This window comes from Chlamydotis macqueenii, chromosome 6 (assembly GCF_036417535.1).
Source record: "Chlamydotis macqueenii isolate bChlMac1 chromosome 6, bChlMac1.mat, whole genome shotgun sequence".
NCBI classification, from domain to species: domain Eukaryota; kingdom Metazoa; phylum Chordata; class Aves; order Otidiformes; family Otididae; genus Chlamydotis; species Chlamydotis macqueenii.
Genome location: NC_141561.1, coordinates 19870722 through 19982195, shown reverse-complemented (window position 1 = coordinate 19982195; position 111474 = coordinate 19870722). Strand labels below are relative to the sequence as shown.

The following is a 111474-nucleotide window of genomic DNA, read 5'->3' as shown; positions in this document are numbered from 1 at the left end:
GGATTTTTCTATGTGCAAAACTATATTAAGAGAGCATTCAGGTTACATCCTTAAATCACTAAATGCCACTAATATGCTGTTATAAATGAATAAATTTTAAAAGAAAGGCCTTGTAAACAGATTTTACAATAGTGAAAAATATCGTAAGACTCCTGTGGTCTGTTTACACTTCTAATACCTTTCACCACAGGCAATAATGGGCATACCTGTTTGAAAATCATACGGTCTATTACATTTCTACAGCATCTTTCATCCCAAAATATTTGTATTCCACACTTCTGGCACCTTCAACAGAGGAGAGCAACCACCAGCACTATCCTGCTGTGTGGGTGGAGGCATGGAGATTTTCCCAAAGCCACCTAGGACAACTCCTGACTGTTATGAAAAATGCCATGGGATATTACTGCTTTTTCAGAACAGGCAGGACTTTGTTTTTAATGATTTAAGTTGTATGAAAAACCCATACTTAGTAAGCTGCCTGGAACTCCACATCTCTACTTAAGATAGAAGTTCTCCTTCAAATAGCAGTTGGAATTAACAGTTCTAACTACAAGCGTAACTTGAAGGTTATGCTAACAGTAATCAGAACTGAGTATTAATCTGCAAACATTTATACTGAATATACAATGGCACCAAGTACATTCACTGAGAGCAGCGGGTGGGGACTTGTCACACGGATTAGTGCCTGCAGCTAAGTGATTGTTTTACCTCAAACCACAGACAAAGGATGACATTATTGCAACTGTGCAATTAATAACCTGCCACTTTGTTAACTGTTACAATGGTATCTTCACAGATCTGCTTGAAAAAGCTAGGGAACTTTTCTTTAGATGTTCTGTCTTTCTGACTATTCAATGGGAGAGACATGAATAGTGTATTAATAGCCCACTTACTTGGTATTCTCTGTTGCAGCTCTCCATTTATTATGTGTGAAAGTTACATTTGCTTTATATGAGCAACATTTTGAGTTCAGAACAAAATTGGGAACTTTTTAAAAACACAGAAATAAAAAAGAGCACTTGACTCTGTCAACATCTTTTGAAACTCAAACACAGAACTGATTTTCTATTGTTCAAAAGACAAAGGAGTCCAGAATTTGTTTTTCAAAACCAGTTCCCTAGGACAAATGGTATCTCCAGTATCTCATAAAAACAACAATTTTAAGTCTAGTCATCATAAAACTGTCACTGCAGAACATGGCCTGCAGGCACTCAAGTTTAGAGCCCACAATGTTTCTAGTGATCAGTATTTCAGATGTGCTTAGTTAACAGCCGAGATTTGAATAACAGAAGTGGCAGTGTAAGAAGATAAGCGTAACCTCTCACCTCTTAAGTGAGATCGGCATTATTCAGTGAACTACTTTTTTAGGTAATTCCCCAGTCTCTATTGGATATTGCCACCAGTAATATTTTTTTTTTTTAAGGTTATTTCGCTGATGTCACTTTTCCCCCTGGCGTTGTTGAGTTTCTATTATTAGCCTGTGTGAGCTATTCCATAGATTGCAAGCTTCACGGCATTAGTACTTGCCAAAAGAATTACACTATACCATATATTGGTTTTCAAATGAGATTTTAAAGAGAATGGTACAACAGTTCTTTATGTGTTGATGGTCCAGCAAAATTTATTAGAAGAGATTACAATATCACACCGATTTATGTAATTATTCTAATATACAGTCAGCTATGATGGTCTTCCATTGAAATGGCACTATAGTGTTGAATCATCTCACACCTTTGCAACATCAGAGTTTGATTACCATGTAGAAGATGCAGTCACTTAATGTTTTTGGCTCAGAAGTAGCTGACTGGAAACATGAAGTTCTTTTGTACTTAAACAGAGGCTACACACTGAACGCAGAAAGTTACCCTGCCCTGACTGCAGGAACAGTCAACCTAGAAAGGAATTTGTCAGCCTTCATCCTAACCTAGGAAGCGGCCAAACAATTTGAGGAGCCTGAGAAAAGAAAGTGGACTGTCAAAAGAGAAAATGGGTCAGAGACTTACACAAGGTCTTCAGTAGGGTTGTTCTTGCAGTTCTTCTTATTGATCAATGCGTCGAACACAGTCTCTTTGAAAACGGGACCGTGGAAAATACATCTGACTCATCAGTGATGTATTTTTTTGGTTTAAGAAACCTACACAGATTAATGGGGCGTGCCTCATAGTGGCATGTGGTTATTCAGGGTGTGCACAACCTCCAGGGTCTGTCAAAACAGGCAGTTTCAGGGTTATTTATCTCTACTGAAGTGGCAGAAAAGAAAAGCAGAAGAAAATCTTTATTGAAGAAGCACAGTACAAATGGGAAGGGCATACTGGGAGAAGCAAAATGTTATTGAAGTACAATATCTGTATTATACTATATAGAGTATTTTACTAGACAATATCCATATTATGAATAATACTAAAATAGAATGGTCAATTGTAATGTTTTTTTTTCCAGATGTATAATCTTAGAACTAGTCCGAAAAGGGGCATTTATCCTAGAATGCATTGTTCTCCTTTTGGTCGGTGGGAAAATAAAAGGGTATAAATGCTTTGTCGTTGGCTCTTTTTCAACTTTTGTTAAGCACTGGCCAAAATATTACCTGCATAAAGAATTGTGTTTTCTGGTGCAGTGCCAGCTTCAGCGCAGGCACCCGGGACAGGTCCCCGGGGCGCGGGGCGGCCGCGCTCTGATCGCTCAGCTCTGCTCGCAGTTCGCCTGAGGGCGCGGGGTCCGGCCGCCCGGGCTCGCCCCACCTGCGGGGATTTCGCCCCGCGCCCTGGTGGCTGGAATGGGGAAGGGCTGAGCCCCAGGCGGCCGCCGGGACGCTTTGCTCGGGGAGAGGAAAATTCCAGCCGAGAGGAGCGGCCCTGCCCCCGCCGGCCGCTGACAGCCCGCGGCCGGGGCCGAGCGGAGTCCCCGCACCGGCCGGGCGTCGGGCCGCCGCTGGAGGGAGAGCCGGGTGCGTGGAGGCGGGCGGGCAGCGAGAGAGGGAGGGAAGGAGGAGCTGGGAAGGGAACAGGGAGCCTCTGTTTCTCCGCGGGTGCCGGAGTGGGGAAGGTTCCGCGTTTCAAATTTCTCGCCGCGAAGTTTTTGTTTTGCTTTTGTGGTTTTTTTTTTCTCCCCCTCCGCCCAAGGTGTGGTTCAGCGAGCGGCCGTCCCGGCGCAGGCAGCCCGGCCGAGCCGTTTGCGTGGCCGCCGCCGCCCCGCGAAGGAGCCCCACGGCCGCGCTGTAAACAGCGGGGAATCGCCGGGCTCGGGGGGCAGCGCAGGGCCGCCTCCCTCCGCCCACCCCGAGCAGGTGAGGCGGGGAGCCGCGGCTGTGCCCGCCCTGCTGGATCCCGGCGGCTGCGCCTGCCCAGCCCCGGGGACCCGACCGGCGCTCCCTCAGCCGCCAGCATGGACGGGCGCGCTCAGCAGGCGGCCGTCCCGCCGCCCTTGGGGTAAGCACAGCTCACCCCGCGGGGCGGGGGGGGGGGTGTGTCTGGGCGACCCCCGCCTCCGGAGTGGCGGCCGGGTAAGGCGAGGTGCGAGGGGGCAGCTCGGGGCAGGGAGGCCGGTGCGAGGTGCGACGTTTGGCAGGCAACCAGGAGCGAGAGGCGGCTCGCCAGCGCCGGGGGGCGAGCGTGTGTGCGCGCCCCTGCCCCTGGCATCGGCGGCAGAGGGAGCGAGGCGGAAGCCCCGCGCGGGACCGCAGCGCCCTGGCCGAGCGGGAGGCAGAAGGAGCAGCGCGACCGTTAAACGGCTGCCGGCGCGGCGGGAACAAGCGGGTAGAGCGCCATCCCCTGAGCCTCGACGGCGTCGCGGCTGGCTCCCCGGGCTGACGGCGGGCTCTGCGGCGAGACGAGCCCGTCGGGTGGCCGGCGCCCCCCTCGGCGGTGCCTGGCTGAGCAGTGGCGTGCGTGTGCGGGCGGCACCGCCAGCCCTCGCCGCGGGGACGGGCCGTAACCTGCCCGCCGGCGTCGCCGTCCGGCTGCAGCGCAGGGAGGAACCGCCAGTGCAGTGTCTGCCGCGGAGCACTTCGTTGCGGGGGTCGGCTCCTCTCTGGAACCTCTGAACCCCCAGGTTTGCCGGTTTGACCGTGTCTGAGGCGTGCCTATGGCAACTTTCACCTCTGAGTAAAAGCGGCGGTAGCCATGTGGGGAAGCTGGGCGCTTCCCGGTACTTTGGTAATTCCCCACGTTGGAAGAGAAAAAAAAAATAACCAGCATTTGTTGGGAGAAGCAAAAGAGTTTGTTTGTTTTGAAATGTTAGGCTCCACTGATGAATTGCTTGTAATCTGTCAGAAGACCTAACTTCAAAGACTTTGGTTTTAAATCTAAGTAAAACTACCCCAGCTGTACGTCAGGAGGAGGAGGAGGAAGGCTTCCCTTTGAGTCAGGTGTGTTTGAAGAAAGCTAATTCACTCAATAACTCCATCAGGAGGTTGAAGGGATCCAAAATACTGACAAGGCTGCTTGAGTTATCTGTCAGTAGAAGGGACAAAATACATGGTGAGTGTATTTTTTAACACCAAGACTTTCTTGAAGCTTCCATATGATATGCAAAAATTGATTTGTTGGCTTTCTGGCCAGGTGACTCCAAGATAAACAGGTGCAGCTGGTGCTCATTCACTGTAGTGTTTGCAGTAGTAATCAGATCAGTTTCAAGTCATGGCTGTAGTGAACATGGAAGGCTCATAGAGGAGGGGTACTTATTCACTTCAGGTCTTGTGGCAGTTCCACGTTTATGTATGGCCATTGAGAAATGAAGTTTGTATTGTTAATCAATGTAGAAGGTACAATTACAGTATAGATAATTACCACATGTTTAAGACTTTGGGTACGTAAGCACAGCTGAAAGGACTGAGTGTGTGATAATGGAGCATGATACCAGGTTAGGAAGTGACTGAAACAATATGTGTTGAAGGTCCTTAGCTTTACTTGTGGGCAGGAACATGAAAACAAGCGAAAAGGCACAATTAAAATTTTAGTTGTTCTGACAGCTTCTCTAGGCCTGTCGCCTGCCATAAAGCTGTTGGTTATACTGAATGTTGGCTGCTGCTTGACTTAGAGAAGTCAGGAAAAGTAGTGTGTTCCCTTAATGTGACTCCAAGCATCTGTCAGCATTCGCATTGCAGTTTTGAGAAATGTGTAGCTAACAGCAGTGCTCATTTGCGTTAGCCCTGCAGATGTATTTTTAGGCCTTTTATCATCTGTTCCCATATGACTTGGTACTTAAGAAATCAGTTTACCATTCCTTTCTTGTTACAACAAGGATTCTTTATTGGCAGACAGTTATTTCCTGAAGATGGTCTCATTTGCTCATCCAAATGCTGGATTTGAGGAAAAATCTGGATATACCAGCAAAAACAGCAACTCCTAGTTTACTGAAAATGATCCACAGATACATTTTTGAATAGTAAGCAGTACTGCATTTCTCTCTCAGAGATTATAGGAAAAATTGTGCAACTGGGAAGAATTTCAGTTGAAATAGCAATTTTCTTTAAATGAGTCACCAAATGATACAATACAGCATTATATCTCTTCTTAACCTGTGTAACCAGGTGGAGAATGTTGTTAATTTGCAGCTGAATACTGTTTACCAGTAAATGTGTTCTCACATCACTGTGTGAAGCTATGTGGTGTAATTGCTGATAACTCTTCACAGCTGAGAAAATCTGTTCATGTTAACTGCCAAGAAGGCTAGAGTTGTTAAAAGGTGTTTTGTGAGTTTTCAAGCACTGATGTTTATTTAGCCTTGGAACTTCTTTATAACTTAATCATTGGTGGCTCTTCAATATAGAATTTTGTAATCAGTTCTATGAGGACAAGCTTTGAAAGGATCCTGTACTTATATTCTGGAAGACAATTTTTTTTTTCCATGAGGGATTATGCTTTCCTGTTGAAAAATTGTTTATTAAAACCAGTTATAGATAAAAATGTTTGTTTGAATTGGGGGGAAAATATGCCAGTATTATTCTCATTGTACAATCAAGCTAAATCAGTAAAGTTTTTTAAAAATACAGCCTCTGCTGGATTTTTTTTTTTTTTTAAACATAGTGAATAGAAGGTGTGCCCGTTAACTGGCTAGGATTTTTTTGGAATATGGTGAATAGGAGGTGTGCCCAGTAGCGGGCTGGAATTTTTTGGAATATTGTGAATAAGAGGTGTGCCTAGTAACTGGCTGGACATTTTATAACATTTTATAGCTCATCTCTTGCCTTGAGTCTGAGCAGCACTCATGGCAATGTGCTCCTGCCAGGCCAGTTGACACAGACTGCTCCTGTTCATCACAGAGCTGAACTGGCTGTGTTTATGAGATGATAGGAAAATGTGTGTTTTAATACTTAAAAGAAAAAAAAAAGTGTCTGTGGTTGATATCCTGCCTCTTGAACAGTTTTCCTGCTGTTGCTGAGTAGAAATCCTGTACCCTGGAGTAAATAAATTTTTACATTAACGAGTAGATTTCACTAGCTGATACAGGCTTTTGCCGTGAAGAACTGTATTGTAAGTTAATATGCTGTTAAAATATTGGAGCAAATTTGGATTTTGGTAAATGAAAGATTGTTTTATTTTGAAATAGTAGAATGCGCATTGAGGTCTGCTTTTAATTCAGTTCTAGTAAGTTTCTGATAATTTTACATTATTTCATTTGTTCCCTTAAATCGTATTTAAAGCAGTATGCTTCTTACTTTCAAAATAACAGCTTCTGACCTGCTTAGCTAAGTAAACCCCCTTTTTTTAATCACTTCCTTTTTGTGTCTAAGGAAAATACTTAGGAGATACTCTCTCTGCTCTCCAGGGGCTGAAGGTAGAGATGGCTGTATGGGGGGCGGGGAGACAGAGCCAAACAGCTTTGGTTAGCTTACTGCCAGAAACACTCTTCACGTGTGTCTGCATGCTCCCATTCCCTGATTGCTTGGCCTAGTTAATATATTTGAAAAATTTAATAAGAAGAACAGGAGAAAAGTCTTTTTCCCATGGTTAGGGCTGTCTGAGGAAGTGAGAGATGTTTTCAGAAAGAACAAGAAATTTAGCGTTTCTCTTGTGTACGTAGCCATTGAGTTTTTATTAAGTCATTTCAATCAGGTTACGGATCTCTGGAGACATCAGCTGTTGAGAAGTGTCTGGCATCAAACTTAGAATACTGATTTGAACTCTCTTTCTCTCTTCCATATTGTCAGTTGAGTCAGTTCACAGCATAGCCACAGGTTTGTTCAAATATTAATGAAAGTCCTCCCTGTTGTGGAGTGTGGAATGGGATGGAAAGTGTTGCAATAGCTTCAAACCGAGCTTTCTGTTGCCAAGCCACAGCAGCAGATTTAGGGATGGGGGAGCAGTGTGTCTGAATTTGGTCAGTTTGGTGAAATTTAGGTCAGGGCTGAAACTACATTTTTAACTTGCAATGAACTAGCTGTTGCTGTTTCTCTCTGTGCTGCATTATTGTATGTGCATACTTATGAATAAATGCAAAACCTTTTGTGCTTGTGATACTGAATGATAGTGCTGACTAGGGTCAGAAGTTAGGCTGGCATGGCTCTACCAACCGGTCCAGTCTTAGATATGCTTTATCTCTTAGACTGAGGACTTCAAGATAAATAGCTCTTTTTTTTTTTTTCTTACCCCCATGCCCCGATGAAGATCAACTAATTGAGCAATAACAAAATGGAAAGAACTTAGAGAATTTTTGACAATAGAGTTTGTTGGATGTTTGAAACAGGGAGTTAGCTCCTTCGTGGGTGGATCCCCATCAGAAGCCACTTGAATGCTTCTCATTCTAGGGGGTAATTTGCCAACTGAGTTCTGAACATACATGTAATACTTCTGGACGTGTTTCTGTTATTCTTTTTAATGTATCAGCCTTAACCAAGGCAATGTCAGATAGTTGCATGACACAGTGATGCCATGGACTGAATGCTGTATTTAGAAGCTGGTTTGATTACTCAAACTTTGTCAAGTCTGAAGTCATAGCTGAGTGCCTGTTGAGTAGTCAGTGGTAATGTTCACTGTTGGAGTGTGTTGCTGTGGGAATGAGATCAAGGAAACATTAGGGGGTTGAGGAATGTGGATACTAGGGTGAAAAAAATGTGTGGGAGGGTAGTAAACAAATAGAGAAATTTCAAAGCTTTGTCCAAGTGTGGTGGTATCCTGTGAAAAGGAAAAGTGAGAGCTAGTCGGCAGTGAGGTATCAAAAGCATCTGAGGGCAGAAAGTGCTTGGGACAGGATGGTGGGTTTCAGTCTTAGAGTAGGTTCTTTTTTTCTATTGTTACTGGATTATTTTTTTTTGTGAACTTTAAAGGAGATTACAGTGTTTATGTAAACCTGAAGATCGCTGTTTATGTTGAGTAGGCACATATGTGTTGAGTCGAAGAAGAGAAGAGCTCATCATAGGGGACCAAAAGCTGAGATTTCAGAGAGGCTGAAGATCTGTGCAGGATTCCTGTCATCTGACAGATAAATCAACTTGCTAGGAGTATTTTAAAGTCACAAATGGTTTCTCCTGTAATGGGGCAACATCTAAATAGATCTCCCTTCATGAAGTCCAGTCTGAAAGTCCTTCTGACTGTAGCTTGGAAGAAAGTTTCTAAGTGTGCAAGTCTTTTCTAGCTTGACTGTTGTTTCTGGCTGCCACTGTTGTAGTTTTATGTGTGCCAGGGAGCAGCAGATGCCAAATTATCCAGCGAGCCATTGGAGTTGTAGCAATGTTAGCACCTGCTAAATAACTAAAACAATTTTTTTTCTTTTTTCTTGAAATGAACAAGTCAATATGATGAGTTGCTGTGTTGGTGTAGTAGGTACAAGTAGTGCAGAGTGTTCTCTTTTATGGCTGCCTGCAAGTTAAAGCAGATCAGATTGTTTGCTTTCTTTCCTCTTCACCTAGCTCTCACTGGCTTCCCCGGCAGCTGACCTGCTGCTCTGCCTTAGATTCATGTAACTGCCTGCTGTTTGAGAAAGAGTTACTCTTTACTGTGAGTATTTACTGCCCCTGTGTACTGCTCTAAAACTCAAGAGAGTTGACGTCAGGGCATTAGAGGATGACAAGAAGCTGAGATGTTGGCTCCTAGATTCCTGTAGAGTTCTGTGGCCATGCCCAGCATTAGCACAATGAAGAGGAAACTCTGACTGTGCAGCATGCGACAATGGAGAGTTCAAGGGGGAAACCACCCCCTGCTGTTTTGAGCTGTAACAACCAATTAAAAACTTGAGGTTTCACCTGAATTCTCTCCTAAGGTAAGGTCCCACAATTAACAATGCAGCTCTTTGTATGAAATTGAACTTACACATTTACTAACTTGATTTGCAGTAGATGTATTCTGACTTAAAATCTGCATGATGATGGACTAGTGGATAAATGTGCTTTTTTTTTTTTTTTTTCACAATTTAAGAAAAAAAATTTATGCATCAGAAGTGGAATACCATGGGAATCTTTACAGCATTGAGAGTTCCTGGATTTGTTGTTTATTGGCTCAAAAGAGGCGTGTACGTTTTTGTGTCCTTTGGTGGTTGTAAACAATCAGAGTGCTGTAGGTGGTTAAAGGATGGATCCCTAAGCTATCTATGAAATGTCTCCCTGGGGAGCTTGCATATATGTCGACTGTGCTGCAAGACTAGGGTTGTCAAGATTGCTATTTTCAGTTAAAGAAAATAGAGCGCATTAATATTTTTAGCTAGACATAAGCTTTCTTCTGTGAGAAAGCACTGGTTTTGTTGGAAGCTTTAGTCCTACAGATGTTTTGATTGAAGAAATAGCTTCCAAGCTGTACTTTCTGTGCATTCCTTTGAATTTTATTTCTGTTCTGGAAATATAGCTACTTGGTTTGGAAAATATAGATCAATCCTATTTAAAAACAGACAGACAAACCTCTTCTTCTTCCCAAATAGTGCAAATAATCACTCTATGCTAAACAAGAAACATCATGAGCTTGAATTTTTCTCACATACCAAGAATGGTACAGTTTTTGTTCTTTGCCCTACATATCGCCTACAAAGTGATACTGTCTTAATTAAAAAAAAACCCACACCACTCTATCTCAAAATAACAGCATTGGAAACATGGGTGTTTTTCTTAAAAATCAAATCCCTTTCCAATTTAATATTCCTGGATATTGATTTATTGTTTTTAAAATGTCATTATTTTCGTAGGCCTTGGTTCCGTGGTGGTAATTAATGTTAACTTTTGGTATTTTACCTGGCTTTCATGTCAGACCTTCAGATGCATTTGTTCCAAAGGCTAAGGCTCTGTACATGGGTTTTTAGCAGGTAACTTCTAAATGTTTTGGTATGGGAAAAGCATAGGCATCTCTTTCAGTTGTCCCTATAATACAAACATGTTATTGACAAAGTTGCCTGGAGGGACTGCTTTTTCTATTCTTTTCATAAAATGAATTAGTTTTTTGTTATATGTTGCATCCAATTTGACTTGGTTTGTTGGTCCCCTCCGCCCCACCCCAGTTTGACATGCTGGGAGCTTTGCTGATTGAAGTGGGCTAAATAACAATGTTCCCGGATATGGGCCCATCAGTAGGGTAGCTGTGGATACTTAGTGTTACTATTGTCTGGGTACTTGTAAATGTAGATATCAAGGTAATTAGAAGGGCAATAGGGAAGAATACAGTGTGTCAAGCTTGGTTTTCCTCATTTACCATTTTACCATGTGTTAAGTATCATTATGTTGCTCTTAACCTTTGTAAAACCTAGTGCAGTCCTGTACTGCCAAGCCAGACTGACAGAACAACTGGACATAATACTGCGGGTAGGATAATCTACTGAGGTATCTATTGTTTAACTGTCTATGTCACAGCGATGTTGAAAGCATTTTTCACTTGGGAGGAGCAATGTTTTGTGTTTGGATCTAGTCAAAAAAAAAACCAAAACAGAGGAGACAAAATGTCTGTTAGTAACAAAATTGAGAAAACGAATGTTTACAACTCATCATGCTGGGCTGTAACCCCTTCAGGCAAAAATGAAGTACATGTTTCTTCACGACTAGCTATGGACTTCATGGACTTAACCCTTTTGTTCTTTTCATTAAAAATGCATGTTGTGCAGAATTAAATGCAAAACTATTCTGGCTTTGTGAGCGTAGAAAGTATTTGGATGGATGTATGGTTTTTTAGTTCTTTAGTTTGTGAGACAGACAACAAGTTAGTTGATTGTGATTGTGTAGTGGGTGGAATTTTCAGAGGTGGAATTTGTGATTATTTTCAGGAGTTTGTGTAAAATCAGAAATTCAAGCCATGACAGAAATCTGGGCTTTGCCAAACTGTTTTTCTTTCTCTTCCTATCTCTTTTTTTTTTTTTTTTTTTTTTTTTTGGTAGTTCAGAAACTTTAATTCCTCGAAAATCAGGTGCTGCTATGTGTTTAAAGTTGTCCTTATATTCCCAAACTTTCATTTTTTGAGAGTTATTGTTTTCTCCATGTGCTCTATGAAGTCTCCAGACATAAACGTTTTTGTATCCTCTGCTGGTCTCTGATTCATGGTCTGTCACTTCCCTTTGCCTGTGATTTTGATCCTCTCCTTCCACCCACACTACAAAGCAGCCTCACAAATTCCATCCTTGGCACCCTCCTTGAGCTATTTTTACCTTATTCAGTTTTTAAAGTACTCACTATTTGGAGAAAGTCCTGTTTTGCTCAGTCTTAAACTTCAATGTGCTACTGCTTCTTTTCTAAATGCCTTTCTCATGGATCATGCTTGGGAACTTTGAAGAATTGTAACAATTCCTAAGGTACCTTAACCGTTGTGGTTTTTAACATATGGAAGCTACAGTGGTCTTTCCCCATCTGTTTTTATTGGTAGCAGATGCTCTTGAAGACAACACTTGAGGTTTGGGTTGGTTGGTTTGTTTTTTTAAGCCTTTATGCGGGGAGGAGATTCCTTCCTCCTGCTACCTTAAACTGTTTTGCAATGTGTGACCCTGCCCTTAAACTCTTTTCATAGACTACTCCCACTTTTAGCTTTTTGGATTCTGGTTTTGTGTGTTCTTTTAAATTTTGAGATTTACAAAGAACCTGGGCCTTCAGCTTGGTCCTTTCATCTGTTTTTTTTTTTTTTTTCTCCTGTGCCCCATTTTGCTTGTATCTGATTTCTCTTCCCCTGACTTCACCCTGAAAACTATAGAATTGTCTTTTACCAAATGTGACTTTGTGTTGAAATATTATGTATCACATTTTGCCTAGGTTAATGCATCTTAATCCCTTGTATTTAGGTGGGCGTGGAGACTATTTTTGCTACAGTGTTTAAGAGAAGAGTTTCCCAGGCCCCTTCGTATGGCGCTTTAACAAGGGGTCATTGGCTGTCTTTGCAGATGCTGGTCTCATCTGCTCGCTTATGTGGTTGAGTAATGCCTTAGACATTGCAGGACTTGGAGCTGAGATCTTAATACAGAAGCGATAGCTAGAGACATGAAATAAGATTTATTTTATTATTTTTCTCCTTTCAGCTAAGTCAGAGTTTACTCAGGACTTTGTTGAGCCGATAGCAGTAATTTTCTTAACGTGTCATGTGCTGTCCTTCCTCAGAATTAGATATATTTAATTTGATGTCTGCATGACAGGTTATCAGGATGTTTGTTGTAGCAATGAACTGATTAAACTGAGTCAGATGTGTCTTTATTCCTTCAGCTCTTTAATGCTTCCTTTGTTTCTTGTTGGTTGGGTTTGTTGGGGGATGAGGAGAGTGATCTGTGTTTCTTCCAAGGGGATATGTACAGGCATCAGAGGATTTTGAAATCTAGGTAACCTTTGGGTTTTGTTTTGATTGTTCTGCAGAGTAGGGCAAGTATCCTGCCCCCCACTCCCCGACCCCCCATAGGTATAATTGAGATCGTCTCAGCACACCAGGCAATGCCTGTTCACTTTTATAGAAAAACAAGGTGAAAATCTAGAAGGTACGGAAAACCAAAGCATTTTAAAAGCACTCCTTCAGAGCTGATTGTCAATAATGAGGGGGATAGGAGAGAATCTGAAGCAGCTTGTTTTGGAGAAGTAATAAGGATCTGACATCATTGTCTGAGCTGTTGGAATCTCAATCTTATTTCTAAGTGTCTTTCTTTGAGTGTTCTCATATTTCCAATGCCCAAACATCCTTACAAACTTTCCAGTCTTCCTCCCAAAATACTCTGCTGTAATGCCTCTTTACCCATAAATCTCAAATGAATGAAGGAGAAGGAGGGAAATGCAGTGAATGGTAAATGTTAAATTACACCTTAAAAATATACAATTACTTACTTTAGGAAAAAAAAATGGGATTTGTAAAGACAATTTTAGAAATACTCAAACAAATCATTTGGTTCTTACTTTTTCTTTCTGATGGTGTTCTTTAAGATACTGCTAACAGGCTTCTGGTTTTTTTAAAATTTTTTTTCTTCCTGCTTTTACTTACCCCAAAATTTTCCTGGAATCTATAGCTCCAATATGTAAAGCCTGCCAACTGACGGGTTTACAGGATTTTTTTTTTTTTTTTTTTTTTTCAAGACTGCTTGCCAGCAACTAATCCAGAATAAATTGTTATAGTAACGTTGAGAATGTTAGGAAATAATGACACATAATATAAATGCTGATGTTTCATCCTATACAATGTTAAGCAATATTTTATGCATGTTGAGTGCAGATGGAGACTTTAAAATTACTCATTATCCTGACTTGAGTGCTCTTGTGAAAAGATCTGTGGTGTCAGTCAAAGCTCTATCCCTCTGTGGAAGAGACCGATGTCCTGCATGCCGTCTCCACTGGAGAAGAACAACTGGATTTTCTTTCAGATTTCCTGAATGAGATCGGCCTATACTCCAGCAAGCTGATGCTCCCTCTTCCTGTTTGTGGTGCAGAGATCTGTAGTAGGAAATGAAGTGCCCAGTGAATTTTTTTTTTTTTTTTGTAAACGTTTGTCAGAGCCATTGGAAGAACTTTAGCAACTTAAGATAGAAATACTTTTGCAAATCCTACCCTCATTATTTGAGAAGTGTGCATTTCTTTTGCCAAAAACATACTCTCAGAAAGGAAAATGATTGAATATGTAAAGACTTCTTCTGTTACAGGTAAGCAATAGGTCCAAGATTAGAAGTACTCATTTTATGAGTTTTTAATTTAAAAACAAAATAACCAGTGAGATCTGGAAAACTCTATCTACAGTTACTGGCCTCTCCCACATTCTGTCAATCACATTTCACATTTTAGTCATACGCTGAAAGTAAATGTTTCCTTAAGTCAGTTTGTGGTATCATGTGAATAAATGCTCAACATGGTAGAAAGATCTCCAGTCTGTTTGTAGAAGAGCATGTGATACTTTATGAAAGATAGGAAAGGATAGCTAAACATGAAATAGCATTTGTTGAAGTTGTAAAAATTCAGTCGTTAAGCTCAATCCACTAAAAAACTTTTGCCTTCTGACAGTAAAGTGAGATCCGTCAGAAACATGTATCACATCCTCGAACTGACATAGCTGTACCAGTATTATGAGCTATTGTGTTTATCTGTGGCTTTGATTAACAAATATTTTTAGTTAAATATTTAAGTGGCAGTAAGAAGTGGTTTGGTGACTCTTTATGAGAGAAACTGATTCATTCAGAGATCTGGCACTGGATATGGAGATTCATTCTTCCCTGCCCTTTGGGGTTTTGTTTTGTTTTGTTTTTTTAATAGTAGTCAAATAATTAACAGAGATTGCATACCTATCTTCCTCTCTTACGGACAGTCTAGGTGGCAGGAAGTTTCAATGTCTTCTGAATGGAGCAGGTTTGCTGTTGCATTGGTGGGGTAAGTTTGTTGCAGCTTCTTTATGTCCTTTTCTTCAGTTAGAGGAAGTCAGTGATAAGCTGTTTGTAATCACAAGTCTGAGGTAATTCCTTTTTCTCTTTCTAAGGTTAGGCAAGGCTTTTGTTGCTTTAGGCCCTCTTCCCTTGCCTGTATTCATCTTGGAATATTCTTTTCGTTTGGGGATGTTTTTGAAGTGTCAGCTTTGAATTTCTGGATCCAAAGAGAGCCTTTCTGCTTTAAGCTAGCAGCGCTATGGTAGTGACTTTATATCCGTGTAATAAAAATTCTAAAAATTCTGGTCATTGTCACTTTGTGTATCAAAAGAACAGCTGGATGGCCATTAGCCAGGACTCAAATCTCTTCTCTGGTATAAACCCAGAGTTCTTTCTAAGGATTTTTTCCTTTGGCCAGCATTTGAAACCCAACCCTTACTTACCAGGGGAGAGAAAATATGGCACTCAGGAGAGGTCGATGGGGCTTGTTACTGGCACTTAGAGTTTTACTCAGTAGAGTGAACTTCTCAATTTCACAGAGTTTGCAGCTGGATTTCAGTGCTTTCTTGTTTGTATCTCTTTCTGCTTCTGTCATCTGTGTAGATAGCTGCCTGTGAACTTCTTTTTTTCAAATTGATTGACTACTCTGTTTTTCAGCATGTTAACTTTAGTTTTACAACAGCATTCTGTGAAGAACCGATCTACTGCACTTAAGTTTGGTGAAACTGGGACAAATTTTGGAGAGATTTTAGCAAATTAACTATCTGCAGCTTGATCCTGACATAGCTCCTATGGCTAAAGACAGGAGTAGAAGCTCAGGTCTAGGTGTTCTGACCTACACACCTTGTCACTGAAGCTTCTATTGGTGTAGCTGTGTTGGTGGTAATTTTGCCTATCCGTCTGCCTTCACCCCCACCACCTAGCCCACCTCGGGCCTTTTTCTCTTCAGCGTAGGCAAATTCAAGGTTCTCTAGTGCTCTAGAATCAGGGCCATAAGTTTCTAATTAAGAAGTTTGCCCTACATTGATATGAGTAGTTGCCTTTTTGTTTCCCCTAACATTCTGCTGGCATGATGCTTACCACTTGCTTGAAGATAAACTGGTTAAAAATGTGAATGTCTTGTAGATATAACTAGCAATACATGCCTCTTAAGTTTTCAGTGATTTAATGTATGCAACAAGCAACAATGTCTTGTAAAACTGTTTTGAAGAAGTACAGTGGTTAACAGCTAAGTACTCTTGGTCTTTCTATTTCTAAAGCGTGACAACATGTGAATGGCATGTTCATGAGTTACTGCATGGTTACAGAGTATGAGCATGTAAATCATTCAAAATGCTATTTGGCTGGTTACTTTTATGGGTAGGAATGTGGAAAATACTACATTTCTGACAAGATTCTGGCTGTTGTGATAAGACAAGATACAGAATTATTAAATATTTAAAACAATCTGAGAAATAGCTAATAAAAAAATTTATACATACATTTTTCTAGGCATTTTACAGAGATTCTCTATTATATTCAGGGAAAACTTTTAAATCCAGGGAGAATTTACACAGATGGTTTCAGATGTCAGGAATTTTTGTGTGTATTTTAAGGGCTTTATTAGATCTTACAGCTTAGATCATTTGAGCAGTATTTCTGTCCTTTCCCTTTTTCTCTGTATTTTCTTGGGTGTTTTTACATGACTTCCTGGGTGGAAGAAGTGTGTTACTTTCTTTGGTTAATATTTATAAAGTTAAGTCACACTGTTTCAAAGTATTTAGTATACATCCACATATTTTGTAGATCAGGTAGGTACCATATTGGAATTTTTAGGAGGAGAGAACCAGGAAGATAAAATGCTGCTAACTGGAGGGTGCTCTTTCTCATAATGAGAAGGGACTCAGTTATAGGAACTCTGATAAATAAAGCCCATAGAGAAACTGCCCAGCTGTACTTTAAGATGAAAACAGGATGTTGGTTGTATTGCTGGAGGACTACTGTATAAATCAAAGGATATGCTATTATTGCTGTGTAAGGAAGCTGTACTCCCTCTGAGTAGTCCTGTATATAAAAGAATGGTAATTGCCATGCTTATCAAGGACTGGCAGTTCTCCGTTTCCAGTTGTGACCTGGTGAATCCACCTCTAGTTCATGACTTAAAACAAAACGTTGCCAGTTATTTTAATACCCTATTCAACAGGACAAACATAATGTGGTTATTTTTATCTCTTCATGGTTCCTTAGACTATACAAATAGAAAACCCCTGTCCTATATTCAAGCCAAAGGTGTTTTACTGAGAGGGATATGGATTGTTTCCCGAGTGCCTGTTAAACTCTACCAGTTCATGTTGTGTCCACTTAGTAATGTCATCTGGAAATGGCCAGGTGGCTTTCTCCCCTTGCTGATGTCTGAGTCTCTGACCTTTCCTTCTCCTAACTTTTTTTTGGTTTGTTTTTTTTTAGATTTCTCTTATAGCTCCTTTGAGTTTTTGTTTGATAGGCTAAACAGTACACTGTAGGATAGCCTAGATTATTATTTAGAAAGATAAGTAAGTTTCTTTTAGGCAGAAGTAGCTGGATCTGAGATGAGAATAAGTATATGGATAAAGGTTAAATTGATGTTCCTGTAGTATTAGCTCTGTTTTTATAGAATTTTTGGGGGGATAAGTCCTCAAAACCAGAACTATTTTGGTAGAGTGATTTTAGCATAGCAGTTTACACTGGTTAGTAGAGTTGTCAGCCTCTTAGTATTTGTACTCAAGTGCAGAGTTAGCCTTCCTGCAGTAAGACTCCGAACCATCGATCAGATTAGAAACCAGTCCATGCCGCTCATGCCTATGTAGTGGAGGAGCAAAGAGTCTGATAAGAAACTGAGAAGTTGGCAATGGTGAGTCAGTAAGCAGAACTGTAAGGAAAAGCAGATATGCTTCACTCTTGAAAGAATCTTCACTCCTGAAGGCTTTACAGTATAAATGTAATATTGTTTTAATATTGATTTTGCTTTATACTGAATTCTAAAATAATTTTCCAAATTTAAAGTTTTCATGAAGTTTGATATTCAGAATGACTTTCCTGTTATTTAACATCACTTATCTACATTTTACTGAGGTTCTGTGAGAGAAGGATGTTGCAGGATCTGTTTAGGCTTATGTAACAAATCTTCATAATACCGAAGGAAAAATATGTCTAGTACAATGTTCTAAAAGACATTTCAGTCATCTTGTTCAGACACTAGCATGTTTGAAATAGCAGCTTCTTTAAAGGGCTAAATAGTGCTGTTGTTCTGGAACATTACTCAGTACTCTTACAAATTTTTGCAGTTGAGAGAGCTGGTTGTGTTAGGTTAAACAAGCTATGCTGCTGGTGTTTGAGCTGTTTTTTAAATCAGTTGCCACGTTATTTGTGTACATTAGAAAACTATTCAGTCAAAAGTACTGGAGGTGAGATGCTCTTGTACCTATTGGAGCACTTTCTGTTAGTTTTTAATATAAATGCTGATAAAATAACTTTAGATTTAAAACTGTAACTCTATGCCAATATCAATTAATGGATGTATTTCTGAAGGAGTAATGCCTCACTGATCTGCTTCTTTCTGTTTATTCACAGGGGTGGAATAGGAGGAAGAAGTCTCAAAATCTTGAATTTGTTTCATGCCTGTACTAAACGGTTGTAGGAATTAATCAGGATTGATGTCTTTTTCTTGAAACAATGAGTTCTGTAGTACAGATCGAGTTGTATTGGAGGTACTTGGGAGGATGTCGTATTGCATATGGAGATAACGTACTTTCTATGGAGGGAGAACCTTTTCTGGGGCCAGAAACTAATTTATTTGAAAACGTATTTGTTAGTTATCAGATGTATTGGTGTCTGTAGCAGTGGTTCATCAAATAGGGGTAGGTAATGGTTTAGGGTAGACTAGTGGTTTTTTTTGAAAATGCATATAACTTTTAAATAGTCATTCCTCATGGTTGTTAAAGATAAATTTTAAATTCTAACTGTTCATATGAACACATGGTGTTCTTCAGTAGGCCAGAACTGTGATTATCAGGAGATATGCTGTGGAATTACCCTAATGTGACCTTATAACTGGTGGATTTGAAAAGCATTAAGCATTATTTGAACTGGTCCAATACTCTGAAGGCTTCTTAATTATTCTGCCAGTGTTACTTTTCTTAAAACTTCTAAAGTGAGATGTATTTATTCTGGAGTTCTTGTCTCAGTTATGCACTCACACAGACAGTTCTCACTGTGCAGGTTGTATTGTGCCTTGAAATGATTTTGATTTTTTTTGTTTGTTTGTTTTTAAAATTTTCAAGCAAGTATTGTAACTTTCCATTCACAAAGCAAATAGCTGTTGCTTTTGATTAGTAACTTAAACCTTGGCAAGTATGTAAATTCCTCAGCAGGGCACTGGTTCTGAAGAGCTACTTATGTTCCAGTGAGAAATCTTTTGAACAGATTGTTTTAGAACATGTGACTTTTATTTGACTTTTTTTTTTTTTTACTTTTTTTTCCTGCTTCTGTACTACATTATCTGCACTGATTTACTCCTTTCCTCCAGGAAACACATTTGCATTAAAGATCCGGTCTTCTGTTTATTTAGTTCCTGCTGCTTATTGCTTCCACAGAGTCCTCTTTGACCTTACAATTAACAGAAAACTAGGTGGTGTCCAGGGAAATAAATCAAGAAGAAATTAAGAACAAGGAGATGATAAATTCTGATTAATTCTTTCACTAATCAAGCTTCTGTTTTGACATGCAAAGATCCTCAGTAATAGTAATAAAAATAAGTAAAAAGAGTAAAAAAAACCCAGACGGAGAATATTTTTCATAGTGTCTTTGCTGCTTCATGGAAGGCTTTAAACTACAACAGTCAGGGATACTACTGGTTCCTCTTGTTAATGGTTGACTTTGCCATCAGAAAAAGTTAGTGTATTTGCTGGAAGGTACTCAAACCTGGCCTAACCCAGTTTTTATTTACCTGATCTGTTTTGGCTAGTTGCCTTTTAAGTAGAATATTTGCATTATACCATAGCATTTAATAGTCCCGGTTGATATATTCCAACTTCTATTTTAAAATGGTCTGCTGGTGCAAGGATTCTTGTTGCAATTAGTGCAATACTGAAATAGTAGCAAGTATAAGAGATCACTCAACTTGCTTTTAAACTTAATTGCATACAGCAAATCCTGTGAAGTAACAGTGATAGTTCTGAGATCATCTTTGTTTCTTTATATTGTATTATATTATCATAATTTTCTTGGAAATAAAGACTGGAGAGAGAGGAAACTGGCATATCAAAGAATTGAAAGGGTTGATTGCAATGTTGTCTGCCTAATGTCACTTAAAATGTCTAGACTTGCTAATTTGATCTGATTTGGACATAACGGTGTCACTTCTGAAGGCAGAGGATGCCAAGAAAGGAAGGAGATTATTTGCATCCCTTGAGCTACTGTAAGAGGGAATTTCAGGTTGGAATTTGGCTATAAAATATTCAGATTTTTCAGAAAGAGCTACATGATAAAAGAGGATGACGTACCAAGGCTGGTAACTGGATCCTTTGGCAACAATGCTTGTGTGTATGTTTTCCAAAACATAGGGAAGGGTCTGCTCTGTCTTCACAAACAGTTAGCTTGTTTCTGTTTCTACTGTCATGAGTTTTACAATGTACTTACATGTTTAAAAAAGCTAAAAAACTTCAGGCTAGTATCATCAACAAGTTCTACTGTACATCTTAAGACTGGACTCCCCTGCTACTAAGGCAGACTAATGTTAAATTCTGGTTAGAAGACCAGACGTAACAATACCAAGCCTTAGTATTGGTGAATATGTGGAATTATGTTTCATTGTGCTAATGAAATTAAGCTGTCCATTCATCCATCGATATTTGCTTGTGGCGTATAAGCAAGAGTGTGTTTTGCAGGTGAAAGGATACTAGAAGGTGAATACTTTCACTTGAAGGTGAAATACTACTAGAATTGCTGTTTGCTCATTTGACTCGTTCTGTTGACGTACGTATACTTACACATACTTATATATGTATACTCACTGACAGTGTTTGAGTTCAAGCATTTTCCTTTGTTTTCTAGAGCTTAATCTTACAAGTTTTGCATATTTTCACATAAGTGTTCTATATGTTGTTAATGTTAGTTGTTGCCAACAGTAGAAACAATCTGACAAACATGAAATTAATTCTGATTACACACTTTTCTAAATGCAGCTTCTAAGGAAGGCTAGGTGTCTTGGATTCCAAATACACAAACCAGTGTGCTTAATATACATACTCTTCTTTGGGAATCTGTGGTGATACTGGCCACAGTGTGTAGCTTCACATAGGCTCAAGAAGAGCAGAAAGATTGTAGTTTCTAGTTTGCTTGTGTTCTTTTTCGCTTCCAGCCCCCTCACATAAGAAGCACAGAAGGCTGGGACTTCTGGCCAGTGTTACCCAATAGAATGTTGCAAGTTTGCCTGTGAGCCAGTGGGGATGATCTTCTTATTTTAAAATAAATACATTAATAAACAAAAAAAAACCCAAAATCAAAAAACCAGGAGTGGACAACCTGAAGAGTGGTTTCACCCCTCTAGTGAAGAAAGTGAGGACTTGGCAGTGTTAGGTTTACAGCTGGACTGGATGATCTTAAGGATTTTTTCCAACCTAAATGATTCTATGGTTGTATCTTTTCCTTAACCAGTCACTTAGCTGCATCACTTTGCATCAGTTGTGGTAAAGTTATGCAGCCATGTAATTGGGGCTAAAAAAGACCAGTAAAAAGACAGAAATTATAGGTCAGCCTAGCTGCAAAATTTATCTTGCAGTTTTCTTAGAGCTTATGTCATTGTTACAATTCTTTGCTTTTAGCAGCTACCTGGTGTCCTTATTAGCCACCTTTGGCCCCAAAAAGCTAATGGTATAGAATATTTTTAAAGGCTGCTGGATCGTACTTAAACTGATGGTCTAAAAAAGTGTTTCACATAGTCTGCAATGTTACTGTGACAGATATATCCTCCGCTCAACTCTGTTGTTTCACATCAGCAAATATGCAGAAAATAGAATTATGAGACTAAAAGTTATGGTGAGTTTGAGAAACCACATGACTGCACACACAGAAATAGTGCGCTGGTGTGGAGTATTTTATGAACCATTATTTAGTCATGTTAATTTTCTTTGCTTAGAAAACGGGTTCAGCCAGGCTGTCTGTTGGTGAGTAGTTAGAAGGTGTGGTGTAGTAATTCATACTGTGATTAGCAGTGGGATCCAGTGAGGTTGTGCAGCCAGTGGCTGGTCCTTAGATACAGAAGATGGTGCAAGGGCGGTGGACCTTGTGAAGAGAAAGAGGAAACTAAAGGCATCCAGAGTCACGCAGTCTGCTTCCTCTGCCTACATACTGTAATCTCTGATTTGACTAGTGAATTTTGGTATCTCCTGGCAGTAAGTCATAGCTTTTTTGGTTCTCTGTACCTGTCTGAAGTGACAAATAAAGCGGTAGCCTATTTTTCTGATCCCTATCTGTATGTCTGAGTCACTACTAGACCAACTTTGTCTAAAAAACTGAATTTGTGGCTCTCCCAGCACTTTCAACACAAAACCACTTATGTATTATGGTAGTTGCAGTTAAGTGATTACATCCGTTTTCTATGCACTTTTACTTCCCAGTTCTACTGAAATTGTTGAAGTAGTCTTTATGTATGCAGGCTACATTTTAAAACTGAGTCAAAATACAGGAGTGGAAATACCTTTTTAAGCCATTAGATAATCCTGATGGCTGTTATTAATCACTCTTTTAAGTAGATGATAAAATAAGTTTATTTTCCGTAGAAAAATGGAATAAGTTAGCCAAAGTTTTAGTCATAGAGACAGAGACAAAATTGTCATAGTGTGATGGGACTTCTGCAACGTAGTTTTTGGGACTCCTGGGAGTGATCTGATAACAATAGTCACCTGTCTAAACTGTTAAGTTTTTAATTTGGCAGAATTTCTACTTGTAAGATGCTCTTGTACTGTTCAGTGAAATAGGAACTTTGCATATGTTTTTAGCTTATGCTGTCAAGCATACCATACTAGTAACACAGATATTTTTGTCTTTTCTGGGTTTTTTTTTTTTTGGGTTTTTTTTTTTTTTTTTTTGATCGTGTGGTAATTGGTTACTCATTTAAAGGAAGACATTTGTGTTCTAAAAACAAATAACAAATGACACACACAGAGCTGTGTGGCCAAGTGACCTAGAGAACATGAGTTCCCATGATCTATGTGTATGCCCAAGTGATGGGGACCAGAACTTGTTCTCTCTCCAATAGTTCAGTTGTGCATGGCCTCAAGGGAACAAGTGGCCATGCTCCTTGTACTGTTAACTTTCCATGGGAATGTAAGAATGTGTCTCAGTGCTGGCTAGGAATAGTTGTGTGGGAAGGTTGTTTTGCTTTTTAAAATTTGTTTTCTTATATCTAAATTCCTGTGAGTTGTATAGAAATTTGGACTACGTATTGATTGCACTTTTGAAGAAGAGCATAAAATTGTGTGATATTGCAGTTAAGAATTGGACATAAATATTTTGTGTTGCAGTGACAAAAGCTATGCAGCCATTTAATTTCTGTTCTTTATGTTCTTGAACAAATACTTCTGTTCTAGGATATTTGAAAAATGAAGGGAACTTCTTAGTCATCTGCATAAATAAATAGATATGAAGTTCTCAGATACATGAGATGTGAAAACAAACTTTTAAAATTTTTGTTCTACAGTGGATGAGACAGGACAAGGACTGGCAGGATCCTTTCTTTGGCATGTGAATTTTTTTTTTTTTTTCCCCTCTTGGAGAGTCAGTGTGTGTAACCTCTCATCTAGAATGGAAAAGTTCTGTAATGCTGTATAATAGACCAAGTGCTATTTAAGTTACTAATGACCAACTATGGAATCTTAATGCATTGGCTGGTTTTGAAATTATGATTAGCAATATGATTAGCAAAATTAGCAATCTAATTGCATCTAGTGCCATCCTGAGGCATTATTCTAAACCTGTGCAAAATATGTACAAATTAACTATGAACACGTTTCTGCCTTAAGTAAGGAAATTAAAAAGCAGAAGGAAACAGCTCAAATAGAAGGCATGCTAGTTACTTCCTCCATATATCTCTTTACACACAGCTTTCTCAAAGGCCACACTTGTATGGCCTTGATGAGCAAAGTACCTACTTCCTGAATTTGTACAGTTCCATTTAGCTTTCTATTAATAATGGTATAGGTGGCAATAGAGTTGGGCAAAAAACCTATTTGAAGCACTATTAGATTGCATCTAGAGTGTCTGTTTTTAACTTAACTAGTTTATTTTATTTGGAATTAGTGGAGCCCACTTCCATTAGCTGCATCAGCACATGACCTTAGTATGTTATAAGTTATAGTTATATGTAATTGATGAACTGGGAAGTTATTGTATGAAGTGCTGTAAGTATAGTTAGCCAGTGTCTACAGGCAGACACTTCATTGGAAGCCCTTGCTCTCCAGACCCAAGCAGAGGAAATAATAATAGCTAAATCTTTTCAGTAATAAGTACTTTCCTTGGTTGGTGGGGATTTTTTGGGGGTCTTAAATACTTTCCATTAAATATAGGATTTTTAAGAGATGCTAACTCCAGGCACTGAGTTTTTTGTAGCAAAATCAATTTATTTTACCAGGTTAATTTGGTATTTGCAGGCACATGTTCTGAAACGGGTTACTAGAATGTAAAGTGCTTTAGTATAAGAGTCAGCAAAATAGGTAAATAATATGCTCAAATCAAATTTGTGTAGCTTCAGAAGTCAGTACTATTCATAATCATCTGCTTTATCCACTGTTAAAGTTACTGCTATATTGGTATATTTCTTTGCCAATATATTAATACCATACTATTTAATAGCAAAATAATCCCCATATACAAACAGTTTAAGAAGTACAAGCAACAATCTTTTAGCAGAAATAGTGGTTTATAGTTACTTAACAGTTGAAACAATTACCAATCCACTCTTGAATTTCTGTCTGAGGGAATAAAACTTTCTATTTTTTTGGAATTCTTACCCTCTAGGGTAAAAAAAAAATGGCAGCAGATGAATTAGTGTTCTAGTTTATAATACAACACAGGTGAACTAAACTACAACTTTTTGCCTATTTTCATTTATTACTAGAAATATTGACAAAGAAAATTACTGTTAATCATACTTTCAAATTGAAAACTTAAAATTATCTAGGACTTCAGGTAACTAAAATGGTCATGCATAGTCATATATTATCTGTTTGTTTAGAATCTACTGGAATATCAGGTTTATACCTTGAAGGAACCTTTTGTTTTATAGAGTGGAGAGTAACTGTTGCAATCCTGGATGACCTCCAAATCTGCTTTGAAAATCAGCTTTTTCACTAAAGGGAAGGGAATAGCTTTTCTTGCAAATGTTCTGGCTTTTAACTCAAATGCCAGGGATTTGAAATTTTGGGGAGAAAAAGCCAACAAAGCAGATTAAATAGACTCCTAAGTCTAGCTTTGAAATATTGCTGTACTGAATCTTCTGTTTTGGATGAAATGATGTATGATTCTTTTATGCATGAGAAGGAAAATGTTTTAAAAGGATGGGATAGTGTTGAATGCAGTGTTACGACTTTTTCACAGACTTTCATTCACTTTCTCAGAAGTTAATACTGTCATTCTTTTCAGAGGAAGAGAGAACTGTTCAGAGATTTTGCCATCACAGTATTGATAAAAAGTCATGGCACTATGAAAATTCTTTAGCTTTTATATGAAAATGCACATGCTTTATGAAGTTTTTTCTTAAATTATTTCAAAATGAACTGACAAACCCCAAATACTTATAAATTCTTAGAGTATCTTTACAATAGCATTATTATGCTATACTCTTAAATACCATTTAATTAATTTATAAAATACCCTGATAACTCTACAGTAGAGTACTGCTTCTAAGATGTGATCTATATTCTAGGGATATTTGTTGCTAGACAATACAATGCTTGAAGAAAAAAACAATGAACCAGTCTCCTGTATTATACAGATGCAATTAGATATGCTCTGATTTGCCTGGAAAAGAGTAAGCAGCCAAGTAGTTTCAAAATACAGCCTACCTGCAGTGCCACCCCGTGGCTTTTTTTTTTCCATTGCTTCTCTTTAACTGACTAGTTTCTATTCCCTTATCCCCAGTGGGAAGATCACTTGTGAAATTCTAAAATGCCTGTACTCCTGGATGCAGACCCGGTCTAACCAGGAGAGTACACAAGTTTCTTTGCCCAGCTTCTGTGATGCAGCAGTATTTGTCCCTGCTGAAATCTGCTTAGATGGAGAACCAGAAAGAGGATTTCTGAGCAATACCAGTTCATTTACCTATCGCATCAAATCGCGAAGCGATGGCTGGTTCGGCCATTGAAAAGGAAAGATCACATTATAGCTGGAAAGCAAAGAAATGGTCAATTTACAGCAGTAAGTTGAAGGAGCATGTTAATTGATCTCATCTGTTTCTGCAGTGCTACATATACATGTAGTTTATTTCCAAGTGGTCAGGTTTCTGGGAAGATGGTTTCATTCATAAGAAAGATGACAAACTCTTTAGCAGGGCCTGTTGTGATAGGACGAGGGGTAATGGTTTTAAAATAGAAGGAGGTAGATTTAGACTGGAGATAAGGAAATTTTTTTTTACAATTAAAAATTTTTTACAATTTTTTTTTTTTTTTTACATCATCATCGCTCAGTGCAGGAGGTCAGCAGCAATTTCCTGGCCTTACCACCGCTGTCCACCACCTGTCCTCAAAATACCACAAGCTGACCTGCTGCTCTCCAGTCCCATGTGTGGCTACATTTTTGAGAATGGAAAATGGAAGTGGAGAATGTTTGGCTATGTATTCGAATATGAAAAATTGGTACTCTTAATGTTGTAAGAGTTTTTATTGTTATAACTTGAACATGCTTTTAGTATTTTCTTGCTACAAGAGCAGTTACTTATTTTAATGAAATAAACTTCCCACACTTGCACTGCTCTGCTGTTGACCGGGCTGCGCTGCCTCTGTTTCCTCGCTTTCACAAAGCACCTGGTGCCTGCCCCAGAGCTACTCGCACTCTGCAGAGGCATGACAAGTGACTAAAGGGACAAATCGAGTCTGGGCTAGCAAAGCCTCGGCACATGTTGTTCTGACATCTCTGGGCTTTGGCGTATTCACTGAGGGCTTTGTATTTTTCTGGAGCAGAACAGTAAAATGTGAAAGCATGGTAAATATCAAGCTGTATATTTAATGTGTATAGGCTTTCTCTGATTAGCAGGTGCTTTCATTCACATTTTTGTCCTAAATATAGAAATTATACTTGGCCTTTTCTAGAAAGCAAATGTTTCTTTTTCTAAATTCACATATCTTGCTTGTAAACTCTAAGTAGAGGCATATGAATGTGGGATCTGAGTTCTTAGACAATCTTAAAGCCAGTAGTAAAAACATCTGAAACTACAGTCCGTACTTCTAGATTGTACTGTTTGTCATGTGGAGTTGGAAAGTCTTAACAGTGAGAATTAAAAATGCAGAGTTTACTTCTTGCAGTGTTGGCAGAAGGATTTCCATTCTTAGACAAGTGTAGTATTTTTTTTTAAATTGTGTTTAATGTAAATGTGGTGTATATCTAAGAAATATGATGAATAAAAGGCTTAAAAAGGAACAGTTGAAAGACTGTACTTCATTTTCACAAAACTGTTTCGTGTAGTTTAATACTTGCAGTTAAATACATCCTTTTGGAAGCCTGGATTTCCAGGTAGTAACAACCAAAGTTAGAAGAAGTAGATGTGAGGGAAAGTAAAGGATGTGGTTTTGGTTACTCATCTTTATATAGGAAGCTTGTTTGCTCTTTCTACCACACATCAGGCTTTTGCTGTGTTAGGGATGTGTAAGCTGAAGTCTGTGATTTAAGGTGATTACTGCAGAATCTCTACAGGCTGCTATAAATTGCTATTGAAGGAACAACTTTATTGTGCTCTAGATCTTATTTTTTGTTCAGTGGATGATTTTCAAATGACTCAAATGCAAGTCATGGATGATTCTGATTACTCCTTCGTAAAGCAGAGTATTGAAATGTATGTGTGCACGTGCATTCTTGTGTATCACAGGTCCTGGCTTGAGTCCTTCCTGTGTTAAAAATTTTGGCTAGCATAACATGTCACTTCATACCCTAGATCACAAAAAGGCTGCAGTTTTATTCTAAGAAAATACATTTAAAAACTTGTATGTCATGTGATTCAAGTTCTGATAAGACTTCAGAATTGTGAATTAAAGCCCGTTAGTGTCTGTGATGACACTTTATTTCATTGGGAATGAAAGCCTGTGCTCGCTGTTGTGAAAATTAAATTCATGACCAAGCTATGTGCTCTGTCCGTGTCTTTTTAATAGGCACTTTTGTTTATATTTTTCTTTTTAATAAAATTTTAAAAATTTTACATGAGCTTGTCTATAAGAACTTCTGTCTTTAGGAACCTTGATGAAAAGACACTTCTTGTTTTCCGCTCCTCTTACGGACTGTTTGTAAAAACCAAACCAAAACAGAAACCCAAACAAAAAGCCCAGTGTTGATACTTGTTGTTCCTTCAGTTCTGTGATATGCTGTGCCTGGCTTGGACTGTTTAATGTTTGGTAGAGAAAGATTTGCCAGAAATAGCCACCTGCCGTAACTGTTTGCCTTTCTGTTGAAGGCTTGCAAAGTTTACAAGGTAAAGTAAAATACCGAATTATAAAAACTCAGTGTATGCCTAAGTTTAAAAGTAGATTATATCAAGTAGCAGACCAAATGTTCTCTGGCTAGTGTATCACTCTACAGTAATGTGAATGGTTTTTTAGCAGCACATCAAGACAAGACACCTAGAAACATTTGTGAACTTACTGTGGCGTAAGAGGCCTCTTACTGCATGAGTAAATATCTTTTTTTTTTCTTTTTTTTTCTTTTTTTTTTTCCTGTGGTCCAGCAGAACTCCGCTTCATTAAACTGTGCTGTTGGCATTTCTTCTTTATTCCTGCTTTCATTCATTTTGTTCTTTGTAAGCTTTTTTTGTTTGATAGGATTTCAGTATTTGTACTCCACACAAATAGAAGTGTTTGAATGCTTATATCGCCTCTTTTTAATTTTTTTTTTTTCTGAGTAGGTAGAAAATCAAGCTGACAGTCCTGCTCTGTGAAGAGCTTATAAGAACTTGGGATGTTTTAACATACAAAATTTTGTTAAGCATGTTTTGTACTATTGTGCAGAGGAGACAGGCTGCACAAGGATATAGCACTGTCTGAGCTGTACACCCATGCAATATAGGGTGTTGTAGCAGTTTCTAGAATATCTGGTTTATCTTGGAATATCAAGGAGCCTATGAGCTACTGTTGAGGTAGTGCAAGGATGGTTTCTACATTCCAGTGGGCATTCCAGCAAGATATTAGAATGGTGGAAGATGAAACATGAGCTCTGTCAATTTTTGCCAATGTAAAATACATTTCCCCCCCCACATGATAAGTCATGGCAGAAGCATTTTTCTAGGATTATAATGTGGATTTTCTAAAAATAAAATTAAAAAGTAAATTCCCCAATACTATAACGTGTAATAGAGATTGAGTATGACTGGAGCACTTGAACTTCTTCTGAATATTACACTAGAATTATAGTTTGAAGCATCAAACTTGAGCCTTTTAAAAAAAAATTAAATAGCACAAGTAGCACTTTCACGGTGCTAACTTGTTACGTTTGATCTTGGAGATATTTTAAACTGTTTTGTTAGTGGTACCATATTGTCTCTGGTATATCTAGAATGAAGTCTGTATTTTGGAAAGCATATCTTCTTCTCTTTTTCAACTTTGCTGATTTCAACTTTTTTTCGAATACTAGAGAGAATCCCCAACCATGACTAGCTGCCCCTTCCAGGCGTTGCTGTGGTACACTCCCAGTTTAGTTGTCCGTGATACTGATTGCAAAGATACGTGCTTATCTGAATTAAGGAGCTTGTGTGTGTGCGTATTAAGTAAGAAGGAACAATGTATTTTTCTTCCTCATTCCTGTCTTATGGATAGCAAAGAACCTGAGGCATATTCCTTCCTGCACGCCATCTTTGCAACCATGGGCTTTTGCTCCCCAGATGGCTTCTTGCCACTTTGGAATGAAGGCCCGCCTGTAAATCAGTTTCAGCTCCTGCAAATCAGTGAATTATCTGATCTGGATTATTTGATGTCATCATTAAAAAGGGGAGGGCTTTTCATTACAAATTTTAGTATTGACCCCAGTGCCATTAACTGTGTAATTTTCCCGTTGTCTTATGTTTACTTGGCTTTGAAGGAAGTACCTGAAAATTGCATGACAGTTCATAACTGTAGTATACTGTTTCCTTTTGTGCTTTTTTTCTTTTTTTTTCTTTTTCTTTCTAATTTATCATCTGATAAGCACAGGAACTCCAAAGATTAAGATAACGCCACCAGATACGCATTTCTGAAGAACAGAGTGAGTGAGTGCTCGATGAAGCAAACACAAGATGTCCTTGCTTCACAAACTGTTTAGCATTGAAACATTGCAATTATTTTGAACTTTTTGTTTTGGGAGGAGAAGAGTGAGTGTTACTAAACTTGACCAGAGGTACAGGTTTTTAAAACCAGCATTATACTACATGTAAACGTTCAGAACAAGAAACTTGTTCAACTTCTTGTTAAAGTTACATCTGAATTCCTTAAAATTACATCTTGAAGTTACATCTAAATTCCTAAGTACCATAAAAAGATCTGTTGAAGTACAGACTATTCTGTCAAGGAATGAGTATAATTATGAAACTTGTATGTGAATCAGGATTTGAAGGTTTCAGAATTAAAGCATGGGATTTTCCAGAAGAAATTCATGTGGGAGCTTTATTTTGTCTGTCATTTTTTTAATTAACTTTCTAGGCCTCAGAGTGATTTAAGGAAGCACTGTAACTCTGGAGCTGTAATTCTCAGATCTCCAAAAACACTGTGGGTTTTTTTTCAGTTGTTTGTTTTTTGGTACATTTGATTGTTGAATCCCATAGTGACATTTAGTGTTCCAGAAAGTCTTTGTTGTGCATGGTTTCCGCTGGTTAAGAAAGATAATACTGTTTCTGTTCTCCTTAATGTTGTCTAAATAAATTGTGAAGAAATGGGAGGGCTCCAGAATCCTACAGAATAGTCATAATAATAATGTGTTTGTTAAATAATAATGTGTTTGTTAGAAAATCCAAATTCTCTTTCCCTCTAGTTCTTGGTCATAAATGAGTTTGGAGGCTTAAAATATATTTTTAGCATTACAACTTCTAAAATAGTTGGATATGGTCCCTTTTTACTATGTAACTTTGGTCACAAGTCAAGTTTTCCACATTATGTTCCTTTCATGATGACTTGGCAGTAACTATCCTCTTTTGAACTTCTAGCAGTTCAAAAAGTGGTGCGGCTGCATCTATTGGCCTTTGCCTGGTAACTCAGTGTGTTACTTGTACAGAAGTGCTGCATTTTCTCAGTGTAGATTTTTGGTGATGGCAGTTAGAAAGAAAAGGAAAAAACCTAACAAGAACATTCAATAATATTTTGGGACCTGTTTCTGCTAGGCCACCAGTTTCCTCGTGCCATAGCACCAGCACAGGTATCGGTTCTCTGGGAATGTGCCTGTACCACCCCGTGAAGGCATGGCTGGGGCGTGGGTACGGCTGTTCACTGCAGCTTTCATCTTGTGCATAAGCAACACAGTAATGAAGGAGCAATGTCATCAGCTAGGAACTGGTGTGTGGATGACTAAACCCCAGAGGGCTTTAGCTGTGAACACCACGTCCTACACTACTATTTTACTCGTGTTGTTTAACGTACAGCTAGCATTATACATGTTTGTGTTACAGCAACAACTTCATTTACGGAAATAACTTGAGTACAAGATTTGTGGTGATTCTTTTTTTTCCTTTTTCTGGATCCTAGATTTAGTGATATCTTGGTGTGCTGCTAAGTATATGTCGTATTTCAAGTTTTTGTGAAAGATTATAAACTGGGATTTAAAGAAAAAGGAGTTATTTAAGCATTAATCAATGATCTTATGGTAACACTGTAGCAATAGACCAAGAGTTGTTGATGCCAGCTTTTCTGTAGAGTGTTTGGTGTAATGTGTATTTGAAGAATTCTGTAAGTGTGAATTGGTATCTCTAAAATAAAAACAAGCTGGAACTTCCCAGAGGCGGCTGAATTAGGCCTGTTCATGGCTTTCCTGCCTACACACTCTGCTAAATAAAATAATACAGTTGTTTCACAAACAGAGGGAGGGTTATAAAGGTAGCTTTACTGTGACATTAAATCTGTCTTGAGAGCTTTCCCAGAAATATGAATACAGTAATTATATGATTAAACACTAAGGAAACTTTTTGGGTTGTGCACTTCCTCAGGCTATTAACCTAACCACTAATTAACCAACAGGAAATTCCAGACCTGAAAGTTTCATTATTGCTATACCAAACTGGGAAAATATAAGTGTGTTAATGAGGATTTTATTATAGCCATCTGTAACATGTTTTTAAATTGTGTCAAAATAGGAAAAAATTAATGTACCATCTGGTACCTAGCCATATCTAGACATGAAAATTATTAGGGAAAAAAAAATCCCCCAATTTACAAACCCAGTTGTCTCTTACTTCTTGTATTTTTTTTGGTGGCAACCACTAGTGCCATGGCAGTGTCATTTACTACTACTACCACCACTGTAGTAATGTGTAATTTACTCCATAAATGATGTATTTTGTTTAGTATACAATTTTTATATTGTAACTTCAATATTTGGGGAGGAAGAGGTGCTGACTTTCTGAAATTGTAATTTCTGGGCAATTAATGACCCCTCAATTTCAGTGGCATATTCTCTCAAACATGTAAGAATCACCAAAACTCAGAAGCTGAAGATTGTCTTGCAATTGACACTTTTTTTTTGGTTTTAAGTAAATAAAAACTTCTGGATAACATTTACTAGTATTCTCTCTGAATACTGAGCATGAATTGAAGTATTTTGCTCTCATCAGACCCTGAAGTTTTTGTTGCTCCTTTTCCCTTAACCCTTGTATTCCTCTATAGAGCTTAATCCATAGAAACGTTCCCTTAACCCTTGTATTCCTCTATAGAGCTTAATCCATAGAAACGTTCCCAAGTCCCTTGATTTGTGGTTCTCTTTGACCTTCAAAAGGAGGGAGTTTGTAATGCATTTGCCAAGAAATATTATGGATTCTTCATTGTCAGAAGTTTGTAGATTTAATGCAGCTAGAGTCTTAGATGAGGTGGTGGTCTCATGTAAAAAGTTACAAAAATTGCCCTGGGGAAGAGAACTGGCACAGAACAAAATACAAAACCAGCTGTGGGATAGTGAGGTAGATCCTTAGCAGCTGAGATGAAATATGACTCGGGTCATAAAATGTGCTAATGTTTGCATATTATCTTTTGTGCTGAGGAGAGAGAGGAGTGATCTATGATGTGAAAATGAGGATAAAAGGTTGTAATTGAGATAGAGAGATGGAAGGGTTGTACAGCAGTTTAAGGGAAGTCACACTGTGGATAGGCAGTCCAAAGTACGGGCTTGTCCTTCTGTCCCCAGAAGTTTTCCAAGTAGGCACTCTCTTGTTGTCCCAAATTTGCACAGTAACTAGCACGCCTTTGGTGAGGGCTCTTAAGTACTACTTGGTATTGAAGACAAACTATACATTTGATACCTGAATTTAGGAACAAAAATTTGTTTCTCTGCAGACGGTAATGCAACAAGCACAGTTAGAATAAAATGGAGAACTCTTTGATTTAGCAGTATATCTACAATGTGAATGTCTTAATGCTGTAAAAATATAAAAAGAACCTAAGTGCTGTGCTGACCAAATTAATGAGGAAAAGCCAGCTGACGCTGTCCCTCTGGTCTTTCAAAAGGCTGCTTCTAGTCTCTAACCTAAAGCCTTTTAGGAAAACCAACCAAACACGGCATAAGATGGTAGACCTTGCTTTACTAAATAATTTGCCCAGAGGTATGGGAAATGGTCTACTCTGGAGATGCAGGGAGAGTACCTTGGAGTTCCACAGGGATCCATGCTGGAACTCTTAGTTCAACATGTTCATAATCTAGAAAAGTGACTGAATAGTGAGGTAGCAGTTTGGTGACAGTAAAAGGTTGTTATTTGTAGTACTGAGAGGAGACATGACTCTAAAGTCTTGCAGAAGGATTTTACAAAAATAAATGGATAATAAAATTAGATTAAATTAACTTTAGGTAAATTTAATACAAATCAATTTGCCATGTGTATTAGTAAAGAAATAGGGAAGAGAAAAGAAAACATTATTATGCCACTGTATAAATCTATACTGACAATACAGTGCACAGTTCGGTCTCTGTCATCTCCAAAAGGATGTAGTAGAATTGGAGAAGGCTCAGAGGGGGTTGACAGGGACGGTCAAAGGTGTGATGTGGCTTTTGTATAAGGGATGTAATGACATGATCTCTGTGCTTTCATGTTCTTATGTTTACCATTTGTACATGCACCAATTTGTTGCGTTCTAACTGTTCCAAGTAAGTGAAAAGGGAACATGCAACAGGATTGTCTAATGATGCTGCATAAAATCCTTAAACCAAATGTTAAATAGTGGAAAAAAAAAAAAAATTACGTGTCACATAATATTGAGCGATCATACAATTTATAATCAGCTTTCCTTGTTGATGAGTGACTTGCCTAAGACAAAACAAATTCTTGGTCTGCTTCCAAGCCATTTGGAAGTCTCTTGTCTATGCTCTCTTCTCCAGTTCTTTTTGATGGAACAAAACTATTTGCCTTTCCCTGGAGACTTGACTATGTTGATGCATCACAGATGATATGTCATCTCAGTAGGTACAAAGCAACTGAAGAAATAGTGTCTTTCATAAAGCAGGAATTTAATCTGGAAGAATGCCTATTCTTAGACTAATAATTCATGTTTCCTGCTATTCTTGCTGCTTTCAGACTTTAGTTTCTCATGGATATTATTTAAAAAAAATAATCATTACTATTTCAGGGTTAGATGAAATATCAGATAGTTTTTTAAGTCTTTTGTTTATAACAACAGAAACAATAGGTTCAAAGAGCTCCCAGCTTCACAGATATGTCCCTATTGGGGAATAAAAAAAAACCCCAAGCAGGTAATAATTCTGACCAGCTTTTCCATATGCAGATAATTGATAAACATCCGTTGAGTTCTGACAGCCTGTTGGGCTTTTGGAGTTTTTAGTTTGTTTGTTTTTTTTTTTTTCCCCAATGCAGAAGTACTCAATGCTATGGGTAATCACAGACAAGTGAATCTGAACCAGCTAAAAATGAATACTGGGAAGCTTTTGTTTTACTGCCCTCTCTAGTATATGTAAGTCTTCATATCTTTTACGTCTTGGAAACAACTCTGTGGATTAAAGAGTGTGAAACATCTGTACTAAAAATGTGACCTGTACAGGGACCTCTTTACAAGGTGCTTTGTATTTAGCACTATAGTGTCATTGTGTTTAGCAAAATTACATTGTTTACTTCTTTTAAAGCATACGCGCAAGAAATAAAATAAATTCTATGTTTATATTCCATGCACACGTGTTCCCTTTTGCTGCTGATACTAGTAAGTTGATATTTACTTTTTAGGGAATGTTTGCTAATACAGCAATGCCAAGATGAGTGCTTTAAGTAGATGCTTTATAGAAAAACAAGAAGCGTTTTAGAATTCTAATACTAAAGAAATTCTAACAAAACATTTTAGCTCTATTCCCTTAGGATTTCTTTTTTTCCTAATACCCTGTTTAAATTCTCCTCCCACTCCGTCTTTTAAAATTCTCAACATTTTACCTTTCACAAGTGTTCTAGGAACTTAAAAAAAAAAAAAACTTAGTAGCTTATGGTGAGTGATATTAGTGGGGTAAAAAATAAAAGTAATCTCTGTGAGATGCAGGGGAAGTAGCCAGGCACATACTTGTAGAAATGGAAAACCTTTCCCTTCTTCCCTTTCAGGTTATCTGAAATGTTGGGCACTTGCTTATCGTGGTTGATAGTATTAAATTCTGTTGATGACTCCGTGAATGAAAACCACATGGTTTTCCAACAGTGGTAAATTTACTACTTAATACATGAAAGCCATAAGAAGGGAATTGCTAAGTAGGTCGGTGTGTAAAATTTAGTACCACAAGATACTAGAAGGATTAAATCCAAATCAGATATTTTATTATTGTCAATATTAATTGAATATTTCTAGCTACAGCCCTTAGACTCAGATAGTAATTAAGGCCTTTAAGTGGAATTCCCAAATGTTTTGTCCTGTGTAAGATGTTCTAGCCATAGGGAATGCATTGGTATTTTAGAGAACATTGATACCCCACCTGCACTGAAACTTTTACTGCTGGCGATCTAGTCCTGCAAGTCTGGCTGCATCTGCATTATTGCTGTCCCCAGCTTTTCAAGCAATTAAAATTGCTTCAGGGATTTCCATTCCTCGTGTTGTTAGCTTTTAAAGTTTGTTTGCAGAGTGCAGTTGACTTGGAACACAACCAAGTGACTGATGTGACTGTTTGTTTCCTTCAACCTTATACACCTTAAGTAAAACTGACTTAGATTTCTGTTTTGTCTGACATAATGGGGGGTGGATGCTGGTGATGGGACCTCTCAGGTAAGAGAGGTTAGATAAGGAATTGTCAGTAATGTTGTTCACTCAGCACACATGCACTCACACAGATGTTATCCTATCACTGAAGTGGGATGCGAGCCACTTTAAAACACTATATGGCCTTATACAGATGTAGAAGGAACATTTACCAATGATAGGATCTTGCAGGAGGTTGCTGTTGATGATAGTGCTTGCCCAAAAGAGTTTGACTGCATTCCTTCCCATTCCCTGGGCAGACTTAATTGTAAGTAGTCCTCACACGGCTGTATGCATTAGGTTTGACTTTGGGAAAAGGTAACTGCATTGAGAATTGCTTTTAAGTATCTTCTGTTTTTAATTGACAATGAGGTCTAACTTCTGTAAACTATCCTACTTCGAACACTGAAAAGTTGTATTTTGTTTTCCTGATAGCATAAATATTGTACTCTTGTTTGTGAAATTAATTCATCAGGATCTTAAGCTTCAATAGTTTTGTCGGTAGTACTGATCATCAAATTAACTGCATGTAAATGCGTATTTGCCTCTGTTCCCTTATTATTCCACTGATCACTAAAATTTGCTCACCTGAACTGTTTAGTCGGCTGTTTTACAGACAGAGAAATAGGGATGGCTAAAAAGCAGGGAGGGAAGGAAGAGTCTTAATTCTAAAACTTCCCATTAAAGTTGTCTTGCAAAAATAAAAGGCGCATGCAAAACAGGAATGGATTCTTTTTATGGTATAAAGCCACAGAAGACATAACAAAGCCACTTAATACTCTCTTTCAAATTGGCTGAAGTAGATATGTCAGGATTAATGGCTATACAAATCTCTAGATGTACTCTCTAGGCTGTTTGGTCAGGTGGTGGGATTATAAATAGGTAGGCTTACTGATGTCACTAGTAGCGGAAGGAAACAAGAGTGAGCTTGCCATGCACACACACACTCCATCCCTTCTACCTACATATGCTATTGAAAGAAATTCAGTTGATTTTAATGGAGAAGAAAAACTTGTGTCATCTTGGAGGTAAGCAAAAAAGTAGTTTAATCAGTTTTAGCTTTTGTTCTTCCCTCTCTTTGTTTAGCTGATCAGAATGGCTTCAAAGTAATACTTGTATTATCTTTCTGGGGATTGTCATACTAACAATAATTTTGTTTGCTATACACAAGTAAAACTTTGACCCACAGAACTGTTCTGGTTCGTGTAAATGGGAATTGTAGAAGTGTTTGATGTAAAGTGACACATATTTTGCAAGACTAAGAATGCGAATGTTGGTATTTGCACAACATTTCCTTGCTTGTTTAGTTGAACTTGTCCTAACACCTGCTGTGAGGAAAAATATTGACCAGTAGTTATGTATCTGCAGTGGAATTAAAGTCATTCCTCTTTGAGGGAAGGCAGAATTGAGGTGTAGGGGGGTACAAAAATTGCCAGAACTCAAACATAGGCCTGTAAAAAAGAAAGAACAATTAATGTCTGATGTCCTCTTTTCAGAGCAAGTATGTAATTCTTCCAGTCCAAGATAGAAAAGCTTTTTTTTATCCCTTTTCTGACTCAAAGATGAGAGTGTGTAAAAACCTGTAAATTTATGCACGTGGATCAACTGCTGAAATTTCAGTGAGGCATTTCTGGGTACCAAAGCTGTTCCATATTTTAAGTTGATGATTGTAGCCTAGAAGTTCAAATGAGGTTATTGAGATTATTTTAAATTATGAATGTTTTTATTTCATGTAGACTGTAAGACTTTTCTGACTTTGATTGTCTTTAATCTGATTTTGATCTAAAATTCTATTTGGAAGAAAAACACTTTATTGTTTGTAATAATTTGTGAAAGTCAGTGCCTTTAGTGTTTAATATAGTAAAGTCCTTGCTGTATACTCTGTGTATTCCTTGAATATTATACATAATTTTCATTTATTATAGAAAACATTAAAACAATTTTGTAATACGTAAATAGACTAAATACCTAAATAACTGCACAATGCCAAGATGTACTTAGAGCAACAAAGAAAGAGTTTAAGAAATCTTGTTCAGCTGAACTTCTTCTAAAAGTCAGTATGCTTCTGGCACTGAACCATGTGTTAAGATGTTAAAACTCACTGGGTGTAAATTTGTGATAGTGGAAGTTGAAAAAGAAGAGAGGGTGAATACAGGAGTGAAGCATAATAGTTACAGCAAATTATTCATCAGCATAATTGTATAGGAAAGTTTCTCTACATTCCTTAGAGCAGGCTGCTGCTGAAGATTATAATCGTTATGAAGGTTAATAAGAAGTATGCTTTTCCTTTTCCTAAACAATTTTTTTCCTACTTCATAGTTAATGCTGAAGTCCTGTACCCTTTTTCAGAAAGAATAGAGGCTTTCTAATGGAAGTAATGGGTCATCCACAATAGCTTTGGTGTTACCATCATCACGCAGGGAGCCAGGTTTCTTTGAAGAAATATTTTCTTGCTTCCGTGCCTTTTGCAAGAATCCAGTAAGAAAAGGATCTGTGGGGACTTCAAGTGTGCAGAAGAAAGCAAAGGGGGCTAATGACAGCTCTTGTATATAGATGGGAATGCATTTTGGGGAGGAAAGAATAGTATTCTTTTGGGGCCTGAATTGCCAACCAATGAGGGAGTTTAACTTAAAGTAGGGCAAAGGGGAGGGAGCTTCCACTGTCACAGCAGCAAAGGTGGCTATGAAAACTGCTGGTCAGGCTTATGCTGTGAAGAGAACTGGGCTAGGACTTTTGGCTGTGTTTCGTACCACCCGTCTCTCCTCCAAAGTCTGTAAGAGATCAGGCTTGGGCTCCAGCAGCAGCACTAACATTTGTGGAGGAGGTTAAATGTGACCGCGTTCCTGAAGGTTGAGAGGGTTTCGCACTGTGCTTTCTGAGGAGGATGCAGGAAGGTGACTGAGTGTTGAGGAAGAAGCTGTGAAAGACTAGCAGAAGAATCTGGTGGCAGGTAGGTACTCAAAGCATTTCTTCCTCATTTTGCAAGGAGTGTTAGCCCAAGATGCTTGGTGCTTCTGTTTGTGAAACTAAAGCTATGTTGCTTGTACTTTGGGGAGAAACCTCTGTATTACATCCTAGCTTTCAGGATATTAATTGTCAGGATGCTTCACTTCTGTCCATTCTTCATGTGTGTCTTTTTTTTTTTTTTTAAGCTTCTTGCTCAGGATAGGTAACTTTCCCTGCTTCCCATTCTCTTCCAATGCTTAATATAGTGTCTGTTCTCCAGTTTACTAAACCTTCTTATTTCTTGGGTTATGCAAATATACAAAACATTTTGAAGTTTTATCAAACTGCTAAGAGAAGTCTCCTGGTGGCTGAAGAGCTTTCTAAAGGGAGAAAGCTTGTTCTGTTCCAAGCACCTGCATAAAACCAGAAACTAGCCGCAGTGCTTTCCAAAGTCACATCGATCGCTATGCTTGGCTCAATTATTCTTCCTTTATCCCAACTTTCAGCTGGGAAATGAGACTGTTGCAGTTGAACCCAACCTTTTATAGCAACTAAAAGGAAGAGGGAGTAAAGTTTGTCTTCCGTGTTGTTACTGCAGAGCTTCCTAGCTGCTGTCTTGCATTATTTTATCTATTACCCACCCACACCTACACCCACATACCTATATTTGAGGCATGTGTGTATGTGGGGGAAAAAAAGAAGGGTCTGTATTGGCCCCTTTCCTGGGGGGAAATTTCTCTTCTTTTCCTTATCTTTCCCAACATCTAAATCCATCCAGTGTCTGCCTCTAGTGTTATTTCTAAAATATGATTTTGAGCAGGAGAGAAAAGCTCACATAAATTGACAATTCTTACCTCTATTGATGTTCAGAATAGCAGTTGAAAAAGCCATGAGCAGAGCTAGGTGTTTCATCTGCAGGCTTTGAAAAGACGGTGGTGTTATACCTGCTTTCATGGCCAGGAGATAATGGCCAGAAGGGCAGATTCAGGTTTTGCTCTATTTCAGAGCCCTTAATTGAGCTTCTGTTACTGGTCATGGGAGAAAAACAACTCTTTGAGCATCCTTTTATAGCAGTTCTTGAGAAAAGATTTGAGGGTCTGTTCCTAGTGGAGGTAACATACTTTTGCTTGAGTTTTAAGCATTTGTTAGATTTATTAGTGTATCAAAGGTTAAGCTCCCCCTTTCAGTTCAAGCTGCTCTTTGTTTTCTTTTCCTGTTTATTCAGCTAGTTATATATTGCTCAATCACTGTTACAGATTTACTGCTTTCTCTCTCTGCTCTCTGTCCTTTCTGTCAGGCTGTTTTCATAACTGTAAATATATTAAAGGCTAAGTCAGTCATGAAGTTCTAATAGTTTTGAATGTCACTCAGGTTTTTTGTACTTTGTTTTGGTAGCAAATCTGGGTTATTTTTTTGCACTTGATATGTTGTGAAAAAGTTGCAAATAGATGTAAGTATCTGCTTAATGCAGAGGTATGTTGCACATGGACATGCCAGGTTCGTTTTTCTATTTTGTGTTAGCCCTGTTTACTTGAGAAGTCTAAGTTCTTAACCTCCTTGGAAATAATGTCTTTGGAACTAATTTTCTATTACATATTTTTTGTTTGTTTAGAGTTTTGTTGTTGTTGGTTTTTTTTTTTTTGAGAAAAATAAATACTACTTTTGCCGCAGTAGAATGTGCTGTAAAGAAAATGTTGTATCGGAACACATTTCTATAATTCCTCAGTAATAATAATAAACTTTATGCTAATTTATAGCTTAGAATATTTTTTTTTTATCCTCTGTTGCCTGCTAGGATCCTGAGCTCTTGGCTGTCTTCCTAACAGCGAGGAAGCAATTCTAGGCAATTCTTATGCCTAGAGAGGAGCTAACGATGCGTTGTTGGATGGTGTAAGACAACACTAAGTCAGTGGCTAGCTGTGCTCAGGAGTTGGGTAGTATTTAATACATTTTAAGTGAGCTTGAAAAGGTAATTGTAATAATAGTTATGATTTGGCTTTGAAGGGCAATGAATGAATAATTTTTCTAGAAAAGTTTTTAAAATTTGTACTTGACTTAATAACATTACATAAGCTTAAACTGGAGTTGATGCCCCTTTAATGCTAAGAGGGACACAATTGAAAACATGCCGTACCATAGAGATTTGTGTTTACATTGCCTCTGAATCGCCCCTTTTTCCTTGTAATAAGAAAACATTGCATGAATGGCTCAAATGCAGTCTGTTCTGTTTTAAAGACTGCCACTGCCATGGGGACAGACAATCAGACGGGCAAGTGTCTGTTCCAAATGGTCTGGAGGGAACTGGAGGATTCATTCGCTGCTTTCTCGCTTTTAGTGTGAGCCAGACGTCCGAAGATTCCATTAAGCTTTCACCTTACTGTCATGGTTACCATCCCAGTCCTGTGATTTATTTCTCTCTAGGATAACAGCTTTTTAAAAAAAAATTCTTTTCTTCAGAGCTATGAGGCTAGTTAGGGGGGATTCCACACATCCCATTGACCAGGAAAAACTTAGCTCTAACAAGAGCTTTGAAAACATGTCTTGATTCCAGGGATGCCTTGTTTTCTTGATCTAATTTATTTATGGAAAGAGAACAGAAACACAGATATTCACAGTTTTTTCTTTCATTGTAGCAGTCATCTGAATATAAACATAAATAAGAGTACATCTGCAGATGATTTGTTTGCTGGAAACTCACTGAGTAAACCCGTAGGGATAATCTTCAAAGATCGGTTTATTAATAATCCTATAACCCATAGCATTACTACTGGCATGTCAGTTGCTATATTGGTTGCACAACGCATTTTTGTGATGGGAGAGCTATTTATCCAGTGCCTTATTTGTAGTACCATCTTATGTAATATTTTAAAAATACCAATATTATTTGCAATATTGGTCTCCTTTCAGCCTTGGAAATCTCTATAGAGCAGTGCACTGTGAAATACCCCATTATCGCTAAAGATTTACAAATTGTTCCTGTTTGTTCCTCCACCTGGAAATTGAACTTGAAATGTGTTTCTGAACTTTGTTTTTTTTGGTACCTATTGAGCCACCTGCTAGGCATGATATCCATACTATATAACCTCATAATCTTCCCCAAATAACTAAGCAGGTGAGCTTAGAAACTGAAAGCTCATATTTCGCTGTGGAGCAGGTAGAGCAAATATTTTCCCCTTTTGTCCTACATGTATCGTAAGCCTGGTTTGAAGGGATAACCTACGAATGGACAGTGCTTGACTCCCATTGATCCTTACCTTGATCTTAACATCCAGCTGGTGCTTTTATAGTAGAAATGAAGAGATAGACTGTGTATCAAACAGTGATATTGATCTAGAGATGAAAGCCTAGTATCAAGGCTGAAAGGCACATTTTATAGATGCTATGAGACTGGTACAGCAAATACTTAGGCTACTTAATGTTAAGGAAAAATATTAGAATACTACAGTATGTTAAAACTAACTTAAAAGTAACCTTTTTTTGCAGCACTTCTGGCAACCTGAATTTTGTGTAGAAACCTGTGTGCTTGGTAATAACTTAGTCAAGATGACTAGAATGTGATGTTTCAACTAGCTGAACTTCAGTTAAAAACCATTATTTCAAGTTCCAAAAGAGTACCAAAGAGAGAGGTGCTTTTCTTGAGCAACAGCAAACTAGTTTTTGAGCATGATTTTAAAAATTACCTTGTCATATATTCCATTAACTTTAAAATTAAAAATGTCATTTTTAGGAGCTGTAGGGAAATAAAGTCCATCTAAATTCTCATTTATTGAACTAGTATCGAATATCAGTAGACCTACTAAGCCTTAAAAACTTCAGGTAGAAGTAGAGATGATGGCAAGTTAGAGACTCTGTGGAAGTCTTCAGATAAATGTTAAATGTTTTCAGGTTAATCTTAGTATGAGAATGCCACACATGGTGAAAAAGCTCCATATGGAATGAAATGAGAATAGTTCTTAGATGAATTTTATTATTACAGTCCCATGTGGGTCTTTTTTTCTTACAAAACATCAGCCACAGACCTAAGTAGGAAGTTCAGACATTCAGTTAGAGCATTGGAAGAAGTGTGTCCGCTTTAGAAACTCTTCAGGATGGTCTAGTGATACTTTAAAAACAAAACTCTAAGTCTTGTAATATGCAGAACATGCCTTAGTGTTTTGGAATAGCTTTTCTGTCATGTACCAGAAGTTGTCTGGCCTTAAGGACTGTGATTAAGAAAACTGTATTATTTTAAGACTTTCATTAAAGGATGAATATGGACAATGTATTATAGCATTAGAGAAGAAAGCAACATACTGCTGAGGAGTCTCTTTTCTGTGATCCAAATGCAGTTATGTGAAAACAAAGTAATCAATGTCCAGAGGAAGAGATAATATTATCAGTTTTGTGACTTTTTTTTTTTTTTTTTTTTTTAAGATTCTTGGCAAGCAGTGTTGGAATTGAAAGCAAATGTGTGGCATTCAAGACTACCTTCAGTGTCTAATTTCCTTGCATAAGAAAAATTTAGAGACTTATGTAAGAAGGGAGGAACAAAAAGTTTGATGGTTGTCGTAGTTCAGCCCCGATCAGGACCAGACTACGCAGTCTCTCTCTCACTCCCCCCACCCTCCGAGAGAATAGGGGGAGATGATGTAAGAAAAACGGCTCAAGGTTTGAGATAAGGACGGGGAGAAATCCTTAAAGTTACCGTCACGGGCAAAACAGACTCGACTTGGGGAAAACTATTCATTTATTTTTAAAATTAGCAGGAGAATGAGACAGGGAACAAGATAACCTCCCCCCACCCCTCCCTCTTCCCGGGCTTAACATTATCTCTACTACCTTCCCCTCCCGAGCGGCACGGGGGCGGGAAAAGGGAATGGGGGTCGCGGTCAGTTCATCACGCGTTGTTTTATGCCGCTGTATCATCGTCAGGGGAAGAACTCCTCGCATTCCTCCTCTGCTCCAGCGTGGGGTCCCTCCCACGGGCCACAGTCCTTCGTGAAACTGCTCCGGCGTGGGTCATCTCTTCCACAGGGTGCAGTCCCTCTAGAACAGCTGTCCCAGCTGGCCCTCCACGGGCCACAGCCTCCTTCAGGCCTCCACCTGCTCTGGCGTGGGGTCCTCCACGGGCTGCAGGTGGATCTCTGCCCCTCCGTGGACCTCCATGGGCTGCAGGGGGACAACCCGCTCCACCATGGTCTTCACCACGAGTTGCAGAGGAATCTTGGCCAGGAGCCGCATTACTCCTCCCCCTCCTTCTGAACTGACCTTGGCGTCTGCAGCCGTTCCTCACAACAGGCTGGCAGACGCCTCTCAGGATCCTTTTTACATCTTATTCACTTCTCATCTCCTCTCCACTTCTTGCAGCCGGGCCGGGCCGAGGTGGGCCCAGTCGGCTGCCCGGCGGGAGGCCAGAGGGTGAGGCCTGCAAGGCCCATGAGGCTCACGCCTCCCCCTCTCTGCCCCCCGCTCAGCTGCTTCACATCTTCTCCCCCTCTTTTTCCTGTTTTCCCCTACTTAAATACGTTATCGCAGAGGCGTTATCACGGGACATTCTGCTACCAATTGGCTCGGCCTTGGCCAGCAGCAGGTCCGCCCTAGGCCCGGCCGAGTCCACTGAACAAAGGGGAGCGACTTCTAGCAGTTTCCTACAGAAGCTATCACCTTAGGCCCCCCCTCACTAACAAAACCAGAACAATGGTGTATATGTAGAGCCATAGATTTTAAGCAAAGGTAAGATTCATGCGGAGTCTAATGATTGTATACCTGTTTTGTGTATTATAAAAAGGTGAGCCAAAGCTTGGAGTGGTTGTGATGCTTTTGGTGTCTGCCATTCTGTGATACTTGTTTGAGGGGAGATGTATGGACTCTTCAGTTTGATCGCCTTTACAACAGATATACAATGACCAGGAAAAAGCAGTTTCTGGGTTTTTTTCTTCGCATTTTCAGCATTTTGGTTGGTTTGTTTGTTTGTTTTGCTTAGTTTCTCTAGGCTGTAGTTTGTTTCAAGCTTGGTTCTTGATCTCCTTGCAGGTTGTTGTGGTTTGCTTTCCCAGTTATCAGAGTGTTTTTCCGTGTTCAGATTTTGATTTGTCTTACTCTCTCAGTGCAAGACTCAAACACACTATGGGCTCTACCAGTAGACAGTAACTTTACCTGAAGAAAGGACACGTTCTCAGATGGCAGTCACTTAACTTGATGCTTGCATGGGCTTCTGCTGTAAACATTAGACTACAATAAGTGTATTTTTCAGGAGTTGCCTCACTTCTGTATCTTCATGCCCACATCAAGGTGGGAACACTGTTCTTGAGGAACAAAGTCTACTTGTTGACTGTTAGTTCTGGGAGTTTCCCTTCATAGCCTTATGTGCTTAGCAAGTCATAAAGATTCAAGGAAATGTCTTTGTTATTTCATGTACCTCTACTATGTAGTGCCCATTTCCCACGATGGGACAGTCATGATATGAATTCTGTTTTGGAGCAGCTTTACAGCAAACCAGCACTGAACATCTGGAACTGACAGAGTGACTCTGAAGAAAATAGAAGGAAGAGTTGAGAAGTTATATTAATCTGAATTGTTTATTTGAGATTCTTTATCTGAGAGATTTTTTTTTTCCATCTGGAGGTGCTCCTAAAAGCATACTCTTTTTCTGCAATCATTGTTCTCCATTTAGATTTGACTAATGGCTTGCATTCTTATTTAGAGGAGTACTAGAGCTAAAATTGGGACAATGCAATGGTAAAGGTAGCAGAAGGTAAGTAAATTTAGGGACTTCCCGTTCCAAGCCCTGATCAGAGAATCTAAGCAGTGAACTGTAATTTGCCAGAAAGTGTGCCGTAACATAAAATGTGTTGCATAGAAACAACTGTGCTTTCTCTGGCAAGAGGATTTTGAGTTTGTGTTCTTACTGAACATTAAAATATACAAACTTTTGCTGATATTAGTTAGTATTTGACACTGTCCTCCATGACGTCCTTGTTTCTAAACTGGAGAGACATGTATTTGATGGACAAACCACTGTATGAATAAGGAATTGGCTGGATGGCCACACTCAGAGTTGCAGTCAACAGCTCAATGTCGAAGTGAAGACCGGTGATGAGTAGTGTTCCTCAGGGGTCAGTATTGGGACCGACGCTGTTTGTCCATGTCATCATCAAAGATGTTAGTGGTATAGAGTGCACCTTCAGCAAGTTCGTCAGTGACACCAAGCTGTGTGGTGCTGTCGACACACTGGAGGGGAGGGATGCCATCCAGAGGGACCTTGAAGAGGTGGGCCTGTGCCAACCTCATGAAGTTCAACAAGGCCAAGTGCAAGGTCCTGCGCATGGGTCAGGGCAATCCCAAGCACAAATACAGGCTGAGTAGAGAATGGACTGTGAGCAGCCCTGAGGAGAAGGATGTGGGAGTGATGGTTGATGAGAAGCTCAACACGAGCCAGCAATGTGCGCTTGCAGCCCAGAAAGCCAACTGCATCCTGGGCTGCATCAAGAGGAGCGTGGCCAGCAGGTCAAGGGAGGTGATTCTGCCCCTCTATTCTGCTCTGGTGAGACCTCACCTGGAGTACTGCATCCAGCTCTGGAGCCCTCAGCATAAGAAGGACATGGACCAGTTGGAGAGCATCCTGAGGAGGGCCACAAAGATGATTAGAGGGCTGGAGCACCTTTCCTATAAGGACAGGCTGAGAGAGTTGGGGTTGTTCAGCCTGGAGAAGAGGAGGCTCCAGGGAGCCAGTCTTCCAGTACCTCAGCCGGTCTTCCAGTACCTCAAGGGCGCTTATAAGAAAGACGTGGAGAAACTTTTTGGTAGGGCCTGTTGTGATAGGACAAGGGATAATGGTTTTCAAATAGAGGGAGGTAGATTTAGACTAGATATAAGCAAGAAATTTTTTACCATGGGGATGGTGGAACACTGGAACAGGTTGCCCAGAGAGGTGGTGAATGCCCCATCCCTGGAAACGCTCAAGGCCGGGTTGAATGGGGCTCTGAGCAACCTGATCGGGTTGGAGATGTCCCTGCTCCTTGCAGGGGGGTTGGACTAGATGACCTTTAAAGGTCCCTTTCAACCCAAACCATCCTATGATTCTATTAAATTCAGTTGCTGAATCACAAGAACAATGCAGCTGTACAGAGAATGTTTTCGTACAACTGTAGATCTAAAACTTTAAGTGATTCAAAAAACTACAGCATTTATTTCAAGCAGGTTGTTAGAAACGTGTGTGTATGGAGGAGGTAGGTTGCAGCAAACAGCAGTGAAAGGTAGTTAAGATGTAGTGTAGACAGTTACAAGTGATGTTCCCCCTTCAGTTTTCTGAGTGTAACAGTCATTAATGCAGAGAATCTCTGGAAGTTTATTAACAGAATAGCTTTTTCTGGTTTTGGAAAAAAGCTAGAAGTGGGGTTTTTCTGTGATAACAGTTCCAATTCACTGGACAGTGTAAAGCAAAGGACTTCCAGTCGTTTCTTTTTCTGTCAGCGTCAGACTTGGGCGGGAGGTAGCCAGAATGGGAATGGATGAATCAAGAGAAGTCTCTCTTAGTTAAGTTAAGATATGTGCTTGCAGTAACCATGCACGTGTGCTGTTGTAGCGTGTAGTTGTGACACTGTTGACTTTAACTGATCTCATGCCATGTTTCCACATAACAATGAACAGATAACTTAGGGACTTGGGAATTTTCTGCATTTTGCGAATAGCGTACAGGAAACTAGAAACTCTTATATTGTAGGATGCTAGCTATTAAGCAAGATTTTGTTTTTAAATGCAGATTTTAAATTAAATCTCTAATGAAAATATATATCTTATTACACATTACTCATTGTTAAATTCTGTGTTTTCACTGATCTCTGGAGGAAGGTTTTTTTTGCTTTGAGAGACTTGATGCCAGCTATCACATCATAGACAGGAAAAAAGCTTCACGTAAATTCTGTGCTCAAATATAAGCTATTTTGCTGTGCTGGTGGGGGTAGGAGTGGAAGAGTAATGGTCCTATTTGTTGAATATTTTCATTTCAGTCAATCACAAGGTTATGCAGAGTGGCTTTACAACATCTCTGTAGCTGCCATAACAAGAAAAGCCCTGTATTCCAGTTCTCAGGCTAAAAGAAAAGTGCTTCATGTGGAATAGATGTGTCAATGCAATTTTTGGTATTCAGATTAAGAACAATAAAAATGAAAATGGAGCTGCATTTCAGTAAAGGAAAGAAAACAAAAATATAATCCATAATTATACTGCAGATGGAACCAGCCTTTCAGACTGGCCCATAGACAATAGATAGTATTGTAAAGTACTCTGTTTTTCGTGTGTTTCATTATGTAATTATCGAAGCCCAATGTGGGAGCTCCAACTTGTAAACTCACTTAAAATTTGGATTACTGGATTACTTATGAAGTACTTGCCCTCCTCTTTTTTATAGCAGTGATTTTTTGAGCTGGACTATGATGAGCAGAATCTTGGGATTCTTTTCACAGAACTATCTTTTTGCTGGACTATGATGAGCAGAATCAGATAGTAATGCTGCAGTTGTCTCCAACCTTTTTCCTAGGTGTAGTATTTGATCTTGAAGATGTGCAGTGGTGATGCTGTGAAACCATAATCCCCAAAGAGGAAACTGAATAAACAGGAGGAAAGTTGGTACTTTCATGATCTTTGCTTCGTGTAGAAGATAAATTGTTCTGGGAGTATTAAAGATGAGTGTTTGGGTGCGAATACTTACAGGTGAAATTAGGGGCTTAAATATTTTGTATACCTGTTGGCCAAAACTGATGTATCATTGAACACAAAAGGAATTAATGTACTTAATGTAGGCCTGAACTCTTGTTCAACTGTTCCTTGGTTGAGCAGATGATATGCAAGGTTTTGGCTGTCTGCTACTACAGCATAGCAGTGGGGCAGCATTATTGTAATAATGGAGAAAGCATTATAATAATTGCTTGGGGTGAGAGGTCACAGGCAAGAAAAGCTCTAGAAAAAGCTTTATTGCAGTGACCTTTTTCCTCTCATGATGTGATCTTAATAGAGCTTGATTCTTTTCTGACTTTGAATGAAAATAAAATGAAGTGCTGCTTTTACTTTTGTCATATATAATTGTGTAAAGTTTGATAATAAAAAAGTGTAGTTGCTTTTTGTATAAAGCAGCGTTCTTCATGCTACCATCAGTCAAATTAACAAACTTAAGTTTATCTGTTTTGTAGTAGAAAATTTTTATTGTACTATGTTTAATTAACTTTTTCAGTACCTGAGAGATGACCAAATTGCAGGTGAGATCCCTTATGACCTTTCCTGTCTTAGGTGATCGCTGTAGAAAACTTGAGAGATGGTTCTGATGTTGGAGGTTAGATCCAAAATAATTTCAGTGAAAGGGCTATCAAGCTGTCTTTGTATAGTGTCTCATGTAATTGCATTCAAGATGGGAAGTTAGATGCTATAAATGTTAATATTCCTTGGTATCAAGATTTGAAGAGGTAGATTGTTTATACAGTAGTCTTTGGTTGTGTACAAATCTAGCAGATTTCCTCTTTTTTTTTTTTTTTCTCTCCATTTTTTGGGGGAAGTGATCCTTATTAAGAGGAAGTGCTAGTGATAACGGGGAATATCCAGGTCAGTGTAAGTTCAAATGTTTCTTATTGTTTTAAGTGGCATTCTCAGCATTCTCTAGTTACTGATAGTTAAAAATACATTGCTTTTACCTTTCTAACAAGAATTGAAAGCTTGTTGGTTTTTCAAATGGTAACATCAAATAAATAGATGCTTTATTTATTTATGAAAAGGGCTTCTGCACATTCAGATCATTGACACTTATTATTTTTGGCAAGTAGGAAATATGTTGAGATACAGCAGGTACACTTTATTTTGTAGAAGAGGGATCTGAAACTTAAAATGTTGACTAAATATGGCCTTGCATTTGATTTTAAAAGAGGTATTGTTTTTATTAACAAAAGGATGAAATCTTCTATCTGCATTTGGCTGAAAGAATTCTATAATGTTTTTATGGGAGCTATATTCTGTCACAAAGACTGGTGGTGATTGCAGGTGAGACTTCATAAATTTAAATTTCTAAAAGAGATATGAATAAATTATCTTGGGAACAATATAATCTCACAGGATGAGGGGAGTTGGCATAAGCAGTGGCTCCAGCTGCACTGGTAACAAGGAAAATACAAACTCTGCCCAGGTTGCACCAGGCTGCTTGGGGGAACCTTGGAGAGCATTGTAGGTGTCCCGTTGGCTGCCTTTTCCAGGGCTAGGAAGAATCAGGGAAGAAAGGTGGGGTTTTTGGTTGTTTTTTTTTTTTTTTTTTTTTTCTACATTGTCTTAAGCAATTGATTAAACAGAAGATGACGTTGAAGCTGTTGTAGCACGGTAGGTAGCTGGAATTGTTTATCTGGTGGTGAACACTGGGGAGCACATCCCTTGCAGTGAGTTGAGACTGGCAGTTTTAGCATCTGGTGTAGGGAAGGTCAGTCAGTTGATGGGGCTTGGACCTACAGAGACAAGGAAGGAGTGAGGACCTGCATTGTGTAGGGTACCATAGCACAACTTTCAGAGGAGTTTTTATTATGAGCTGTGGCCTCATTTGATTAAAATTTCTCTTTTAACTCCCTCTGTGTCATAGCTAAATAAGGTATCCTTTGCTTCATCCCACAGCTTTCCTTTAGATCTATAGCAGCCATGAAAATACAGAGTATGTTTTTGGTTATTCTAACTCCTTCCAATGTTTACTTTGAAAATTAGAACAGATCTGCTTAGCTCCTAGCGCATCTGGACGCTGTCTGAACATGGAAGGTGATGTGAGTGAGACCATTTACTGAACACCTTTTTCTGACCTAAAGTGTTATTTTTATATGTTTGGGAACTTATTGTCTTTGTTATAGTTGTATTTTGTCTTACTAAAAATCAAGTATGTTCTTCTTTTCAGGAGAAGAAACTGCCTTAACCACTCTGTCTTTTTAGCAAATTCATTTAAAACCAGTAGCTTTCCCAGTTTGCTGAGTTACCTGGTAGAGGTGAAGAGGTGTGAGAGCTGTTGTTTGTTTGGGCTTTTGTTTGTTTGTTTTCTTTATGATGGATAAGCAATTGAAGTGATGGTGTAGACTTGGAGTTACTTGGATAATGCTGGTTTTATTTCTTGGTGTTTGACTAAAATGACACATGGAGGATGCCTTTGTGAGAGAAATCACTCGTGTCAGCTTCTTGGAGGCCCCGTAGTGCAAAAGAGGAGGTTTGTAGGTTAAAACTACCCCTGCAAGTGTATTTCCACCATCCTGTCACTTGCCACTCTTAATTTGCACCTATAGATGTAATCATGGTAACCTGACTTGTTCTTGCTGCCCAGTACCAGCTGTGGGGTGCTGGGGGTGCAAGGCTTCTGTTACCCATCAGGCAGCCTCTCCTGTGGCCAGGTAGGGACGCAAACTTAAGAAAATAAAAAGCTGTAAGACTAAATGTAAATACTATGGGCTAAAAATGAGAGATGAGAGAATTGGTGGAAAAGGAAGGAAAAAAGCCCAGAGACACACACACACATTTGGAAACAGAAGATGAAAGTACTGGGATCCCTGCTGGTTCCCAAAAACTCAGCATAACTTCTGAGAAAGTATACTTGGAGATTTTTCCTCCTTTCTGTGGAGTGGGAAATATAAGCATAAGTAACCATAAAGAACGTGAAGATGTGCTAGAGTTGGGTAGGGTAGGTAGCTCAGCAGTGGTGTAAGTGGAGAGTTGGCCGAGCTTGGTAGATTGCCTGACCCCACATGTGTGTGTCTGTGCTCTTTGCAAATACATGGAACTTCATTGTATGCCTATAGCACACAAGTTTTGACAAGAGTATTTTATTAGCTTTAGCTCTCTGCGGTGTAAGACAGACACTGTACAAATAAAGCGCATTTTACTGGTGTGGACTGTGCATTAATTGCTGTGTGAGATTAAGCACTCTCTAGCGATAGTAGAGTTCCAGCAATGAAATTGCATTTGTCTGCTTAATGGAAAATTGACTCCACTAGCATTTGTAAACAAACCTTTCTGTGGCATGTCATCTTCAAGGATTAAACTCTGAGTTCAGTTGTGATAAATATCATTTAACGGTCATTTGAAGTCACTTAAAGATGTAAGAATGAGTACAGAAGGAGAAAAGCAGTACTGTTTTACTTTGGGTTTGTTGTTTTTTTTTTTTTTTTTTTGTATTAGTAGCATTTCACAGGGTGAGTTTTTTGTGATGTTGTTTTTTTTAAATAGTTATATTGATGTTCTGTATTGGCTAATAATTTATTTTTGATAGTTATACAAAAACTAAAAATTATGTCAAACTCCCCCACACCCCTTCCCCCCACAAGTAGAGGAGGAGTAAAAAAAAGTTTGATTCATACATTTTGCAGTGTTCGCATAACCCAGAAACAACCCAGGCGAGTTACTGTGGAGACCGAAGTTAAGTTTGTAACGAATGCCAGGTGCCTCAAAATCTGTGTAGAGTACACCAAAACTAACTTAAAACATTAACAGAGAGAAGGTATAAATTTTGGTGGCAAATCCACACTGAGCGTGTTTGGAGGTCTAGGAGTACTGCTGGTTAGTGCTGGGAGGCTGTGAATAGTTAATTATTCAGCACGGAGTTCTGAAGTTCAAAACTCTAAGCACTTCCAGCAAGACATCGGTCATGTGCAGTCGCATTACGCAGTCATCTTTTGCAGTGCTGCTGTGGACCTTGTTTGCTCTTCGTTGTGAGTGGCTTGAAATTTTGTTTTTCCAAGAAAGATGTGTGTTTCTAATTGTATGCTAGATCTTTTGTTTTAATTCTGTAGGACAATTATAGAAGTTAATTTGTGTGGTTATGTTTAAAGTAAACAAACATTGGTACAACTCCAGAATCTAAACTGCAAGCATATTTTTGGAACCTTTGTGTATTATGTTTTAAATATATTTTACATTTCTGTGAATGTGACTCCATTCAAGCTTTTTAAAAGAATGCTTATAATAAATTTGAAAGTTCTCCTGAGGTAGTGTGTCTCCACAGCATTTTGCTTTGTGACAATATTGGTGAATTGTGACATTTCTTTTGTGTTTCTTTTCCTTGTGACAATATTGGTGAATTGTGGAAAGTTATTTGAATAAAAGAGGATGCTAGATTATATGTTGTTGAATTTACTGTAACATAAATATGTTAAGAGATGTAGAAAGTTTTCCTTTTATGCCATTTTGGAATTCTTTTTAAAGTAAAATAAGTGAAACTTATTTAGTGATCTCTCTTTGCATTCAAGAGTGCACTGGCTTGTCACTAAGATGGGAAAGTATAGCAAGCAAATTAAAATAGGAAATCAGCATAGGTGAAGGGAAAATATGAAAGCATATTGTGACTAAAATGTCAAGAAATATTACAACACAATAATATGGATTATACTGTTGTTTTATTGCTGTGTAGAAGTAAATAAATGAGAAATGGTAGAATTTGTTTGAATGATTTTAATAATCCAAAGAAAAATTTGAGGAAGAAAAGTGTGATTATTCCCTCACCTATGTATCCTATATATTAAACATACTGTCAGTGCTAATTGGCTTCATACTGCATATTACAGTATTTCTGTTTATAATAATCCAGTAAATATTTTTGAGAATGCAAAAATAGCGTTATTTACATAACCCAAGGGAGGAAAAACCATAATTAATTTACTCTTTTAATGTGTATTAAAAAACTCTTTTTGTTTTGGGCTTCATGTTTGTTGGATTTGTTTGGGATTTTTTTTAATATGATAGACACCTTTGCCTGTTGTATCTTCTATCACAACTCATCGTATGTTTAAACTATTCTCTCATCCCTTCCTTGCATATAGCCCTTACACAGTCTGAGTTATAAGAATTGTATGTGATTCATTCCTGTTCCCAGGCTTGTTAGTTTGCCAGTATGGTATCATATGTATAAATGCATACTTAACTTTTAATTTTTATCCATTTATTTCAGAAGAAAATCTAAAGCACCACCTCCTCCATCTGAAACAAAACCCATTGCCGTTTCTCCACTTGATGACACAGAAGCATCCAACCTTATCATGGAACAGAAAGAGAATGTAATTGATAAAGATATAGAACTATCAGTGGTCCTGCCAGGAGATGTGATCAAGCATACTACAGTTAATGGCAGGTAAGTTACACAAAATGACATTTTTATTTCATTTTCTTTTCTTGCTCTAGTTTACTTCAACTTTCATCCAGATTTTAATCCCTCAGTAAAATACACATGAGTTGTGTAAGAACGTTTTTGGGTAGGTGTGGAGTCATATACCTACTTTTTGGGAAGACTGTTTTTTGAGATTCAGAAGTTCTGTATGGCACCTATTAGGACATGTAGCCATACCTGTTGTTCTTTCTAGTCACTGCAAATCTCTAGAAAAATACTGGTTTGTATGACTCACTGAATTTTCCCACATAAGTTAACTTGTTAGACCTAAAGATGAGTTCCTACATCCTCTTTGGGTACAAAGTCATGTGCTCAGCACTTGCTCAGCACTATTACATGTAGACTACTAGCAGTCCTACAAGAAGGTGTCATCACTTCAGACAAAATCTATAATGCTTCAAAGAAATTGTTTCTAGCTACAGCTTTGGAAAACTTTTTTTTTTTTAGAATCAAATATATTTTGCTTAAGCTGCTTTTATTTGAAATACATATTTCAGTCTGCTAATTGGTAGTATAGATTGTGTGTATAACTCTCAAGCCACCTATAGTTCAGAAAGACCTGGACATTCATTGGTGAGTTGAAATCATAAATTCTAGCACTAAAAATATTATATTAATTATTATAGCAGGTCATCTAAGAAGGCTCCCATACAAGCCTTGTATGGATCAGAGCAATTAGGATGCCAGCTTGTTGCTTTCCTAAGCGGAAATAAAGAAACTATTTCTGTATTGTGCTTGTATTAGTGTATTGCCAGTGTCTTTGCTACTGAAAGCAAGCAGACCAACTTATTTATTTATTTAAACCAGGTGATGTAAATGTGTAGTTACACCTGCATCACTTCTTAGTAAGAGATCAAGAGAGATGAAGACTTTTGTGGCTCGAGTCTGTTTACACGCTTTGTCATTTGCTGAAGTTCATGAGGTCATTGCTTAGACATCAAATGCCAGCTTGTTCACCAGAGCTGCAATGAACTTTTCTGGATTTCTTTTTCCCTGCCCCCACCTGGACTCCGTGTGATTTTCAGGATAACTTAAACCTGAGGTTATATTCGTCAGAAGAAATTTTCTGAAATATTTGGTGACTACTATGACGCTTTATGATGTTTTTGCTATTGTGCTTACAGCTAGGAATAGTGCTGTCTGTAAATACAGTGGCTTCCTCTGTTATAAAAATTTCTTAAAGGTGAGACTCTGTGTACACTGTTAGGCACTTCTCTTTCTTCTTTTCACTCCCTTTGTCCACACTTATGAGTACCAAGTGCCCTCTGTCTTGCTTTGCTCAGAACAAAGCGCCAGAAAGGAACGTTGCGTGTATCTTCACTCGATCAAATTACATTGTGTATAATAATTACTCAGTGTTCAAGACAAGCCTCACAGCCTTATCAGGAAGCACACACATTTCCCAATCATTTTTATTATCCCAGAGTTACTGTTTTTTTTTTTATCAAGATACTACATGTGATTGATTTCATAAATGGCTCTCTTGCAAACAAGAACCTATATTAGCACTGTTAGGCTCACTCAGAATGAGGAGAGATACTGTGCAGGACCTGCAGTCCACTGTGAAACATACTTCAAACTGTCTTTTCTTCTAGTTTTGATCTGTCTTGATAGTTGTATTTGGCAGACAAATATACAAGATCCTCTAGAAATGACATAAACAGATAAATTGCTGATTTGTCTCTTTTCTGTTCATGATCAGAGATGAGCAGTTTCAAAGCTCCCAAGGAGAGAATACCTTTTTAAATCTCATACTAGAAAAAGCAAAACTGTGTTTGTGCAGCCATGTGCTAAAATGCCATAGTCCTCTAAAAGAAACTTCTCTGCTGTTCTCAGATGAAGTTGGGTTGGTTTGCTCCCTGATTTGGCATAGTGGATAGTAAGAGCTATGTAGAACAAAGCAAGATGTTACACAGATAAATATCCTGAGTGAGAAGAAGTAGGCAGAAGAGGATCAGAATGAAATCCAAAAGTTTTAGAGAAAAAGATTACGAGAGAGAATAATTTTTCATCCTTGATTTGTTCTGTGGGCACTAAAGCAAAAACCTGAGGGACTGAGAAAAGGAAGGGGGACTGACATATCTCATTGCTCATTCTGAAACTTCAGGCATGGGTGGATTCTTATTTAAGTCTAGATGCTAATTTGTATTTTGTAGTAGTTGGTGATTACCAGAATCTGGTAGTGGCATTAGCACTCTCTTAACACCAGGATTCTTGCAGGGGAGTCCAGGCAAACAATTGTTTAAAAACAACCAACCAACCAAAAAAACCCCAACACGTAAGAGCAATGAGTGGTAGGAAGCAAAGGTGCACTGTTCAGAGGAAGGAAAGAGTGAAGCTTTGGTGGTTTGGTTTTTCTTTTTTTCAATTGGAATATTTTTCAGGGTGAAGTTTCTGAATCTTCTCCATTGGTTCCAAGTACAGCATAGGACTGAAGAATTTTCTGCAGCCAAAGAAGAAAAAGAAACTCGAACTATTTCATTTAGTAGCCTGATACATTTTAAGGGTTTTTTTTTGTTGTTGTTGTTTTTTCCCATAAAGAAGAAATACAAAGTTTGAGAAAACTTACTTGAAATCTAATAATTAGTTTCAGTTGTATGCATCAGTAAGTGAATTTGGAGATTACAAGGGTCATTATGATGGTGACATGCATTTTATTTGGAAATGATGTGTCATAGTCTTGCAGGGTAGCATGTTTGGGGCTTTACAGTTTCAGATACCTTTCAGAGAAACTTTAGCTTTGCTGAATTTATTTTATTTGAGTTCTTTGAGTTTTCATTTGATCCATTGTTGACTATTTTCAGTCATTAGGCTATTCTTAATAAACTATTGGTTTACTGCTTATAGCTAGGTAGTGAATAACAAGCTTTGTGATGTTCCCTATGTGTCAAAACCTGTTCTACTTACATCTGTTTGTAATAAATTCTGGGGCTTTTTGTGTTGGTTTTTTTTTTTTTTCTTTTGTTCTCCATGAAAACAAATGTCTCTTTCTCTTTAGAGACTAACATTAGTAAATATTTTTGCAAGGAAAACCATGGAGCCATAGGCTTAAGTAATCAGAGATCTACAGAAAGCCAAGCTGCCAAGCTGTGTGTAGGTTTCTCTTTCTCGACTCCTCTCTTTCTCGACTCCTCTCTTTCTTGACTCCTCTCTTTCTCTTCTTTTTTTTTTCCATTCCATCCCTACCTAGGAATACTTTTGGTGGTTACTGACAGATTTTGTTCTGTGGTGCTTACTGTCAGTTCGTGATGGGAAGACCTTGTTCCTAAAGTTTGATCATGTAAGAATCTCAACTTTTTTTTTTTTTTTTTAAATACCAAATTTCTAGCCCTTGTTTTTGAAAAGGAGTGTAGAACCTTGATACACTTTTCCTTTAAACACTTGATCCAGTATTTCAAGTGACACCTTTCACTGTTGATTATAAACATAACATAATTTAACTATCAGTTATGTGATGTAATGAGACGCTGCTATTAGCCACTTTTTATTGTTATTTATTCAGGTAGAAGTAACCAGAGGAAAATAGATGAGGGATGAAGGGGTGCAGGAATAGCTAAATAAATTTATGATACAGATTTCCAGAAAACATTCCAGAACTACATTACTTAAAATAATGAAGTTAAACAAGTTGCAAAGAAACTGAAATTAGATAAACAGGACAAGCAGATGATGTACTCAGAAACAGCTGATGGCCACTTCTTGGAGTTTAGTTACTAAATATTCATTATGGAAGCCCTTATTGTGATATATGTATTCCTCTACATGCAATCCTTGAAGGCTGTAGCAAAAAAAAAAATTACTAGTTTTGGAGGATGTGATTACAAAAAAAGATTGGTTTTTATATCTCTGTAGGAATATCTGTCTAAAGCAGTTGCTGAAGCTATCTTGGCCTCTAGTAGAGGAGGGTACTTAAAGTCTAACATCTTCCAGTCAAGCAGGTCATCTCTGGAAGTACCAATGGAAAGCAAATTTGCACTGAATCACTGTTTTTATGTACTAATTTGCATGTACCTGTCTCTTGTTTGTAAGAGCTATGTTTCTCACTTATCATTCTGTCACTTCCTGTGACTCTGGTTAACATGAGGGCTTGCCCCTGTCACTGTGGTGCATTTCCATAGGAGGGTTTTCTGTGAGCTTTGCTTGTGAATTCTCATCCTGGTCATCTTTAGTGCTCTTACCCTTCTCCAATAACTGAAGGCCAGAGGAAGGGTAGCTTTTAAAGCCACTCAGTGTATAAAAATGCACCGGAAAAAAAGTAATGGGTAACTCATTGGATAGGCCAGTTGATACAGGGAATTAACTGTAGAGTTTGATCCGCGCGTCACAGTGACCAGAAGGGTCGCTACAAAAGTAGTATCTGCTGTCTCCTCTGGCTCCCTCCTCCCCTCCCCTGCCTTGCCCCCAGTGAAATGAGGGAATGACATGATTTACATTTGCAACTCTTTCTTTATTAGGGTGAGATGGATGTATTTGTTCTATTATGAGTTAGAAGTACAAGAAATAGACTAGTTCCTTCTTCTTTCTTCTAATCAGAGCAGGTTGTGATATATAGGAGAGAAGAACTGAAATAAACTCTCTAGTTTAGCTATGTGAATATGCAGGAATAGTTGTTTATCTGCAGTGTTCAGTGCATTTCTCATGGTATTCCTCAGGCTGACATATATCATCTAGTTTATCACCACTGCTACAGTTCCCATTAAATGTCAAAAGAAGTGGCTAATCCACATCTCCCTGCTAGGCTCAGGAAAAGCATCACTTCACACAAGAAAAAAATTTGCCCTTTCCAGAAGCACTTTGCATACTTTTGTATGGTTTCATTTTCTTTTTAGAGGTGCTTTTTTGGGTTTGGCTGGTTTGTTTGGGTTTTGGTTTTGGGTGTTTTTTTTTTTAATTTTGGATGTTGAAGATATTTAAAGTTGGTGCCTAGCAGTAATTTTTTGGTTATGGAAGGGAAAGGGTGATTTAACAAAATGTGCTGCTAAACATTTAACTTACAGCCTGCTTAATTATCATCTGTTGTGACAGTTCCATTTGTCTTTTACAGGAAGCCCATGATGGACTTGCTGATCTTTCTCTGTGCACAGTATCATTTAAATCCCTCAAGTTATACTATAGAGTTGGTATCAGCAGAAAATAGCCAGATTAAATTCAAACCCAACACACCAGTGGGAATGCTTGAAGTCGAAAAGGTGATTGTAAAGCCAAAACAAATGGATAAGAAGAAACCTGCTCCAGTTATACCAGAGGTGAGAACTAAAATTAAAGTGTATTGAGAAATTAGAATCACTATTGTATTCAACAAGTTGAGCTAGTAGCTCAGCCTGTAATTTCAACTTTTCCTATTATCTCTCATCCTCTCACTATGCACCCTGGTGAAATGCTTGGCTCTGTGTTCTTGATAAGCTCCTCTTAGGTAAAATATATCTCAATTTGTTGAGATATATCAAACATCTTTGCTGACGAAAGAAGGAAACATTACAATATTATTTGAAATCTCACACCTTACTGTCCTTTTGACAAATTCTGCAGATGAAGTGTGGCTGAATACAGCCTTCCACAAACTGAAAATCAACAGCTTGTACCATCTGTCATGCTGCGATATATATGCCCTTCTGATTGTGTGTTCATTTTCCTTTGATACATACTGTACCTTTTTTGTTGTTACATGGCTTTTTTATATACTCCTAAGAAAGCAGGAGCTTTTAGAAGTACTAAAGCATCTTCTGAGTGTTGCCTAAATCTTTCCTCCCGCCTTGTCTGTTGTATAGAAGAATACTGTTTTTTAATTTATCTAGAGTGCTTACACAGGGCCAGGGGAGCTCTTCTGCTGTCCTTTGACCTTTGTTCCACTTGCATAGACACACATGCATTCCTGGCTCACTGGCGGATTTCTACGGCTGCCTAATATAACCTGGTAGGGCATCTCGCTGCGGGCACGTACCCTGCTGGACAGGACTCTTCCATGTGTCCTTTTCTTGAGCGGAAGGGAATCGCAAGGTAGTTCTCTGTTTCTCTGGTAATGTTACTGAATCTGTAACATTGGTGAAGTTTGGCCATAAGGAGGATTCCTGTGATTACTGTAATGCCATTATAAAAGTGGCAGTTGTTTCAAAATTTGTGCTGGTATTTATTGGAATTCTCTTCTTTTCAGCAAACAGTAAGGGTAGTGATAAACTACAAGAAGACACAGAAGACAGTACTAAGAGTTAGTCCACATTCACCACTTGAAGAACTCATACCAATTATCTGTAGTAAATGTGAGTTTGATCCTTCACACACTCTGCTGTTGAAGAACTACCAGTCTCAAGAACCCCTTGATGTGACAAAATCTCTTAATGACCTTGGACTAAGAGAATTATATGCCATGGATATCAGTCGAGGTAAGATAACTTTAGTAAATTACAGTTATGGAAAAGGTAATGACTTAGTATTTTAATAATGTATATGTTTTGTTGGGTTTTTTTTTTTTACTTATGAAGAAATTAATTTCTAGCAATTTAGTATATATTTCATTAATCTTCCACAAGTGGACTTGGACAAGTTTGCCTATACTTATGTTTGAGAAGCTCTATATAAAGGTTTTATTTTCTAACAAAGAGTTAGATACCAGCAAAGATGACTAAGTACAAATCATAATTTAAGGCAAGCCTTTCCTCTCCTTCCCTGACCTGTTCCTCAGAAAGATCAACACCACTGTATTTCCCTTAGCTCATAGAAAAGACATATGATCATGATGAGCTGAAAAAAACAGAAACATTAGAGAAATGTAGTTTTGTTTTTAAATTATTTTAAAAGTGTTAGATATGTGAGTGCTGTTTGCTAATTTTATAGATTGTGAAGGAATAATAATTTTCTTTTTAATTGTGGTCCAATAGGGGCTCTGTGAACTAACTTCCTTATATTTGCACAGGCATTCCAGTGCCCAGTTTTAACTTTAGCTGTAAGCTTGTCTTTTTCATGAAGGGTTTATTGTACTGTGATGAAAAATTTTATACGGTGTGGTTTGTTCTGTTTCAGACATTTCTCACAGGAAATTTTACCTCAATATAGAGTGCACTAATATTGTCTCACTCCTATTCTTGATTGCTGTTGTATTTGCTCATTTTTCTTTCTGCTCTAAAACTTGGGGGGTTTTATTGTGGTTTTTTTTTGTTTGTTTGTGTCTTTTCCCCCTTTCTACCTAAATATGGAGAAACTTATCATTTGGTGGTTAGAGTTTCAAGAGTTGTCTCAATTACTTCCCAAAGGCCAGTTATCTTGAACAACAGGAGAGTGACTGATTTGGAAAAATATCTTTCTCTTCTTCACTGGAAAACAACATATTTTTACTTGCCTAAACATGTTACTTAGACTACACGTGCCCATAGTGCATTGTCTTTGTTGTCTGGCTACTGCTTTCATCTAGAGACTGGCAGAGCTGCCTTTTGCATAGTAAGACGTGTGCCTCATTTGAATCAACAGCCAAAAATCCTTAGGAGAGCAAACAAGGGCATATACACTTTCTACAAGGCAGTGCTCCACTAGGAAATTTAGATATACTTTAGTTCTCTGCACACAAAGTATTTCTGCATTTCAGTTTTACAGGCAACTTGAAAGCTCTGAATTTTCAGCTTTCTTTATGAAAGTAAATGGTGAAGTATATCTTTACTTAATAGAATTTTTAAATTCAGATCTTATTTTATTCAGATTGTATTTTGATTATACATTCCTCTTTGTTTTCCAAGTTTAGACTGTCTTACAATGCAAAACTTAGAGGAAACTATTCTATATACTAGTTTTCCTCTTTCCTTCAGAAATATAAGTGGACCCTCTCTCCTTATTTACAAGATTCCAGTCTGTGTTGCATGTCTTCAGGCTCAAGTTCTTAAATGGCTTATAGCATTAGGTAATGAAGATACACATCCTTTTACTTCAGTAAAGTACCCAGTTACTTCTTCCTAATGTTAAAGATTCAGCTACACTTTCTGTGTTTGTAACTTATAACTGCATCCCTGATTCAGATTCACATTTTCTGTCTTTCTTTTTTCTTTCTGTAGCCACATCACCAGTTGATTTAAATTTACCGTCTTTGCAAGGTACGATTTACTGAAATAGGCGGTGAAACTGTAGCACTTAAGTGACATTACTGTCCACTCCTATTAAAACATCTGCTTAACTGTGACATGAGTAATTGTCTCTGTCCTATCATAAATGCATATTTTAAAAAGATAATACGGAAGTGGATACATCCAGCTATATTTAAGTATTTCTGTACAGTTTTACCCTAGAATGATCAATTAAATTTAGTCATGTTTAACATACTTATACCAAGAGCTCATAGTGGCCTCGCCAATTTCTGTTGCTTATTGCATTTGCATTCAATGAGATTTCTTTAAGAAAGTAAAATCTAGTAAAAATTAGAGACAACCTTTAGATTTACAAATAATTTGCATGAATAAGATGATGTAAGTCGCATAAATTCTACAAGATACCAAAATGGACTTGATTATCTTTCCCATGACTGTCGTGCAGTTAGGTGAGCAGCAGCTATGAGGTGTTTCAGTGTTCTTTCTTCATAGGCATACCATGCACAGGCTTGTGTCTGATTTTCCCACTTCACACTTTGCCATGAATTTAAGCTGTTAGGACTGGAGAGTTGGAGAAGCTGATGCTCTTTTTCCCTTTTGCAGCCTTTGTGATATGAACCATAACATATGACAAGTGGGATGGGCTGGATTAAGTGCTGAGGGTATTAATAGCAGCTGAAACTCATCTATTCTGAGTTCTGAGAAAGACAGGAAGAAGATGGATGGTAGGAAACATGTTCATTTTGCAGTGTTTAGAAACACTGTTAACATACGTGATTTGTGGTATGTTTTGTGTATCCTTTCAGGAGGCATATGACAGGCAGTGAAATTGTAAGAAAGCAGGAGAAATAATCTGTGCAGTAAATAGCATCTGGAACTATTGTTTTCTATTTTAGACTCCTACCAATCTGAAAACTTAGATGTTCTGAAGGAAAAAGAAAACAAAGGATTTTTCAGCTTTTTCCAACGAAGCAAGAAGAAAAGAGAACAAGTAAGATATAACTTTGTATAAGCAATACTTCTAGAAACATATTCATGTTGATTTTTCAGAAACTATAAGTAACTTGGATTTTTTCTTCCCCCTGTACCCCAAGACTGCCAGTGCCCCAGCAACTCCACTGATGAGCAAGCCAAGGCCAACATTTATCACAAGATCTAACACTGTTAACAAGCAGTACGATTCAAACACTCTGCCATCTGAAATGCCAAAGAAACGGAGAGCTCCTTTACCGCCTATGCCAAATTCTCAGAGTGCTCCCCAGGAACTTGCACAAACCCAGGTCAGACTGGCATCTGATACAGTGAAATCTAACAGCCTTGATAGGAATGAACAGGTTAGTTACATTTGCTTTTCTTCTCTTAAATCAAGTAGTTTAGATGTAATAATCCCGATAACCCTGTTAATACCTGCAGAGACTTGAAATAAATGTGAGATAAGTGTAGTATTTGCTTTTAAAAATTTCAGTTTGAAAATAACAACAGAAATCTTAAACTTTATGTCCTGTATCCAAAGTAGCTGCTATATTTTGAAAAGACAAAACCAACTTCTTATGTGAGCTGGTATTGTGAGCACCTTTTTGTTCTTTTTGATGAGTGGATTATATATTTAAATGTGAGAACATTGTCTCACTTTATCATATCTAGTAATTGATGTTTTGATATTTCCAGTCATGTTTAATGTTTTAGTTACATGTGATAAAGAGCAGGTTGTTCATTACACTATATTGTGAAAAAAAGGTGGAAATCTTGGGAAGCAGTCTTAACATTTGTCGTAGTTCAGCCCCAGTAGGGACCAGACTACGCAGTCTCTCTCTCACTCCCCCCCAACCCCCCTTCGAGAGAACAGGGGGAGAATTGGTAAACAAAAGAAAACCAGGAAAAAAAAACCATGTGGGTTGAGATTGAACAAAAAGTAAATTTAACAGTAATGACAGAAGAAAACAAAACAGTGATGGAATACAAATACAGTATAAGGGCTTAAAACAAATCTCCACACCTAGTTTCTTCCAAGTAGCAGGAGGCTCCCCTCAGCACTCTCCTCACTTATATACTGAGCATGATGTCAGATGGGATGGAATAGCCCTTTGGCTAATTTGGGTAAATTAACCCCAGCTGTTAGCTAATTAGTTAACTATCCCAGCCATAGGGGCTACCAGCTTCAGTTCTCCACCCAACTCAGGTGAATATTAACTCTATCCTAGCCAGAACCAGGACAACATTCTTGTACTCCCAGCAAGTTAAAGTAAGGTTTTATTTTAATCAAGTAGAGATGTATGTAATTGAAGCTATGAGATGTGGGCTACATATTTAAGTAACCTATATATCCCACACAGAAATTCTGCTAACAGAATTTGGGAGAATTGATGCATTAAATATTATTCTGGTATTGCACATATTGTTGATTGTGAATTCCAATTAAAGATAAAGGCTAAAATTGTCTTTTTTTTTTTTTTCATATTTTGCTTTGCATGCAGTATCTAAAAGTGGTCTTTAATAAATGAGGTTTTTGGCATGCTAGAGAAATAAAATGCAGAACTAAATGAAATACAACTCTGAGGGATTGATTTTGTCTTAGACTCAGAGACGAGAAATATAAAAACCGTGACTTCCTTTATCTCTGTAGAACGATTTACTCTTTCATTGATGCACAGAACCACAAGAGAGCACTGTTTAACAGAAGTTCTGAATTTGTGTATTGTGTCCTGCTGAAAAGCTTTATCATTTGAAGAAGACAAAGGTTTCTTTCTTTATTTTAATAAAAGGAACTTTGGAGGGAAAAAAATTGTGATCTTTTAGATGTTTGTCTTTTAATTGAATTCGAATTTTTTGAAAATAATTTATTAATGTCAACATGCTTTAAATTATTAATATCCTATTATGTCTAACAGTAATTGTTAGTAGTATGACTACTGGGTTAGGATCTAACACTCAACAGAATTGCTTGGATTTATTATTTTGTACTGACAACTACCAACCTCATGAAGTTCAACCAGGCCAAGTGCAAGGTCCTGCACCTGGGTTGTGGCAGTCCCAGGCACAAATACAGGCTGGGCAGAGAATGGATCGAGAGCAGCCCTGAGGAGAAGGACTAGGGAATGCTGGTCGACGAGAAGCTCAACATGAGCCGGCAATGCGCCATTGCGGCCCAGAAGGCCAACCACATCCTGGGTTGCATTGAAAGGAGCAGGTCGAGGGAGGTGATTCTCCCCCTCTACTTCGCTCTAGTGAGACCCCACCTGCAGTACTGTGTCCAGTTCTGGAGCCCCCAGCATAAGAAGGACATGGACCAGCTGGAGAAGGTCCAGAGGAGGGCCACGAAGGTGATAAGAGGGCTGGAGCACCTTTCCTATGAGGGCAGGCTGAGAGAGTTGGGGCTGTTCAGCCTGGAGAAGAGGAGGCTCCGGGGAGACCTGATAGCAGTCTTCCAGTACCTCAAGGGGGCCTACAGGAAAGATGGGGAGAGGCTGTTCAGTAGGGCCTGTTGTGATAGGACGAGAGGTAATGGTTTTAAAATAGAGGGGGGTAGATTTAGATTAGAAATTAGGAAAAAATTTTTTACAATGAGGGTGGTAAACACTGGAACAGGTTGCCCAGAGAGGTGGTGAATGCCCCATCCCTGGAAACATTCAAGGCCAGGCTGGATGAGGCTCTGAGCAACCTGATCTAGTCAGGGATGTCCCTGCTTCTTGCAGGGGGGTTGGACTAGATGACCTTTGAAGATCCCTTCCAACTCCAACCATTCTGTGATTCTGTTCATCAAAAGTGATTTGACTGAAGTTGAATAGCTCACAAAGAAAGTACCAAAGTCCAGATTAAGTTATATTTTTGTGTGTATTTTCTATTTTGTACCACTTTGTGCAGCTCCCTTAGAACTTAAAAGCCTTTGGCATGTGTTTGTTTTTTTTAAGATGACTTGTGTTTCATTCTGACTTGATTGCACAGTGATTTATCAGGTAATACACAGCTTGGGACTTGAATGTGGACAAATATTTCCTCTATGCTTTGAATTTTATTGATTAATGTAAAATATTTTGTATTTTTAGTATCTACACTAAATATCATCTAATGAATTAATTCGGACTGTATAGTACGTGCTGCTCAAATTGATCAGGGAACTCTTAGGAGGGATTCTATGAAAGACTTCCAAGGAGCAGCTTTATCCTCCAAGGAGGAGCACTGAGGTATTTTTAGAGAGAGCCATCCTGCCGCACAAGAGTGGTTCATTTGCCTAAGTGGGAAAAGGAGTAGGCATAAAAATAAACAATCCCATTTAAATTTGCTGCTGAGAGAGCTCAAGTGCAAAAATAAGCATGTGAGGGATGCAAAGGAGACAGAGCAATTCATAATAAGAAATACAGAGATACTTCTTGAATGTGCAGAGATGCAGTTAGGAATGCCAAAGCAAGCCTGGAGCTCGAAGCAACAGGACATGTCAAGAATGACAAGAAAGGCTTTTGTAAGTTAATGGCAAGCAGAAGTCCAAGGATGAGGTCATCTACCTTTATTTTAGCAAGGTGTTTGTTGCAGTCTACCACATCATTTTTTTATTGAAAGATAGTAAGGTATGGACTAGACAGATGAACCACAAGATAGCATGAAAACTGACTGAACAGCTCAAATCATGGTGGTTAATGGCTCAAAGTCAGACTGGTTGTCAGGTGGAATTCCTGAGATGGTAGTATGGCCAATACTGTTAAATATCTTTATTAAAAACCTAGCTGGTGAAACTGAATGCGCCCTCAACAAACGAAGTTGACACCAAACTGGGCAGAGAGGTAGGTATACCAGCAGAGCCACCATTCATGGAGACAATGATAGGCTGGAACTACATGAGGTTTAAAAAAAGACGCATCTGAAATTCTCCATCTAGAATGGAGGAATCCCAGGTACAAGTACAGGCTGGGGTCTGGCTATGGGATCCATTTTGAAACCAGTGTACTCAATACTTTTTAGACCAAACTTGTACTACCATGTGCAGGTTTAGTTCCTGCTGCTCAACAGAGAGAATAAAAACAGGTAAGAGTCCAGTGGAGGACCACCATGATGTTTAAACATTGGAGAACATAAATGTTCTGGGGAAAAGTAGGCTCAGATGGGATGTAATCACATTCTTCTGATACTTAGAAGGTGTTATAGGTAAAGTGGAGGTACACTCTTCTTAAGGATGGATGGTGACAGGATGATTGCCAATGGGCACTACGTGCTTCAGAGGAAATTCCATTCAGATACAAGAATAAAATTAATCGCTGTAAGAACAACTGGACGTTGGAATAGGTCACTCAAGAAACGTGGTAGAAGCTCCCTCACTGGAAGTATTTGAGATGTGCCTTGACAGCCTCCTGTGATAATCTAATCTAAGGCCTTGTGTTCCACAGAAGGTTGGACCGAATTATCTCCAAAGGTCCCTTACAACTTAGACTTTTCTATTTCACATGGATGAATCAGACTCTTGATTTTCAAAACCGTATGTACATAATTAGGGGAACAGAAATAATATAATAGGGCTTCATCACTAACAGAAACGAACAGGTACTTATTTTTGCTGTGAGATCAAGCACTGCTTGAGCAGTGCTGATGAGGGGAAGATTTGGCTTGTTTTTCAGAGCTTCCATTAAAGTCTCTAAAATAAACAGAAAGATCTCTAGCTATTGAGTCTTCTGTTTTCACTTAACTGTAAAATAAAGGACAGTTCCTTTAAAAACATAAGTTGTTAGGTGTGGGACAATGTAAAATAATGTTATTTAAATAAAAATGTCATTTACAGGATTTGCAACTTGATAAATGAAATTAGTAGGAATCAGACTTTATTCCAAGAATTGACATCTTAAATACAGAATTTGAAATGAAACCTTTAAGCATTGTAGAATGAAGTCAATTTTGATGGTTGCACAGCATTTCCACATCTGTATCATGTGCATTAATGTTTTCTTAACCCAAAGTGACCAATTTATACTCATTAAATTCAAGTCAGTTGTCAGTAGTGTAGCAAGTACAATAGCCAGACTAGACCACAATTATTTCATTGTAAACAATATAAGAATTTGGTCTTTCATATTCCCCACTGTTGAAAATGAGTGTTCTGCTAGTAGGATTTAAAGTCAGGTTCAGGTTGCTCACCAGGCTGATGGGTGTGTTTGCTGGGCTATTTAGTATATCTGGGAGTTTCACTGTTACTGCTGTGTCCCATTAAGTTAATTTACAAAACTTAGGATATACTTCTTTTTCCTTAGCTTTACCTTACAAGAAGTGTTTCCTTGCAAATTATACTGCTTTTAAGAATGCCTAAGTCCTGAAGCCTGCCCTTCAGTTTACTTGGCAGACTGGATACATATTTTTTCTTCTGTGGACCAGGATGACCTTCTGCATGTGCTGCCTTAAGGACAAATCTCTCTTGTAACATCCACAGGGAAGACAAAGGGAAATGTCAGTTTTGCCTGGGTAAACTGTTTGCCTGGTTTTGATAGAAACATGCCAAAGTGGTAACATCAGACAACAGTGAAATGAGCCAACTTTAAGGGAACAGTGTTCTTACTGTTGTCTGTCTTCAAATTCACAGTATATTGTAGTCCAATTTCTCACAGTATGAAAAAGGTTTTTAATGTTTACCTCCTACAGCTTCTCCACTTTTTTTTTCCCTTAAAAAAGAAATCGCATTCTCTTTTTATGAGCAGTTACATTCTGGCATGAGGGCTGGAATTTTTTCTGCCTCAATTTCAGAGTCATTATAGAATTAGTTTTTGGAGTTTTGTTCATGTTTTTAGAGGAGAAATTAGTACAATGAATGTAAGGGTAGCTTGTACAAATTATTATGTAGCATCATTTGTTCATTCTTTATAAGACTCAGAAGATAACTAGTGCAGCTTAAATAGTTAACGTTTATCCAGCTAATTTCTATTTTAAATCAGGGTGGAGATGAGCATGTTAGTCTCTAATATTGAAATCCTTCACTTAAATATTTGTCAGTTCTAATTTTGGGCAAGATGACTCTTGCCAGAAGTATGTTTGGGACTAGCAAGTTTAAATACACTTGCAAGTAGAAAGGACTCTGCAGGGTTTTGCAAAGTGTTGTTGTGTAATGCAGTGTGTATCTTCACAGTTTTCATAAAAGTGGATGGCATTTTCTAGTAATAACACTTATTTCTTTCAAAAGAAAAGCATTTGGTTATGTCCAAAATTGCTGATTTTCTTTTTAATGCTTTACTTATAAAAACTAGACTCGGACATCTTAATTTTATCCCATGAATGTTTGTTTCCTTACACTGTGTTCATTTATTTTAAAGGAGCATATGTAAACTATGCTTGGGTAAGAACAATTAAGTGGAGATTTTTAGTCAAACATTTTCAATTTTAAATGATAGGTAGAACTTCTCAACTGTAGAAATATAACTTGCTTCTCTTTACACAACCCAAACTCCTAAATAAATTGAAATCTCCAGTCTACCCCTCTGAAAAGAAAGGGAAGGAGAAGATAGGAGAATGCAGGAAGGGTAGGAAGCAAGTAAACAATAAAGTATTTCTGAAAAGTTTTAATAGCTGTGGAACAGCTTGGTTTAAGATTTCTGGAAATGATGAGTTCCATGCTTAAGAAGTTACACCAGAGGCTCAGTTGCCTGAAACGTAATGGTCAGCCCTTTAAAGGAGAAGTTGGGCAATGATGCAGAGAGCACTATGAACGTGAGGGAGGCCTTGAATAGAGCCAGTGTTACCTGGAAGAAGACAATGCTCAGGACTACCTGTTGGCTGTTGCTGAAGTTTGCATGAAGTTAATCTGATATGATTCAGAATTGGTGGTGAACACTGCATGCATCCACTTTTTGGTATACCAAATGCATAACCTTGTCCCCTTATTGTATTTACTTCTGTACCAGCCAGTATGTAGATAAATCATAGGAGATAATAGTAATATTGGGTGTTTGGACAGAATAACACCAGCTGAGTTTCTCCAAATGTATTCTGTATGTCCTTTCTTTCCAATAGGTCAGAGGTATATTACTTCCTCTGTAGTACTTTGACTAAGTTTAAATATTTGGGGAAGCTTGAGTCATGTAATAGAAATGGAGTGTATTAATCATTTTAAGAGCAAATACATTTTTTTTCCCCCTGTTACTCCTTGGACATATTTATTTGCATACTTTTACAAAGGGAAGAAAGAAACACTAGCAGTATGACTAGCAATGTGCATTAATATCCTAGTGTCACCTATATCTTCTCTTAAACCTAGTTATGGAGCCAAAAGAGTAGGTACTGGTGGTATGAAAATGTGTATATAGTGATCCTTGATGTGAGATACACTTTCTAGCCCACTAAAATGCTCTACTACCACTACATTCTTTCCCAAATACTTTTTTTCCCCTTCTATTCCAGCTGCAAAATTACTGTGGCTTAATTAGCTTTCCTTTGCTTTCTGAAATGAGAAGAGTCAGGCACCGTGTCTGCCACTGCTTACAGAGGCTGGAACTTGGGAAGCACTGGCCTCCACAAGTGTCTGCTTGGGGTGGGTGGGATTTGGTGCCAGATTTGTCTAGTACACGTTTGAGGGCTGCTTGTTCCAGGATGAGGAGTGTGTACAATGTTAAAAATGGAGCTCCTGCATGTGTTGTGGAAGTTGTGACGGAGTTCACTGGTGTTCCTGCCCAAGCATGGTTAATTAGTAATTCTAACGATTTTTAATTTAAGTGTAGCTGATAAAGCACTGGTTACCATTAGCAGTTGGTATGGCACGTGAACACCCAGATGTATACTCCAAAACTGTCAGATACATCTTAATAACATTCTTTTATTTTTTTCTCCATCTGTTTAAAGTACTATTTTCACATTACAACCTTTGTTAGGATTTGAAAGCTCTTAATATTCATATGTTGAATAATTCCTGAGAAAATCTGTTCAGCACTTGAACCTTAACTGGAACATTTAGTACTTTCTCAAAATCTCTCTTTGCAAATCGTTTGGTTTTTTTTGAATGCAAAGGGCAGCAGAAAGGCTTATAAAAATCTTCTAGTAGCATTTGTGCTCTTACGCTGAGAACATTATTTCCCCCCTACACACATACTCTTTCTGTGCAGGAGGGAACTCTGGTGACATCTGTTTAGCTGAGTGAGCATGCGCAGAACTCGCTCTGTGCCAGCCAAGTCAGCTGAGGGAGCCTGTGCAAAGCAGATGAGGGTGCAGACCTTTGAACAGAGAAGCAGTGTCTGTGCAGAATGGAGGGGCTACAGCCTGGAGAGCAACTATCAAAGAGGAGAAAAATAGATCTGCCCAACAGCAAGGAGGAAAATGATTTAACAATTTAAAAAGCCTCATTTGGGGAAATAATATTATATTTGACATCCACTCGTTCATAAATTCAGGTCATGAATACTTTTTTTTTTTTTGTAAAATTTTTTGGGAACTGTAAGTAAGTGTAAAGTGATGTTTTAATCTAGAAACTGACTTGTTTAAAAACTATTCAAGCAAGTATTTTGAATTAAGCAGGGAGTGCTATGTCCATATCCTCTGCTGTTCTTAAATGGGCATTTCACCTTGTGCTTTGGCTTTTTCTTCTTAAAACCCTGAGTCCTGCTTTGCTGTAAAAGATTTGAGTTACTTACTTTGGCATGAAAGTGATTGATAGAATTGTGTGAACATTTTGGAGAATGTTGCTCCTTACAGTGCAGTGAAATATCGAAGGGATCTCTCATACCTGACATTGAGGTGGGACAAAACAGATGACTGAGTATTCCCAGGGTAGCTCAGAGGATGGTTTTCCTGGTCCCAGTTCATTCATTCAGGTATTCTGTTGAGATCAAACAGGAGCTGCCAAACACTGCTTCACAAACATCTTGCGCCAGTATCTTTTCTCTTGTGAGTAATTTTCTTTATAGCTTTGAGTGTGTACAACCAAATAATCTAGCATTTGGTCTTTTATATCCCCCTTATTGTAGATTTGTGGCTGTTCAGTGGTAGCTTTCTAAATGATAAGCATCTCAGTCCATTGATATTGACACAGTCAACAATTCTGTTGTCAGTGATGTTTTTGAAAGGATTGTCAGTGAAACAAAAATTGTAGGTGTATTTATGCCATCTGTGTTCCTTGATATTCTGCTTTGTGAAGTGGATTGGTTAATTGAAGAACAGAGAAGTTCTCTGAACAGAATTCCACATCCAGTTGCTGTGTGGATCCGTCTAGCAAGAAATGAATGCCACTGCTGGATTTTATTATATTGTCGAGTAGACAAGTGATAGGGATCAGAATTACTGCAGAAATAGGCAACTGTGCCTCATGTCAAAATATACTCCTTTATTGCTGGGATCTTGAATGTTATCATTCTATTAGATCTGGAAATACAGAGTTTCTTCAGCAGAAGCCAAACTGGCCTTAAGAGTGGCAGGCAAATTTACAGCCACTGTTGTTTTGAGACACAGAATGTATTTTTAAAACAATTTAAAATGCAGTTAGACTGCTGTATCATAAAACTATGAAGTCTTCAGCAGGTAGCCTTTGTCCATTTTTAATGGTTTTGATAATTTGTGAGTTAAGAATAATTTTTAATCTTTTAGGTGTTATTGTTATTACAACTTATGATAATTTAACTTCAGTAAGTATTATAAGACAGTTGTACTTTCCAAGATAAGTTTTGAAAGCTGGCATGCAAAAAAAATTCTATAAAAGTTAGAGAAACAAAATCCTAATAATTATATATACAGCCCAATCAGGACTGCTGTTGAAGGAACGAGGAAGGAAACATTGTGCCGTGTTACTGCAGTGGGGTATAGTTGAAGCTTCTTTCCACAATGATTTTTAACTGCTTTTAGAAAAGAATGATTTGGGGGTTGTAGAATAGCCTTCAGGCATAAAAGAATTCAAATTCTCTTTTATACTGTATGTAACAACTTATTTTCTTTTGCTGCTGTATCTTGTACCTCTGTGAATATATTCAATTACTCTAGAATTACTCAGAGGAATTAAGATGAGAAACATAGTACGTTTGGTAATAGGTATATACGCTTTTTTCACAAGTGTATATTATAAATGCTTTTGGAGAATAATTGGGAGAGCTGTTTTGCTCTTTTTCTTTGCTAATAATCTTCTTCCTTCCCTGTCTCCCTTTTTAGGTGCCTCTGGGATTAGTACGGAAAGGTTCTCTGCCACTCAGTGACACTGCTTCCGTGAACTCCTCTCTACGGAGGACGAAGCGCAAAGCACCCTCGCCACCCTCTAGAGCACCAGAAGATCAAAGTGAAAGCAGTAATGAGACTGGTAATCTTCTTGTGCTCTTTGATTGGGGCACGACAGGAAGTATGGCAATTTGGCTAAACATTAAAGTAATGCCACTTTGAGATAAGTAAAAATGAGTGCCAAACATCTTTAGACTGTAAGAAGCAGTAATACTACTTTGAGATTGGCTCACATAGTGTGAGAAAGTAAGCAGGTTTTAGGGCACACAGATCAGGAAAAAAAAACCAACAGAAAATACCAAATTAATAACAGTTAGGTTAACTATAGCAACTGTGTTTTTTGTTAATCAGATGGACAGCTTGGGGTGGGAAGAAAAAATCAGCTTCTCTGGATCATAGACTCATAGAATAGCTTGAGTTGGAAGGGACCTTTAAAGGCCATCTATTCAAACCCCTCTGCAAAGAACAGGGAGATTTCCAACCAGATCAGGTTGCTCAGAGCCCCGTCCAACCTGGCCTTGATCAGAGAAGGTTTAATAGCAAATGAGCTGAGAAAAATTTTAGAGAAAGTTTTGTGGTGTTCTCTTGTTGTTCTTCTGTCTGAACAAAAATTCAATTCTTTTTGGTTCAAAAATACCTCAAAGTTGAGATTAAAATATCTGGGAAATGTGACAATGAGCAGTGGTTGCTTAAGAGAAGGTGCATTTCTTGAAGAACTCACCAGTCTATAAGATCGCAATTTAACATTTTGTCTAGAACTTTTGCTGATACAGAAATTAAGAGACAATAAAAAAAGCTTCTTGACTTTTTGCAGTACCAGAGTCAACAGAATCGACCCCTAATAAAGTGGAAGAAAGAGCCACAGAAATGCAGTCTGAAACAGGTTGGTTCTTTTTCCAAATGCATTGATAAAATCTACTTCGTAGCAAGCTATGATAATTTGTAGTAATAAATTACTGTACTATAGATGTGTCATAAGTATAGAACTAATTTTAATGCTTCAGATGAATTAACTTTTCCTTTGAAGTATAAATATGGCTTTCTAAAATAAGGATGTTATAAGGATGTCTGTGCTTTACATTTAATAAAGTAAACATTATCCCTGCTTTCCATCCTCCCCCACAAGTTGTAGACAAGAATGAGCCAGAACTTCTGTGACTTCTGTATACCTCATAACAAGCCGTTCAAAAGCTAAAGCCCAGTCTTGTTTTTAGAACCTCGTCTTGTGCTGCCCTTGACCTGCATAATGTAGGGGTAGGAGCAAATCTGTGCCTGCCTTTTGGTTTGCATCTGAACAGCCTTTGAAAACATAAGTTGTAAATATAAACTGTGTGCATAAATAGTTGTTTACACATTAAGAGATCATTTGTTCGACGCTATGGAAAAAATGTGAAATATAAAAGTATGTTTGAAATACAATTATTTAGCTGCTGAACATAATACTTCTTAAATTTTATGCAGTTGGTACTGTTGTTTGTAAGCATCAGACTAAAGGGTTCAGATACAAGATATGGTGTCTAGGAGTCTTCGAAAATTTGTGAAAGCTTTTGGAATAATCAGTGCCAGTGCAGTCTAGAAAAATCACTCATCAATGTATTTCATTAAGAATTAAATATGTAAACACTAAGTATGTGGAGTGCTACTGGCATTATATGAGGCTAAACACTCAGTTTCTGTGCTAGTTGACTGGAACTCTTAAGTAGTTTTTCAGCTGTTTTATTTGGGATGCCAATCAAATTGGTTGGAGTGGTAAAACACAAATGTACCACAACAAGAGTTGAAAAACTCACCTGCCATCCTAGGTCTCTGACAACAGGGAAAAAAGCCAGATCAATAATCAGTAAATTTTGGCTTAGTTTGTGTTTAGGACAATTTATGTAAATTGTCAAGACAACCTTTAATAGAAATACTTGTAACTTAATAAATCATAGAATCGAGAAGTATGAAGATGTAATGAAGCTGTAACCTTTCCTTTTCCTAGTTGTTGTAGCAGATGAAGGAGGGTAGTAACTTCTAAGTGAATGGCTCTTAATGATGTTTATTAGTACTTAAGTTTCTGTGTTGAAAACTGTTTATCTACATGTGATGTGTCTAAGAGGATGAGCAAAGTTACTGTAGTATGGTTTAAAAATCAAGTTGGTTTTTTTTTTTCTTTAGCTTGTTTCTAACTTGAGATTGTAGGTCTCCACTAGAATTTCTGCATTTCCCATCACTGTAATGCCTGAGTGCTGCATAGATAAACACCCTTGAAGTTCAGAAATGGCTTGTTTGCTTTTCCATAGATTTAGGAACCTCTACTTGAGGTATTTGAGTTTTGTAATTAAATATTTTAGTTTAAGCTGTAGTGGAAAGAAATAGAAAACTGTAATCATCTTCATTGTGCTTAGTCTGTAGTGAGCCCTGGCATTTCCCTCTGCAGTTAGTGACAGTCTTCGTTCTTTAGTTCTGCTGCTGCTGTCTTCATGCAGTGTCCTTTGAAGACTTAATGCAATGCATTTTTTTAACTGTAGAGACAAGTCACATAGCACAGCTTCATTGCCTCTTTTTTTTTTTTTTTTTTTCCTTCTCCTTTCTCATGGGATACTGCTGCTCTCTGGTGGCATCTCTGAAACTGTCCTGAGACCTGTGTATAAAGAGTCCTTTTCGCAAAGCCTGTCATGCTGTGAGGACCAATATCCACATGCAGCAAAATCAATTGCAGTACACTTGTCCTGTTCCTAGTCCAAAAATTATGCACATATGGGTATTGTTTTAAATGGGTAAAATATTTCAATATCTTTTTAATTGCTAAGTTGGACGTAATTTAACTTTACATAAACTTGGCAACTCCTTCCGTTTGGATTAATGCTCTTTTGATTGTCAGGCTTCTGGAAGCATTTTGAGTTTTTGCTCAGCTGTGACTGGCATTCCCAAAGTAGTTCTGTTGTGCATTGTTGCTTTCACACGTAAGCAAAAAAAGTTGAACTGCAAATGTAGTGTTACCTTCTCCCCTAGAATGAACCATGACAAATGTTTGATTTGATGTCTAAGTAGTGCACAGCTAATAGACATGTACATTAAGTGGAACTATGCATTATTTGGACTAGGCAACATTTCTGTTGTGAAATGGCAGTTTTTCCATGGTGTAAAATCAGAATGTACCTTGACAAAAGCAATTTGAAGGCATACATCTACTAGAATAAACACTGACAGAGAATTAATGTGAACATTTGGGATTATTAACAATGGTTTTTTTTTCCTTTTTTTTTTTTTTCTCAATTATGATTTTTGTTCCCCTTCCCAAAGTTTAATTAATGCTCAGTCTTTTTTTCTAGGGAAGAGGGTGAAATGTTGTTTAAAAAAACCAATTAAATAATTACAGATTTTAAAATAATTTCCTATCAAAGAAATCCCTTGATATCTTCTTTGTTACAGTATCTCTTAAGGTCTATAGAGTCAAGAGCAAAAACACTGACAGATCTGCATGTAGTAGTCAATCTTTCTGGCTTTGGTGCTTACAAGCATAATGGCTCACAGAGCAGTGTCAGCCTTTCTCTGTTGTGCAGAGTGTTCTTACTGACCCAAAGGAGACTTGCAGTTGGTATGTCAGTCCTCTTATCAGGTATGTCTTCACAATATCATCCTGTAGGCTTTTAAAATGTTCTTTTAGGGCTAATTAAAACTCAATGACTGATATTCATAGAGAATAAATTATACACAGACAAAAATGTGATTTATGTTATATCTAGACTTTCATATAGAGTATAAGCAAGAAGGCAACAGTAGCCAGTATTGCCATAAGTCCTCCCTAGTGGTGTGTTGCATATAAAACTCTAAACTGACGTTTTAGAAAAAAGTCATAAAATCTGAACTGTTCCTCTGGGGAATTAACTGCATGATGCAAGTGAAGGATGGCTGTTAAATGTTGTTATGTATCAAACACGTTCAGACTTCATTCTGCTGCAGCAGTGGTCACCCAGGTGTGGAATGCGATTTAGTAGCAGATGAAAAACCTAGTTAAAATTCACTCCAAGCAAGGCTGATATTATGCTGACAAATGAAGGAGAGCACTTTTTTCCAAAGTGTGAGGGTTGTTTTTATTTGGTGTTATATATTTGTAGGTCATGTTAGTCCACTCCAAAGCTTGAAAGTATTCCTAGCAGAGCAAAGGACAGATTTTCACATAGCAGAAACACCAGCAATGTCTCTTACCAAGCCAAGCTAAGTTTCAATCCCATCAGTATGATACAACTCAGCCTTTGTTACACTTCTCTCCAGAGGAAAACTGACAGAGGTGGCAGGAGTGCCTGGGCGCAAAGCCATAGCAGCTCCAGAATGCTTCCAATTGTCTTGTCAAAAGTCCTGGCTCTGCTTTGTTGTCTAATTCAGATTTCCACAGAGTACTTAGACCGAAGGTCTTAGTCTTTGTTCTTGTGAGTAGTGATGGCTCAGGCTCCTGGCATAACAGTTCTCATCAGTGAAGGAGACAGTGTTCTTAAGAGCTGGTTATGGGCTCAGCAGGTTTGATGTTTGCCCACATTCTGTTATGCTTTTTTGCACCTTGCAACATATATACTTCTCACATAAAATCATACTGCTATCTCCAAAATAATTTCCTAATAATAGGCATTACTTTTCCCTAGATGGAGATGAAAGGGTTTGGCTGGGTGGGTAGTGGGGTGGTGGAAGGGGGAATGAAGAGAACGCCCTTACTATTAGTAAATTCTTAAGGAGTCCTTTTAATACCGTCGTGGCATATTTGTATGTACCTGTCCTTAAATCACATGGAAGGAGCTCACTCAAACCACTTTGCAGTCTTGTCCCTCTTTCCCTGGGCATCTACATCACCTCTCATCCAGCACTATGATCACATTGCTTAAAGTGTAACTACAAAGCATTATTACAAGAGTGCAATACAAAAAAAACTACAATTAGATAGTAAAAAGTGTGCCTTTTGTAGTTGCTCTGTAACTGTGAGTGATAACTTTGGTAAAATTGAACTCTTAACTAATGACCCTATTGGAAAGATCATAGAATCATAGAATGGTTTGGGTTGGAAGGGACCTTTAAAGGTCATCTAGTTCAACTCCCCTATAAGGAGCAGGGACATCTCCAACCAGATCATGTTGCTCAGAGCCCCATCTTGGGGCCTTGAATGGTCTTGAATGTTTCCAGGGATGGGACATCAACCACCTCTCTGGGCAACCTGTTCCAGTGTTTCACCGCCCTCATTGTAAAAAATTTTTCCTGATGTCTAATCTAAAACTCCATCTTCTATTTTAAAACTGTTACCCTTTGTCCTATCGCTACAGGCCCTGCTAAAGAGTTTCTCCACATCTTTCTTATAAGCCCCCTTTAGGTACTGGAAGGCTGCTATAAGGTCTCCTCTGAGCCTGCTCTTCCCCAGGCTGAACAGCCCCAACTCTCTCAGCCTGTTCTCATAGGAGAGGTGCTTCAGCCCTCTGATCATCTTCGTGGCCCTCCTCTGGACTCACTCCAACAGGTCCACATTCTTATGTTGGGGGCCCCAGAGCTGGATGCAGTACTCCAGGTGGGGTCTCATGAGAGTAGAGTAGAGGGGCAGAATCACCTCCCTCGACCTGCTGGCCACACTTCTTTTGTTGCAGCCCAGGGTTGGCTTTCTGGGCTGCGATTGGCTTTCTGGGCTGCAAGCGCACATTGCTGGCTCGTGTTGAGCTTCTCATCAACCAACACCCCCAAGTCCTTCTCCTCAGGGCTGCTGTCAATCCATTTTGCACCCAGCCTGTATCTGTGCTTGGGATTGCCTTACACTTGGCCTTGTTGAACTTCATGAGGTTCTCATATATACCATCATCTATTATGTTTCTGTAACAGTGTACTTGTCTAGAAGCACTGGAAGCATTGTAGGATACCAGTCTGTACAAAAAAAAAGTCAATCTAAGATTTTTTTCATACTCTGGGATCTGCTACTTTCCACTATTGCTTGCTGTAAGCCAGTATTTTTTTTTTTTCATTGTTAGCCTTGGTTTACACTTGGAAATGTGCTGATACAATTTAGAGATGTCTGAAACGTAACTGTCCAAGTGCAAGGCCTGTACCTAACAGCTATTGTGCATGCAAAGCTGGCAGGCATACCCTGGTCAGGGCAGGCAGAATGCACTGCTTATATGGTTCAGTTGTTGCCAAGTAGTCTTCCATGGCACCATATTGCACCATATAAATGGAATTACTATTTCCTTTGTGTTAGAGAATGCAAGTTCCAAAGCCAAGAGGTTAATTGTATGGTCTACTTACTAATATTTGAAAAATGTGAATCATCATCTGTTGTAGGAAGATTCCTGGCAGGGAAGTGAAGCTAGAGATGGTTAGTCCCTCTGGAAATCAAAACAGGTGGATTTATTAGTTTAACATCAGGTACACTGAGTTGTGTGTGTCATAATCCAGTAACTAAACCTTTTAGTTGAACTACGCTTTTGCTGAAAACTTCATTATTTTTATGGATAAACACTTTCCTCTGTACTTTATTTTTGTGCACGTCTACTGTAACACAAGGCACTGCACAAGACACTTCTAACTGTTTTAATACACTTAGGATAATTATGCAAATTTTTTTATAGTGGTGAGCAAACTTGTTCAAACCATGGGCAAAACTGAGATTTGATTTGCTCTTTAGTTCTCTAACATACCTATATCACATATAGGATATCTGGTATAAAGAAACCATGTATTTTAAACCTCACTGGAGTATTGAAGTATTAAGAAATCTGGATGAAATAAACTGTCTGCTTCCATGAAATTTTGGATTATGATATTGTGAAATATAGTTTGATCTGTTCTAATCTAGTACTTGGGTTAAACAATGGAAATGTTATACGGTATTTACAGATGCAGAAACAGACAGTACCCTGGTGATGAGCATATTCTCACACGCAAAAAGAGAGGATTGGAAAGAGCTAGAAAATACTGTGAAGTTAAAACTCTGAATGAGTCTCTTTTTTTTTTCTTTTTTCTTTTTTTTTTTCCCCCTCTTTGTATTATGAAGACAGATCTCCTCAGTTTTCCTTCTTCAAACAGCTTAGGCTGACTTCACAGTCCCTTTGTATCTACACCCTGAATTGAGATTTACGGGTTTTTTTGCTTCTTTCTGTGACTGTAGGTGTAAGGAGCTCAGAATACAACTTGGAAGAAATTGATGAAAGGGAAGAGATGAGTATGCAACACAGAGAGGATAGTGAAAGTACAAATACCTCTCTCAGGACAGGAGAGATTACTGCAGCTTTCAGCTCTGCTGAGGTACCACTGGAAACTGAAAAAAATGATCCTGCTTCATCAGCTCCAGTTCCTGGCAGTGTTTCTGTAGACAACTCACAAAGCTTCAAGGAAGAAAAACAAGAAAATATGAGCACAGATGGCAAGTAAGTACGTTTTGTGACAAAGAAGGGAGCACTGGGAAAGGAATGGGGGAGGCAAGTAAACTGTAGAGTGCTGTTTCATTGTGGAGCACAGAATAGAGAATTGTTAAAGAGGAATGAGGTTAATATGCTTAGCTTTCATTGTAGCACTCTTCTGTGCACAGTAATTCATGAAGCTTGTCAAAAAAATTGACAGAGGAGTGTTCTATGGGCTGTTAGTTTAAGCCTCCCTTTCCTTACTACTCAAACAGCCAGACCCCAGAAAAGCTGAACTTATATCTAAAATATCCAGCATATTTACTAGAGCAGCATGCTGTTAAAAAAAAAAAAAAAAAAAAAAAAGGATTGATTAGTTAAATGAGAATTTTCAAATTAATTCTTACAGTTGAGGAAAAACAGATCGACCTTTTCTGTTATTCTGGGCGGTCATCTATTGCTTGCATATTTGTTTTGGTTTTAATTTTTCTTTTGTCTTTTCTTTGTATGTTAGCCAGTTGTCTTGACCTGTCTTGATCCATCTGGTCTCAGGAAAACAAGTTCATTCTTTCTTTTTAAAGAATAAACACATTAGTTTTCTTAACCACTCTTTTTCCCTTCTGGTGATGCTGTACCTTTGGCCTTCAGCATGTTTGTTAAACTACCTGACTCAGCAGGTTTCCAACATAAGCTAGTGCCTGCTTGAAATAAATGTTCATTCTCCAGACAAGTCTCATTGTGTTAATGTAATTCACTATTTCTCTGTTCCCTGGGGCAACTAAACTGGCTACTGTGCCCAATTTAAATTCAAAGAACTATTTCAATTATTGTACTGAAGCCAAAATGTGTGAATGCTCTAGTAGCCAAGAACTTTCAAGGTAGTATGGAGAGCTTTGACTTGTCTTTTTTGTCAGTCCAAGGCCAAATGGGGCTTTGCAAAATTCTTTGGTGCTCTGTCCTGACAAATATTCTGCTAGTTGCTTGGATGTGTCTGCTTTATGGCAATCTATGAGGAGGAGGATCAGCCAAATGTTATTTTTAAATTGTCTTAAGCTTCCAAATTACCAGACCTGTGTTACTGGGCCAGTTTGGCCAATTGTCGTGGTGATGTTTCTTTCCCCTCCTCCGCTAATTTGTAATAGCCTTTCATGACCTATAATCCCAGTGAGTATCATTTAGCATGTACTAGAGTTTGGCAAGCCTTTCTTTCCTGAAATACCACAGGGATTCCAGAATGAGGACTAGGGTTTCTCTGACATTGTATTTCTGGAAACTTTTTGATAATTCAGATCTTTTATATAAGATCTAGTTACCAAAGTAACTAGAAGTGCTTTTTAATCAAACCAGGGATAAGTGTAATATTCCAGTCAAAACCACTGATTTCTATAATGATACTCTGTGGTGTTCTGTGGCTGTTGGGTTTATTTTTTTTAAACAGTTCAATCTGTTGTGAATACTTGTAGTTCAGTTCCTCAGCTGTGTTCAAGGGAATGAAGATAAACAAGAGTACAAAGTGTAGGACCGAACTTTAACTTTCTTCCAACAATAATTTCGAGTGTATGCTCCTGTTTAGTGGTTTATTGGACACTTACAGTATATTTATATACTGTATATGTACAAGCAAGATGAGGATGGATGGTTATTGAAGAATTTATAATTTTTAAATGATTCAAAGCAGATGTTTCTGCACAAGGCACTGATTCCTGACAACTAATATATTTGATCTGGCAAATGGATTGGAATCTTCATAATGCCAGTATTTATAACTACAGAGAATAAAAGTATCTTAAACACAGATGTAAGTTTGAAGTTCTGATTGTTTTGTTTAAAGAGAAATTTTAAGTATTTTGGCATTTTTCATTTACCTTTTTAAGTCAAGTACATAATATTTCCCTCTCTGCCCCCAAATGTGTTTTCCAGCATTCATGCAGCTCTCTTGTCCACTGTGATCTGAGGACAGAAATTGTATGCGTTTGCAAAATATTTAGTATGCAAGTAACATGTTTGATGTCTATTTCTTTGTTGTTCTTGAGGTATTTCTTGAAAGGGACAGAAAATTTTTCGTTACTACTTTGAAAAGCCTGTACTGCACAGTTCATATGTTCATATGCAGTCAGCATTCTCATGCAGCTTCCCGTGTATCATGTTGGGGACAAAATCAAGGACACGTTTTAAATGTTGGGAGTGTCAGAATGCTTAACACTAAGAGCATTTATATGAATGATAAACCATCGCCTTTGTGGCATCACTGAAACTGAGTTGTTACTGGAAAGGGGCTTGTTAAAACTGCACGAGTAAGCAAAAGGAGGGGAAGGAGCGAAAGGAAAACTGATCACCTGCTTACACAGAAAAGTGAAGCTGCATGTCACTTGGGTAAAATATCATAGCAGCATTCTATCTTGTTTTTTTTTAAAAAATAATCTAGTCTGTTGAGTACTCCAGTGTTTGGCAGAGTGATTCTATTTTGTCCATCTGTGTTTGGAGAATATTGCCAGTTCTCTTGCATTGTTTCTTGTGTTTACTGAAATGAATGATACCAGCATATTTAATGTACTGTTGTGCTTTGCAGAGGACTACAGAATAAGATAAGCAGTGAGCAAGCTGCATTTGAAAAAGACAGGAAGCTTAGAAATTTGGATCAAAATAAAAACGATGGTGAGTAGTTCTCACTCATTTTTAAGACTTCAAAACAAGGTTGAAGAGAACTTTTCTATTCCTTTGAAAAAATGACAATACTCTTGAATTGCTACCATCAGATTATTTTGTTTATACTTTCTCTAGCTCTGGTGTATCTGCTGAGACAAGGTGACATGAATTGACTGCAGTTTTGGGCTTTTTTGTTTTTATTTTTAATATTTTAAAATTACTTTCTATAGCAACAGTCAAAGCTGCATCGTGCTGCTGTAGGGCAATCTGGGTGGAGCAGTGCTGAGGAGAGGGAGGGCTGGACACAGCTTATCCTGCCACATGAAGTGACGTGGGCACTGCACCACACTGGGCAAGGACAGGCCATTGGTTGCTCTTTGCTTGTAAAATTAGCACAAGTTTTCTGCATGAAAATGCAAATATTTTTAAACATAGTGACATGCTGATTTGTAAAGAAATGACAACATCTTGTGCATCTAATAGATCATGTTTTTTTTCCCCCATGGATTTAGTGACCCGACTGATCTATTTTACCCTTTTGTGACGCTGGTTTTCAGATTTATATATTAGACTTTCCATAGTCTTTTATATTCAGTACACCTCTGTTTATAAGTAATAACATATTACATAAGGCCTATTTATGTGTGATATAAGTTTTAACTGCCATTTTATAACATACTTGAAATGAGGAGAGACTTCTTTTTTTCTTTCAAAATACCACCCTAAATGATTATTCCTTAACTATTTATTTTTTCCCAATATTGTATTTAAAACAATTTGACCCAAATATTCCTGTGTTTTGGAGAGGACTACACGTGCTTAGTTCAGACATAGAAAATCGAGAATTATCAGACCTGCTAAACAGTTGGAAAAATAGAGTTGGAAAATTGCTTTTGTCCATGTTTTCTAATTGTTCCCTTGTACAAATATATAAGGTATAGTTAACAAATAACACTTATAATGTTAAAACTAAAGAACAGAAGCTGCAAAAGTGTGGAGCTAAATAAAAATTGCATCTAACTTATTGAATAGTCCTTGAGCTTGAGTTAGTGATGCTTATATAATCAACTGAAATTCATTAGCACTTTAAAAATTTTTCTGGAATAGATTTTTCTACTAAGTCAATGCATGGCACTGCTAGCCTGTTAATTAAGAAAGAATACCTGAGTTATAATACTATTATTTAGCAGTATTAGTCAAAGATAAGTATATCTTTAAATAGCCTTTAAAAGTAAACTTTAGTATCAGTGTGAAGCCAGTCCATTGGATGCCAGTCGATTCATGATGTAAGGGGTAAGGTTGAATCTTTTTGGCATTTGTATTAATTTTGGAATCTCTCTTCAACTTAAAGATCATAGTGATACAAAACTCCTTCAAACAACAGAAGAAGAGAAAGAGCTTCAGACAGCTGAAATTAAACCAGCAGATTTTAGAGAAAATAACAAGCTTGAAGTTGACAGACTATCAAACTGCCAGGCATGTAAAAATGACATCTCTGTAAGTGATAGGAATTATCCTCAACTGAATCCAGAAAAGCAAGATGAGAAAACAAATCAAACCAGCTTGGACATGGTAAAAACTCAGGATGTTGCAATACAGACAGGTCCATCAGATAGCGATTTGGGAAGGACTACACAGAAAGAAATTATTGTTCCTCAAGGTTGTGAATCATCCACGTTCAGAGGACTGGTCCCTCAACACAACAGAGATACAAACAACCCCCTTCTTCAAGTGATGCATGGAGTACAAGAGGATGGAGATACTTCAACAGAACAAAATCTTGAGAGACAAGAGGCTACCTGTGAAAAAGTGATTCCCATAAAGGATCAGAGTCACATTTGTATAAATGGCAGTAATTTTGCTTGTCCAGAAACAACTGCAAAAACTCCAGATGGCTCTCCTGTAAAAGGCTACCCTCTTTATAGACAGGACACTAAACCTAAACCTAAGCCTGCTAATGAAATCACAAGAGATTACATACCAAAAATTGGAATGACTACTTATAAAATAGTGCCTCCAAAATCCTTAGAAATAACGAAGAGCTGGGAATCAGAAATTCCATCAGATTATAAGGATCAAGAGGTATCTACTTTGGAAAACTCTCTGAAGCATGAAGACCCCAAAGAAGTCATAGTGCAAGCTGAAATTCCTCATCTTCCAAAAAGTGTGGGTCATTTCCAGGTTAGTTCACAGAGTGAACCTGCAGCAGCATATGATCCGCTGGACAGAGCGAACAGGGTTTCTGAACGTGTTGTGGCGTCTGGAGCTGAGATTACTACTGAGAGCAATCGAATGGAAACAGAGTCTACCAAACAGTGTGTCCCACTGATGCTAAGCTTGGACAATGCAAATGTTTCTTCTGAAACTCGGGACAAGTCAAACGCATTAAGTCCTACAACGAAGCCTAGTTCTTTTTATCTGCAGATGCAACGAAGAGCTTCAGGTCATTATGTGACATCTGCAATTGCCAGAAGTACCATTTGTGCTCCTAATTCCATTCAAAATGAAGCTAAAAATACAGAGATGGAAAAGAAAAGCTCATCACCTGATCCAGCTTCTTTGTCTTTACGTAAAACAAGTACTTCCTCTCCTCCAGCAGATGATGGAAAAAAAGTTGAATCCTCCACTACTTCTGTTAAAAGCAATAAACCTTCAAGTTTTTCCTCCTGTCCACCACCACCGTTGAACCTAAGAACTCTAAGAACTTTTGCAGTTCCAAAGCCGTACTCCAGTTCAAGACCATCCCCTTTTGCTCTTGCTGTCTCATCTGCAGTCAAAAGGTCACAGTCATTCAATAAGACTCGTACAATCACTAGCCAGGCACCGAGAGAAGAATTTCCTGTGGAACTCTCCTCTGCCGCTTCGGCAGCTGAATTCTCCTCAGCTACCTCCGAGCCTCAAGTGAAAAACCCTCCCTTACAGAGTGTAACAGGAGAGTCACGAAACAGTCTAATGGAAAAGGTAAACTTTATTTCTAGTATTGGTTGACTGTTAATCCACTGTCATCTACTGTAACTAGTCTAGAGGCTAGTACCTGAACTGTTCTCTGATCAGAAAGCCCTGTATTCAGAGTGTAAACACCTTGAGATGTCTAGCAGTAGCATAGCATCATAATGAAATACAGGAAAACAGGGAATGTTAAAGTGAAAACAACCTCATTCAGATTATTGGAAATAATTATTTCTTGCCATAATTAGCATCCTCTCCTTCAAATAACAGTAAATTAAATAGAATAATTTATACTGAGTATACCTATTTTATGTTCGGAGTGCTTATGATTTGTTCTTTATGATTCCGTGAGTTGATTTATTAAATTTAATTCTGAGTAGTGTGATCAGTTTGGATTCAAGTGATCATGGCACAAACACACTTGAATGGAGATAGAAAATTTTGCTGGTGTAATTATCTGAGGGAGCAACTAAGTGCTATTGTGAAAATGTGTCTGATCTCTGGAACCTTGAATGAAGCAAGCACTAGAACGGTGGCAGTTTGATATACAACCTTGTGCTGGTTTGACTTAATTTTCCATTTATGACGAATTTAGAGGAAATGTTTTTCTTTTTCCTCCCGCTTTCTCCCTTTATAGAAAGGCAGCAATGTGAATAGCGAGCAGAAGAGTCAGGTGCAGTCAGGTGCTTCCACTGAGCACCCACCCCCTGTCACTAAGAGACAAACTATGATGATGGTCCAGCGCTGTGACCCAGAACAGATCCACCAGAGTTTGCTGGCTGCAATCCGCTCTGGAGAAGCTGCTGCCAAATTGAAAAGGGTGAGGTTTCGTCGTTTTGTCCATAACAGTGAACTCATGGTACTTCCTTCAAAATGACCATAGTAGTGCCTGACACTAAAAGCAGTTAGCTCTGGCACAAAGTGCTGCCAGGAGGTCTCTTAACAACAGGAAGGGAGGTGGGGAAGAGTGTTCAGTTTTGCAGAAGAAACTGGTGAATGCACACGCAAACCTTCATATGTCCGTATTTTGAAACGGTACAAATCCAAACGGTAATTTTCCTAGGTTGAATTAGAAATCTTTAAGTTATCAATTAAGTATCTCTTTCATAAAATTAGGAATATATTCAATTATTTGTTTGTATTTATATGATTTCACGTGGTGTGGTTTTAGATGCAGGCTAAGCAGCTTCACCCTAGACCTGAAGTAGCTGCAATCTTTTGGAGGCAGATAGCACACAGAAGTTCCTGAGACTGTATTTTTCTATTTATTAGACTCTATCAGATCCTTAATTCTTCTTAAATGTAGTTCAGGCCTTCTGCTGCTGTTTGATATCATTAGTAAGATATTTCTCAGTGCTTCATCAACAGTCCTGGTAGGACTGTCTTCCGCCAGTCCCTCAGGTTAAAATTGTGGCTTAATTTTTCTTTCCTCTCTCCTAAAATTCACCTATGCTTCTCTCATTGGGTAAAAATTTACACACTTTAAAAATCTGTATTGTTTCAAATTTGTAACCAGACAATTTAGTGATAGTCTCACACAAAGCTTTCCTGACCCAGCATTAGTATTTTGCATTCTGTACTGAGGAATAATCTCTCATTGCAGAAGGTTAAAGAAATTCAGTAGTTTTTGTTTCTCTTCCCTTTCCTACCTGAAAGAAACAAATTGTGTGGTGGCTGGATGTATGAGGTTTTTTTGTTTGTTTGTTTGTTTTAGGGAAGTCTTTGATTCCCTAGGGTCAGAATCTCTCGGCGAATCGTCAGATATCAGAACAATCCATTCCATAAGGTTTTGTTTCAGTGTAGCACTACAGCAGACTCCCTGAGACTTGTAGGCCTCCCATCATTTCTACACCGAATAGGAAGATTCAGTATCCCAGAAAGGTTACAAGCATGCTCAGGTAGTTTTTTACCTCTAGTCAGTAAAAGTGGTAAATAATACACCATATTACTGCTTCTAACTACGTGTCACTAACCACAGCCACTTTAAAAACAGGATAAGATTAAGCAAATGCTGTATTGTTCAGAGTCACTTAGAGGTCAAATCTATCTGGTTTATCAGAAATATTGTTTGGATTTTGTTTGCATATATATTTATTAAGGGTTTTTTCTCCTCATATGCATAATTACATTCTGAATAATATGGAACTTTATTTTGCACGGTGTGTGAACTTTGTCTCATGATTCTATGGGAAATATGCATAGGCATGGCTGTTGGCATAGTGGCTTATAACTGTTTAAAAAAAAAGTTCATAATATGCTCTTCAAAATTCAAGTAGTCTATTTCTGCTAGAAAGAAAACAAAGAAAAACTTCATTATGTAGTTATTCATTCTTTTCTAGTAGAAATGTTCCTAGGGTAGATTTGACTCATATAGTCTTTATCAGTCTAGGTATAAGAACGGCATGGGGAGGAAGGTGATTGAAGTCCTTTTTCCTCTCGCTTTCTCTTCTGTGGGTGAAAGTTGCTCTTTCTCAGTATAGTATCAGTTGAGGCTGGGGTTGAGGAGAGGGCTATATTTTTTAAGAGGAAATTATAATAATGAAGATGCTGTCAACATAACGAGAAGCATTCTGCAACACAGAAACCTGAAACAGGCTTAAAAAAACCTCCTAAAACACATATACAAAAAATGCAATGAAGAACCCACTAAAATGTTGCCAAACATAAAATTGTACATGCTGTTCTTTTCACTCTTACCCAGAGCACCTATGCTGTGGTACAGGTGTGTTTGACAGCAGAAAGAGAGGGTTTTCGGCCTATGGCAAATTTAATAAAAATATGGTATTATTTTATATTTAACATGGAGAACTGGCAGTAGTAGGACAGAGAAATGAAGCATTTTGTATCTATAACTTACTAGCATCCAAAAGTAATTTCCAGTATTGAAAGGACTTTTAAAATACATTTACCTCATAGCTTCAACTACTCTGCTGCCCCCAGTAAAAGGATTAATAACTTGATCCACTTGAATTTTGAAAGAGGTCTGAGGCGTTTGCTTCTCTTAATACCATACTCTCCTTTCTTTCAGCTCTGTGAGAGAATCCTTAAAAAAATAAAAGCCACATTCTTTATTTTTTCCCCTGTTTTACTTAATATGTTGTGAGTATGCAATGCTGAGATCTGTGGCCTTTTGTGTTGCTGATCTTTTCTGTTCAGTAGGGTGCTCAGTAATTACGAACCTAAAATGGGTCAAATGAGGTTTTCCTTTTAGCCATTTTTCTCTTCATAATTTTTTCATTGTGTTTAGTAAACTGTGTGCTGTGCTATGTGGTTCACATGGCTGTGGAACATCCACAGCTCCCATTAATCCCAGTTGGAGTTGTTGGTTTATGTAGCTCCTCTGAAAATCGGGTCTTTGCTATCTATCCTAAAAGTTATAGTTTGCTCCTGATAAAGGAAACATTACCATGGTATTAAGGAGTGTTAGAAGATTTTGTAAGAAATAAATTCTATTCAGTATTTAATAAAAAGTGTTTGGTTTAGTGATAATTTTTCAAGGGTTTTTTTTGCAACCAGGTCTGGAGAAGGATTAAAAATGATGTCCAGTTTGGGTAATTATGCATGGAATTTTTAGATAAGATAAAACATGTTTTTAAGTAATTTTCAGTATTTCTGATTCTGTAGCATTTGTACTTTGTTCAGAAATCATAAAGGAGATCTTTCATTACAATGAGAAAAACGCTAACTGAATTAACAGTATTTGTTTCCTTTAAGTAATACTGTGTAACATAGGGCAGAGAGAAGAATCTGAAAAGCTAGGTTAATACTTACTTTTTTTTTTTTTTTCTTCTTTCCTCTCCCTTGCCTCCAGGTTGGTCCTCCATCAAACACCATATCTGTCAATGGAAGAGCCAGGCTTAGTCCTTCGTATTCCACAGAAGCGAAAGCTAATCACTAGATATTATACCAAATATTTTGCACTTTACTACTGCTTCATAGGCCAACTCAATACTAACTACAAATTTTTGAAAGTGTAAATGCAAGTATATGTTAATATATTTTTGTCAATTGTTACAGGAATTTTAAGCTGGGTCTTTTGATGCCTTGGAAAGATTATTAGAATATTTAAATTATGGTAATATTTTGCCTTTTTCCTCTTTATAAAGCTGACTATGCTGCTAAAAAGATTTAAGAGAAGGTGCAGATGAGCTTTGCTTACGTTAGAATGAGAATGAGAAATTCTTGATTTTAGCCTTCAAGACTGAACAATATGTAGCACTATGCTGAGATTACAAATTTAAAGCAATCTAAGCATTTTAGATCATTAATTTTCAATTGTGTATTACTTTAACAGATTGTATGAATTCAAATCTGCCACACGCTGCCTACATATCACTTTGTTAAATTAAATTTGTAATTAGTAGAAAATCTTAATTATATGCAATACTTTGTTTCTGTTTAAAAAATAGATGGTTTTGTTCCTTCAGCTGAGAGTAGTTGGGGTAAGTGTTTTGATTTTTTTTAAATCTCCTTTAATTTTATCCTGGTAGCACACAAAAAAAATCAGGACATAAATTATTGGAAATTTTTGTACTACTTAAAAATGTTTCTTAACAGTAGCACTACATGACGTTTCTCATCTACTCTTTGAGTATCTGTATATAGTATTTACCTAGCACTCAGATAAGCAATACTTCTTGTGAACTAGATATATTTTAAAGTAGTCATCGGCATATAGTCACTTACTGATAAAAAGCAAATCCCAGTTTTGATACTTAACGATACTTCCAGTTGTACTGGAAGTACAACTAAATAATGAACTGCTTTGGACTTATTAATGTAAAGTATTTTAATCTTAAAACAGCACAATAACACACTTAGAAAGGATTCTTGTGTCTGAGAGCATCTACCTATAGTTTAAGCATTAAATACCAAAATGGGAATATATATTAAAAGAAAATGCTTCATGTTATATTTTATCTATTTTGCATTTCTTGTTAAGGTTATACATTTTGGGGAGAGGGGTGGAAATATGATCACACTGATGAAATAGCTAGATTATGGATGCATGCAGCAAGTGCTGGGGTATTTGTCATATTAAAATATTTTCTTTCTGTGCTTGATTTAAATAAAAGTAATTGTATTTAGTTTCTATTCTTTAACAATATATTTATTTTGTACTTTAGAGATATTCTGTAATTCAGTTTCAGAAACTGTTCTATATGTGCATTTCAAAGGGTCATTAATGGTTTGCTGCCAGGTTTTTGTGCAATAATTTCAAAGAGGTCTCATTACTTTTCTAATACAGAGTCAATTATTGATTACAAATAACAGTGTTAACTTAATGCTGAAACCCTTCAAGGAACATCTTAGTAAATAAAAAATGAGAGCTGATGGACGTTTGTTCACTGCTGTTCTGTCCTGTTTTCTCTCCTATATCTTAGTTCTCTGTCAATGTGTATTACTGCTTCCTTCTCCTCCTTGTTCTGGCCTCCAATCAAGGGCGAGTGGAACCCACATGGTAGTTCAAAAGATCTGTTTCAGGGTCTGATTGCAAAAGAACACTTCATTCTTCACTTGAAAATGGTGAGATAGGTAGGGTTGTTCCTAGTTTCTAACTGGGGCTTACATTCTAGATTTCACTGTGTCTTGAGGGACAACTGAAAATTGTAACTCACTCCTAGGATTGTAGTGTCTGTGTTCATTGTGATAGTTGAAGTCCATGTTTCAAGCATTCCTGTACAACATGCTGATCTGTAACTGCCACAGAGAGGCTGCACTGCCAAAGGAATCTCCCTGTTTGTAGTTTGGGTGAGAGATTACATTTTTTTTTTTTTTTCCTCAAACCTTGGTATTCTCTGCCAAGGTAACTAAAATTAGTTCAGAAGACTAATTTAATCTCCATCTGTGGTAATAAAAGTCTATGTGACATTTCACTATTTTAGCCAAATCAGTCAAGTCCAATTATTCTGGTTTAGGGGGAAGTTCAAATAACAGTGCTTTGTTGTTTTTTTTTTTTTCCTTTGGTTTGACTGCAAAACAATACTCCTGTATATTCCTTAGTCCTGTATGTTAAAAGTCCATTGCCCTTTTATGTGAACTCCTGAAGGCAAATATCATCTTATAATGATATGTAACAGAGATTAAAATTGAAACCACCTTACTTGAACTTCAGGGTTTCTTTTCTGTGTAACTGACCTTCCTTGGTAATTAACTGAAGTGTCTAAACACACTGTAGTACTGTGAAACTCTTCAATGAGATTTTCTGTTACTAGCTGGCAATATTGTTTAGCAAAACTTTCTCCTTCCTCCTTCCAACATATATATGTAAGACATTTTAAAATCTCGCTGTTGTATATCTAGAGACTTATTTTTTTCTGATACTCTTGTATTAAATTCTACCGGAAAAACTCTTGTTGATGATCTTGACATGTTTATTCATTGGTCAAACAAGAAAACATTCCTGGTCAAGTAACAAGGAAGTGTTTCTAGCAACCACAAGCCCAAGCTAGACAGCAGTAAATTTTTGTTGTGGATGCCTTGCGTACAGGGAAAGCAGCTTTTTCTTTTCGGCCCAAGAATACTTAAAAATTTGGGCAACCTGTATCACAGATATCTTCCAACAGAAGGCAACCATTTATGCCATACTACTTACAATCCCCTTGCTGCTTTTGAATGGCAGTCAAAATGCTTAGGGAAGGAAAGTTAAGATATTGCAGTAAATGAAATGTCAGTGTAATTGTGCAGATAAAATGGCAAACCTCAGTAAAGGTACGTTCACTTTTACTGTCATGAGTTCTTTGAAGCAGCAGCAGATGTCCATGTAGCACAGTGGGATCTTGATATAGTTCAGACTTCAGGACTTACAAGTAAAGGAGGGCTAGGAAGAGAAGGGCGGGGGGAAGTAAAAATTATCTCATTAGTTAATAGAGATTATATAATTTTTATTTATTCTACAGAAGAATAAAATTAAGACAGATGTACCTGGAAAAGGGAGGAGTTTTGCTGAGAGAGCATCACTAGATAATATTATTGTGGCTAGAAGTTTTAAGACCAAGACCAAGGTAAGAGCTCTCATACTTGCAGCTGAATGATGTTAAACCACGGAATGTCTCCCTTTTTGGGACATATATTAAGTAATAAGTGCCCTAGTTTTTCCCAGCTACTTGTGATTTGTGCCCTAGCATATTGTAGCTTACAGCATGAAGATCTCTAAGGAAGACAAGAAAATGACATGGATATGGACCAAGAGGCATGAGATGACACATCCTAGGTAAGAGATGAGAATATAACACAAGAGCAGCTAATACTTTTAATTTTAAGTTTGTACAGGCACCTGTTACCAGCTAAAGCAAACATTTCCAGGTGGAGCTGCTTAGGATCCTGTTTTAATGCACAGTTGCTGAGAAGGCTGAAAGAATTCTCTGAAACTGAAACAAAGAAAAGATGCTGTTGAGCACTAGGGTCTACATCCTTGAATGTAATGTTTGGCCAGAGTGCAGCTACCTGGGTGTTGGCCAGCTACAACTAGATCGAGGAGTAACTGTAAATGACTAAATTGATGGGTTCATAGCCAAGCAAATAGAGGTCTTTGCAGAAGAGATGATGTGTCTTAATATAATTCTCTGTGTCTGTGTTAACAGGATGTGAGGCTCTAGTCAAAATAGTGCATTTGGACCAGAGCTGCCATCTTCACAGGCGCGACAACTGTTTTCTGGGTGCTGTGAGTGGTCTGAGGTTCTGAAGTTGCAATGTTCTGTTTGGCTTGGCTGCTGACTGGATAGCTGAATCTGAAACATCTCTTGTTATAGGCGGATTTCTTATGAATACTGTTTCGATAATAAAGCAAAGCTGTAGCAATATCAGTGGAAATGCTTCACAGCTTTTAGTTGAAAAGGATGCTTTCTATGTGGATTGTTTTATACAATCCAATTGAAAAATCACAGGTAAGGTGTATGCTTTTTTCTTTAAAATTGATGATTATGTAGCTTTATGAGAGGAAAGGTGTCCTTACTGAAATGACATGAAATCTGCAAGTAACAGGATACTACGCTTTTTAAAAATACTTCATTTTGTTTTGTCTTCTTTGCAAGAGCTATGTGACATGGAAACTAGTATAGGAACTGTGTGTCAATAATCTATTGCAATGTATTGTACCTAAAGTTGCATTATTTTTTGTCAGCTGTTCCTGCTTGTTAACACAAGTACTTAACACCTTAACATTTTTGGTGTGGTCAAGGAGCAGATTTGGAAGAGATGTATAGTTTTCTCTTTTTAGCTGTATTAAACCTCACATTCACATAAGAGTACAACAGCTAGTGTTTAAGTGAAAGAGAAGCAGATGAACACTTCCTTCTCCCCTCCCTCTGTCACCCTGGAAAGACCACTAAAACTGTTAATGGACTTAGTTATTCCTAAATTATTCAAGACACTTAAGATAATTAAATTAATGGTGAGGGAAGGAGAGGGGATGAGTTGGAGAAAAAGGAGTTCTGCTTTTCTTGATCTGGTGAATCACCACTTTTGTAAGGACAGGCAGAAGGATATTTCTGCTCCTTCCCTGTTTAATGCACAAAGGAGTACTCTTCTACAGGCATATTATCAGCTGAGGAATGAGTTCACTTGCTTCCCAGTGGAAGATGTTGAAAGATTTGGTGTTCATCAGCAATGTCTTACAACAGGAACTGATGCTTCTCCCCCTAGCTTTCATATTTTGTGTTTTCTGTTTTGGCTTCAGGATTCTACAGATATTGTACCATTTTGGAACATGTGGGTAGAAGCCAGAAACTAAAAGCTTACCTCTGAAAGCGTGATAACTTGTGATCCCCCTTCATGTAATCAGTACAATGATGAAAATGCAATCCTGTGCAGGACAGGCATTGTTCTGTATTTGCTAATATAGCAATGAAAGAAAATCTCTTACATTGGGAGAGGGAGAAACAACTGTATCTGAAAAGAACACTAAAACTATTAGGAAATTCTAACTACATCTATTGGTAATCATTATTTCAGAGTGACTGTGCATGTATAACATAGGGCCTGGAAATAATAAGGGCTGTGTCATCTTCAACAGAAATAGCTATAACTCCAGTGCCAAAAAGAATCCAATAGTTGGATTTGGAAGCCAGTTGCCAGTTCCTCTGTGAACTTCTCAAACTTGGAGAATGGTCTTGTGCCAATAACATACTACAGCTAATGGGATTATACACAGATGCCAGCGACCGGTTTATGATTGTACAGTGAGAGTGTATTTTTAGTAGCTGTTTTGTTGATATCAGCTGTTGCATGTGAAGAACAACTGTCTTCTGTATCAACAAATGATCTGCTTGGTGATGTCTAAAGCATTAGTTTCCATAAGTGCATGGACATTTCCAAATAATGTTTAAAACAGGAGTTTAGGAGTAGGATGGGAAGCTAATTCTTAGGTTCTTCCTTATTCATTGTAATACTCCTCAGAGCAACTGGTAAAATAGATGAAGAGACTGAAGAAAACTTAATCAGAGTGGAGATGAGGCATTTCTGAAGAATACGCTCTAGTCTAGTCTTATATGGCATGTAAGGTGGCATTGTTTTGGTATATGTATTGATAGTGACCCAACTCTCTCTCAGTAAAAAGTGAGCATCAAGAGGTAAAGGGAGGCTGGGGTGAGGGAAGGGGAAGCTTCAAGATCAGTGTAGTTGAACTCCTCCAAAAAAACCCCACAACTTGCTGATGGACCATTCCCTTGTTCCTTCGATTAGAGAGAACAGACTTAAATACCTAAAGTTCAAAGCCTGAAACTTTGATTTCATTGTATTGGCATGATTCTTCATAATATGCATAACTGTGCCATGTATTAATTAGGTATCATATTCCCTTAGTTATTTAGTGGCAAAAAAATGGAGATAGATCACCATGTGGAATATTCAAAACTATTTACAGAGCTATCAAACACTTGCAGATTTAATCTTATGATTTGTCCGCATTTTTATGCAGCTATGGTATCTAGTTGCATCAAGTTATCTAAACTGTACATCTGTAAAAGTCTCCTATATCTTAGTTTACTGTGAAAATAAGAATTTGCAGTGTACTACGAAATGCTCATTAAATATTATATCAGTCTTCGAAGTTTCAAGTTAAACTTTAAAAATAGAGCAGTTGCCAGTATAGGGGGTTCTGCTTCTGTTGTTGCCATGCTCAGAGAATGTCAAAGCAATGGGACATCACCTTTTTATAGTTCTAAGTCTCTATTTGGATTTTTTTAATCTGAATTTCATATTGGACTTAAATGTTGAACAAATGTGCAATTGTTAGAATATTTTAACATCTTTAAGTGTGAAGGATCCCCAGATATTTAACAGTATATAATTAGATGGACCTAATCCCTTTATTCATTAATGAAATACTGTCACTTAATGTATACGGTAGCTTTGATTAGAGGCATTCCCTTATTAAGTGAAGTAGAACAGCACCTGAGGATGTCTGTACCATGTCAGTGATTCTTGAAATATTAAGCTGTTCCTGTTTTAGTAGCCTTGGCTCCTTTACAGCTGTCTTCAGTCATTTTTAAGATAAAAGTTCAAGCCTGCTCTGGTTTGTGAATGAGAACGTTGTGTGCTGCTGACAGTAATGCGAGAGTAAGTGCTGCTCTGTAACTTGCATAAGGAAGTCAACATTACTAATGTGAAAGAAACTAATTAACCATTAAAGAAACTTCCTACAGAAGCTTAGGCTTAGTCATTATTTACATTCTGTATGTGAGTTGAGATTTAACCTGATCACAAATTATAAGTAAGAGGTTACTGCATGAGGTTATATAGTATTACTACCGCACAGAGTTTGATGGTGCCAGTGGTATCTTATTTTCATGTGACTATCAGATACCTGAATTCCTACAGGTGATAATGGAAAAACCTGAGTGCACTCCATCAATATACATATCAGAAAAATTTGTTAATTTTGAAAGTAAGATGATACAGAAGCAGGGAGGGGAATACATAGAACATAGTAATGTATTATAAATAGTGAGGTTTAACTAAAAAGACAAAATGTCAGGTTAAGTGAGTACTTTAAAGAAGTCTACCAGCTGACAGTTTTTTGTTCAAATAAGGATTGAAATTATTTGAAATACTGAAACTGAAGTTTGTGGATGATTGGTTTGTACTTATCAGTCAGGTGTAGACTGTAGCACTGAAGTGTTGTAGAACAGATTTTGCAAATGTCAAAGGAAAGTACGTGGAATATAGTTACTTAGGATACTTAGAGCTGATGTTTCCACCTCTACAGAACTGACTTTGTCATGTCTAAGGACTGAACAGAGCTCTTAGTCCTCCTTTTATATCCTGTTTTTTATAAATAAGCAAATTTTAATGCAGCAGGGTTTTCTAGTACTGTTTACCAGTCTGTAACACAGTATGTCAAAAAAGCAAAATACTAGCGACAAATAATGCAGCACCCTCTCCTGTACCACACACAGGATAATGGCACTTGTTTTAAAGTCTTCCCTCTGAGTACTAAGCAGGGCTGACCTTACTTAGCCTGTGATATTTGATACCATCATAGCTAGAGCAACAAGAACACACTAAGGCACAGTACACAGAAGGAAATTTTCACAAGTGACAGAATAGTTGAAAGAATGGGAGTGTTAAAGACTGGGCTTGTGTATGTGATAGTGAAGATCCAGAGGAGTAAAGGAGTTGAAGCATACAATCAGCTCAGGGCAGGGGGAGAATTAAGTCCACAGAACCTGCAGTTGCAACAGCTGTTAAAGAACAAATCTGGCCAACAGTGGCTGTTTGCAAGTACTGGTGTACTTGGTGTACTAGTGCTGGTGTACATTAACCACTAGTGTACTTACTAATGGTTAATGTATTTCTAGTTGAAAAAATAATTAATAAACTACTATTGGACTCAGAATTTCATAATTTCCCCCAGCTATATGTGCGTATCTGCCTGTGTGTTTACTCTGGTTTTTTCGGTTTGGTTTTGTTTTGTTTTGTTTTCCCCCTATGTGGTCCTGGGTGAGAACTAAGAGATGATGGCTACAGTCACACTTAATCTGAAGTCGTAAAGCACAGACAAGTGAATTTACTTCACAGTTGCTTATGGCTTTATATAGCTCTGCTTTACAAAAATTACAGTGAAAATCATCTTTAAAATAGTTACACTGATTGCAATTTTCTAAATTAAATGCTTGAAGTAAACAGGGAGATGGGAAAAAATGTGGAGAGAGCTGCAGTTGGTCACCTTGGTTAAACAGCATGATTGATCCCATCAGCAGATGCTATTCCATTTCTTCAAATGCTAAAAGCTAATTAAACACTTGCGTTTTGCAAACTGAAGTGTATTTGGCCATGCAAATGTGGATCACATTGGGGAACACCTGCAGCTACAAAGTGCATGCACCAAGCAAGTAAGTCCCTATGGTATGTATGCCAAGCTGCTAGAATTCTGAACTCCAGCACCTAAGTGATACCAAGAGATGAAGCAACGGCTGAAGAAGTGGATTGAAGATGACTTTTTAAATTGTAGAGAACTGGGAGAAAGATGGGCACCCAGGCAGCTACACAGGTATGTGCCTCACTTTCAAGGATTAGCATACTGCTAACCCTTATTAGAAGCTGCAGTACTGCTAGGGTTAATTCTTGAATGGTCAGAAGGTCTGTTGGGAGACAGCCCAGTTGAGCTGCTGGTGGTCCCAGCTCTTAAGAGCTGACATGTTGTAACCACCTACAGAGTGCTGAGGACAGAAAGCTCTCTGATAGAGACACTTAGCACTGGAGTGTCCCTTTACCAAGACAACTGAGGGGTGGGAAGAGGAGAGTATTACAGTTTGTGTAACAGCTGGTAACTGTGTGGTAACTCTCTTACATGTAGCTGTGTAAGAGAACTCTACCTGAAGCTATCATGAGACGCGGGCATGAGCTGTATGCATGGAGTTCACCTGGGGCTGCTCCATCAGGACAAGGGACCCTGAGAGAGGAAGGTTTGGGGAAAGTGGGCTTCAGGGCTCTACCTGGAAATTGTGGGTTTAATTTTTCTTATATCCAAACTGTGCCTATATTAATGTTTTTTTTTTTTTTTTTTTTAAATGAGAATTTTCAAAATTAAAAAAAAAAGAAATATTCTAGGCTGTCAGGTGTGTTTGGAAGGTCAGTAGGTGTAAAAGGCATATTCTTCATTGCCCACTAAAGATAAATGGCTGAAAAGAGAAGTAAAGGAAGGGTCTGCTAGACCATACTGTCAGCAAAAGGAAGTAGGTGAGTCTTTTCTTTTGTAACTATTACATTAATTTAAAAACATAATTTGGTGGTGATGTGAAATGTGAGTTGCCTGATCATCAGTAGGGAAACAACATAGCAGAAATCAAGCTGCAACCCAGCAGGAATGATTTTGTCTCAGAAAGTGGAAAAAAAAGTGGTTAAAAGTAGATTATTTTAGACTGAATTCTGACTCTTTAGACTGATAATATTAAGCTGGAAGACAATTTGGACAATAGAGAATAAAACAAGAGTTATAAGACCTTTAGAAAACATGTCAAGAAAGATTAAAGGAATGAGGTTGGTTTAGTGTTTAAAAAAAAAAAAAGAAGGAAGACTGATTAGGATGACATAACCATGTTTCAACACAAAAAAATTGCTACACCAAGGCAAGTGATTAATCATTGTATCTTCAAGCAATAGTCTGTTCCAGCTTTAGAGAATAATGGAAGAATGCCTGTACTAGGTCAAACTGAAGGTTCATTTAGCCTATTACCTGGCTTTTGACAATGATCAAAAATTCATGCTTAGGGAAAAACATAAGATTATAAAACACACAAAGTAATACAGGTATGCTCAACCTTCAACAATTTTTTAGCTCTGAGAATACCTAAATTAAGATGACTTCTGTGTATTTAATAGTCTTAGTTGTCTTGTTCAAGAACTCAGCTACTCATTCTTTCAACTCCTGTAAACTTTGAGCAGTGACAGTACTGTGTAATAAGTTGTTCTTTGACTTAATGACGCACTATCTGAAGAACCGTCTTTGTTGTGAACTTCCACTTGCTAGCTTAATTTTATCCTCTCCTTTTTCCAAAAGAGACATTAACTCATCAATCCCCATTCATGCTCTCTATGCCACTCATGTCTTTACATAACAGAAGGAGTTGTACCATAAGCATTTGGGACTTGTACGCTTTTGCCATCTTGTTAGATGTCATCAAGGTTTATCAAAACAAAGATGGTGGTTTGAGCATGCCTTGTGATTCACTTCTCTCAATATCTTGGGAAGAAGATGTTTTCTTTTAGCCACACTTATTTTTCAAATCTGTCCCCTTTTGCAGCGATTTGCCACAGTGAGTCACCTGCAGGATACACCTATCTTCTGTACAGGATCAAGAGTTTGAGAATTTGTGTCACACTTCTGAAGTACTAACCTGGCTAAGTCCTATTTATTCACAGATGTGGTCACTTGATACACAGATGATCTTTTCAGTTCTCTGGCCAGTAAACAAAAGAGTTTAAAAACTTGAGGATACAATACATAGGCTGCTTAGTTTACTGTGATAGTTGTTCATTAGTTTCAACTTAAAATAATGAGATTGCTTTGGCAGCTAAAATGTGCTGTGTTTACATGTGAAATTTCAATCCACTTTTCTGATGGGAATTTCTATTGAAATCCACTGCAGACATACTATGATTAGAATAGGTCATCTAATTTTTCTAATTCATCCATTAGCAATTTTCCCAGGAAGTTATCAAAGCATGAATATGTAAGATTTCCAACAGTGAGATGAGAAATGAAGAAGCTTAACAACAACAAAACCCTTGCCAAGCAAATATTCATGCTACATTCCACCTGAGCACCAAGAGCTGTTGCTCCCAAAGGGATGGCAAGTCAGAACCCAGTGTGGTAACACAGGGACCCTGCTGGGCAGGGCCCCATCCCATCATCCCCCAATGAGGAGCAGGGCAGGCCTGGAGACAGCAGCTAGTGTCGGCTGAGACTCCAGATGAGCAAACAAGGCCATAGTGAGGAGGAAAAGTCTGTGGCTATGGATGCAAACCAGCAGGTCTGTTGCTAGACATAGGCATGGATGCAGCAGGAACTGTAGCTCAAGATGGGACAAAGCTCTAGAGCCTCAGACCAAAAGCAGCTCTCCAGGAAGGGGACGGCCCTGACTACAGCCTCCTCGCTGAGCTGTCTGAAGAGCTCTTCCCAAGGTCACCAGCTGCTGTCGCCTGGCCTTGAGCTCAGGGAGCCAAACCCACAAGACAAGGGAGGATGTGCGCAGGGCCTCGATGCCTGGGCTGTGATGGAAAGCGTGCCCCTGAGTGGAAGAAGCTACAGCAATGTAATACTGGAGATATGCTCAAGCTCACCCCTGGAAAAACATTTTGCTAGCAGATGCGCACCAGGCCTAGCAGGAAAAGCAGGGAATTCCGGTTTTCTCATCCCACTTCAATCTTCATCCACCAAAATGAATGCAGTAGGTACTATGGCCATAATTTGTACTCCCTCTCCACTTTTTAAAAATTATTTTTTTCACTATAGTCAATCACCATGCTGAAGCTTACTGTAAAGCATCAGTTGGATGAAGACCACGTACTTGCATGAGGAGCACTTTTGCCTACACATATAGGTAGCTGTCCAGAAATCTGGAACAGAGAGAATTGCCTTTAGTTCAAATATTCTTTGAAGTCTGTCTTGCAAACACAGTGTTTTCTCCTGAACTATTTCTGCTGATTCATTATTAATTTACTTTGTACTGCAATGTTAAAGTGAAGCATGTCTCTTTAACTCCGTTTAAATGAATTACCTTTGTGGCAGTATTTTTAGATGGGTCTTTTGATGCCTTTTTAATGGTACATTAAAACTTAATGAATGCTGAGTAACAGTAGAATCCCTATGGAGGCACATATGGTATCTACATTAATACTGAATGAATGCATAATGATCAGTAAAATTTCTGTGATTTCCACATGAATCAACAGTGATGAGCCACTTAGTGTTACACTCAATTACATCATGTTTAATTTATGTAGCATTGTTTGGACATTATGTTTAAAATGTCTTTAGTAAATCATTGAGACTCTAATTGAGCCTCCATTTCGGTGACAAATTGCACTGTAAACATTAAATTCATTTTTTTACACAACAATTAATTTATGTTGAAGCCTACTTGCAAAGGGTCAACAATTTGATATATTCTCACTATTACTCCCTGAAAAATGAAACCCTAGTATGAAAACAAATTGCAGTACCTGTTAGATGATTTCAATTCCTTTAGTTATGCAGCAGATGAACACTGGAAATGCATTCATGCCCTGAACTCTGAAAACAATGACAGTACCTCAACTGCTCTATATGACTGCTGCCGAGCAGCTCAGAAGGCCTTTTCAGATCAGAGTACCATGTCCACATCTATGCAGAAGTTCTCTGCGATGCTTGCAGTGGTCACTGCGGTGTCACACCACCTCTCATGTCCCTTCTAGCACATCTGTGACCCACTTGACTCACATATATAGCACAGCAAGGTGGACCAAGAGCTTTCGAACAGTGACCATGCCACTGGTCTGCCACAGGTAGCCAAAGAGGTGTTGAGGGAACCCACACCTAATGCAGATGCTGTCTTTCCACTGTTCTCCCATCCCGTGTAGGACAAGGAAGCAAACACTTACTCCCATGGTGTTGGTTGCTTAACAGCCTCTGCAAAGGAATATAATCTTGCCTCATTTCCAAAGCAAAAGTGTGAGGACCCACTACATCACTTCATCTCTTCTGTTCTACTTTATCACACACTGAATATGGGCAGTTGTTTGCATAGACCCTGGGGTGAAGGCTCTGTAAAAGGCAAGAGGATTGTCTCTAGCTGTAGCCCTCCACTGAAGTCTTCCACAGTAACCGCTGCAGCAACAGAATTTGGAGTGAAATCAGACTTATCAGAGGATGCTACGTGAGGCTCCATCTTTCCAGATTGGCTTCATATAAGGACTAGGCATGTGCACATATCTGATTATAGTGAAAAATTATACAAGTAAATACACTTTGCAAGAGAAAACTGGAACTAAAATACACATACTTCAAACCTCCCTAGGAACAATAAACTTCTGCTTGGCTTTCACTTTTTCCTGTCAAGTACTTCTAGTAGATAAGCTCCTGACACACTGTTTCAGTGGGTGTCTGCTTGAGCTGTCTTTGGAGATGTTCCAAGGCAGGTTTGTAAAGATTCATTCATAGAGTAACACAGGGGTTGCCTGTTTTATTCAGTCAGCTCAGTTACCTGAAGAGTCATCTGAACTTATCTGACTTTTGACGGAGAAGATAACCCTCTTCCACTGCTCCAGAAGGGATCTTGCACTCTCTGTTCTCTCAAGTTGGTCCTTCTCCCTGGTAGTTCAGGCCAGCAAGGTCTTTTATCAAGAGTCTTTTTGCCTTTAACATTTTTCCTCAAATAGCTGTTCAAAATACAGTAAGCTTGAGAGGTCTTGGCTTAGTGGAGTTTTTAGTTCTGAGAGGTTGTCTAGTCCAGCTGTCTCAACAAGAAGGACTGAGGGGAAACAGAATCACATTTGGAAACAAAATCCGATCAGCTATTTAAAAACAAATCCATCAATATATTTTTAGCTTCTGCAAATTTCCTGTGTTAGCTTCTAGTACTAGGCACTGCATCCAGTTGCTGTAGTTTATAGAGGATTTACTGTCTGTGAGTATACAAAGCTATCATTTTAATTTGCTGTTCTTTTTGATCTACTATGAGATTATCTGATAACTGGCAAGGCATCTAACAAACAGCTGACCAACAAGTTTGTTAGAAGATCTATAGACAAAGAACTTCATAATGATAATGATCATAACAATAGCTGCTCTCATTTCTCTGCATTGCTGAAAAATGCAAATTCAGACCTTTAATAATTGCAGCTCAGGCTTTCATTTCTGACAGCAAAGTGAGAGAAAAAAAAATCTTTCCATCCTAAGAAGCTGTAAAAGAGGCTATCAGTTTCTTTTTTTTTTAATTATCATTCACTTCATTCTTGTTAGAAGAGTTTACTAAATGAAGTATAAGAGAGAAAAGATATTTACAGAGAACCTTTTCATTTTGCTTTAAAAAGTCCTTTTTTTGGTTTATGTTGATTATTTCAATGATTCTGTTCTCACGATTCAGGAATTCTATGCTGTGTTAATTTAATTCCGCATTAATTTGAATTGAATAAAATACTGGCTTGCTTGCTGGCTATGATGATAAAATGCATGTACTGCTTTAAAATAAAGTGTTCGAAATATATAAAATAATCTGAAATGCACTTCTCTTCAATGTCTGCCTAATAGATTTTAGTGATGTAATTATTTCTAATTTGTTGTGTAGCTATATATTTTTAGAGCCTGCCATGTAAGAATATTTTTTCAAATTAGATGTAATGAGGTTATAATACCACTATAGCCTTTGAAATAACACCAATATAAAAAACAGTACAAGAAAATAATCGAATGTATGCCTTGAGCTACATGATGACTGTACAAACAGACTTCACGGCAAATTAGATTTCTTTGGCTAGTGTTGTGGTTACAGTGATATAATTCATGTTTCATAACTCTGAAGAAATAATGAAGACATTGTAACGAGAAATGTGTCAATTTGAATAAATTTATTATGAGTTGCTTTGGTTCTAAAAGCTCCCAATATGTTATAATAGAAGCCTACGTTCTTGCTGGAGAGCCAGCCAAACTGTCTGTAGAAAATGGAATGGGTTTTTAACATCTTAACAAATCATTCAGTGGTATATTTTCCCTTCAAATAAACAAAAGGAGAAACGTTCTCAACGGACCGCACTAATAAGAGATTTGAACATGCTTTTCTTTTAAAGCCACTTTGAAAGTAGAATGTTTGGAAGACTCATATGTAGATGTTGGCCTCTTACTCCCCCTAGAAACTCAAAACATTGTTAAAACTACATCCATTTTCACCTGAATCCAAGTTGCACTGGAGCCAAACTTAGCCCGTGCAACAATTAACTCTCTTCACCTACTGCTGAACTGCAGTTACATTTGGACTGAATGCAATATTCAACGGGCTACCTCCATTTACACTGCAAAGTAAATTCTCCAACTAAAACCATGCAGGCTGGCAGAATGTAAATTGGAATTTAGTTAAGGAACCCTCTAACACTTGCTTAAAGTACAATTTATCAGTTAGGAAGTTTCATATATCACCTTCAGCAACACATTCTGGCTTTAATATGATTTCTTGGTCAGAGCTTGGTATTGGCTCTGAGGCCATGCCGTGACAACAGGCTTCAGGCCTTGAAGAGTTGCCACAGGAAGAAGAATCCTCAAAATCACTTTATTGGTTGAAATTTGTTAAGCGACTTTCAATGGGTTGAATTTTTACCAGTAGGCTTTTTGCTGATCAGATATTGTCTGTCCTCTCACAGCCTGCATAAAGTCAACAGAGAAACATAAAGCTGCTACAGATTCTTTATTGTGTGCTGCGGCTAATTTGATGGAAATGTGACTGTGCTTGTGGAATGGGTATGTCATCTTGAGTGATCCTGTAGCACAGAAATGGAGTCATGAGAAAGAATACCAACGTTTTGTCTAGTGTGGATTTATAAAAACCTGGACATTATTAGAAGCAAACATATTAGTCCAGTAGTTCTTCTTGGACACCAAGATGAAAATTCAAGTGGGTTAGAAGTCTGAAAGCTGCATTGCTATTGTTTTATAAAATCAGTTCAAGGAATGTAAAAAAAAAAAAAAATGTATTGCTTTCTCATACTTAAATTCTCAGACAAGTACAATGGATTGAGCTAAATTTATGGAACTGACAGAGAACACTGAAGGCTGAATTTAAAAGACTTGAGTGGCTATAACACTTTTCCTAATTTTAGGTATGATCTCAATTTGTACTCCGGTTTCCCAAATGCTACAGATACACCAGTTGTTAATTTTTTTTTCAAGTCAGGTGCAAATTATTTGTGAACTTGTTCAGTAGCCAGCATTTTTCTCATTTCCCCTCCCACCCCAAGGGAAAATTTTGTAAGACTTTTTGATTTATAAGTAGATTTTACAGGGACATTGTATGTAACACAATTGTCTGGAATTGTCTTGTATGTTATTATTCATGTATTGTTTAATGTCTCCTTCATAAATAGACAAAGGTGAACTAGAAGGTTGCTTACTTTCAGTGTTATGAAATCGTTCTATTTGCCATGGTAAAATTAGGACTATTTAGAAAAAAATCACTTTTAAAATGAAGTAGAGTAGCTACTAAACAACTCCAGAGCACAGCTTCAGTAAAAATGAAATCAAAGGAAAGGTACTTTTTTTCTCCAGCTCAAAGGAAAATAGCTTTTTTGACCAGATTTAAAGCTGACTTATTGTCAGGAGTACTGAAGTATTAATACATTTTTCCTTTTTTATTTTTAGAAACAAGAAACCTTCATTATAGTTACAAAGAAGGATGGCCTGATTTGTTAAGAGTACTAATTTTGGACTCAGAGTTTGCATTCCTTACTCAGCCACAAATTCCATTAGATTTTGAGAAAATCACTTAGCAAATTTAATTGCATTGTCTAATCTTCAACAGCTAACTGAGATGCTTAAGTCAGAAGACAGTTCTCCCTAGGTTTCCCATGTAGTCAGAGGAAACAAAAAGTTATTCTGGGATGGCTGTCAGCTCTAAAACTCCTATGTGTTTTTTAGTTGACCTCTGGAATGTTCTGTTTCTCTCCATGGAAGTTCTATGCCTCTATGTTAAATGGCCAACCTAACTTGGTACGGTGTCTAAAGACAGGTACTCTGAATACCCACTTAGGGTTAATTTTCAAACACATTCAGGCACATAAAGATGCAAACATTTACTCATCTGTATGAAGGGAATAAATACATTAAAATGTTCAGTGCACTGATGTTGTAATAATTAGGTTCATAATAAGTGCTGAGATTGTCATTGTTAGATAGGGTTCCTGAATTACAGACATTTGCATTAATAACCTTTTAATATAATAACTTCCAAGCAGTCAGCACAATGCTTTTTGAACATGAACAGTAGGTTGGTTTTTCAAAGGTTTATTGAATATCTTATTCCCTGAATACAGATTTCTCAGAATATACTCTTGAGACAGAGTGAATGTCCCTTCTCTGTGTAAACCCCGTGGGATTAATTCATTACAAAGAAAACTAAATGTTCTACTAGCTGATGTATTAAAATGGTGGCAGATATGTTATCATACAGTGGCACTACCTTAGGAATTCCAGATGGCCAGATAAGCATTTGTTTTACTTTCTGTCATTCGGGAGCAATGTAATGACTCCATCATTAAGGTTCAGCAGAGATTTCCATTTCAGAGCCCATTTTCAAGGCATTCTAAATTGCACATCCACAGGCAGATTGATTTGGAAACTACTTTGCTCAATCAGGGCTGGTGCAAATTTGGGGGTGCAAATCTGGCCTAAGTTATTCTAGTGATTTTAGAGGAGAAAAATTCCTCCCCTCCTCACATGTATGTAGATATGCATACAGTCACATTTTAAATTTCTTACTATTCCCAGAATTAGAGAAAAATCTCATTAGACCTAATAAAAGCTTCCAAAACCCAATTTCACAATACAGTATGTCTGAAGTTACTAGACTTAAATTTTGTTTCCTAAGGTCATGGAAGGTCTATTGTGAGCTGCATGTTACAGAAGCAGAAAAGGAATATTATGAGTAAAATTGAGGCACCTAAATACAAGTATATGGCGCCATATTTAATGTCCAAGGATATCTGAAACATTCACACTGGGCTGTCACATGTGACGCAGGATGAACAGGAAACCCATGCCTTCTTAAAGCATGGCAGAATAGGTATCTAAATTGGTATTAGATGCTTGCATTTAAGCAAACAAATCTCTATACATATTTTTTTTTCAAAATGCAGAATTCATTTTGTCTTCAAATTCCATGTATCAGCCTTGTACTCTGATAACAAAAGCAGAATGCTGCCTGCCTTCACTCTGACCAGGTCTGTTGTTTCTTTTCGCCCAAAATAACTACATCTCCCTTCCTCTTTGCGTGTATCTGGAGACTTACTGCGCTTTGTCTGGTACTATTGCTTCAGTGTCCTTGGCAGCAGCTCAGAAACGGCTGAGACTTATGAGTGGTGTGGCTGTTTCTGAAAAGTCATTTTAGTTCTACATTTCTTGTTGTTTTCTTTTTTAGTGCTTGTATTTTGTTTCCCACTCTACAAAATGACTAGTGTTAATGGATTTTAAATCTGATTTCTCAACAACTTACATTATGGAAACTAAACTTCTATGTGCTGGATAAACACAAGGGGTACCAGATAGCACAGTCACCTGCACCCTTCCCTCCATAATAATTACATCTTTGTGTGCGGTATCCTGAAGATACATAAAGTCAGAAATTATGTTCTTTGTGTAGGGTGGAGTTACAGAAAAAGGGCTGTAGAAAGTATCAGCAGCACTTTGCTGTTGTGAAACATTGCCTCTTTAATTTATCTAAATATTTTATTACTTATGTCATGTTTAAAGTTGTCCACTCTTCAAAATAACTATTTTGGAGGAACTAATAAAGCATTGATTATCACAAATATTTACAAAGGTCTGGTAAGAACAGAGAAATGTATTAAAAGAAAAATGTTTCTTCCATTACAATACTATAATTACAAATGTTTGACATTGCTAAATCAGTTCCCCGAGACCCATCAATTCACTTCCACAAATAACTGCAGCAGTGTATTATGTGGTTCATTCACCCATAACTACCCAGACAATTACATTTAGTCTAGTAGATTTAGACCCACAGATGAAGACCTAGCCACTGTAATCCATACGCATGTAATACTCACCCTGGACTATTACAGTTCTCTTTAGGAAGGAACTTTATGCCTTATAGAAGTTCAAGGTTGGCCTGTGCAGCTCGCATCACCTAATGCACAATTTATTATAGATGCTGCTGAATGATTGATTTCGTACAGCCTTAGTGTGAGGGAGCAGAAGCCAGTATGTCACATTGTCTGACCTGCATCTCACAAGCCCTACATGCCACCCATCAGCACTATGCTGAACCTAATTATTTGTTTTTAGCTACAATGACCTTTCAGAAATCATAAGCTCTTCATTTGATTTGATTGATTTGAAGGGTATTATTCTTATTCTCAAAACCCTGCACAGAATTTCTGTTCTTGTGTTACAGTTCAAGGCAAAATTCCAGCAGGGGGATGTTCTGGGCTAAGGACAAAGCTGTCAGGGAACTGCAGAACTTGCTACTGAAATAGCAAACACTGTTGTCAAAGCTAGCAATAAAAGCCACCCACTACTCAAGTTTCTTATGAAACTATTCATGTTTTTCAACAGGTAAAAAATCCCAAGCCCAAACAACAACAGAAAACACAGTGCAAATCTGCTTCTTGATAGTAAGTGCAGAAGAGGAAAATTAAGTCAGGGGAAGCACCGGAGTATCACCGTGCTGTGGTTTGTTTAAGCACATACAGAGGGAATTTCAGATTAGGTTGAAAAGCAGCTTCTGGAAACAACTGAGACTGGCAGTACTGATTTAATCCCTTGGGAGCTTTTCCTTATCTGCAATAAAAGATAGACACTTCAACAGCAATTCTAAACGTAACGTTCAATGTGAGCTATAATAATAGGCAAGACTCCTCACAAAACATTCAGCCACAGATAATTGTCAAAGAGCTATGCACTACTGCCAAGAAGTTAGCTAGTGATATCTCTACTTGTGCTCAATGGATAAATTTGGCTCTCTTGAAGTACTGCCTAGATGGGCCAGTTTTCAAAGTTAAAAATGGGCTTTTAAAATACTCAAGAAGGAGTGAGAATGCACAGCTCATTGTATCATGACCATAATATGTGCTCAACATATTCTATGTATATTGAGATAATAAATACACATACATGACATATTCAGGCTTATATCTTCAGGCATGGCTTTTTTACTGGACAAATAACTTTTTTATTTTTTTCTTTTCTTAAGGTGATCCTCTGTATCATTACATTTAATGCATTTTATTTTGGTGTAACTGTAGAGAAAACATGCATTGGGAGGCAAGACTTAGGCCTGGTTATAGCCTTGCACTGGAAAAACTAGCTACTTCTGTTGCTTCAATCTAGTACTTCAGTAGGGATAATTATTTTCTCAGCTATCGCAGCTGTGACAGAAGATGGTGTAAAGGTATAATACTGGTTCTTTTAGTGTAACTATCTTTAAGAAATTATAAAGAAGCTTTTTATGGTGAAGCCATTTACATATAAAACCACATTGAAACTATCTTGACAAAAGCGGGGGGGGGGGATATGTGGAAGGGTGAAATAAAAAATTCCAACAAAAACCCTCTACAGTTTTTAGAGATAATCACTGATAGTTTGGATTTTTTAAACCTTCACTTTGTCAGCAATAACTGTAAAAGTTTACACTGATTAAAGGCATAATTTTGTCACATTAATCAAGTACTGTAGTTCTAAATAGCGCACAGGCTTTTGAAAACTGGAGAGCTTGATTTTCTGGAAGTGGGGTGCATACTGAATAGCTTGAATCCGTTGGGGTTTTTCTCAAGATATATTTTTAATTTTAGTTGATAAGTACCTCGAGCTGATTAGGGCTAGCAAAGATTAAATGAAAAGAGAAAACAAAATAACTGAGTTCAGGATTGAAGAATGACCAGAAATTTAGTTTTAGGGAAATGTAAGTCTTAGAGGAAGGACCATGTGCTGTAGAAGCACAGCAAGTATCAAAAAAAACCAGATTAGGAGGCTTAGGTATATTTATGATAAAAAGGAAGCCAAGTCACACAGCTCAACAAATATTTTGGTGTCTGGACTTAGCAGAAATCTGCTAGTATCAACACAATTAATTGTCTAGAGATTACCGGGTTTGTACTTGTTCAAAGAAAGAGTTTAAAAAGGTTTCACTTGAATAGTCTCGATCAAATGCTCTCAGATATTTTTAGCCAAGCTCAGGCAATCTTTCTTATCCTTACCCTTGTTTGCAAGGAGAAAC

At 38.0% G+C, this 111474-nt stretch overlaps 1 protein-coding gene across 3 annotated transcripts; it reads left to right on the top strand.

The window, feature by feature from the left end:
• Window positions 1-2831: 2831 nt before the first annotated feature.
• On the top strand, window positions 2832-92912 carry COBLL1 (cordon-bleu WH2 repeat protein like 1). Of its 3 annotated transcripts, XM_086751327.1 has the most exons (15): window positions 2832-2944; window positions 3120-3425; window positions 54178-54357; window positions 59438-59639; window positions 60545-60773; window positions 62430-62468; window positions 63356-63450; window positions 63554-63793; window positions 73551-73695; window positions 74428-74496; window positions 80731-80989; window positions 83532-83617; window positions 84960-86569; window positions 87195-87377; window positions 90369-92912. In XM_086751327.1, the coding sequence occupies exons 2-15, from the start codon at window positions 3382-3384 to the stop codon at window positions 90453-90455; spliced, it is 3468 nt and encodes a 1155-aa protein (XP_086607453.1). In that variant the 5' UTR covers window positions 2832-2944; window positions 3120-3381; the 3' UTR covers window positions 90456-92912. The 3 variants fall into 3 exon arrangements, with proteins under 3 accessions (XP_086607453.1, XP_086607454.1, XP_086607455.1); XM_086751328.1 differs by lacking the exon at window positions 62430-62468; XM_086751329.1 differs by lacking the exons at window positions 2832-2944; window positions 3120-3425 and adding an exon at window positions 3876-4047.
• The last annotated feature ends 18562 nt before the right edge of the window (window positions 92913-111474 follow it).

What these genes read in the sequence shown, in the direction of transcription:
- COBLL1 (XM_086751327.1), top strand. Translation starts at nt 3,382, where the DNA reads ATGGACGGGCGCGCTCAGCAGGCGGCCGTCCCGCCGCCCTTGGG. An exon ending in AATATGAGCACAGATGGCAA is followed by an intron (nt 80,990 to 83,531) that starts GTAAGTACGTTT and finishes TGTGCTTTGCAG; the next exon opens with AGGACTACAGAATAAGATAA. An exon ending in GGATCAAAATAAAAACGATG is followed by an intron (nt 83,618 to 84,959) that starts GTGAGTAGTTCT and finishes TTCAACTTAAAG; the next exon opens with ATCATAGTGATACAAAACTC.